This window comes from Megascapheus bottae, chromosome 21, assembly GCF_031878675.1.
Source record: "Megascapheus bottae isolate mThoBot1 chromosome 21, mThoBot2.hap1, whole genome shotgun sequence".
NCBI classification, from domain to species: Eukaryota; Metazoa; Chordata; class Mammalia; order Rodentia; family Geomyidae; genus Megascapheus; species Megascapheus bottae.
Window position 1 is genome coordinate 30,586,714 of NC_143529.1, and position 144,179 is coordinate 30,730,892.

The window sequence follows — 144,179 nt, forward strand, 5'->3', positions numbered from 1 at the left end:
CTATGTCCTTTACCATACAGAAGCTCTGCAGTTTAATGCAGTCCCATTTATCCAGATTTGCTCTGATCTGTTGTATTTTTTGGTCCTTATTAAGAAAGTTTCGACCTGTGCCAAGGAGGCCTAGTTTATCTCCTATTCCTTCTTGTAGAGTTTTCAGTTTATCTGCTTTTATGTAGAGGTCTTTGATCCATTTGGAGTTAATTCTGGTGCAAGGTGACAAAGAAGGATCCAACTTTAGTTTTGTACAGGTGCTTAACCAGTTCTGCCAGCATCAATTGTTGAAGAGGCTGTTTTCCTTCCATTCTATTTTTTTTGCTAGCTTATCAAGGATTAGGTGGCTATAGGTTCTGGGTTAATATCTGGGTCCTCAGTTATATTCCATTGCTCTTCAGGCCTGTTCTTGTGCCAGTACCAAGCTGTTTTAGTCACTATTGCTCTGTAATAGAGTCTAAAGTTTGATATTGAAAATCCTCCTACGCTGTTCTTTCTGCTAAGTGTTTTTGCTATATGGGGTCTTTTATTATTCCATATGAAATTTTGGATTGCCTCTTCTATTTCTTATAAGAATGACATTGGGATATTGATGGGTATTACGTTGAATTTGTAGATAGCCCTTGGCAAGATTGCCATTTTCACAATGTTAATTCTTCCAATCCAGGAACATGAGCAGTTTTTCCATTTCCTTAGTTCTGCTTTAATTTCCTTTTTCAGGGTTTTAAAGTTTTCCTCAAAAAGGTCCTTTACATACTTAGTTAAGTTGATTCCTAGGTACTTTATTTTCTTTGAGGCTATTGCAAAAGGAGTTGCTTTTCTGATTGTTGCCTTGTGCCTCTCTTTGTTGGCATAAAGGAAGGCAGTTGATTTTTTATGGTAAATTTTATACCCTGCTACCTTGCCAAAGTTTTGAATCAGCTCAAGGAGAGTGGAATCCATAGGGTTCTTTAAATACAGAATCATGTCATCTGCAAAGAGGGAAAGTTTGCTTCCTCTTTCCCTATTTGGATCCCCTTTATGCTTGCTTCTTGCCTTATTGCACTGGCTAGGAATTCTAATACTATGTTAAAGAGGAGTGGAAAGAGTTGACATCCTTGTGTCGTTCCTGATTTTAGAGAGACTAGCTTTAGCTTTCACCATCAAGTATAATGCTGGTTGTGGGTTTGTCATACACAGCCTTTATTATACTGAGGAATGTTCCATGGATTCCTAGTTTCTCCAGAGCTTTTAACATAAAGAGATGTTGGATCTTGTCAAATGCATTTTCTGCATCTATTGAGAGAATCATGTGATTTTTGTCCTTGCTCCTGTTGATGTGTTAAATTATATTAATTGATTTGCATATGTTGAACCAGCTTTGCATCCCTTTGATGAATCCTGTTGGATCATACTATATAATGTTTTTTATGAGTTGCTGAAGACGGTTGGCCCGAATTTTGTTGAGAAGTTTCACATCAATATTCATCAAAGAAATGGGTCTCTAGTTCTCTTTCTTTGATTAATCTCTGTCTGGTTTGAGGGATGAGTGTTATAGTGGCTTCATAGAATGAGTTTGGCAAAGAGCCTTCATGTTCAATTTTGTTAAAGAGCTTGAGGAGTATTGGTGTGAGCTCTGTTTTGAAGACTTATAGAATTCAGCTGTGAATCCATCTGGCCCTGGGCTTTTCTTAGGTGGAAGGTCTCTTATTGTGATTTCTATTTCAGTGCTTGAAATAGGTCTGTTTAGTTGGATTAGGTCTTCTTTCGTCAGTGTGGGTACACTAATATTGGCTAGAAACTCATCCATTTCTTCTAGATTCTCAAATTTGTTGGCACAAATGTTTGAAAAGTATTCCCTCATGAGCTCTGGATGTTGATGATTTCTGTCATGATAGCACCATTGTCATCTGTGATTTTGTTTATTTGGGTGTGCTCCCTTCTTTTTTTGGTAAGATTTGCTAAGGGTCTGTCAATTTTGTTAATTTTTTTCAAAGAATCAACTCCTTGTTTTGTTGATTCTTCCTATATTTTTTTAACTCCAATTCGTTTAGTTCTGCTTTGATTTTAATATTTTGCTTCCATCTAATGGGGTTAGGTGTCGCTGCCCGCCCCAACAACACATCACTTCAGAGGCAGACTCAAATCACTGCAAGCAGAGGTCGTTTATTTCTCTCTCCTTTCTTCTCTGCCTCTCTCCTTCCTCCTTCTCTCTCTCTCTCCCCATTCTCCATGTTTTCTCCTTTCTCCTCCTTTCCTTTCTCCTCCTCTCTCCTTTCTCCTCCCTTCCCTGGAAATCCCATACTATTTATATCCTTAAGCAGCCAATCACATTAAAGGTCATCTGCAAAGCAGCAAACAAACCTGGAAGAAATCTAGCAATCCACTCTATTCACAAGCATGGAAGAAACAAATCAGCAAATGCAAAGAAACTTCCTGGTTAGCAAGTACTGACTCATTAGCGAGCTGCCAGGTGCCATCTTATAATCTTACTTCCTCAGGAGGCTGAAAGCAATGGTCTCCAACAGTTAGGGTTGATTTGATGGTCTTTTTCTAAGAGCTTACAGTGCGATATTAAATTGTTGCTTTGCGATTTTTCCAATTTGTTATTGCAGGCACTCAGCGCTATAAATTTTCCTCTGAGTACTGCCTTTGCTGTGTCCCAAAGGACTGGTATTTTGTGTGCTCCTTTTTGTTAAATTTCATAAACTGTTGAATTTCTGTTCTGATCTCCTCGATGACCCATTGGTGACTCAGCAATGTGTTGTTCAATCTTCATGAGTTACAAGGTTTTCATTGGGGAAATTGGTGTTCAGTTCCAATTTGCTGCTGAAATAAACATATATTGTGTAGGTGCTGGGTGAAATAATCTGCAGGTGTCTGTTAGATCTATACAGTTGTTCAATTCTAAGGTTTCCTCTGTTGAGTTTTTGCCTGGTTGATCTGTCCATAGGTGAGAGTTTTGTGTTAAAGTCACCAACAATCATTGTGTTTTGATCTATGTATGGCTTTAGTGAAAGTAAAGTTTTCTTGATGAAGTTTGGTGTTCTGGGTTTTGATGTGTAGATATTTAGGATGGTTATGTCCTCCTGGAGGAGAGATCCCTTTATTAGTATGTAAAAACCTTCTTTGTCTTTTCTCACTAATTTTAGTTTGAAGTCTATTTTATCTGGTATGAGGATGGCAACTCCAGCCTGTTTATGGGGGCCATTAGCTTGATAAAGTTTATTCCAACCTCTCACTTTGAAAAAATGTTTGTTTTGGGGGGCAAGATGTGTCTCTTGAAGACAGCAAAATGATGGATCTTAATTTTTGATCCAGCTAGAGAGTAAATGCCATTTATTTGGAGAGTTAAATCCATTGATATTGAGAGTTAGGATTGAAAAATATGCACTAGTTCCTGCCATGTTTAAAAGCCTTCATTAAGTGCCTATGGCTTAACAGTTCTTCTGGTACTTAGCTGCTATGATTTTTAGGTGCCATCTCTTTGTCAGTATCAGGTTCCTGTTGGTTTTCAACGTGTAGAACATCTTTGAGAATTTTTTGTAATGCTGGTTTTGTTGCTACGTAATGTTTCAATTTTTCCTTGGATGGAAAGTTTTTATTGTTCCCACAGTTATGAAAGAGAGTTTAACTGGGTACAGTATTCTTGGTTGGTAGATATTTGTCCTAACAGCGTGACATATATCCTTCCAATCTCTTCTTGCTTGCATGGTCTCTGCTGAGAAATCTGGGGTGATTCTGATTGGTTTGCCTTAGTAGGTGATTGTTCTCTTCTCCCTGGCTGCTTTTAGTATCCCTTCTTTGGTCTCTTTTGATCCTGTACGGATTATAATGTGTTGGTGGGATAGCCTTTTCTGGTCAGGTCTGTTTGGGGTTCTAAAAACTTCTTGTATCTGGATGGGCCTGCCCTTCTGGATATTTTGGGAAGTTCTCTGAGATGATTCCCTGAAGTATATTTCCAATACCATTGACCTCTTTCTCCAGACCCTCCTCAGTACCAATTAGCCTTAAATTAGGCTTCCTAATTGAATCTTGGACCTCCTGAAGTGTTTTCTCATATTGCCTAGATTTGGTTTGACTCATTTTCTGTTCTTTCTCTATCTCAACTAGATGATTTTCAACCCCAGAAATTCTCTCTTCTGCATTGTCTAAGCTGCTATCAAAACTTTCTGCTTTATTCTTCATCTCTCCTCCTTCTAATTGCTCATTTTTGATGCCTTGCATCTCTTGTTTTAGATCATGTATGGACTTCTTTAACTCCTTGATTTCCATTTGAGTTGTTAGCTCAGCAACTTTTCTCTCATTGGACATTTGTTGGAGTTCCATCAGCTTTTTGTTTGTAAATCGCAGCCATCTTCCACTGATCTCTTCGTTTTTTTATTTTTTGTTTTTGTTTTGCTAGTCCTGGTCTTGAATTCAAGGCCTGGGAATTGTCCTTGAGCTTTCTCAAAGCTAATACTCTACGCTTGAGTCATAGAACCACTTCTGGCTTTTTCTGTGAATGTAGGACCAAGGAATTGAACTCAGGGCTTTGTGCATACAAGGCAAGCACTCTGACAGTAGGCCACACTCCTGGTCTGGGTAAAAGGTTGTAAGCCACTAAATTGACTACATGCAATTTTTGTAGTGGTGTTCTTCTAGACTTCAGAGAATAAATTGTCTTCTCTATACACAAGATTTTATTTCTTTTATTTTGTGGTCCATGGGCTTGAACTTGGCCTGGGCACTGTTCTTAAGCTCTTCAGCTCAAGGCTACCACCCTAGCCCTGTGCCTGGGAGTTGTTCCTGAGCTCCTCAGTCTGAGATTACCACCCTACCATTGAACCAAACCCTACTTCCTGTTTTGTAGAGGTTAATCGGATATAAGTATCACAAGTCCATTTGTGCCAGGGCTGACTTTGAACCTTGATCCTCACATCTCAGTCTCCTGAGTAGCTAGGATGCTAAGTCACTAAGATTTTATTTCTTAAAGTAAGATAATGGTAATTACATGCCCAAATAAAACAATTTTAGCTATTTTTATGTATGATAAATATGTAAATCATGTAACCAAAGTACAATATCACATAATTGAGTTTCATCATTTCATTCATTCAATTATGTGATATTGAATAAAAGTTATGATACTTCATGACAACCAATTGCAAGTTATGATTTAGAAATGCAATTTACAATTTTTAATTTTAGATTTAAAAGATTATACCTATTGAGCAAATGCAACAATAATGTTAAAAGATTTCATAAGCATCAAATACATGACATAGACTAGTGTATGTACATATGATACTCAGAGATGGCCCCAGACTGCAGAACAAAGCAAAGTTCCAACAGAATCAGATGGTAGCTAAGGAAAAGAATAGCAATGTTCACAACCAGAAAAGAACATAAATTACATTCAGGACTGAGCCAGTTAGTCTCAAAATGATATCCCATAGACCAGACCCACCCACAGACACCTTTTTCTTATCTTAATTTTTGCAGGTAACAATATTTAACAATGTCTGAATTTTCACATACAGATCCACATGCGGAATCTTCTGTTAAAAATGTAACTGTATCCAGCTGGTAAGTGTTTTCCCATGAGCACAACTGTCTAGAACTTTGTAGAAGTATTCAGACATCTTCCTGCTTACCATTATCCTCATCCCTCTTTGTCTCATAGTGGCCAGAGTAAAGTACTCCATTCACATGCTATGAAAACCTAGTATTACAAGAGTCTGTCCTAGTGGTAGAATGCTTGCCTAGCATGCAAGAAGATCTAGGTTCAATTCTGGGGTACTACACACATAGAAAAAGCAGAAGTGGTGCTGTGGCTCAAGTGGTAGAGCTCTCGCCTTGAGAAAGCTCCAAGGATAGTGCTCAGGCCCTGAGCTTGAGCCCAGGTCTGGGTTGGAGGGGAAAAAACTCTGGTCTCCATTCATGCTTGCTCTTTGATTACATGTCTGGAATTCTCACTAACCTGTTCTGCCCCTCACCTGTCCCAAAATGAGGTTTAATGAACTCTTCCCTAGTAACCCTGGCAGGCTGAATATTCTTCCAGGAGTTAGTTGATTCATGTTAATAGTCAATCTCTCAATATGCTTAAGTTTTAAACCCTTATATGAGAAAAAGATTCAGTACTTGGACTTCTTGAACTTTTCTGTTCCTTGTCATGCCATATGTATATGGAACTTCCACTAGCTCCTCATAGCCTGTTTGTTAAGATGACCTTGAGTCCACAGCCACTACTGTTTCCATTGTTCAGCTCACTTCCTCTATACAGACCTCAGATTCTGTTTCCTTAAGGAGCCAATCTTTATTTAATTTTTACAAAGATGTGAAACTGTTTCTCTAATTTTTATCCACATGGCAGGAAAAGGGACTGAACTAGCTATTGCAAATAGATGATCTATTTCCAGACTCACTGGGCTGTTTCTTTTCTCTCTTTTACATTGCAGAGCCCAGTGAGCACATGTGTACATATAAAAAAATCATTAGTTGAAAGGAAATGCAATTAAAAATGAACACTCTCATTTAGTATGCTTTCTATCTCTCTTGGTGAAATTCTAATAGACAAGGTCCAAGTGAGGAGGCTAGGATCCATTTCCAAATTCAGACATCTCAGAAGCGTGGTACCTAAAGAGCTTGCCACCAGACACACAGTCTGATTTCTGAAGACAGATAAAATCAACAATTTCGGAAGCAGGTGGTGAGGTTAAGTCACAACCAGAGTCAGCAACAGAAATTGTTTATGGGGAGACATGATGACATGGGGAGACACTGGAACATATTTTATAGGCTGTTTTGAAAGTTGACATCAGAATTTTCCTCAAAGACAATTAAAGCTAGTCATTTTCTACTTAGCCAACCCCCTGGACAATATTGCCTAAAGCCCAAGGTGCCAGACAGCCAGACCTTTCTTTTAAGCCCTTAGGCATGAGCCTAGTGCCTGGGGAAAACACCTAGCCTGTCTCTCTTTTCTTTCCTTTAACAGTCTCTATGAGCTTTAATAACTGTCTCTATGAACAAAATGTCAACAATAACTGTTTAAAGAACATTCCATGTGGATTGCATCCTTATATGGAAATATTCTGGCTTCCTTTGACTCAGAGATTATACTTTACACAAACCTACCAAGGTTTTATAATTACATAAAGAATTTTATAATTAAATGTGAGTATTTATAACTTACATCAGAAGTCTTTAATCAGATTCTCACAGTTTCCTCTGATTTGGTTTGCCACCCATGAAGTTCATCCACCTATTTTGTGTCAGGAATTATCCTCAGTCATGAAAGTGTAAGGTTTAATGCACAATAGCATCTATCCTTAACTCATGATGAAAAATATATGCCAACACAAAAATTGTAGCAAGAACAGATCATATAACAGAAAAGTGCAGCTGCTCAACCATTCTGATTTATACAAAGAGCAATTTTTATGTCTTAACCTAAGAAAACTGTTGATTTTTAAGTCCAAATAATAATGCCTTACCAGGAATGGTAATGCACACCTGTAATCTCAACATTCAGAAGGCAGAGGAAGGAAGATCATGAGTTAAGGACTAATAGGGTTATATAGAAGACCCTGTTACAAACAAACAAAATATATAAAATGACCTGGGTCCTGAAGGCAATCAGACAATCACTTTTCTTTGGAGACAACCAGAGAATATTCTGAAAAATCTTTTACTAAGACATGGGAAGGAGAACTCCAGGACTATAAGTGCAAATGCTGCTTGGAATGATAAAACTACAGCACTTAGTTCATACAGATGGACAATAATGTGAACAGAAAGGTAGTGAAAGATGCAACACCAAGGCAAACCAGGATAGTGTTGAGAGCTTTGTATTCAATGAAAAGAGAGTAAGACCTATTCCAACAGAAAACAGAAACTCATTGAAATCAGACAAATGGTATTTAACAAGTCTGTATTTAAGAGATCTTTCTGAAATAAATTACTTGGCTGATTACAGGAAATTAAGACTAGAAATAGGATAGTAAGCTGGACAGTAGATAATGGGACCATTAGAAAGAATCTATAGATAGGTGTGGAATGTATACAAGGAATGCTTAGACACGTTGGTTTAGAAGTTCTCACAACAAATTTTTGGGAAATTAGATTGTGATCAAACCAAGGACACTGGAATGAGTCTAGATGTGTGTATAGATCACATGTGTTCCACTTATAAGCCGTAATCTTGAGTAACATCAATTTTAATGTGTTCTTGACTTCTTTCTCAAATAAAATCATGTTGTCATGCTCTAGTTCTAGTCTCTGATCCATATTTAAGTCTCTCATAAATTGGTATTATGTTGTTGTTCAGGAAATAATTGGTTGAGAAAGCATAAGGCAATAAAAGAAAGTTACAGAAAAATCAGTGCACAGGTGATATCAGACCAGTAATAAAAGCCATGTAGAGTAAAGAGAGCAGACACACTCATGATAGAAGTTCCAGAGCTAAAAGACTAAGATTTAATGGGAAATGGATAAAAAAAATTTAAAAAATGGTAAAAAGTGTAATGAGTTTTGGACTTTATGTTAGCATAGTTTTAAACAAAAATAAATGAATTTCTAATGGTGGAATTCCCATAATAGAAAAAGGCCTAAGTTAAGGCAAATGGAAAAATATTGTGGGCATGATCTCCCAGTCAGGCAATTTACACCACCAAAATTCCCAGGGACATTACTCTCTCACTGTGCACTATCGAGGTCCCAGATGTTTCTTTTGCCCTCCAGTCATTTTTATGCAACTTCCCACATGTACACAAAATTATATATTTAAAACATTTGACTCGTCTTCTAAAGGCATATGGTATCTGATTAGTTAGTATTCCACAGTCCCAGTGCTTTAGAGAAAATGGCCCACTTTTTATTACATCAAGGGTATCAAGTGATGAGTCTTTCCTGTTTTATTAAACAAATGTCACTATTTAAAGGTCAGCTCCCTTTTATAGCATTCTGAGTTCTAATGGAATCTTTAAATTGCAAGATAGACTTCTGATTTGTTTTTCTGGATCACCTTAGTGGTTGATAAATGCATTTGTTCCTTCCAAAGAAAGGAAAAATGGAAGAAAAAAATGGTCAAGTGTTCTGCTAATCCCCTTTAAGTTTATTTAAGAACATAATTTGGAACTCCATTCTGTAACTGAAATACTCTTTCTGCCTGACTTCTTCAAATATGGGAGTTCATAGCCTTCTGGGGACTTTAGTGATTTTTGCATCTGGTTTTCAAGTTATGTGATTCTTTTTTCCATGAATAATAAAATAAATTATGTATCAGTTCACAAAATTTATAAACTAAATGGGAAAACTTTGATAGAATGTAAGCAATATTTTCCATTCAATGACTGCAACAGACAGTGGCTGGGTAAAGTGTGACCAAAAATAATATGCAAATTAAAAGCACATTGCTAGATCATTAGCTGGGAGGTGAAAACAGATGTTTTAATTGGTTTCATTGACAACAGTTCAAACCCACAACTCATCTCCTTTGCCATAAGATTCATCTCAGCAAAGAACTTTGCCAAGGAAACAAATGTCAAGAATGAACTCACTCAAATCCTTGTCCCCATTTCCACAGTCATTCCTTTCTAAGACTTTTTCTCAGTTCAGCTTCTCCTTCTAGTGAGGATGCCTCCTAATACCTTAGGAAATAAACAACCCTACATTATCATCTTCTTCTACTAATACATTCATTCTCTACTTTGACTTCTTTTTTCTCTCCAACATTTTTCTTTCTATAATGTATATTTTAGTTGACAAATGCAATGCCTGTCTCCACTAGCAGAATTATTTTTTAACTTTGCTCCTCACTCAATTCTTAGCAACTAGAACAGTGCTGGGCAAAAAGTAGATGCACAGTAAACTCATTCCATTGAATGAATGAATGAATGAATGAATGTCTGGTTTTCTATCTTGCTTTCATTCCACTACAGTAGGTATGCAAGTAGAGAAATTTGCACTCCACCTTACTGTAAAGCTATGAAGTGGAAAGGAACAGTGCAAGATAACACTGCTTAGCATGTACAGTGTTGCAAGTCCTATATCCTAGTGCAAAAATACCACATTTAGACCCTATGTACTTGCCTTCAATGCTATCTATTCATTTTGGTGTCTTCTCCACATTCACTAATAACTTATAGTCTTAGATGAGAAGGGAAACATTTCTGCCATTATCTTAGATGGCGCTGGGCAGAAAATATGGTCTAGTGGTAGAGTGCTTGCCTAGCATGCACAGAGCTCTGGATTTGATTTCTTGGTACCCCATAAACAGAAAAAGCCAAAAGTGATGCTGTGGCTCAAAGGGAAGAGCACTAGCCTTGAGAAAAAAGATCTCAAGTGCCCAGGCTCAGAGTTTAAGTCCCAGGACTGGGGGAAAATAAAAGATGGCATTGAAGTTCATTTTTGAAACTCATCTACTCCTTTACCTACTTTCTTCCTGACCTTCTACATTTCAGTAATTTTCATCTTTTCATCAATTCTATAACATTTAGTGATATTCTCTAAAGTTTTCTAATTGTTACTTCCATTATTCCTACATTACACAATGTTGTCTATCCAACTTGTTCCATATTTTGCCCTCAGAGAGATTTCCCGGCTATTGTTCCCATTCCTTCTTCCTCAATGCCGGTGACTTTTAGACCTTACTTATCTTTTTTTCCTCTGTGGCCCATTTCCCCAACTCTATCACTTAAATACGTCTTTGATATTTCCCTAAACTCATTTGCTTCCTTGTTTTTCCATCTCAGATATAGCTAAATCCAGTTACTAACTTGGTTTTCTCACTTAAAGTGTTTACCGTTACCAAACAATACCAGTATGAAGTAGTAATATCCAAACTACTTTATTGGTGACATTTCTATTTAGCCCCAGTACACTATTTTCCCCATGCCCCCTGAGAGCAATTATAAATTTCAGCTCTTTCCTTCAAACTTTCAAGTCACTGTCATCTAGTTAGTTCATGAAAGCTTTGGATTTAGCTAGGATAAAAATGAAGGTTTATTGCCCTCATAGGGAGCATGGAAATTATAAGGTAATTATTCTTTTAAATGACTGCATTGGCCATTTTCTTCTGTCGCTGAAAGAAAAACAAACAAATGATAGCACTTTGACTTTGCCTTTCTATGAGCTATTGACCTCCTTTCAGGAAGAACTAATTTTGCACACAAAATTTCACAAGCAAGCTGAGTGCCAGTGGCTCACACCTGTAATCCTACCTACTCAGGAGGCTGATATCTGAGGATCAAAGTTCAGAACCAGCTCGGGCACTAAAGTCTGTGAGACTCTTATCTCCAATTAACCATCAAAAAACCAGAAGTGGCACTGTTGGTTCAAGTGGTAGAGCACTAGCCTTGAGCTGAAGAGCTCAGAGATAGTTCCAAGGCCCACAGTTCAAGCCCCACAGGGGACAAAAAATTCAAAAGCAAGTTCTTATATATATTTTTTAATGTTCCAAGCACTCTCCTGACCACTTCATCCATATAAACTCACACTATCACTCAAAGAGAGAAAATTTACCTTCTCTCTATTTGACAGATGATAAAACTGAGGTACAGAATGGCAAAAAATATAGGTCTAAATTAGTCAAAATTGGAATAAAAAATTTCATGTTTAAAATAAAAATTATTGCCACATTCCCATTTCCTTCTACAGCCTGTCCCTTTATTTCCTTGACAAAATAACAAATTTTCTTTTTTTTTGCCAGTCCTGGTGCTTGAACTCAGGGCCTGACAACTGTCCTTGGGCTTTCTCTAAGCTAGTACTCGCTTTTTCTATGTATGTGGTACGGAGTCTTTGTGCATGCTAGGCAAGCACTCTACCACTAAGCCAAACTCCTGGCCCCAACAAATGTGCTTAAAATAAAGACCCACACTCAAGCTCTCCTCTATTATAATTGGTATTTAGGAATTACTTCCCTTTATATGACTACCTCTGTCCTGTGTGGCCATTGGTAACTTCCATATTGTTTTTTTTTGTTTGTTTGTTTTGTTTTGTTTTGTTTTTGCCAGTCCTGGGCTTGAGCTCAGGGCCCTGAGCACTGCCCTTGGACTTTCTCAAGGTTAGAGCTCTACCACTTGAGCCTCAGCACCACTTCCAGCTTTTTTCTATGTATGTGGTACCGAGGAATCGAACCCAGGTCTTCGTGCATGCTAGGCAAGCACTTTAACCACTAGGCCAAACACCGGCCCTGGTAACTTCCATATTGGAAGAATCTGTCCCCCTTATCTTTGACTTCTGATCTGCTAGTTGGTAGCGCTGCCTAATCTTTCCTTCTTAAAACTCTTTCATCCAGTAGCTCCTGTGTCTCATCTCCCATCTGTTCCTACCATTAATATTTTCTTTCTTCTTAGCTGTCCTCAAGAGTTAGTCATTTTCCATTTTTTTTCCATGCTGATGCTCCTCAATGATTTAGCATCAGCTTGTACCTCTCACATGCCCTAGTTTATCAACTTGAAGAATTTGTGTGACTCTTTGCTTGAACATTTTGTTTACTCATATCCATGGCTCTCTGTATCTTCCTGTGAATTTCACAAATGTTCTTTTCAGCCAATCTGTGGAAAAAGCCTCTTGCCAGGAAAAAGCAGTGTAAAACACTTTTGGTTTGCAGGTAAGGTTCACAGTGACCATCTGCGTGAATAATGCAGGCTTCTCATGTGGAAACTTTGCCAGTATAGTATAGAAATCGATATGTCAGTTCTGGCTCTCCAAGAAATAGGGATGGAACCAGAAACTATATGTTCAAACTGTATGTTTAAATGTCTAATGGGAAGGAATACTATATGTAGAAGAATGATAAAGGAAAGGAGAATAAATAAAACTTTTTGACCACATGGAAGAACTGAAATCCGTACAAGAAATATGGAAAAATAGTTCCATAGGAAGAGCCTCCAATCACAGCTACTAGGAAGCCCCTGTGCAAAGTATGGCCATGACAGGAGTGGCCTGTGTTCTGGATCCACTGCTGTCTCTATGCTTAGTCATTAGATGGGAACTCTCAGAGGGAATGGTGGTCTCTGGCCATGCTTTTGTGGATTCCAAATTATCCCAGAGTTATACTAAAAGGAAGCTTTGTTCTCTACAACAATTATCTTGACAGGAAGAAGAGAGGCACACATTTACAGTTACCACAGGGATCTTCTCCAATGCAAAGACTGCTTCTGTTTGCCTAATGTGATAGTGAATACAATCCTCTGCCTCTTGTTTTAAGTGTTCCTCAAATTATTAATGTTGTACTTGAGCTGCTTTTGATGCTGTTTATGATACCAGTTAAGACAACTGACCAAAATTCTCTTACTTATCCCCCTGTCCGACTGGCCAGTGAAGTGTGTCTCCACAAAGACCACAGGAATATAGTTGTCATAATTTCTTGGGACTTGTATTGTATCTTCTGAACCAAATATAGCTGGAGCCCAAATGCACTAGAGAAATAGAAATATGACCTGAGAGGTATGGCCCCTTGAAATATAACGTGCTGTGGTAGAGATCATCTAATGTTTCAGACAATTCTTTCTTTTTCATCTAGCTGGAGGGTAGTCTTAGACAACAGAAAATATGCTGAAATACATGTGTGCACTTTCCCAAACAGGTCTACTTTTCTCCTCCTGTTCTATTCTTGCTAAAAATGATCCCTCTTCTATTCCCAATTACCTATCTAAAAGCATCAGAATTGCTCGAATAATACATCTTGGTCATTCTCCTGTTCCTCCAACAAATGGTTCACCAAACTAAGAGAATTCAGTGTTTCACGTCTCTTTGTCCATCCTACTCCATGAAGCACTCATTAAAATTCACCTGGATTAGTCACAGCCTTCCCTCCCTCCCTGCATCCAGGACGATCAATGTTTTGTTTTCTTTTTACGGTACAGCATATTTCCAAATTGCAAATCTGGTCATGTACGAGCTATAAGTCCTTCAATGGTGCCTCACAGATTTCAAGGTCAAATTCTAACATTCTAGGTAAGTTCTCAAGGCACAAAATAATTCACACTTGCCCTATAAGCCTGTTGATCATCCTTTTCCTTCTTATGAGTCAAAGTACCTTAGACCTTGAAATGCCCTTTACTGTAGGTCTTATGTAAGAAATGCTTCCTCTCTACTATTCCTCTTTACTCTTCTTTAGATCATGAATCAAGTCTTACCTCTCTGGAAATCTAGATTGAAGACTCTTCTTACCACATTACATGGTACAGAATTAAGGTCTATCTGCAAACACACTTAGCATTTGAGGATATTAGATTATTTTATTCATCTCTATGTGACAATACCTATCAAAAAGACTAAAGCAGATAGTGGTTCAAATAAGTGCTTGAATGAGAGTCTTTGAGTTTTACCTACAATTCTTTCTGCTGAAATTGTCAGTGACAAACTTTCTAAAAATTTCTCAAGTAGCAAAAGTGCATGATATTACGCTGCTTGGAGAAATACTGATGGATCATATTGATTATTTGAGCCAAAGGGGGAAAAAGCCAAAATATTTATCATAGACTAACTTCTTTTGATAAAATAAAATATCATTATTCAGCAATTCACATGTAGCACTACATTTTCATTATCCCATCTCCCCTTGAACATGAGGTTTTCATTGACTTTGAAACATAACAGAAACACCAAGGGTATACATAATGTACCTACAGCACTCAGGATGCCAATGTCACCATTCCTAACAACGTTTTCTTCATGTAAGATTCTTTCCTTAATTACAAATATTTAACTTTTATCTTCTTGAATCTGTTAAGAATAAAAAACAAACACTGATTGGAGTCAAGAGGTCAGAGTAATGAAGACAGCAAATAGCTAGCTGTTTCAAAAAGAATATGTGAGTTGTCTTCCCTGTACAAATATTTCTACCAAGCAACCGTGGAGTTCCCATGAAGTCATGGCCAAAAGACCCAGGAGGGAGAACAAAGGAAAGTGAAAGACATTAATCAAGACATTCTTGCCTCAGTAATGAAAAATCAGTAGCATTGCATCCATGAGCGGATCAGCCATTGTGAATAGCCACCCTAGAAATACTTCCCAACATTTACACTATTTAATCGGCCAGTCACTGAACGCGTTTCTTTACCATAGTGATTCAAACAAATAATGCCCATTGAAAATATTTCTCCCTGACATTGGTATTAGTCATCCAGCTTTGGTTACTGGAGACTCTGTGGAACGAAACATGCAAAAGCAGTCATACCATTATTGAAAGTAAGTTTAAGATTGGCATTTGGGATAACGACATAATAATCTTTCACATGACGCAAGCAAAAACTGATGCTTTGCACTTGCTCTTTGTATATCAATTTCTTTGAAAAGAAAGTATTCTTATTTGCTGAGTTCTGTGCACATCTTCCTGCTAAAAATAAATCTTCCAGGTTCTCTAAAACTGCACACAAATGTCACTCTTTGGCCAAAACCTTTTTAAAATACTGCCAGGCAACTTTCACAAAATCCTTCCCTGTGCCTCATGTCTGAATGGCTATTTGTCATATTATTGTAATTATTTCCAGGTTAGTCTGTCTGGAAACTGATGGACCCCCAGAATGAATGAATGGGTGAATGAATGCTGCCAAATGAATGAGTGGGAGGTATTTCTGAAGGGAAAAGGATGGCTTGAGGCTCCTTCCAATTCCTCCAAATAACTTTCCATATCTGGTGTATCTAAAGCTTTACGTTTATTTATTTTTAATTAAATGATTGGGGCCAACAGGTGGTTTCAGTTTAACTAACCTAAAGTTCACTCTTCCGAATCCCTGTGTTCGTTTTTCTTTCTTGTTGGTGTCAATAGCCTGTTTTGGATCAGTGACCCTTTCCTGTAAAAAGGAAAGGTCATTTGGATTGTTATTAAGTCCTGGCAATTTGCTCTCTAGCTCTCTTTGTTGCCCTCCTTACTGGAGTCTTGTGAATAGCGAATGCCTTGTTCTTCTGAGAAAAAAGGCTTCACAGAACTTTCCTGTCCTGCTTGAAAAGTTGAACAACTCTTAATTTGATTTACTGCAAGTAAAGAAATGCTGCTTAACATGCACTTCCTCTTCAGCTAAAGTTAGTTAAATAGAGGAAGGAAAAGAGTGACCAGTAGTCAAAAAGCTCATGTTATCCTGAAAAATCAAATTTATGGAAATTCTAGCTCATGGCAAAACCAAACCAATCTTTTTGTTTTCTTCTGTCTTACTTCTTAGGCAAGATATAAAGAAGTATGAATGCAAATAAAGAGGATTTCTCCCTTCTGCCGAAATGAGAAATTTTAAAATTATTACTGTCTTTATGTAAGATCAGTAAATTATATATCCAGAGAACACAAGGTTATTTTATCCATACATACTACTTTATTCAGTAAGATCATAATAGTAATTGTGTTGCATTCACATCAATTTAAATATGTCTTTGTGGATGTTTTTCTTAAGCCCTATTTTAAATATTGTGATGCACAGATAGTATGTGTTAAACAGTAGCAAAGTTCCTGATTTTTAAAGGATTTATACTGGATGAATTGCAATTTACCCAGATTATCAACCTAATTGTGTATAGAATGAGAAGCCATAAGCTGGCACCAGTCCTGCTTTTCTGGCAATAGGTTAAATAAATAGAATTATTTATAAATTATGTCTTGAATATTCATTTATTCATTCCATAAAGCCTTATTATATTTTTTACTGTGCTAGAGACATCTAGGAGGCACTCAAGCATGTGTACTAGGAATTTAGCAACAAAGAAAACAGATGAAATAGAAAACAATTTCTTTCACTCGAAACTTTGAAAATAATGGCAAGAAACAGAAAATAAACCTGGGTATCATAGTGTGTTTCTGTAATCCCAGATCCTTGAGAAGTGACATTGGGAAGACTGATGTTCAAGGCCAGCCCAGTCTAAAGAGAAAAAAAGAAAACAACCTGTGGTGGTGTGTGCTGGTGATACATGCACAGAGGAAAATAATTAGTGTTCAAGGCAATCTGTAGCAAAAACTTCGAGAATCTATCTGAAAAATGACTAAAGCAAAAGAAGAGCTGTGGGTATGGATTTAATGCTAAAGCACCCATTTAATAACATTGGTACCACCAATAATAATAGTAATAATAATACTAATAACCTTTCTCTTTCATAGCATGAAGTAAAATCAAATTGAAGTTACAACAGGAAAGAAGTATCTACTAGAGCAAACTAATACACATGGACATTTATCTCTCAGCAGAAAAACAAAACAATGGATTGGCTAGAACATAATTGCAAATATCTACTAACATAAAAATACAATCTAATGGGCCTTCTTACTTAAACACTAATTGTTGAATTTAGTTGAAGAATTAAATGTTCAAAATTAAAGGTAGTGTACTTATCCACTTTAAAGCAATTTTTAAAATTATGATGCTCATCTCCATTTTACGAAGGAATAAATGAACTTACTGGAATTAAATAACATGTTCAAAATTAGTCAAACAGTATACTTCTACCAAGAACACAGTTATTTTTTATTTCAATGTTGTATATGTGGTGAGTGCTTTCAAGAATTCCCTGTCTATTGCACACTGAGTTCTGAACTATGCTGTGGGAACACAATAGCAGAGTAAGAAAGGCAATGCCTCAGCTCTCACAGAAATGTCCTTCTGCTAAAGGAGAAAAATAAAGTAAAAAGCGAACATAAATATGATTACCAACAGTCACATGAGACCAAGGAAAATATGAAAGTTAGAAACTGTGATGTAAACAATCTTAGAAAGTGTTGGGAAGACTTTTTTTGAGGAAATTACATTGCAAGTGATCTGCAAGTTACAGGATTTGGGAACAGAATACCAGGCCAGCAGTAGAAGTGGATGGGGAGATTACGGGGAAGGGGAGAAAACAAGATAAGGGAAGGGTAGGGGGAGGGAAATGGGAACCAAAACATTAGAAAGGGTATCAATGTTTTTGAAGTAATGAACCTTCTATCTGGTGAATATAATGTAACTCTTCTATTAATTACAATAAAAATTATGTGAAAAAAGAAAGAAAAAAGAGATTAAATGGTGAAATTTTTCATAGTATTATTTAAAATATGAAAGTTTTTAATTAGGCAAAAATAAAATAAATAAAACTTCATTGCCAAATGACAAAAGGAGATAAATCTTTTTACTAAGTGATTCAGATTGAAAAAAAATAGCAAGACAAATGTAAAACAAAGAAAAAAAGCCATCAAATGCCATAAAGTTGAATAGACATAAAGTATCTTCCTGTAAATTCTCAGTATAATATTTCTGGAACATAGGTGTTTTAAGAAAGATAATATGAACTTAATCATTGCATCAAAATTTCCTGAAAAGGAAATACAAGAAAAATAATAGGGAAACTTAAAGACTAGCAGTTCTAGAGTCTCTTGTGTCCAGACATGATTTATGTTGCAAACAAAAGCAGTATGCTTGAGCTACAATACAGAATTGGAAGCTGGGTAAACTCAGAGCATTGTACCTTTTCCCAATAAATCACCATTACACAAAACACCAATGATAAATAGCGAGAATCTCAGACTTTTTAATAGCTCTTACCCTTTGTTGGTGTGAAATTTTTTGGTTCTGTCCCTTAGAAATTGATGTTTGGTAGTTCAAGCCCAATCCATTAATATTTAATTGTGATACTCTAGAGATAGTTGTTATGAGATTTCAAAAGAGCTTATTATTATAAACAAGATTGGAGCACTAGAGAAAACTATCTTCCATAAATTCATATTACATTTGAGAACAAAATGCCTCTCAGGTAAACTTAACCCATAAAAGGAAAAGATGTGTCAAACCTTAAAGAAGACAGTAGAAATAAGAAAAAGAATATTGCTGGTGTTCAGTTTTCAATCAGATGTCTCAAAAGAGCAGTTACATGAATTATTGATGTGTCAAAAGAATGTAATTCAGAAGATTAAACAAAAACATTAGAATTATCAATAAATCCAAGCGAAAAAATTTTATATAATCATAAATAATTTTCCCAGAATTTTAGTATTTACTCCACAAGCACGATCCCACAATTATTTTGGCATTCTCTTCTAAAAGTCTGCCTCAAGTCTTTGGCATTTAGTGACATCTTTTGTAATGCCAAGAATAATGCCAAGAAGATATCAAAAAAAAAAAATCACTCCTTTGTCCTGGGCTCCAAGTCTATCTCCCAAAGAATTCTGACTTTCTCTCATTTCAGTCTTACTCCCTTTCTTGTTTATTGACAGAGTTCTCATCGAAGTGGCCTCAGTGAATATGGTCTGGTCACATCACCGAGCATCTCATTTAGTGGAAGCTCCATCCTCCTGGTGAAAGGACATGGAAACATGAGCATCTCCAAAGCCACTAACGCACTCACCTGAACATTAAGTCATACATCTTACCCTCCACCCAATCTCATCAACACTGACACTTGCCTCCCTCTTCCACGTAGACCAGTGCTTGCTATTCTTCCTTCAAACACCAAGGCCGTTCATTTAATGACCCAGATTCCAAGCATGTGCCTGGATGTTAACATAAAAAGGTCACTAGAGATTGAATCATTAGAAGTAGTATGACTTTCTTGTTTTTTTTCCTTCTATGGGTCAAGAATAACAAAAATATCCCAGACCTTTCCTTACATTGGGGAGATGGAGTCACCAGCGGCATGGCTCTTCTCTTTCATACATATTCCAGGCCACTTCTTTCAAAAGTTAGCATCATCATTCCCCCAGACAAGTTGGTGCCCAGTGCCCAGATTAAGGCCACATTCAAGGATATCTGAGAGATGTCCTAAGTTGTTATCAACATGCCAGATTCCAAATCCATTCCCCCAGAGTGGTTTTTTGGAATTGATGAATTAAGAACAGAAAGCTAAATCAATTAGAAAAGATGACCTTGGGCAAAACCAACAAGTATGAAGGGATCAAACTTACTGAGCTAGAGGACAAAGATCCATTATCAAAAATGGACCCAAAGGTCCATGTTATACCCTAAGATCCTGACTTTTCCAAATGGAACATAGGAACACAATTCTTGTTTTGTATGCTTGGTAATAAGACCAAATTAAAAAATCAACCAGAAAGCAAATCATAGGAATAAACTGACGTTTCTCACGGTCTTGGAGCAGGAATGACTGGCTGGTAGGGTTACAGGCACAAGTGCCTGGTGAGCAACCTTTAAGACAGAGGATTACATGAAATCTGAAGTCGCTTCTGTACCCAGAAGGTGATGTGAGTTAGGTTAAGATAGTGGAGGAGACTTCTCCTCCTCATTTTCAATATTGATTGAGAATGTGTTCAGATGAGTAGGATGATTCCCATGTGAGCTTAAAATTGACTTAATATTTTCTTCTTTTTGGCCTTGTAAGACTGGAGAATTACAAGCCAGAATCCACAGTCAAGAAGGATATTTATAAAGAAGGCAGAAATCTCTCTAGCTCCTTACTTGAAGCTGGATCTTTTGGCTTCAGCTCACAATCCTCTGCTTTTCTTTAGGAGAGAACAGCTGGTCTGAGATCCCCATATAAGATCCATTCATGGGTGTATTAAATCGTCATGCATATTATCTGTGTTGCGTATTCTGAAGGTCTCAGAATATGCATTACCAGCAGTCATTTTTCAATCCTCTGCAAAATATACCCCTGGGAACTCTTAGCAGATGTTCGGTAAAAATTATTGAAAGAAACAAGAAAAAAAATGGTTTCCTCCTGTTGTGAGTCCACAGTGAGAATATCATTCAGAACTGCTGCCAGGCATCTTAAAGTCTCTAAAAATTAGGAAAGACACTCCCTTTTTGTGAATATTCTTGACAAAGCAAAACAATGTACAAATTAAAGCCCAAGCACCAAAGAATATGCTAAGATCATAGTAGCTATAGCTTATAAAAGTTAAAGTATTGAATTTTTCAAATTCAAATGTTTTATTCTTCTTACCTCTGAAAGGATAATCAGAATCAAACCTTATGCAACACCCTGAACCAGAGAGCACAGAAAGAAGAAAGAGGGTGGAGGGAAGGGAAGAAGGACAAGAGGACAGGATAGTCAGAGAGACCAAGATAAATATTTGTTTAATTTAATGAAGCAGCCTCTAAGAACAATATGGCCAATGTGGTAGGATTAACAAGAAGAGCCTTTAAGAGGTCAGACAGGTCCTCAGGGAGCCTACCTGGCAACTAGGATTAAAGTGGATTCATACAGCATCTAGCTGGCTTGCCCATCTGCTTTCTACCGTGGAATGACACAGTGTTCCTTACAGACATCAACTCAATAAGCTGTCAACTTGGAAGCAGAGAGGAAATGAACCTCTCATGGATTTTCCAGCCCTGTAGGTTGTGAGAAAACATTGCTGTTCCCGATAAAAAAATATTAGTATATTGTATTCTGTTATAATGGTGCAGAGAGATTTGTATTGGTAAAAATACTATATCCCACTTTCCTGAAGGGGATGAGTCAAAATGAATGAGTATTCTATAGAAACAGACAAAGAGAATCATTTCTTTGAAAAAATACTAATATCTGTACATTTGAATTGCATATGTCATTGTATGGGTTCTGCTTATAATAACTCATAACCCCCTTGCTAATTCAGCAGACTCTGAAATCATACACTTGTTTTGTGAAAGTGGGCCATTTCTCCCTGTACTTGTAATGTTCAAATTCCTTTTTCATAAATACCTTCCTGAATGGATGTCAGCCTTCTTGTCACAACAATTAAGCAAGGCTGTATGCCCCACAATTCTGTGCCTCATTTCAGGCTTCACATGCATGTATTTTAGAAGAGAAGGGATTCCAAATCATTCATGGTTAGAAGCATTTTTAGTTACTAATAATCAAAGAATAATAAGATGTCAGTTTCTACTGCTATTCTACAAAGAGATTGAATTTTAAGGCTGTTCCCATAATACATGTGTGACCAAATCCTATAACTAAGACTACTGAGAGTTAAACAGGGAAAAACTAGGATCTTTACAGAAGGAATCTTTGATTTTCTCAGAGTACTATGTGCAAAACAGTGCTTCCGCTTACCACACAAGATACCAATCTGTCACCAAAGTCAAGTATTCTTTACATGAGAACATTTTTATTACCACTTGTTAATACAAGCCACTGTGGGACTTAAGATGGTACAATAATTCTAAATTAAAAAGTGCAACTTTTCTTAATACTTCTAATTCAGAATTCACACATCCTTACATTTTCTTCATGAACCTTGGGAGGGTTGGTTGTTGTAGATATTGCTTTGGTTTTTGTTGGATCAACAGAAACTTGTCTTATAGTTCTGGAGACTAAAAATCTGAGATCAAGAGATTGTCAGGGATATTTTTACACCAACGAAAGTTCATACATGTTTGGGTTATTGTGTAAACACAAAACTTTTTATTTAATGTACACTGTCTTTGTCATTAAATGTTCTAAAATTAATGCTTATTATTCCATAATTAGGGCATAATACCTCTTCATCAAGCATTACTTAATTTTCAGACATCAGATTGGTTTTAATTTTCCAGTAATATAGGTAAATATTCAATAGACAACCTTGTATATCAACATTTGCCTCACGGCTGATGATATATTCAGGATATATCCCTAAATATAGAATTAACATGTTAAAGTGAAAACTCATTTCATATATCAAATTTTGTCACAAATATCAAATTTTGAAAGAAAAAAACATTTAGTCTTACAAGCTAAGTGAAGAGTATCTACTTCCTGTATCTGGAGAAGCCATTGCCATATTGATCTTTCACAATTTTAAAAGTTAGAGTATAGCTAGGTTCTGTTATCTCATGTTTATAATCTTAGTTACTTGGGAGATTCACAATGGGAGGGTCATATTGAAAGCCAGCCAGGGCAGAAAAATTCATAATAACCCTGGCACCCAGCATATGTGGGAGGCTGGGATTGAAAGGATTGCTGTGTTTTACCAGCCCAGGTATAAAAACCCACAAGACTCTATCTCCATGGGGGTAAACTGGACACAGTAGCACAAGTATGTGAACCCAGCAATAGCAGGAAGCCTGAAAAGTAGTTGAATTGATACTTAAGCATATACCCAAGGGACAAGTGAGACCCTATCCTAAGAGTAATCAGTAAAAAGAACACCACTCATCAATATTGAGAAAGTCTAGCATGTGTAAGGCCTTGAGCTCAAATCTCTATACTGCCGAAGTAAAGAGAGAGAGAGAGAGAGAGAGAGAGAGAGAGAGAGAGAGAGAGAGAGAGAGAGAGAGAGAGAGAGAGAGAGTTATAGTATGGTACATCATTGCAAGTTTTCTGTACACTTCCTAATAAAGACCATGACTGACTGAACATGTACAATGTTAAAGGCAAAACATTGTTACCCCAATTGACCTACCGCTTTCCTCATTTATGTGAGGGACAGGTGATAGAAAGAAAGAAGGTATTCTTGATTCCTTAAATTTTCTTACTTCTTAGGTGAATCCTTTCCTCTCATAACAGTGTAATTCATGAAATAATTAGCTTTCATAAATGAAGACGTGTACTCAGACTTTTACACTCTAAGAATGATCAAACATGTGAAGCTCTATCGGTTCTTATTGGTACTAAATTGCAAAGTATGTTCAAAGACAATTGAAATTGATTAGATATAGAGAGAATATTATATAGAGAGATATAGATATAGATATCCAGCACTAGGTTTTTTAATGTCAATATTTATATCATAAATGATGTATTTTTACATTTTGTGTCCTAGTTATAGCTGACAGCGTCATTGATAAATACAATAATAACAATTAGTACCAGCCTTACACACACATACACACACTCAAAAAAGCCATGTCTATTCCTATTTTGAGCTATTTCTCTTTCTTTCCATTGGGATAGCTCCCCCCCACCACCACTGGAATGAGCTGTGAATGGGATGATAGCATCATACAGTCTATTTTCAGCTTATGCTCACAGACCAAGTTGAACTATCTAAAACCCAGCATTGACTACATACAGCTGTTATTGACTGTCAAAATGAACTTTCAAGGCAACCAATACTATGAGGTAAGAGAAAGGCAGTAGGGTAGCCTTGCGGGAAGAGAGGAATGATGATAACCTTTTATTCAGCCTTCTTTTGCCCATCAGTCCTTCTCTTATGCTGTCTCACACTATATGAGGCACTCTTATTTACAATCCACCCAACCTCATGTCTTGGGAGTTCTGGAAAGACCAACAGTATGTTGTGTCCTGGTCATAGTCATGTGTTGTCTCTACCTGTGCCCAGTAGCCGTACAGAACTTACTTTGCTAAGCAGAACCTATCTGCTACTCATGTTATGGTCTGGCTCCAGGCCCTTACAGATCTTCTTTGTTGTAATTCCTTTACTGGACTTTACAGGAAACTCCATTGTGTCGTTTTAGTACTAGTGCCACAGAGTCTGCTAAATTGTAACCCTCCAAGTGGCAAGACTTCTTATATAGAAACCTGAACTTGCTAAAGGACCCTTTCCTGCACTGGGCCTAATGAAATCTTCTAGTTTTCCATTTCACAAGTAAATAGAACAGAGCCATATTACTAATTGTGCTAGTAGAAAATACTGTGCTCTTTTCTTAGTGGTAAGAGATAGAAAAAGCAATATTGAATTTCTGGTCTTTGGAAGGCATTTTATAGCATTCTCAGGACCATTAGGGGTCTTAAACTTAAAGAACATTCTTGAAACTTGGTAAGAGTTTTTCTCCCATCCTCTGGGACACATTCATCTCACTAAGGACTCAAAGTACTATAACCATTCACTGCTTAGCCAGCCTAATTAACATGCTTTTGACAACACAATGGACACAGGGTTCTACGGAATGTCCCAGTCCAGTTTTCTCTGGACTGTTACAACAAGATCTGGGAGAGACAACTATTCTTGAGAAAAGACAATACATGTGTACTGTTCTTTGTTTCATAAGAGCACAAATAGCTTTTAATCCCACCTTCTGATGGGGACAAAAAATAAATAAATACACTTATCATATCAGTAATTTCCTACCTTGTTCTAAGGATATTTTAATCAACTCTTTCAAAAACAAAACCTGACTTCAGAAATTCTAAGTATGATTATTAATTGATATCAAACTTCTTCAGTCAAAATCCAAACTTCATCAGTAAATCTTTATAGTAACTTTTTTTTAACCTTATGAACCAATATTTTACATTTATCAAGTGGACATGTGAGGATTCAATTAGAAAATTCATACCAAGTACTTACAATAATGCAAGCTACATAGCAATCACTAAATGAATATCAAACTTTGCTAATCTGTTCCCCCATTACAGAAGTCAAACAAAGCTTAATTTATTAAATTTCTACAAATACAGCTTTTATTATGTGAAAGCATGTAAAGTTAGAATATCATGCATTCAGATTAGAATACCATCATGCAACTATGAGACAGCTTTAGTTAATTTAGATGCTACTAACATGGCTATTTGTAACTACAAATTATTTCTAGCTAATAAGTCAAACCCATAAGGAACAATTCAGACAGTTGCTCCGTTGTTCATTGTTCAACATGCTTCACCCTTTGTCACACTTCAGTCTGAAATCCGATGATTGTGGATAGAGAATGGCTGCCCAATGATTAGATTTGAACTCTAGAGCAAAGTCTAACTGCTGATCCAATCCATGATGCATGCACCCTCACAGGCTTAGCACGTTCCTTTATCCAGAATAAAAGCCATCACTGTATTTCACCCAATAGATTCAAAAGGCAACAGTTACATGGCAAAAAGAAAAAGGTATATGAAAAAAAAAAGATGAGATATCCTCTTGCATCAGAGAAAACAGAAAACACCTCTGCAGTAACAGCTCTGATGTCTGGGCATCAGGGAATGGTGCACAGCCCTGGCTGAGCTGCCTTCTCTAATCTGCACTAGGAAGACTAGACAGTCTTCCTAGGAAGACAAAGCTGAAGCTGAGAGAGAGGCATTTCACATTCATCTTGCTAATCTGCAAGACAGAGAGGGCAGGGTTGTGAGCCAGAGCTGCCACTAGCCATAAGCTCCCTGGATGGCTGCTTGGAGATGGTGATCAGCTTGCAAAAAAGTCCCAGCTCACAGCCACAGAGGCTGTGCCCTAGCTGTGCTTTCAGCTGCTAGGAGAAAGCCACTGTTTCCCATGCTACGAAAGCACAGGAAGGTGGTTTGGGAGCAGCAGAAGGAACAAGCTTGTCGCAGAAGAAAAAAATCATTGGAGGAATTTCACCTGGCTGCATAATCTGTTCCCCACCCCTGCTTTCATCATCCTGAGCACTACAAGGTAAGAGATGTGATGGAGAGGGAGGGTGGGAGGGATGGGGGGGAGATTATAGGATGTGAGGAAATATACTCAATTTGCCAACAGCATTTATTGGGGTGGGGGCTAATGGATGCACTTCCTCTGAAATCATTGAATATATAGGGTTTAGATGGAAAATTATTCAATGGGTACCATTTACCCCCCACTATGCCTCAGTCCTTGAGTGCTTTGCAGGTATAACACATGCCAGTAAGGCAAAAGGAAAGGGTGCTCTGGGTTTTCTAAGAAGCTGTAAATCAAACATTCATTGATATAGGCGGATGAGACAGAACCCTATCACACCACACAGCCAGCCGCAATCCTCAAATATGTCGCTGAATCCTTACAATTTACCAAGAGGAGCCAGACTCGCTCCACTAATGAAACTCCTCAGTATCCACAAATTCCAGTGAAGCCACCAGGCAATCAGCAAATCTGCAAACTATTCCAGAATAAGTCACGTATTTTAATCTCTTTTCCACCTGTTTTACTGTTTGCTTTACTGAACACAGGGTGAACCTTGGATAAGACATAGATGGTTTTAAATTTAACTGCAAACCAACACACATACATATGTACACATGTCCATACGTGTGCACACATAAACACACAGTGGCAAGTACATGCATAATTTGAATTAAATATCAAAAGATTTTACTTATAGAAAGCTGAGAGCATGAAAAGCTGGGACAGAGGAGACAGAACATAGACTCATTCTCTATACTCTTCAGATTTTCTCCTGTTTTATTCATTGTCACAAGAATATTTGGGATGCTTCCACAGAGCTCCAAAGATCACCAGCACCACTTTTTAGTACTGCGTGCAGAATATTAATCTCTACCTCAGTTTGAATGTGAGGCTGAGCCCTAGGAAATGCCTGCTGTTTACTGTAGGCTTTTGGGGTTCCCTTAATGAACACCTAAGTCAGAAAAAGTTGTGGATTTGAAGAAACCAAATGCAATGCTGGGTTCCTTTTCCAGCTCTCCATTCCTCTCTGTGAGTCATTTCTAAAGAGCAGTCACACCTACCTCAGCTAAGTATACTGTAGGTTAATCCTGGTCTTCAATATTGGACATTCCCATATTCCAAAGACCCTAATCACTTAAATTTCTCCCTCCATTCCCCTTCCCACAGTCTTTGGTTTCATCCACTGTTTGTAATTCAGTATTGGTTTGGTTATTTATCTTGGGTTTTTCTGGGATATACAGAACAAGTTCATAGTCTCTATGTTCCTTGAGGCTAGACATGACCGACACATATACTCAAATCTTGAATTGCTATGAAGTGTCCTAAATGCTGAGTTGAAGGTACAAAGTTAGAAGTAAAAATATAAGATATCCAATTAAATTTGAATGTTTAATACATACAATCTATGGGATGTATTTATACCAAAATGTACTTGTTGTATATGGATACCTTTGTTATCTCACAGTCTTGGTTGTATATTCATGGGGAAGAGGAGGCCAATATATAGGGAGAAATATTACAGAGGGCCACTGTAGTGTAGGTTTTACTCAGAGTGGTATTTGCCCATACAGTCTTACAAGGAAAAGTCTTTAGCAAATGGCAAATGATTGCCTTTCAATTGAGTATTGCCTTCCAGTAGCCAGGGCCAATGTCCTTAGTCAAGCAAGACAGCCATCTAGGCTTCCATTACAAACCAATCAATTTGGCTTTGAAACCTATTCATAACCTAGATAGACTGAGATTGTGGAAGTGAGTAGAATTGCTAGGCAAGTGTCAGCAGGTTTACCGGCATTCACCAGAAATAAGAAAAGAAAAGTTGTTTAAGACTATTGCCTTACAAGCCAAGTGCAGTGGCTCACACCTGTAATCCTAGATACTCAGGAGGCTGAGATCTGAGGATCAAGGTTCAAAGCCAGCCAGGGCACAAACGGATCTGAGACACATCTACAATTAACCTTAAGAAAATGGGAAGTGGCACTGTGGCTCAGGGTGTTGGGGTGGTAGCCTTGAGCTGAAGATCTCAGGGACAACTCCCAGGCCAATTTCAAGACCCATGACCCCAAAAAAAGAAAAGAAAAAAAGAGAAGAGAAAGAAAAAGACTATTGCCTTACAATGTTACAGAATTTCTATACTGTCACAAAATAGGTTGGACTTTGATCATTAATGTTTCTCTAGCAGTAGTTCTTAATGAATGACTTTTATGGTACTTTAGACTTGCTGAAAATGTCCTATCTTTGATATTCTCAGCTATTTAATATACCTTTTATACACTGCCATTTCTACATACATTCAAAGGTTATATAGTGGATACCAATGAGATGAACTATTAAGGGCTAGTAAAATATATTCACAAAACTCAGCTCTTGCTTTGGTAGAGCCTGTGCATGATGCTAATTGAGGATCCTCCATGACCATGTTACACTGGCTAGGTTGCCGAATTCTGCTGGAACATGATGTGTGGAATTCCTGCCAGTTTCATGAAGCACACTTGATGATCAGGTGGTCTTCATGTGGTCATGGTTGTGAAATGCCATGAATTACTTCTGGCCTAGTTTCTTCATTTACATGGGACTTTGTTGTGGATTGTTTGGTTAACCCCAAAGTGTGTACCAATATACATTTCCATCAATGGCATCTGAGGACAATAATTTTGCAATCAGTAGACTTCAAGGCCTGTGTACATTGTGATTCAAATAAGAATCATCTCTTACCACTTTCCTAGGGCAAACCACAAAAATTTGCTTATACAATGAACATGTTCTATCTGATTACTATATTTTCTGCTGTCTGTAAATTGAGAATGGATAAAATCAACTGCTGTGGCATCTTCATCCTACCAGTCTATACTATGGTTACACTAGAGAACTACTTCTTCAGAGCAATTATTCTTAATCTAATCAGGTGGTTAAATGATGTATTGAATATATTTAATGATGGCATATGACCAATTTTTTCTCCTTTCAAGAAATTCTCACTGTCACAAAATATTAGTTTATGTTACATTAAATTTTAACTAAAAATTTATCACTAGTTGTTTTTTTTCATTGTTAAGCCAAGTATTATTGGTTCTTTCCAGTTCTTTTTCTGTGAATATTAGTTTCCTCTTTCTTTATTCTTCTTTCTTCATCCTGGCACTTAGTTACTAGCTATCAAGTAGTGGCAAAAGCCAGGTCTTTTTTTTAAATGTGTAGGGAAAAAAAGTACTTGTAGAGTAAATGTTTTCCATTTAACTTACTTTTCCTGCCAACTGGAGGGATGTTTGTAGTGTTCCATTCCTAAGGCCACATCACTGATTCTTTGGGAAAAACAATCTTACATTCTGAACCACTAGAGATTTATAACATCAATGCCGTGATCATTGGCAGGTTTTATTTAGGATATAAAATGAACTAAGGATGGGTTATACTCTGAAAAGTTTGCTTCAGTTCTTTATTTCAGGGGTGTGTGTGTGTGTGTGTGTGAGAGAGAGAGAGAGAGAGAGAGAGAGAGAGAGAGAGAGAGAGAGAGAGAGAGAGAGAGAGAGAGAGAGAGAGAGAACTGGGGGTAAAGGGAGGCTAGAAAAAATTGCTCAGAACTCGTGTTTCTTCCATATGAATATAAATTACCTGGGAATACTGTTAAAATCCAATTTTGGACCCATTAGATATGGAGTGAGATCTTATACCTTGCAGATCAATAAAACTCCTGAGTGATCCCAGATGCTGCTTTTGCAGGGGACCACACTTTGAATGGCTATAGTCTAGAAGAAAGCCCAGACAGAGGCAGAGGACCATTATTAGCCTACTAGAGGAAAAACAAGTGACGCTCTAGAATCCACATAGCCTGTTCATGATACTTAGCCACAAGAGGAGCCTACAGAAACAGCACCTACCTATGGTAATTCTCTTACCACAGAACTGGGCCTGCTTCACTTCCCTTCTCTCTTGCCTATTGCCTTTCTTCTCCTAGTATGAGTCATACAGGAGTGGGGAAAGATTATAAGTAACAGACCACAGACATCAAAGAGCTTACAACAGGTGTAGTTAATCCAGACAGCCACAGCAGACAAAAACACTAGACTAAGATTACCCCAATATCTAATTTCCATCCAGCTATTGGAGGGATCTAGTCAGAACATGGATGTGTATCTCAGGCCTGTTGAGAGCTCTTCATTGTTTTCAATGTGTGAGAATGCAGGCCTATCTATAGTTTGCAGACGCAGCACCTGCTTTGCTTTCCTTCTGCTTCCTTCAGCCATATTTTGTCATTCCAGAACACAGAATATCTTTTTTAGATAACACAATTTGCCTGGATTCTCCATTTAAAGACCCTCAAAAATGACCCTCCAGGAACTTTCCTAACCATTTACCTTCCTCTCTTAATCAGTTTGGGCTGCCAAAACAAGGTTGTGTAGACAAGGTGGCTTATAAACAACACAAATTTTTATTTACAGTTCCAGAGTTTGAGAGGGCCAAGATCAGGGTGCCAGCCCTGGCCAGCCCTGGGGAGAGGGTTCTTTTGAGCAACACAAAGTGACAGAAAGAGGGCTAGGGGCTTTTGTATGGGCATTATTATGAATTCATTACCCTTACTATTCCCACCTTTTAATGTCATTGCATTGGGAATATAGATTTCAATGTATACCTTGGGTGAGGGATATATTCATTCACTTCCATAAAGTACGCGCGCGCGCGCGCACACACACACACACACACACACACACACACACACACACTATGCGTTTAGCTGTATAGAGTAGTAATTCCCAAACCTAATCACATATCATTACCATAATGTACAGCTTGTAAAAAGATTGACTTAAAAAGTGATGTCTAAGGGACCAGGAGTTTGGCTTAGTGGTAGAGTGCTTGCCTAGCATGCAAGAAGACCTGGGTTCAATTCCTCATTACCACATACATAGAAAAAAAGCTGAAAGTGGGGCTGTGGCTCAAGTGGTAGAGTTCTAGCCTTGAGAAAAGTCCAAGGACAGTGCTCAGACCCTGATCTCAAGGCCCATGACTGGAAAAAAAAAGTGATGTCTAAGTCAGGTGCCTATGGTTCAATCCTATAATTCTAGCTATTCATGAGACAGAGAGCTGAAGATTGAAGTTCAAAACCAGCTTGGCAGAAGTCTTTAATACTGTACCTTCAATTAACCAAGAAAAAGTAGAAGTAGAGCTGTACTCAAAAGCTAGACCATGAGCCTTGAATGAAAAAGCTAAGGTACTTAGTTCAAGGTCCCGTATTGGAGTAAGACAACAATTTTTACGTTTGACTTTCAAGGAATTTTTCAGCTAAATGTCCATGCACATTTCAATGAGTGATTGGTTTGTCTTTATGTGGAACAGTTCTATTTTCCCATAAGCACTTGGGTAAGTCTGTTTCAAGCACAAACTTTACCTTTAAGTGGTATGGTAATTACAGGTAGTATTTAGAAATAGCTGAAGAATATTAATAAATGCAATGTAGTAGGTCAAGCACCAAAAGGGTATTTTCTTCAACTATACTATAGGGCCCCTCAAGCCTTTCTAAAACTCCTGGCCTGTTATTCTTTTTTTTTGCCATTCCTGTAGCTTGAACTCAGGGCTTAAGCACTGTCCTTTGACATTCTCAAGGCTAGTGCTCTATCACTCGAGCCATAGCACCACTTACAGCTTTTTAGGTGTATGTGGTACCAAGGAATTGAACCCAGGTTCAATTGCATGCTAGCAAGCACTCTACCACTAGGCCAAACTCCTGGCCCTCATCTGTTTTTCTTAAGGATAGACACACTCCATACAAATGAAAGCTATTTTACATCTATGTCATTAGATAATTTACATAATAATAACAAAGGCTACTGATATTAAATCCAAGCCACACTATATATTTCATTGTTCCACTGAACAGCGTTCTTAATGTAGTTTAACCCTTTTTTAGATTGTATCAACATTACAACTATTATTTTCATGGTAAAACCCAAAGGTATTTGTTGCTTTGCTTTTTTGTTCTAAGCTGCCCTTTGAGTACTGGCTTAATTTACTCTTGATTTTTTTCCCTTCTCTTTATCAGTTTCTTTTCACCACACTTCAGTCTGGACGCCCAAGTCATCAGACTTGGTGAAAAAGGAGCTAAACTGATCCACAGAGTCTAAGTCAAAAGCTTGGGTTTTGTTACAGATCAACTAAACAACTCTATGAGCTTGGGTATGTCCTTCTTCTGTTTCTTTAAGACTTAAACCACTGAGGGGTATACAAGTTTAAAGGTTCTTCTAGATCTAGAAAGCCCCTACTTCATACCCCAGCCTAGAAAATATGTCCTTTAATAGACTAGTATCTTGATCCACCTTCATTGTTTATCTGGTTCTCACTTGTCTTGGGTGCCTTTCATTCTTATAACAGGCCTCTATTTTTTGATGTGCTATGTTACTGTCTCTACCTCCTCCAGATTGGGTAGAACTGGAAAGAAAGAATTTTCCTCCATTGCTCCATAATTTATCACAGGAACTCACAACACCATAGAATGGAGCAAGGATTTAATGAAAGCACCTCCATTTACTCTGGGAATGAGTACACTCAAATGGTCATCATAGGACGGGGTGAGGAACCTGGAGAAATAACATTCTTTATGTTGTGTTCTGCTAGAATTGAAACTGACTAAATTCTTCTCTGGAAAGTCATCTCTCCTGAATAAGTTTCTCTAGGTAAGTTGTTTTGCCACATACGCAGAAAACTCTTCATTATGCTTTAAGCCCCTCACCCCCCCCCAAAAAAAATACAAAGTGATATCTTACATGTGTTTTGTCTTCTTTCCTTCCTATCCCTGGGCTCTTTTAAAATTATTTTTGTTGGCACATTGTAAGTCATACACCGGAAAGGATTTCATCATGTAGACATTTTAAGGTGAGGTGTTACAATTCATGGAAAAGCATGAATAGAAGTCATCTCAACACAAGCATCCTTTGAAGCCAAAATCATCTCCAAATTCTGCCTTCATCCATCCCACTCTCCCTTCCCCAAGGCACAGAGCAGTCCTCGACTCCTTTATCCTTTAGAGGGAGAAAGCAAGAAAAACACCTAATAGATCCCTTTGGTTGGAATTCTTCCAATAACTATAGAACAATGGAGTTCATTCTGGTGGCATTTGATGGGGATTTCTCTTATTTCACATTGATACTTTCTCCAGTTGTAGGAAGACTACTGTGGGTTCACTTGCAAAGAGACAAGATGTGTCCAGGTGAGTTTCTCAGAGTAGCAGACACTAAATCACTGCCAGCGACTATCAAGTTCTTGATTTCAGAACAGAAAAAAGAGGAAGAAAACTTGAAACAAAAGAAACATAAGACTTTTAGAAAGCACCTCCACTGTCTATGTAAGACATGTCAGAAATAACAAATGTGGGGAAACCATACCTCAGCCATTGGTTTTACAAGATAAAAACTCTGCAAGATCGGGGCCTGGGAGTTTGGTCTTAGTGGTAGAATGGTTGCCTAGCATTCACAAAGACCCAGGTTCAATTCCTTGGTACTACATACATAGAAAAAAGCTGGAAGTGGTGCTGAGGCTTCAAGTGGTAGAGCTCTGGCCTTGAGAGAGTCCAAAGACAGTGCTCAGGCTCTGAGCTCAAGCCCGGGAATGGGAAAAATACTCTACAAGCTCATTTCATTATTGTTAACTTTTATTACTTTTGTTACTTTTGTTACTTTCTATATATTGTATATGAAGGCAAGCAGTTTCCTACATTAAAATCAGATAATTCACTTCAGAAGTTCTACTAGCTAGCTATGAATGATAATCAATGTGGCCCAGAATTGTGACATTAGTAATTGATTTACATATCTCCCCTGAGAAACTGTTTATCCACATGCTTTGTGATATTCAATTTCATATTTGTTTCCGTGTCATATGGGAAAAATTTAACGGGAATTTGGGACTTCTGCCAAATCTGCTGCATTCTTAAAGTCAAACATTTCAAGCAAGATGAAATAGGAAATTCAGTTACAGGTATCTTCTGTGGAGAAAAACTTTTTCCATACTAAAGAGAAAACAATGACCCCACCCTACTCCTTTTTAGTGAGCCCTACTATTTCACTTTGTTGTACTTTGATGTTTGCTTTCTAAGGAGTTATACTATTTGAGATCTCCCTTGAATTGACTATATCCAGTTATTGCATTATTTTATCTCACAAAAGTATCACTCTTTGACAGGCTGGAACTAAAAAATGAACCTGGTCCTTTAATATATATGATTTGCAAAGCTTGATACAGATGTTTCTGAATGCTTCTCTACCTTGCAGCCATTCCAGAAATACTGAAAATAAATGTCTGCCCAAGGAGCCTTGGTTGTTTGAAGTGCTTTCTCAGAAAAGGTTATCCATTGTGAAGAAAGAACGTTGCACTGCTACCCATAGATACCAGGAAGTCAGTTGGGAATTTTTGAGAAAATAGTGATTTTTAAATTAGAAAATGAAACTGAACACCACCCTAAGCTCAAAACAACATTGTCTAGAGTGGAATAGAAAAAGACGCGTTTTAAAAATTTTTGTCTAAGTAATGCAAATCAAAACAACTCTGATTCCACCTCACTCCAGTTAGAATGGCCAGGATCAAGAAAACCAGTAACAACAGATGCTGGAGGGGATGTGGCCAGGAGGGATCACTACTACACTGTTGGTGGGAGTGCAAACTCGTTCAACCACTATGGAAAGCAGTATGGCAGTTCCTCAAAAGACCAAACATACAGCTCCCCTATGACCCAGCAATTCCACTACTAGGCATTTACCCAATTGTCCAGAAACAAAGACATACTAAATCCACTAGCACAACGATGTTGTGTTATTTACCATAGCAAAGATACAGAACCAGCCCAGATGCCCCTCAGTTGATGAGTGGATCAAAAAGACATGGTATTTATACACAATAGAATTCTATGCTGCTGTCATAAAGAATATTGTCCCATTTGTAAGGAAATGGAAAGACTTAGAGAAAAATCATATTAAGTGAAATAAGCCAGACTCAAAGGAACATAGGCTCAATGGTTTCCCTCATTTGTCATAATCAGTAAAAACCTTGGGCTCTCCTAGCAGAGATTTACAATAGAACAAAACCCCGATACATAAGGCCATATAGTATGATGCTAAATGAAAGGACCTCTAGGATATAGAAACAAAAGCCATATAAGGAGTGAGTGTTGTCCTTAATGTACTATGTTATCTCTCATCTCTTTTGCTGTCCCTTGGTTATCTCATATTGTTACAGTATTTCACCTTGTTATCAGATAAATTGTATACATGTGTTTTTGGTTATTTGAAATCAGATAGGGAAAGGGGAAAACAAGATGAGGGGCAGGAGTGGGGAGAAGGAAATGGGGAGCAAGAAATGGAAAAGGGTATCAATGTATGTGAAGTAATCCATTTTCTATCTGGTGAATATAATGTAACCCTTCTATTAATTGCAATAAAAGTATATGGAAAAAATGTTGTCTAGGTTCATTACCCAGAAGAATAACAGATAAGATGCAGTAAATAATAATGGGTTAAAGTATCTATTATATCACTAGAAAGTGAGGTAAACTGGACCACTTCCAGAATTTTCAGATAATGATCCTCAATAAAGGACTAAGGAGGTAGCATAGAAGAATTGCTAAACAGGGAAATTTCTTCAAAAGTCAATTTCCTTCTTGGGATTCTAAGATAAAAATTGCAAGATAGTATACATATGCACCAGAAGAGCCCAAACTTACCAACAACTTACCATGCCCGGTCAGCATGGCCTCTTTTTTCCATCCATTGTTTTCATACTAAAAAAAAAAAAAACCACCCAGTGTTGCGGTGTTACCCAGGAATGGACTTGTGAATGCAAAGTGCCTCCCATGGGATTCTCAGCCTTTACTAGAGGATGTACAAGGCTAAGACTCTCAGTGCTTGGAGATGTCAGAACGAATCATGGACATCAGAATCTAGGATTCTAAATGCTGACATCCCATTTCTTAAAATAGAACCTCCATATGGGCAGTATTCTAATCATTTTATTTGGATATATTCCTGAGGCTTGCATGTTATGTTGTTTAGCTCTTTCAGAGAAATATTTCATAGGCTGCAAATTCTCACCAAGGTGCAATTTTAAGAGATATTTGTGTAAGTATTAGAGAAATATGTGTGTGAAAAACCACTAAAAATTTTTTAAAGGAAAGGCATAAAAAAGAAAAATATAGTGCTTGCCCAGGTTTGATTTCTCGGTACCACATACATAGAAAAAGCTGGAAATGGTGATGTAGCTAAAGTGGTAGAGCCCTAGCCTTAAGAGACAGCCCAAGGACAGTGCTCAGGCCCCTAAGCTCAAGCCCAGGACAGAAAAAAAACTAACAATAAAAAGAAAAAGGAAAATATAGAGTGGATCATATGAATGCATGTAAATATTTATACAATTAATTTGGGCTAATTAAAAAAGAAGTGAGAGGGAGATAGAGTGCTGAAGGACTCAGATATATCATTCCTTATGGAGTCCTCAATGGGAAACTGCACAGCAGTATGGTAAAATTTTCAGAAAAATTCCATAACACTGCCCAAACTAACATTTCAGTAGCTACTCCCAAATTTTAATGTTTGACCACAAGGCTGTCTGTTCTAGTATGAGCTGGGCAGAGTGGGATGGTAGACTTACTATGCAGTGCGATAGAATTCTACTGCTTTCCTTCGTCTCTAGATTGTGTCAAGGGTAAACAGAAAGAGCCACCTGCTGCTTTGATGATGCATTTGACCAGAATGTTAAAAAGGTATTTTTTAGCTTCATAAACTGCATACATTTAAAAAGCCTACCATAACCAGCACAGATGAAGCTATGCCTTACCAAGAGACAGAAAAAATCACCACTGCTGTTATTATCCGATTTACAGTCATTTTAAATAATCAGAAAATTGGTGAGACAATCAAAAGTGATCTGGCTTCACATATCCTCTTATGCCAAATTCAAAACCATGTCGATAGTGAGGTTTAACCTACCTTCTATTATCGTGCTATCCTGTCACTAAACGCAGTTAACATCATACTTGATACTAATTTTTAAATACTGTATTGAAACAAGAAAAGCAATGTGATATATAACCCCTTGAATATTGCTGGCTACAAATATGACAACCAAAACTATGCTAATGAGCAAGGAAAAGGTGTCAGTGTATCTATCTAAAGCAATAAATTGATTCAATACCATCAATATCCAATGCCATTTTAGAAACAAAAAAATATACTTGAAATGTCTGAACTGCTTTCTTATCCTAAAATAATATAATAACTAAATAAATATTTTAATAGTTCAGTTTTCCCCATATATTGTCTTTCTCAGTTGTTATGCAGAAAGCATACTTTTCTTCTCTGTCTTTTCTCTTATTTCCCCTTCTTCTGGTCCTTTTCCACGTGAACATCTTATAAATAATTTCCATTTTGGAAAATTGTTAGATCCAGCCCTACAACTATCCCAAGGGCAGGAGTTTTGAAAAAGTCTGCTACAAATTTCATTTAACAAATAAAAGCAGGGAACTGAGGGAATGAAAAGGAAGGAAGGGAAGAAAAAACAGAAATGTCCTCATTACCTAACTTATGAAATGGTAACCCCTCTGTATAGCACCTTAGTAACAACAATAATTTTTTTTAGAAAAGAACAACAAGGACTCAATGAAGTGCTAAATTGCTCCTTGTCCATTGCCAGCTTCTAGAATCCCCGTGCTGCACCCCTCCTGCCTCAGGCTGCTTCTCCAGGAAGTCTTCTCAGCTCCCTCTGCAATGACCTTATAAGGTATCATGGTAACTCATAACTGGCTGTTGTGTCTACAGCAAGATTCCTCTTTCTTCCCTTCCCACTGTTTTTCTGTTTAAGAATAAAATCGCTATCCACCCAAAAAGGTAAGAAATTAAACAAATATTATACTTGAATGCCACTTCCTTCCAGATATAGAAGAGAATGGATTTAACTCCAGAGAAAGTCCAGAGGAAAGGAGAAACAAAACAAACCAAAGGGATTTGGGGGGGGGGCAGGGAAAAGGACAAGAAGGCTGAAGTTTTAAATATGAATCTTAGTTTAGAAAGGCTCTCTGTTTTTGAACTTGAACAAGTTCATTGAACTTCTCTGGTTGCAGGTTTACCACCCAGATTAGGGGGACTAATTCAAAACAGAACAAATCTAAGAATCCCACTGAGATTAGTGTTTCCAAAATGCTTCACACTGTATAAAAAGGGAGACTGAGGTGCCAAATGCTATTACTGTCCTGTGCCACCATGTTTTAAATTGACTTCTAACCTTTGATACAATAGAATGTGCATCCCCCCTTAAGGTCTATGAAATGCCAAACTAGCAATAAGGTGGGGCAGATTTAAGTAGGTCTGGCCAAGTTAAGTGCTAGCACAGTTGAATCAAAAGTAGTACAGATGGGGGGGGGGAGGGAAACGGGTACCAAGACATGTGAAAGGGTACCAATGTATGTGAATTAATGCACCTTCTATCTGGCAAATATCATGTAATCCTTTTACTAATTACAATAAAAAAATAAAATTTAAAAAAATAAAAAAAAGAACAACAACAACAACAAAACAAAAAAAGTAGTACAGATTCTTGGGGCCTGCTGAGAGTTTGGCCTAGTGGTAGAGTGCTTGCCCAGCATGCATGAAGACCTGGGTTCAATTCTTCGGTACCACATATATAGAAAAAAAGCCAGAAGTGGTGCTGAGGCCCAAGTGGTAGAGTTCTAGCCTTGAGAAAGTCCAAGGACAGTGCTCAGACCCTGAGCTCAAACCCAGGACTGGCAAAAAAAAAAAAAGTAGTACAGATTTAAATTGTAGCATGTAGAGAGGCTAAACATTGAAATCAGTCCTCTGGAAAGTAGAAAGAGGATTGCAAGTTAACCCTTAGGGAAAGTAAAATCAAGCCATAGAATTGTAGCATCTCTACATTTACTGAGCCCTATGTTCATTCTAAAGCTAGCACTTAATGATCCCCACTCTGTACCTTCAAGTGTGCTAAATAGTTGATCTATACTGTTGTCCTCAAAACCACACAGTAAGTGAATAGGCTATTAACACGGTAAACAAAATTTTTACAGATGTTACATGAATGTTTCAGAGAGGTGAAACATATTTATTGGGGCCACCTAAAGGAAAATCGGGAAAGGCAGAACTGAAACTCATGCCCTCTTACACTGTGCAGCACAAGCCACTGTCATATGTTATTCTGAGCCATACGTATTGGTTGGCACGTTGGCAACTAGGAGGGGGTCAATAGGATGATATAGCTGTGGGTCTTCTCCTATATTGATGGTTCTGATGCCAGCGCCCTATGTCATTCCAAAGCTGGAAGTGGACAAAGTTTCTAGGCACGTGCTGTCAGTAGATGATTCTCTGGCTTTCATTGTGTCTTCCTCCAAAACCCACTTTGAATTCATCACACCTTAGATCAAGTCCCTTTCATGGTTTTGAGGATTCCCGACACCTTCGCCATCATTGTTCTTGTCCTAGAGGCAACACATATTCTCTTCCCCTCATCTCCCTCCTCAGTCCCAGAAACATAATTCCTCTTTTCAGGGAAGTTCTGACCATTGTACCTCTTCTACTACTGGCTGAATGGACACAGCATTCCTAAGTCTGTTCTGCAAGACCCAGCCATCACCAAACAGCCCCAAAAGCAGTAGAAAGTATAGAAAGACCCCAATGAAATTCAACACTTTAGCCTTTGTCTTAGTGACTTTGGACTACTTTTCTATTAGCATAGTCTGTAGTTCCAAAAATACATTTGAAAGAAACCTACTTCTAGGTAAACAGAAAAACTTCCATCCAAAAGTTACTTTTTCAAAAATACCCTGTGAGTTTAAAAGTAGACTTTCTTAATAGACAGAGAGAGAAAAAATTCCTGTTCCTAAAATCCCTTTTTCCCTCAGTGAAAGGTATTTGGAATTCTCTTCTTTGTTTCCCTACAACTCTTCTCTGGCTGCTACAGATATCAACATGTGAAAAAAAAAAAAAACAATTCCTTGCTCTCTTGCTCTCCTAGTTCCTTATAAAATGTTGCTGAGAAATTGCTACTTGTGTATTATCCAGAGTATGATCAGATAAAGCAAAATTATAACATAAATGATAAATGATCTGAGTTTAGGACTCAAACCAGACATAGACTGGAAGAGTGAAAGAAATCAAATCTGAAAACCCAAGGACACAGCTAGAATTCTGAGATTTGAGTGAGACTAGAGGGAATTGTACATTATTAGAGGCTTGAAAGCACATCTCAGCACCAGAATGGGAAGATTGTTCCAAGATAGCCATCTCATCAGAATCACAAGGAGAGGGGTCAGTGTCAGAGAAGGAGCTGCGATGTTAGAAGAAGAGGCTAGAGCCATAGAATGGATACCCATTCCTGGCTTTGAAACTGCAAGAAGATCATGAGTCAGGCAAAGGACAGAGTTGAAATCCCAGGCGGATGTTCTCAGGACAGCCTCCAGACAAGGCCAAAGACTGGCCACCACTTTATTGTAGCCCAGTGAGAACCTCATGGAACTTCTGTGCTGCCTGCCACAAGGTAGCAAGATACATTGGTGTCACATAAAACCCTTACATTCGTGGCAATTTATGAGGCTAGATGACAAATACAAAGGTTGCCAGAAGGTTCCGAAGATTCTGAGCACTCTAAGTATTCACGTAAAAGATGTGACAAGTCAGTTATGCCAAGGAAGTTTCCACACAGAAGAATGTGTTACACTGCTGTCATCCCACCAGGCCTTAGATAAGGACACAGGTAACTTGGCTATAAGAAGCATGTTGTTGCCAGGTGCTGATGACTCACTCCTGTAATCTAGCTACTCAGGAAGCTGAGATCTGAGGATTGCAGTGCAAAGCCAGCCCTGGCAGGAAAGTTTGTGAGACTTTATCTCAGAAAAATACAAACGACTCAGAAAAAGTCAGAAGTGGCTTTATGGCTCAGTGGTAGAGTGTTAGCCTTGAGTACCAGGAGGATAACACCCAGGCCCTGAGTATATGTGTTGTGAAAAATTGGTGAAAAAAAATCTGGTTTAAGAGATTATCAACAAACAAATGTCAAGAATTCAGAAATTATTATGTATATTCTTTTTCCTGGGATATATATTGTTAAAGGAATGAAAATTTTTTTCCTTTCTATTTCATTTATTTTTACCACCTCTCCTCATTCTTGTTCTCTGTCTCACAGAAGTTAAAAGATAAACAGGAATTTCTTTTTTTTTTTTTTGCCATTTCAGATCCATAGCTCTAAGCCCATCAAGAAGAGTTTTAGATTGGAAAAGATAAGATTTATTTCATAGATTACTTAATTCTTTGGTTAAAAGAATCATGTAACCTCAAGAGGAGAAAAAAAATGTCTAGAAGCATATAAAGAGTCAATGACACCTTTTTTTTCCAGTCCTGAGCTTGACCTCAGGGCCTGAGCACTGTCCTTGGACTTTTGCAAGGCTAGAACTCTACCACTTGAGCCTCAGCAGCACCACTTCCATCTTTTTTCTATGTATGTGATACCAAGGAATCGAACCCAGGTCTTTGTGCATGCTAGGCAAGCACTCTACCACTAGGCCAAATTCTCAGCCAACCATTTTTTTTTTTGCCAGTCAAGGGGCTTGAACTCAGGGCCTGAGCACTGTCCTCAGGCTTTCTGAAGGCTAGAGTTCTACCACTTGAGCTACAACACCACTTCCAGCCTTTTCAATGTATGTGGTATGGAGGAATTGAACCCGGGTCTTTGTAAATGCTTGGCAAGCACTCTACCAGCCCAAACTCTTAGCTCCATCAATGTCACTTTTAATAGTACAAATTCCTACTTTTCAAAGAGCACCTATTTCCCACCATGTCATCATGTCATTTGCCAGTTTCATGTATGAAAAAGAACATGGAGGTGAAGGTAATCATTCTAAATCAGCTATGATGGGGCCAACCTGCCTCTGTGTGTTTCCAAACTACAATGTAAGATGACTTGAAAGATATTTTTAAGTGAGCATGAATAAATTCTGCCAAACAACAGTTCCCTTGAATCATATTAAACTTTTCTTTGCCTGAGCAAAAGAGGTAGAAATACATTCAGTAGAAACTGAGAAAATAGAAGGATATTCATAGAGAAGGAATAGCACGGTGCCATGCAGGCTACAGAGGGCTCTTTTGTATCCCAGAGGCATCTGGGTAAGCCACATCTGCATGCTGCAAAATAATTGCAACATCATTTCTCTGAATCGGAGGAGAGGGTATTACTCTCCATAAATTGTGGTCAGGGAATCGAAGTTCACTTCTGATGCATTTGTGGCCAAAAGAAGAATTGCACATAATTATGTATCTTTGTGGGCCATGCATGGAAACAAATCCTGGAAATAAAACCAACTAGTCTATCAACTTTTCCAAGCACAAATCCATTAAATTTATGAGACTTCAGGAGTGTGAATTTGGAAACTAAAAATCCCTGAGGTGTGCAGATCAACAGAGAACGGGGCAGACAGTATCTGGGTAAAATTTCATAAATGAAAGACCTCTTCAATCACCTCATACAGCTGGAACAACTGTTTTGGCACCCAGCTTTTCAGTCCACAAAGGCTTAATTTAACAGTGTGAATACACAACGTGCTGTGTGTATCTCTATGTGTGTTTAATGACCTACATACAGGCTACTATTTTATACTGGCTTCCAGCAGAGAGGGAAAAACAAGATTCAACTATAGAAGCTGTCTATATTTAATATTTCTGTTAGTTTTCTGTCTGCCAGTCTGGCAGATTAGACCAATTGGAAAAACAACATCTATGATTACTGCAACAGTTCCTGGCTACATTTGGCATCCTTAATCACTGAGCGACACAGAAATCCCTGTCTGTAAATCCAAGGCAAAAGAGGCCAGCCTTTGTATATCACCAAGACTTATCTGTTTGTCTTTATTTCAAAGTCCAAATTCTAATGGTGTTGGTCAAGTCAATCGCATAGCAGTCCACAGCATTTCACAAAAACAATGAAAACTCTATGCAAATCCTTAGGTCAACTGGATGTCATCTGTCCCATGTCACTCTCCAAGATGAATCTGTCTCCTGTTCTCTGTTTTGTTCTGTTTTTCTAGGTCAAAAAAAAAACACTTCCATTCATGTCATTCAAACTGTCTTTATAATCATAATAAAATTAAAGTAAATTTCTATGCATTTGTAGACAAACAAACACAAGAGGCAATTATTGATGCCAAGTGCTTTTGATTACTACTTGGGCTTACACAATTCCTAAATGCAACAAAGGAAATCTAAAGTAAGGAACTTGGAGTTGCTCAGGCTGTGTTTAAATCTTAGACTTGCTTCTTGGTAGCTGAATGTGCCCTTTGCATCACCAAGTCTCATATTATTGAAAGATAGCATTTACTGATAAAAGACAAAGTATTATTCAAATGGAAGATACTGCACTAAGAAATGAAGAGAGGGCACCAGGACCTCTAGGTAGAACTTAAATCAAAGTTGAACAGTGAATAAATGGATCCATGAGAAAAGAAAAAAAAATAAAACTGAAGGTCCCATTCTCAACTATCTCCTTGGAGTGACAGATAATATTGGTAGAATAGTTTGAGAAAAAAAAACTATAACATTTGGGGCCAGGAGTTTGTCCTAGTGGTAGAGTGCTTGCCTAGCATGCATGAAGACCTGGGTTCAATTCCTCGGTACCACATACATAGAAAAAAGCCAGAAGTGGTGCTGAGGCCCAGGTGGTAGAGCTCTAGCCTTGAGAAAGCCCAAGGACAGTGCTCAGGCCCTGAGTTCAAGTCCCAGGACTGGTAAAAAAGAAACTATAACGTTTGTCCTCCATTTAATTAGGTCCTGAAACTCAGCAGAAAGTAAATGATGCAAGTTTTGGTTCTATGCAATCCTGGCAATGTGAAGTTTTTTTTTTCTTCTTCAACATATGTTGATGACATTCCACAGGACAAATTACTTGCATAAGCTATCTTCCTGTTTAGGTACTTGACCCTTAACCTCGGAGGGCCAGTACTGGGAAGTATAGGTTATCAGCAGAGAAGGAATTACTACAGAGCACAGGTGCAAAGAAATCTTAGCGTTTGGAGTGAGGCTTGTAATTGGTTCTCAGAATAAAGCACAATCTTTGTGGTCACACAGTTGTGATGCCTCTTTGTCACCATTTTTCTTTTCCCATCTGTAGAGTCTCTTAATAATGACTTGCAGTACTATAGAGTTAAAAGAAGGATTAGTAAAATTATCTAAGGGAATTGCCCCTGGTGGAGGGGAGAGAGGGGAGGAACCAACACATTGATGGGTTTATTCTTATCATTGTCAACTATGAGTTAATGCTCTGGAATGTTGTTCTAATGCCCTTCCGAATTTTCAATGTCTGTAAGACCATTAATACAAAAGAGAGATCATAAAATCATCTCCAAATTAAAAACAGAATATTTATAATGCTTGGTTTATTTTGTATTTTTGCAAAATTAAAGATCTTCACTTCTCTCTTTCACAGGGACACTAGCTCAAATGGTAACAATTCACTCTACCCTCATTTTCATCTCACATATTATCAAATCCCTATCACTCTAGTCTCCACAGATCTCTCTGGAAGACCCAATAGTCTTTCTCTTCACCTTGATACAACCCTAATATGGATCTAATTTATCTACAATGGCTTCTAATCTCTTCATTTGTGTCTATGCCTCCAGACTCTTCTGTCTTCAACCTACGATCTACATTGCCAAATACTGCTCAGTTAAAGGATGGACCTAATTCATCAGGTGTCCTACAGAATAATGTTAATCCCATTAACCAAAGAATTCCAGTTCCTTACTGCAGGACATAGCTGCCTACCCATAGCTGCCAGCCCACCTTTCAGGTTTTACATCTATGCTGTGGGGACATTCCCATGAGAATGGCTCTCTGCTCCACAGATACCACATCAGACATCAGAGCAAGAGTGTGTGGCTGATGGGATTAGTGAGATAGTCAAGGCTTTTTCTGTGTATGTTGTATGGAGGAATTGAACCCAGGGCTTCATGCATGTGAGGCAAGCACTCTACTACTAGGCTATCCTCCCAGCCCCCTGGAGTCATTTTTTTAAATGAGCTTGAGCATCCAAAAATGGGATAGGGAAAAGAGTTATAGTTTAGAGGCTTGTTTCAATTCAGTGGCTTAGTTCACATGGTGATCCCCCAATTTTCACTGGTCCCACCAATGAAAAGACTTGTTATCCCTAGTTGCTAGCAGAGCTGGCAGGAGTCTACCTTCAGCTTCCAGCCCTGCTGAGGATCCTTTGAGTGCAGAGACAAGTTGGCCTCTAAATAAGTCTTGTCAAAGCTGCCTACGTCCAATGAAGAAGCTAGTGGTAGAAAGGTCCACCATGTTGGAGTATCGGGTAAACTCCAGTGGGCCATTTTAGTGCCTAGATCCATGTCCTGAGCTGAGGCTGTGCACAGGCCTGTCTCACAGCTCCATCCGTATCCCTGTCAAATCCTGCATCACATATTTCCACTCTCACTCCACCTTGAACAAATGGAGTCGCGTCACTGGTCCCTGAGTATTCACAGAACTCAAGGCTGTTCCTCCACTGCCACTCCCATAGTTGGAGAGTTCTTTTTGTAGTAAAGACATTACCTCTTCTCCAGTTTTGACTTGTCCCCAATGGAAGAGAAACTGACTTCATTAGCAGAACAATTTGGTCCAAACTGCTGACTCATCATAGTTTGATTCTTCTCTTTCCTTGGATTAATTGATGTCTACTCACTTAACAATAGCTTATTCTCTTCTTTGCTCCTATAGACTACAAGGCTGTTAGGGTGAGATATATCATTGATTAGCATCATTAAAGACTAAGTGGGTACACACACACACACACACGCACACATATATGTCTACACAGATTAGTAACAAATCTATTTGCCACATACACACCTGTATTAGTCATCACTTACTTAAGAACAAATGACCTATAACTTCATCACTTAAAACTACACACACTATTTTAAAAAAAATCTAAACACACTATTATCTCACAGGTTTGTGAAATGAGGGATCTTTACATGGCTTGGCTGGTTCTATGGTTCAAGAGATCTTGTAAGATTACAGTTGAGGTGTCAGCCATGGCTGAGGTTTCATCCAAAGGCTCAACTGAAAATATATTCACTTCTAAGTTTAGGTGGCTTAAGGTCAAGTGAAGGACATTGGAATTTTGTGTCATCTGAGCTATTAAGAAAACAATCAGGAGAGAGATTCTGGTAGAGAAATGCAACTTATGCTCCCATGGAACATAATTCTAGAAGTCCCAAACAGAAACAAATTACTAAGTATCACCAAAACTTGATAACACATGGGATTGAATGTCAGGAGGTGTTCATCACTTAAGGCCAAGTCAGAGCTGCCTTCCACAATCTTTAGGGCCTTTTGTCTGTCACCTTGAAAATGGATCCTAAGAGGATTGTTTTTATCCCCATCAGACTAACTGCAAGAGGCCACTGGTTCTAATCTTAAAAAGGAAAGAAGAGTATTATCTCATGGACGCATCAAATAGCCATTTCCCTCCACTGAGCTCACAGCTAAGAAACTTTTCAGGGAAACCGCAGCCCTGGTTAATGTCTGAGTCACTTTTTTGACTGTGCATTTACCTAGGGTGAGGCCAAATCTCACCGAGGTATTCACGTTAACTTGCAGCCAATATGCAATTCACTTTTCCTAGTAGAAACCTGAGAGAATCAACCCCAGGTCCCTATCTAGGGCAGTGATCTCACATAACCACATGCTAAGGCCAAATGTATGTTTGTCAGGCCAATTCTCAGGAGACAGAAATACTGAATGCTCATGTGACTCTGAAGGAATGGCACCAGAGATCATGTGACATCAAAATCTCAACCATGCCTCAGTCACAGAAAAGTGCTGAGAAGTGTGCCATGTACTTAGCACCACAAAGGTCTTGTTCGCATTGAAGCCAGTCCAGAGGATAAGATAGACTGGATTACACAATGCCTCCTGTGCTCAGGAAGCATTCCCAGGCACTATGCGTAAGAGACTGACATTTACACACTGGGAAAAGCTCCCCAGAGCTAAATTGGAAGCAGGTAGGCGTCACTTGGGACATTTCTATACTCTGCCCTCTAAGACATTGAAATTAATAGGCTCTAATAAAATACGAGCTAATTGTGGATAACGTTAAAGCCATATAAAGCCATCATGAAGACAGACTGATGTCTCCAAAGGATCTACACATTGCTTTCTATCTATCTATCTACCATCTATTGTCTTATAAATACGTGCTGAATTGTCTGGTTGATTACTGTTATTGTTGTTTGTTGTCACTGGTTATTATTTCTCTATTACCAGCCTGTTTTAACTTCCTGAGTTTGACCAATTTTATAGTACATGTAGTTGCCACATAAAAATTCCACCTAGGAAAGGAACTACTTCACAATATCAACTTCCTTAGTCAAAAGAATATGTATCAGAAGAAAAAAGTGAAAGCCATAGTCAACATGTAAAATGAAGGGCTAAGTTGTATGCACATGTCTTGTTGAAGTGTGGGAACAGGTTGTAGGCTCCATGTTTCCAGGTAGGAAAAGAAAGTGTCAAGAGCAATCTCATAGAGCTTAGGTGACATCATGGCTTAGTAAATAGTTATGCGCCGTCTAAACCATTTCTCTGGAAGCTGATGCCACTTGGATCTTTCCAGAGGTCTTATTTACACAATTGAATCAGTCTAGAATTGAACTCTCCATTTTTTAGAGGAGAGTTGTCCAATAAATATTTCTGACATGATGAAAATAGTCTATTTTGGGCTGCTTAACTTTGAAGCCACTTGATCACTGTGGTCATTGATAACTGGAAATGTGGTTAATGCAAATGATAAGCTGAAATGAATTTCAGCTCAATGAACCACATGCTCATATATCAGATCTCACAATACTAGAGCTGTGTTACTTGAATTAGACCAGCAGCTTCTACCTCACCTACTCAGGTATTATGTGCCACTTGTCTGTGCAAAAGAAAAGTTTATACAGTCATAGATCTACAAACAGAATCTTAACAAGATACAAATCATTTTTATTGCTATAAATGTAATATACAGAGGGGCTACAGTTACATAAGTCAGGTAAAGAACGCATTTCTTTTTGGATAGTGTCACCCCTTCCCTTGCTCTCTTCCTGTTTTCCTTTCTGTCCCCATCCACAAGTTGTTCAGTTCATTTTAAATATAATGTCTAATGAGTACCACTGCTACATTTGTTCACAAACAGAATTTTAACAAAATGTATAGGTGAGTTGCACACATTAGAATTTGTGGATGCTACTCTAAAATATTTCTAGATAGTGCCAATTAGTTCATTGTTCTCTGAGAGGACAAAAGTTTTATATAACTACAATGCTTCCATATATCACCCTTATAATAGCAATTTAAAATTTTTAAAAATACACATATAGGAAAAAAGTTTATTTTGTTATTTACTTCTAGTAGAGAAATTAAATTACTGCAGTAATCATCTAAGAGATAGGAGATATGGATAAGAGATGAGCGATATGGAGGAATTAAATGGAGCCTTTTAACTGCGATCCATATTCTATGTCCTTCAAGTGAAACTTTCTTTCTGTGCTAGTAGAGCTAGTTTTCCACTTAAGTTCTGTCCGTACTTTGGATGGAAGATTCTTACTGACCTGAGAAAGAGAACGATGTACTTTACATCAAATACTTCCACTGATGGAAGCTGTTGCTGATGCTGAAACTGGTTTGCCAAGTCTTTCCATAATTAAAGATAACATTTCATAAGTCTATTTCCTGGAAAAGGGAATATGTGATCTGCCTGAGGCTAGCAGAAGTAAGATTAGTTTCTAAACAGCAATGCAATAAGGAGGGGGTGAGAAAGAGAATCCCTCTAGGAACTTCAAGTGGAAGAAAAGGCTTAACAGCAGAGATAACAGAAAGGAAAAGAAAGGAACAATAATGTTCTACATAGCATGTTTTGCAGTCAGGCTATTTGCTCCAAAATCATATCCTACAGAGGATAGGCAGTGATCATTTAGGTAGATTCTGAGACCATTGGTTACATGCGTTGGAAGCATGATTGCTTCTAATTGGGCCCCTTCATTTTATTGTCCTTCAGTCTAAACATATACCCAAACCTAAACTGCTGCTGGCATGAATACCAAAGCATCCCTTTGTTAGCTGACATGCCCTCATTGGACATTTAACTCAAGCTTCACCTGAAGCCAGTACTGTACATTTACATTGCATAAGACAACAAACAGCTCCTTTGCCATTGAGAAAATTTGAGTCCAACTAGCTGTCTTACCTTGTTATTAAAATCTGAGTTTTATAAGGAAGCTGTGGGAACAGAAGAAATAAAGGAAAATTTAAATGGGGTTGTTTAAAATGTTGGAAACATACTTCGATGGTATGTAGAATTATTGTAGTGCACATACTAATGTGTCTGAGTCTTACTAGTAAAATAATGTTGAAAACCGCTAGTCTATTTCACAGAAGACATTAGCTAGCATGAAACACATAAGCCACAAGAATAACTCAGTGGGAGGGTTTCTGACGATGCATAATGTAATACCAAGCAGGCAGTGCCATTCTACCCTAAGCCATGTAAGCCATACACACCCCCAAAGGAAATGCCAGTCAATGTTCCCACATTACAAGTTTGCATAACACCCGAGATTTCCAATATGTCATTGCTTTTTTGGAGACTATGTGTAAAATTGCATCTGTACATGTAATCATTTTTACATGGATACATTTGGGAAGGAAAGTAAGTGTTCAGTATCAAATCAGGAATGAGGTTTGCAGCCAATAAAGATGGGGGAAGAGAGAGAGACAGAGAGAGCTTATCCATTACTGCTGGCAAAACCAATTAGGCGTATCTTTGTTTCATGACAGCTATATAAAGAATTGAGAAGTTGAGAGTGTGGGCATTTGATACGGATGTGCAAACTAATTCTTTCTGTTGGCTCTCATAAACAACATTTAGTAGGATATCCGGTGACTGTTTCTTGGCCTCACTTCCCCAAACCATGTAAGGCAATGCAATTTAATACATTGCAGTGGGTTTCTGTCTTGGGTCCAAAAACAATACAAGTGATTCCTCAAATAGAAAATTTAAGACGAGTTGATGCGTCAATCCTGGTTCATTGGATTATTCAATTCAATATTGAAATCAAGCTCACATTAGCATTGTGTGCTTGACAAGTTGGACTTCACAAACTTCTGTCATATACAAGGTAGGTAGTAATTCTTCTTTCAAAAATTGTCTTTTAAGCAGTTGTCCAGAGGGTTTTCAATTCAACATGTCAGTTTATGAGTTCAGTGCATCTTGATGAAAGCTTGACAGTTTTGACTTTGCAAACTTTTCTGGCATATAAGCAGTATGATAATTCTCCATTGCACTAATTAAGAATGAACAAACTTTATTTGCAATTATGATTGTATATTAAAATTTTTATTTATGGCCGGGAGTTTGGCCTAGTGGTAGAGTGCTTGCCTAGCATGCACGAAGACCCGAGTTCGATTCCTCAGTACCATATACACAGAAAAAAAGCTGGAAGTGGTGCTATGGCTCAAGTGGTAGAACTCTAGCCTTGAGAAAAGTCCAGGGCCAGTGTTCAGGCCCTGAGTTCAAGCCTCACAACTGGCAAAAAATTATTCATAAGTATTTATTTCATTATCTTCATCCTTTTGCAATTTGTTTATTGATCTATCTTTTCTACAGGTGAGTCCACAGAGAGGAAGGGCTTTGTCAGTGTTTACTTGGCCAACAACAAATACTCATGGGAAAAAAAACTCATGAAATTAATTTAGTATTGGTTTCTATAAAGAAGTATATGTGTATTAATATGTATATCAACCAATATACTTTAATCGGTTGGTATAAATACTGAGCATACTAAGTAGAGTAACCAATTAATATTTCATTAAGAAAGATTGAGGAGGAGTAAGTAAGACTGAGTAGGAGTCTTCTAAATACCCCATGAGGTATTGAGAGTACTACTGTAAGTAAGGTAACTAAAAGTCAGAGACTTTCACTAATGCAGGATCACAGAATTGGATCTTTAGCCTTCTTGTTCTTAACCACTCTGCTCTGTGGTAATGGGGTCCATGTATTAATATTCATTAGATGAATTAGGAAAATGTCTAGCTTATGGCAGTGGTAAATAGATAATTCACTTTACTAAACATTTTGATCTTTCTTGTTTGTATTGCATTGTTTCAGAAATGAGAGCTACCAAATAAATTTGTGCAACCTGAAGGGTAGGTGTAGAATGAGTCATAGAAGACATTATGTTAAGTCAGGAAATCAATTATCTAAAAGGGCTTGAAACAAACTTTGTTTAACCAATCAGTTTCTTAACTCATGTCCCAACAGAAAAAAAAATGACAAGGAAAAATATGAGAATTTTTCTGATTCAATTGGCAATATTTGGCTGGAAATCTTTTACCCTAAAAGGGAAATATCTAATACTCTTTGGACACAAGGTATTACTCACTTAATGTCTTCCTATAAACATTGTAATAATATTTTTTAACTTTAAGAGACCTCTGTGTAGTGTAAAATAGAAGAATGGTTATTTTTATTTTATAACCAAGTGGTTATACTTGGATAAAATCATAATTTTATATAATGTTATTTATTTTTTATTTTATTATCAGGGTGATGTATACGGGGGTAGTGAGCATGTTACTGCTTCAACATTCCTACCCCTTCCCATGTTTTTCTCCCATTTTCCCTCCTCTTTCCCCCTCCCAAGTAGTAATCTATATTGAACTAAAAAGTTGGCATTAGTAAGATGTGAGATCAATAGGAGAATATTAGGAGAATTTCATTATTGTAAGATTCTAGCAAGTTCAAAGGCTCTTGAAAAGATTCAGAAGGTGTTCAGAAGACCCCCAAAGACTCCTCATTCATCCTGAAAATGCCAAAAAACATTTTCTGTCAATTTTCATATAAAGATATATATATATATATATATATATATATATATATATAAAGATGTGTGTGTGTGTGTGTGTGTGTGTGTGTGTGTGTGTGTGTGTGTGTGTGTTCAAGAGCTTGAATTCCGGCCTGGGCACAGTCCCTGAGCTTTTTTACTCAAGGCTAGTGCTCTGCCATGTGAGCCTCAGTTCCACTTCCAGCTTTTTGCTAGTCAATTGGCAGTTAAATCACATAGACCTCAATGCCTAGGTTGGATTTGAGCTACAATACTCAGATCTCAGCCTCCTGAGTAGCTAGGATCACAGGCATGAGCCACCAGCATTTAGTTTAAGTCTATTTTTAAATATCAGTTCTGGTTTCTAGGTATTTTAATTGTCTAAATAAAAGTTCAGTTATTGCATCTCCAAATGGAAATTCAGAAACAAATTCACAGAGCAGCAATTACTCAAATTTTAAATTTGGGCTCTACTCAGATGTCCTTCACATACAGTCACTTCTACTCACATTCATCTACATTTAGCAAATCAGTGAAAAGCCCAACCCAGCGGATGGAATGCAGACCTTTCCCATAGAAAATTATTATGGTTTTCCAAGCCCTGCAGAGGAAGGAATAACACAGTCTTCTTACTAAAGCTAGAGAAACAACTTGAAAAAAGCACTAACACCTAGCCAAATCACAGATAACCAAATAAAACAACCTTTAAATAAGAATCAGCCAAGTAACTTAGATGCTTCAATTTGGTTCATGGAGCTTTATCCTTTTATTGAGAAGACACATATTTTGTTTTCATTCTATTAATATTTTTCAAAAATTAACATATAGCTCACCTGAGGCATACAATGCCTTTACACCAATCTTTTTTTAATATTTTTATTGTATTTAATAAAAGGGTTACATGATATTTGCCAGATAGAAGGTGCAATCTTTTTTTTTCTTGTTTTTTTCCAGTCCTGGGCTTGAGTTCAGGGCCTGAGCGCTGTCTTTGGACTTTCTCAAGGCTAGAGCTCTACCACGTGAGTCTCAGCACCACTTCCAGCATTTTTCTTTGTATGTGGTACCAAGGAATTGAACCCAGGTCTTTGTGCATGCTAGGCAAAGCACTCTATCATTAGGCCAAACTCCCAACCCCTATACCAATCTTTTAATACTGGATTTAATTCAACATGATGACCACAATAGAACTAGAAAATGAAAATGAAAGTCTTTTATCCCCTTATCGTCTGTTATTTAGGGTTAAGATGGTCAGGATTATTTTGTCTTCCTGAAGGACAAAAGAGAAAGTGTTTTAGGTATAATGCATATGAAGGATGAAATTTTCCTAGGTGGGAGAAAGTAGCTACTGGTCTCTGAGGAGATTCTTACATTCATTGGTTCAATACATTTGAATATAAAGTGAGTAGAAAACAACCATCAGAAAGTTGGACTGATTCCATTACTATTTCAATGGGGCACATGTTGGTTGGTTTAGCATAAGAGAAACATACTTGCTATGGAAACCTTTAGTAAAGTTTAACTGATCTAATAACTTTTGGAGGGACTCTGCCTACTCCATATTAAATTATACCAATATACTCTTTTGTAGTTATCCATGGTAAATGTACCCATATATCTGCCATGAAATCTGAGCTGAGAAGAATTCCCATCTGCCTTTTTCCTGTCTCAATCTCCTTACTTCTAGGTAGAACTAAGTCTAACTCAAAACTGCTAAAGACTCTTTCTGCCTTGGCCCCCTTGTACCTTTTCCCTTACCCCGCACACCTTTTCCCCTCTTCCCTTCCTTTTGCTTTCCCCGGCATCCCTTGCACCCCCTTCATCACCCTCCTTACATGTCTTCATTTTGTACAGACAGGTAGTATGCTCTTCTGTCTTCCCCTCCCCCATAAAGTCTTTTAAAGAAACAGGGTAGAAAAAATGCTATAGATAAAGAAATATGGCTCTGTCTTTCAGAACCTTGCCTCTCGAAGACAATGTCCAGGTTCTCGCTCTTGGTCCAGAAATCCATCTTAACTTCTAGTCTTGATTTTTAATACTTGCTTTCCCTTTTTATTTTAGTTTATTATCAGGATAATGTATAGAAGGGTGACAGTTACATTCATCAGGTAGTAGGTGCACTACTTCTCACACATTAATACCTCTTCTCATGTTTTTTCCCCCATTCCCCACCCATCCCTCCCAATCATCTTGTTTCCCTCCTTCCCTTCCCTATTTCAAATAAACAAATAAACATATATACAATATACCAGGTAACAAAGTCAGATACAGTAACAATATGAGATTAACCATAACAACAAAAAAAGAGAAGAGAAATAACATGAACAACAATCACTCTTGTTTCCATATCCTAGAATTCATTTCATTTAGTCTCATCCTATATGACTTCATGTACATAGGTCTTGAGCTATTGTAATTCTCTGCTAAGAGAGTCCTAGATGTGTACTAATTATTACAAATGAGGGGAACCATGGAGCCTATGTTCCTTTGGGTCTGACATATTTCACTTAATATGATTTTTTCCAATTGTTTCCATTTCTTATGAATGGGGCAATGTGATTGTGTCTGATGGCAGCATAGAATTCCATTGTGTATAAATACCACATCTTTATGATCCAATCATCTACTGAGGGGCATCTGAGTTGATTCCGTATCTTCACTATAGTAAATAGTGCTGCAATGAACATCGTTGCGCTAGTGGCTTTAGTATGTCCTTGTTTCTGGATGATTGGGTAAATGCCAAGTAGTGGACTTGCTGGGTCATAAGGGAGCTCTGTGTTTAGTTTTTTGAGGAACCACCATGCTGCTTTCCATAGTGGTTGAATGAGTTTACACTCCCACCAACAGTGTAGTAGTGATCCCTGCTGGCCACATTTCCTCTAGTATCTGTTGTTATTAGTTTTCTTGATCCTGGCCATTCTAACTGGAGTGAGGTGGAATCTTAAGAGTTTTTTTGATTTGCATTTCTTTTACGGCAGAGATGTCGAGCATTTCTTCATGTGTCTATAGGCCATTCTTATTTCCTCTTCAGAGAAGTCTCTCTTTAAGAGACTTATTAATGGATGGTTGTTTCTTTGAGAATTTGTTTTGGAGACATTCAATTTTTTTAGCTTTATCTGTTGAATTAATATGCTCCCCTGCCTAGAATAAAAGGAACTTTATGCTATTCATGATATATGTTAAAGAGCTCTGGGCAATGATATCTAGTTTTAGCATCTACTCTTATGTGGTCAGATAGTCAAGCATTCACTTCTTTACTTCTTGTTAGACTCCCTCCCTCCCTTACTCAAAACCTTCATAGAACAAATAAAAGCTTACTCAACCTGAGAAGGGCATCTATCATCTTAGACAAGATTTATCTTTGGTTAAAGTAATGGCAACCATAATTAATTCACAAATCCCATGTATTGAAACTCAAAATGGAAGTTTTCTTTCTTTTTTTCCTTCCTTTTTGTAATAGTACCCGATCTGGGCTTGAACTAGGTCCTGCATGCTGTCTCTGGGGTTTTGTGTTGAAGACTAGCACTCTGCCAGTGAAGCCACAGCTCCATTTCTGGCTTTTTGGTAGTAAACTGGACATAAGAATCTCATAGACTTTCCTGCCCTGGCTAGCTTCAAATCATGATCCTGAGAGCTCAGTCTCCTGAGTAGCTAGGATTACACTAATATCTGTTCAACATTTTTATTCTTTCATTAAAAGGGGCTTAATTAAGAAGACTTAAAAATATCTCCACTGCACGCTAAATGAAATTTTTTGCTAGTGTATAATAATAATGTTATCAGCTTTCACTAAATAATATAGATCTCTCTCCAATTTTTCTTATCTCTAGAGAGGAAGAAAATTCTACTTATTTCCAGTAAAGACGTGTTCATGTCTATAAAAGCCATTTGCAAGGCTCTTCTTTTAGAGCATTAACCACGTTAGGAAAATACCATTCAACAACCCAGAGGCCCATAGATGAGCACATCTGAAAAATGTTTGTACCTATACACAATGGAATTTTACAAGCCATTAGAAAGAATAATATTATGTCATTTGCAGGGAAATGGATGGTACTAGAACAAATCGTGTTAAGTGAGGTAAGCCAGGCTCAGAGAGACAAACAGCCATTTTCTCTCATATGCGGAAGCTAGATCAAACACACACCAGGACATGATAAATTATACAGGACTCTAGACATTTATACATAGTAAGACCTAAAAAGGATAGTCTTGGAAAAAAAGCACAAGAATGCAATGCCTATGTACATCTGTTTAGATAGAATAATATATATGGAAAGGAATATATATATGAATATATGTAAATGGAATAAGAAAAAATATATCATTAAGCTTAGCAGATTACTATTTTTATAAAACTGTACATGATTATGTATGCATAAAATTAAGCTCAAGCATCTTCCAATTTATTAAGCAAAAGTTTTGCTTGAAATATAGAATAAAATGAAACTTTATGTTGGTAAATCTGAAACTTAACATTTTAAAAATTAGTTATAGTTTTAAGCAGCAGGCCAAAGAAGCTTTCCTTTTAAGACATAGAGAGGTATAAGAGCTTATTTCTCTTGCTCAAATAACAAAAGCAAGTAATATTAGTTATAATTAATATTTACTATATAACAATAATCAATATAAACACTAAACCACCAATGAAATGGAAATGCAAAGGTAACTCAATATCGGAAGGTGATCTTTGTTTTATAAGAAAAAGAATTACAGTTTTCTTCAAGATCTGAACAATCACTGTCCACATACACATGTGAAAAAATGCTTAAGCTCATTATGTAGGGAAATGAAATTTTCAAACCACCATGGGCTACAAAGCATATACTGCAATGGCTAACTGCTAACACAGATGTGGGATAATCAGAATTCTCATGTACTACTGGTAGAAATGTAAAATTTAAAAAATAGCAAAACACTATGAAAACTATTTTGTACATTTTAAAAAAGAATTAAATATACAGCTAACACAATATAACCATTGGATTCTAAACTATTGCCTCTTTTCATGCAAATATTTGTGCATGAATATTAATAACTAAACAGCTAACACAAGCATGCTAGTGAGTTTTCCAAGTCTATAACAATATATAAGATAATCACCTTATAAACAGGAAACATTTGTTTTGGCTCATTTTGGAGAATTCATTCCATGGCCTACACAGTCCAAGGAATATATGAAGGTTAATTTGAAAAAGAACTTTAAAGAGGCAAAAGAAACAAACAAAATTAGATAAACTTAAAGTGATTTTTCTCCACGCTTGGCTCAAAGCCAATATTTGCCTCAGATTCAGATAGTTTCTTTAATTCAAGCGTATCTGAGGAGATTATTATTACTGATTTTTCTTGGTCATTTGAAAACACATTCTCTCTGAGCCAGCGTTCTAACGGTACTGCCCAAGCAACTTAAAAAACAAAACAAAACAAAAAAACCTGGATACAGTGGTATCTGTGTTGTTACTGTGAAATTAGCCTGAAGGTAAAAGCCATATTTAAATGATAAAAATTAAAATCTCATTTGACTTGTCCATGTTACATTACTACACAAAACTTAAAGTCTTCAGAGAGCTGTGCCTACCAGAAGGGAATACCAAGTGCTCTGTTAGGTGCTGGAGCCAAAACTAATCATTTGAGTGCACTGTGAAGCTGGATGATGAGCTTTCCAAGTCCAGGGTCTCCCCTCACTCATCAGGGCTGCATTTAGCAACTCCTTAGCACATAGTGTTAACTAAAGGTGAAACAGATGACAGAAGAAGGGAAGGCAGAACGGGAAAAACAGGGCAAGAGAGAAAGAAGGTATTGGGCTAGCTGTAAGCTGCTGTTCCTTGCAACTCTAAAATGACGTGAAACTGTCTTCCCTATCAAATAGCAAATATCAGAAAGTACAATCCCTTCTTTCTGTATCTGCATCTAGAAAAATCTGTCATAGTCTTTGAACTTTGAGGGCCCTCCTTTACTTGAGTGCAAAGCAGAACTAATTCTCTCTCTCTCTCTCTCTCTCTCTCTCTCTCTCTCTCTCTCTCTCTCTCTCTCTCTCTCTCTCTGTCTCCCTCCCTCTCTCCTCCCCCCCTCTCTATCTGTGTAAGCATTCATGTTTGCCTATGTTTTCTCTGTGTATTGATTTTATTCCCCAAAGAAGACTCAAAGCCCTCCAATTATGAACAGAACAGAGTACTCATCCTTCCGGACAGAAACAATCGGTGTGTATGAAGAGCCCACATAGCTATGAGTTAGGACTAAAGACTTCATTTCTTATTCCTCAGTGAAGCCTGCAGGTTGTTCTTCTTCCCTAACCATGCCATGACGCCATCCATGTCATGCAGGATACAACCTGGATTGCTTTCCCTTGAATTCTGTACTTCCTACTCCATTCCTTATAGCATCTGAGCTTGAATTCCACGTTGTCAGATTGAAGCTACTTAAGCTCCCTCTCTTGTTGCAACTTTCTCTTCATTTCTCAATGACTTTTTTGCTCTTCCTTCTTTAGTATTTCTTAAGCCAGTGATTTTCTTGACATTTTAACTTCTGATCTCCTTAGGCACACTTATTCGAATTACCATATTATTGAGCCTAACTTGCCAAGCCCCAGATGTCAAACCACCTGGCTTGCAAAGCTTCATGTCACTATCACCTGAGAATTTTCTGAACATGAAAATTCCCAGACAGCACTTCAGACCTATTAAATCAGGAAGTCTAGGATTAAGCCCAGCAATTTCATACTCGTTCTATTTGATTCTGGGCCTTGCTCAAGTTTGACCTTCCTATTAAAAGAAATATACCACCTTTTAAATCTTACTCCCAAGAAACACATTCCATATTCATTTTTGCTATAGTTTTCTGGTTCTAGTGAATGATCCTATTAGGACCTCGTATCTTTCTTAAGCATACTTGAAACTCTCTTTCTGTTTCATTTTACTCATAATTATATCACTTTCCTTTTACTCATTTGAAAGAAACAACTATTCTTCCACCAATTTTTGGCCTGTAGAGCTAAATAGGGCTACAGATAAACTGGTGTCACCATGAATGTGTCATACACACGTGATATTCTATATTTCACTAGTCAACCATCCTATCATTCTGATAACAACATCAGAGTGTTTTTTAACATTTTTTATTAAAGAATTTATTAACATTGATTGTTACATCATATTTCAAATGACGTATTTAACAAACAAATATTCAAGAAGGGAATCTCTATATACAATCACTGGCACTTAGATTTTAGAACATAATTAAAATTAGCCTGAGGGTTTGTATGTCATTGATACATATTAATCTATATAATAAAACATCAGATTATCATACTCTTCAGTTAAGAACAGCAGGTGTCTTCCCATCATATCTAGTCAAAACTCCAGAGTCTTTTTAAATATAATGATCTACATGATCTAACTTGCTCTCCACTATGACATGGCACTTGCCACTCTTGTCCCATTTATCAGCCTCTCATAACCAGCTTTGTTTCCTTGGGGTTCATAGAGCAAACCAGTCATTTTCTTACCTTAGGAATTTTGAAATTTCTGGTAGGTTATGTCTCACTCTCTCATCTCTTTAAACCTCTCCCAAAATGTATCTTTCTCTACGAGGCTCACTTCACTCTCCTTTTCTCGTTTACCACCCCTTTTTGCCTTATTTCTTTGCATAATTTCTATGTTCTTCGAAAATGCTATGTAATTTACAAGATTATGGGCTTTCTAAAAGAAAAATGGTCTGCTTTGTTTTATGTTGAATCCCACTTATGTACAATAGTGTTCTGGACCAAGGTGGTAATTCAGTTAATAGTTGTACATGGATGAAGAAATTGTCTAATAGTGAGTAAACACAGAAAATGCTTGTTCAGTCTAGAATACAACCAACAGTCTCATGTTGTGAATCAAGACTCATGCATACTTTGGAGCTTTATATGGTTGTTGGGCTTAAACTTAGTGCTTGGGTGCTGTCCCTGAGCTGTTGTGCTAAAGACTAGTACCCTACCACTTTGAGCCACAATTCTACTTTCACTTTCCTGGTGTTAACTGGAGGTAAGAGACTCACGGATTTTCCTCCTTGGACTTGGCTTCAAACCACAATGCTCAGATCTCAGCCTCCAGAGTAGCTAGGTTATAGACATGGGTCACCTGTGCTCAACATTTCAGAGCATTTTTAACCAATGTTTAAAGCAGAAAGATGTCACTAGGAATGGTAAATACTGGTAGAATGTGAGGAGAATTTTATTATCTTGTCCATGTTTACTGAAATTTACACAACCAATGTTCTATCTTTTCCTATTAATTTGAGGTATATACTGAAAAAGTATAATAAAAAGTGATTTTAGAGGAGAAGACTATTTTACTCCTCTAAAAAAGAAAATGATAATTATTCCTTTTTCCAGGGAAAAATTTGGAAATTGTTCTTTCACTCCAGTTACTCCTATAATCAAATAAAGACACAAAATGAATTACTTTTAACATAGAAGATATAAAATGATTCTCTCTAACAGTATGATTTCCACAGAAGAAGCTAATGTTGCTGTTCTCAAGATCTCAGGTCTAGTATTTCATAGTCTTGCATCTTTCTTCAACATCAACCATTAGCTTTCCTGACTTTTCAAGAAAAGTTCAGGCTGCTACATTGTAATTGCTACAATCAAACAATCTCTATTTTGTTACTACATGAAATAAAGCAGTTAAAATGTTCTCTAAAAATAGAAGCAGATATTTAGATTATGACTCCAGGACACATATATATGAGAACAGTTTAGTAGAATTAGAATAAAAAAAGCAAGATGTCATTGATGTTTTTGGCAAACAAACAGACAGGTAAATATTTTAGGTATTGCTGACCATAGGGTCTCCTCTACAACTATTCATTTCAAACACTATGAAGCAAAATTAGTCAGAACAATGTGCAAGTAACAAGTACGGCTGCATTCCAGTCAACTTTATTTACAAAAACAAGTAAATGGGCTAGATCAAGCTGCTAAATTATAGTTTGACAAGTCCTTTCCCTATATCTTCTCCATCCCAGTGTCACTATTTGAAATATGGGTATACTTTTTGGATGAGTTAAGCAATCTACATATTTTGTGTTTATAGCAATTTGTTGACCACTATAATGATATGATTTAAGAGTTCTGAATTAAATTACTTAACCTCCCAAAGCAAATACTGGAGGATATTAGAAATTAACAAATCAAGGAAGAGAAAGTGAGTTCTACTGAGAAGGTCTTAAAAATAAAGTGTAATCAGTATATTTGTACAATTGTTCACTATGTATATAAAGTGACTCTTTTTAAAATTTGTTTTGGCATTTGAAAATGAATATAAACATTTTTTTGAATATAAACATTTTGACTTATCCAGGTACAGGTACTTTACTAGCAACCTAGGAGACTGAGATCTGAGAATCAAAATTTGAAGCCAGCCCAGGCAAGAAATCCCATGATACTTTTATATTTAATTAAGCACCTAAAACCCACATGTGGTGCTGTGGCTAAAATTAGAACACTAGCCTTGAGCATAAAAAGCTTCAGGGATAGCACTTGAACAGCACTTAGGCCCTGAGTTCAAGCCCCACAATTGACAACAACAAAATTGGTTTTAATTACCCATATAGCTTTGTTGTAACTGACAACCTCACGCTTACCAACATAGAAAAAAAAGAATATATAAGAATCTTACCCAAACTCATTCTTTACTAATTACTACTACTATAGAGAAAGACCAAGGAAAATGCTCAGGCCCTGAGTTCAAGTCTCAGCACTGGCAAATATATATATATATATATATATAAAATATATTTGTATTTATATATATATATGATAGAGATATGAAATCGCTTTTCATCGTCTCTGTCTGTCCCTCAGTTCATGATGGCCCTGCAACCTGCAAGCACCAACAAGGGTCACCCTCTGTCACCATCTATCATGGACTACTGAGCCTTGTCTTTGAACCTTCAAGTTATGAGAGCTAATAAACCTTTCCTCATTAAAGATCTATTATTTAGCATTTTCATTGTAATAATGCAGAACTAATATAGCCCTTAAACCAAAGACATTGTAAATAAAAAGTAGACATTTCAAGGCTCTTTATGCCAGGTGCTGTTGGCTCGTGCCTATCAACTTATCTGTGCAGGATGCAGAAATCTGAGGAGATCATCTCAAAGCCAGCCCAGTCAAGGAAACCCACAAGATCCTTTTTTTTTTTCATATATTTTTTTTGTAATTAATAGAAGGGTTACATTGTATTCACCATATAGAAGGTGCATTACTTCACATACATTGATACCCTTTCTCATGTCATGGTCCCCATTTCCCTCTCCCCCTCACCCCCGCTCATCTTGATTTCCTCCCTTCCCTATCCAATTTCAAATAACCAATTAAGCATATATAAAATATATTAGATAACAAGGTGAAATATTATAACAATATGAGATAACCAAGGGACAGTAAAAGAAATGAAAGATAACATAGTACATTAAGGACAACAATCACTCATTGTATGGCTTTTGTTTCTATATCCTGGAGGTCCTTTCATTTAGCATTATACTATGTGGCCTTATGTATCTAGATTTTTTTCTATTGTAAATCTCTGCTAGGAGAGCCCAAAGTTTCTACTGATTATGACAAATGAGGGAAACCACTGAGCCTATGTTTCTTTGAGTCTGGCTTATTTCATTTAATATGATTTTTTCTAAGTCTTTCCATTTCCTTACAAATGGGGCGGTAATGTCATTCTTTCTGACAGCAGCATAGAATTCCATTATCCGCAAGACTCTTATCTCCAATTAACCATCAGAAAACAGGAACCACAGCTGTGGGTCAGGTGGTAGAATGTTAATTTTTGGCATAGAAGTTCAGGGATAGCACCCAGGCCCAAAAGAAAACAAAATGCAAATAAATGACTGCTTATTTGGAGGATAAAAATGAAATATCTTATTTGGAGGGTAAGAATTTTTTAAAATGATTTGTGATGAGAGTAGGAAAATTTGGTAAATTTATGATGAAAACAACCCATGGATTTTATACTTGAAAAGATGTACTAAGTGGGTGTTCATCATTAATGTTCAAGAAATGCCTGTAATACCTCTTAGAAGGGTAACTTCCCAAGCTTCCAGAACACCATATTGTCCTGGTTTTCAGCCTACCACTCCAATCGCTCTTCAATGTTCTTGTTTTGTCCCTCCATTTCTCGAAATTGACATTCCTTGGGCTGAAATTCCTTCCTACTTTACTACATTCCCTTCCTAGGAGTCTTCTTGTCCACACGACTATACCCTAATGGCAACAATGTAAAAGTATGTTCCCAATATAAAACCAGGACCTCTTTTCTACACTCTCAAATTCTCTATCCGACTTTCTGCTTGATCCATGTACTTGGTCCAATCTCCAACACATATCACACACAACACATAACTCTGTATCCCATTCCTGACCACGGTTCTCCTTATCTGTAAATGGTGTCTATGCCCTCCCACTTACTCAGGCCCAAACTCATCTTTATTATCTCTCTTGAAGGTTTCCCTCATCTAATCTGCTCTCTTCTCACCAGATGTATTTAAGGAAAAAAAATTAATTCTATTCACTTCTTTATAACCCATCCCACAGACCATCAGCTGCAAAGTGAACACCCCCCAGCATCATCCCATCCATCACCTACACTACTCTTTTTCATCTCTCACTCATTTTCTCCATATTTGGATTTTTTTAATGCAGATAAGGTTATTGTGGTAGATACCAAAATGTACTGCTCAAAATCCACTTCACAGAAGACCTGTGATCTGACCAGTAAATTAGCTGAAGTGACGTTACCTGTTTCAGGGTTTCTTTAGCTTCAGAGATGTGCTTGCCCTCTCCTCCTATTATAGTACATGCCAGAAAGGCTCATAGCCAATGACTGTCCAGTGTTTATGTACAGTGGTTCCAAATGTCTCAGCCCAATTGGGACCAGCTCTGGAGGATCCTGTAAGGTCACCCTAGGCTGTCATTGTGCTCCAACCCCAGATCACATACCCAATCTGCCCAATCATTTTTCCTTCTCTTCTTTCCACAGGTGTGAACCTAAGTGTGTGCCTTAACAAGCCTCCTTCCCACAAAACGTTGTCTCAGATTGTATCCTCTGGAATGCCATCGGTAATGGTCTTGCTTCACTGCTTGAAACTCTGCAGTGACATGGCTTGACCTGGCTGATCCACACAGATACCTTTTGCTACTCTTCTGCTTTCCTTCACCGTATCATTGTCTTCAAAAACTCCAGACTTAAGCGAAACTCAGAATTATTGCACTTGGCATATCTAAAATAAGATTTCATCTTGCTGAGGCTATCCCAACTCCTGTAGACTATGTCCTACAGAACACTCACACATTTCTCTATTTTATATGCATCTTACAGGAAGCTATCCAGTGCCTAGAGCACCTAGGGCACAGTTTGTTATCAGAGGATACCCAATAAATACAATGTGTACGGGTTCCATTACTTGGCAACAAAAACTCTACTGCATGACCACATCACTATTATCAAGGATATCCTCTAAACAGCTATTTAATTACAGCTAGAGACAAATATTTGTGAGAGAGGGGGTGGAGAGACAGGCGACCATTGATAGATACAACTTAACAACTGCCTTATAAAGTTGAGATCAGAAATTCTTTCAAGGCAAACTAGGGCAAAGCTTCAGTAGTGACTCATGCCCAAAGCATTGCAGGAAGTCACAAGAAGCATGAACTGTCTTTCTCAACTCTTGTTTATCACTTCTCAGATAGCCTGTGAATAAAAGGATTTTCTTTGGATAACTGCATGCCATCTCCCCTCTTCTCTTACTGAATTTATAAGCAAGAAGATTCAAAGAGAAAGATTACTTTTTTCCCACCTGTTTGTACCATTCTTTACTTAATCCCATAATTTTATCCATTCGAGATCCCTACTAACGAACTCCTAGGATTGCATTCTATTTGTAATTAAGATGGAATGTACATCCTCAAAGCTAGTATCTGTGACCCTTGTACAGAGATCCTCCATCTGAAAGACTTAGAAAATCAATGTAAATAACTAGAACTTCTAGAAAATAAACAACAATGACAACAAAATAACCAAATGGCACGCAAATGATTAGCTAGCATCCAGACAAATTAATTTCACCTGAATTATGGACAGTATGTTTCTCATTGGATTTCAGTATTGGCAGATAAACAACCCATATTTGAAAAATCATTTTGAAACAATTTTGAAGGATGTGAAAAACATGGACAAAACAAAAAAGTTGTGGAAATGGGTAGGAGAAGGATAACAGATTGCCTACTCTTAAACAAGTCAGAAACTTAATTATCACCTTTTCCTAGGTCCCAATACCCAGCAGCTTCTTGTTTTCAAGAGACCCACTCAGAATATTTTCATGACTCACCTTATGTTTGTGACTGAAGATTAAAAACTAAATATTATTTGACAGGTTTTTATATGACTACATAAAGAGTGGCTAGAGCCCACTGTTGATTCAGACTTTTCTGCCAAGCTCCTTGGCCCGGCCAAGATATAGCTTCAATAAGCACACATAAATTTTATTTTTAATAAATAACCCTCAAATGGTTTCATAAACAGACTGCACTGTGGATAATTGTAGCTTACAATGAGTATGTGTTACAGTTTCAGTAAACACAAGTTACACAGTGCAAGCTGTGCCTGGCCTCCTCCTCACATGCATTGATGCAAACCAGCTCATTTAGGGACACCCCAGGATGTTCTTGCTGAGAGGCCTGTGTGTGTCAGCTTCTGAGCTCCTGCCTTCCCTCTGCACCCTCCTGTTGTCTGTGCAGACATTAGGTCTCATGTCCTGAGGATTTCAAAGGATGTCTGAGGTCTCTACTCGGTGTCCCCAAAGGGTCTTTGTGGTAAGAAACATGTTTTCTGCCTTAACCAATATGTAGACACCTATGATGGCTCAGAGTGAATAAATAAGCCACCTTTGGGGGCAAATAAATAGCAAGGTATGAGAATAAACAGTTCTTTCTAGCTAACTTTTCTTGGAATTTACATGTTCTCTCCACTCAAAGGATCCTTTTGGAAGAGTTCATTGCTTTCCCTCTGTTGGTATTGGCAACTCTTTCTTTTCTTTTCTTTTTTTTTTTTTTTAGTGAGAAGTAGCTGATTCCTTAAGGGGGAATAAAAAGCACATTATTGAAAGCTTTAGAAATCAGCTTTATTGATAAGCATCCTTTATCATAATTGTGCTCAGATGAACCTTCTCCCACCCCTGCAAAACACATACTGTACACACACTCTGATGGAAAATCCCCACAGTGCCCAGATTCTACTCTCCACACTATCCTTTCCCTCACACCAACCACAGTAGGAGAGAAGTCAAAGGGAGATTCTTTTTCACAAAAATAGTTCTGAGCTTCCTTTTGAAGATGGGGAGAGTTTTTATCTGTAGGAAAACACAGACCTTGCTGTGGGAAAGAAGATGGAATGATTGATGAAGGAACAATTTGGAATTCCAGGCATGCCAAGATAGTACTGGGCTGGATGGTGATCCTGTGCTGTGTGATGATAAAGCTGGCAATCTGCTGTACATTCCTGTTCTTCCTCGATGATGTACATGCTGTACATTCGACCTGTGGTAAACATTTCACCTCATTTTCTTGGGTCCTGCTGTAATATATCCTGCCACAATTTCCTGAGAACTCCTTTCTGGGTGAACTGAGTCCCCGGATAGACTAGTCAGTGCAACACAATGTGCTGATCCAAGGCAGGAGTGGTGGGACACTAGCTGGCTTACCAGTTTAAGAGAGTGGTGTTGACACAAATCAATGCCAGCCTGAGGACCCGGGGCACAGCATTGCTATGGATGCAGGGCCTTGTGAGCATGCGGAAAGAATGACTCATGCCATCAAAGGTTGACCCTACCAGGAGGAATGCTTAGTGCTATTTGGTGACCTATTATGAAATACTGGCAGCCTGCAGGACAGCCTCATGATTCTGCTATATTCTTCAGCTCTGCTGAAGGTGAGCCTTTTCCTCTCAACCTCAGCCCTCCCTCCCATCGTTCATCATCTTTACCACCTTGCACAGCTCCCAACAAGACTGCCATAAGCAAACTCTCCCTACTTTCAGCTATCCAGTCACTCTGTCCCCCACTCCAAGTTAAATTTAACTCTGTATTTCTTTTTAAGAACCCACATGTAGAAAGCTATAGATTATATAGATATATAGGATCTTATCCATCCAAAAGCATCCAACCCAGCACTAACCAGGTCAGACATGCAAAAAGAACAACTGGAAAAAATTATATAGTAAAAATGTTGTAATGATAGACTTGCATAGTAAGTCAAAAGCAATGAACACCTGGATAAAATAATGATAGGATTATAGAAGTTCTCACAAAGGATCTGGAACATATATAGAAACTAAGTACATAAACAACCTTTATGGGATTTTAAGGTACAGCTGGAACGATGATGGCCTGAAGAGGAATGGAGAGGTGGCAAATGCTGTATTTGAGTAGATCTGGAGAAGAGAACACTTGGAAAACTCTAAGAGAATGGCTGAGCTTGGTGACACACCTCTGCAATCCAGCTAGACACGAAGCAGAAGTAGAAAGAATGGGGTTCAAGGCCGGTCCAGGGAAAACATAAGAACCTATCTGAAAAATGATTAAATGAGAAAGTACTGGGATACATGGTTCAAGTGGTAGATCGATTATTTTGAAGCAGATGTTCTACAACTACTTAGAGATAATTTTTTAAAGGAACACGGGTATCATAGTTCAATATTATCATCAAAAAAGAAGAAAAGGAGGGAAAGGAAGGGAAGGAAGGAAGGAAGACAGGAAGAAAGGAGACAGGTTAAGAGCTGAAAAAGCTGATATGGGCTAGATCAAATAAAATTCCAAAGAGCAAAACACGATAGCTAAAAGGGAATGTTAAATTTTTAAAAATAATTTTCAAAGCCATTGAAAAATTGGTTAAAGAAGATGAAATTAGAAGGTGGATACAATAGAGTTTGTTCAGCTACAGTGATCTCAGAAGACTGTAAGCTCATGGAACTTACAGAGTCTGAATTTCTGATATGGACAAGATTTTGTAATCACATCTCAATCTGTCTTCCACCTTTTTTTAACAATCAGACAGATATCCAGAGAAATCACATGATAATAGAATGAAATGACCATAGAGAACTCCTGTAAGACCTTCTGCACCAACGGAGCACTGGACCTGTGGTCACTGAACCTGAAGAACTCAGTCTTTAAATTTGTTCACTTTTATTAAATTTTCCTTTACATCATCCTATGTGGTAGCAGATCTTGCAACACTAAAGAGTATAATTTACTGACAGAAACAAGAGTTTCAAAGCAAAATCAAGTTTATCTTCTAGTCTATCCATCATTATACTTCAGTACTTCATGGGGTTTTAAAGATGGTGCCTGCTTATCTAGTGTGAGCTCTATTTTGTCACACAGCAAGATACAGTACCTGTATTTAGCTCAGGAATGACAAAACTTCAATAATATTTTCCCTTTGTATTATCTGAAAGGAAGTCTACTCAAGATGATTTTTTCATGGCTGATAGCAAACAAGTTCTCTCTGACTTCAAAGACTAAGGCATCTACCTGCTGGCTGATTTCCTCATCTCCTAATAGAAATTTCTAGTGTTCCCTTGTTAGAGAAGCAGAAGAAAGGCCATAAGATATGTTTAAGTGTTTTCATACATTGCATAATAGGAGCTTTGCTAAATTATATAAATTGATTGCATCTCTGATTCCTCGGTGGATATAGAGGTGAGAATTTTTATCAGTTCTTTAAAGTGGTGTTTTCAATCGTTATTTCAGGGATACACCTTTTCAGTGTCCTTGAAATGGATGGCATATTACATGAACTTTACACATTGCATGTCATGACTAGCAGTCAGCTGTCCAGGCATGAAACCTTTCAGGTACTTGTTTCTAATAAAATACTGCACAGGGCCAAGTAAAACCAGAATCATATAACACCTTTTCTAATCTCTCTTAAAATATACACAAGAAACATAGCTATAGAAGACTATTACAGTAACATTTAATTCACGCTTTATCACTAGTAGAACATGGTTGTAATAATATGAATCTCTGAAGACCTTTACAAACAGAACCGATTGCCTTGAAAACAGTGAAGAAATAGGCATGCTTTAGACCTCAAAGATGAAATTGTGCTTATCAAGCTGCAGGTCAAAACCAACTAAATTATGTAAACAATGTGGTGGGCCACAATCAAAACTTTTTTTAACAAAAAGCAGAATACAACAAAACAGAATAAAATAGAAAAGTAGCATACATAGGATCAATGTTTACCACACCGAGTAAGAGAGCAAAGATGCATGTGGTGAAAGTCTCCACTGGTGCATTCTGCTTCATGACGTAAAAGATACTTTTTACAGAATACTATTGTGCAGAGAACTTGAAAGCCACTATCCAGCTTCTGTTGGATAGATTGCTTCATATGACGGACTATGGTCAAGATTCTACTCCATGCCTGACATAAGATTCACTTACAAGTACGTGACTGAGTACAAATAATTGACAAACAACTCACACAATCACAACCAAAGCAATGGTACACAATGGATACTATAAAGGATTATATTGAGAACACTTCTCAGGAATCTCTGCTTCTGTGTGTTACAGAAAAGGAACAGAGGCCATGGGAAAACTTCCCAGAGAGAGTTGTCATCCTAAAAAGGAAATGATTTAAGAATAGAGAGATGGTTATCTCGAGAAGGCAGTGTCTTCTGTAAAGGCTGAGATGTGACTTAGATTATGACTAGAGTCTGTAATAGTAACTCTAATTTCAAGGAACATCTTGGTTCTTTGTTACAGTCTTCAAAACCAGAACTATTTTGGTAAAAGTGGAAGTAATTTGTTATCCTCTACTTTGGAATAGTTAATGACATACTGCTGTTTAATTTAAAGCTAATACCCATCCCTTTTGAGAGTCAGGCCTTTCAGATAGCAGAATTCATCTCAAGAGGGCCAAAGTTACCCTTGTTAGGGAAGAAAGTAAAAATTGCTTATATAATAACAAAGCTTAGCTTGGCTCTTTTCTTCTGGAATTTGAACAAAGCAGATATAAGAAAATAAAACAGTACATTGGAAGCCAGTCAACCAATTTAGTCCTCTTCTGTATACTTATAACTGACAGAGGATATACATCATTTAACTTAATTTCACACTTACAAAATTTACATTAATTAGGGGATGGGAATTAGAAATTGAGGTTCTGCATATCAGTCACGAATAAACACAAGGAATCTTAGAACCAGCATGTGTATGCTTTACAAGCATAAAATAATGCAGTTGGAGAACTTGCTGAAAAGAACTAATCAATAAATGATTGTACACTGGGTAAGTGATCTTAATGATTCACCTAAAAGCAGTGAATGTACAATTCATGCTTTCTTTGTGGTGGGGGAAAACGCATATCTATAAATTACTCTGTGAACAATCTCAAAGAATTTAAATTAACCTTGTATTTTTACATTTGTAAATTCTATCATTGCCATGGTAAAGTTTTAAAAATGACCTTACTCCCCACAAATGACTGTTATTCTCATAATGATGACTTTGATTCAAAAATAAGAAAATAAATAACATTTTCAAGCCTTAAACATAGCGGTGTCTGAAAACAAAAATTAAACCCTTCAGTTCACATACCTATTACATTTTTCAGGTCTTAGAAGGAAAAAAAAAAACAGAGTAATGACAAATGCAGGTTTTACTTGTGACTTAAAAATCAAACAAACCCAAAAGGAAGGTCTTAAGCCTTTTCCAGAGTAGGAAAAGTGATTATGAAAGAGTCTGTGTTTGGGTTTGGTTTTCATCCTGGGGGAGTGAACATTGGATTGAAAATAAATATATCTTGGGCTGAGTACTATAGTTTCTTTCCCCAGCTGCTCAAATGCATAAAAGTCAGATTTTTCAAATTCTTCTCTACCTTGGAGGAATCAGATCTTTCCAAAGCACCAGGATGGATGCTCCTCTCTCTCTTTCTCTCTCTCTCTCTCTCTCTCTCTCTCTCTCTCTCTCTCTCTCTCTCTCTCTCTCTCACACACACACACACACACACACACACACACACACACACACACGACTCATTATGATTAAATGAGGTGCTAATCTAATAAGGAGCCCCTAATAGGCACTTACACTCATCAGATCGTGCACAAACAACATTCTTTCATTGTGCAACATGTGAGACAGCTCAACCCTTGTCCTATTGCAGACTCTGACATCAGACACAAAGTACGACTTCTGGATTGATTTCTCACTGGAAAGCAGTAGAGACTTTGTTCCAGGGACTGTGCCCTTGATTCATGTAGCTTACATGGAAACAGAAGAAAGAGACATACTTTCCAGAGTGTGTACTTGCTGTGGGTTTTTGGTAAACCACACAGCTGAGGACATGTCTCTCAGAGCACATGGTGAAAAGTATGTGCCTGAAAGAACATTAATTTTTTCCAAGCACCATTGGTTCACCAGTTCATAAGTTTCATATCTCTTATACTCTTTTTCAAACACACTCAATTGTGAGTAATACAAGAAAACAATAGTATTCTTATGAAACAAGCAAAAGCAAATAAGAGGAAGAATAAAACTTTAAAAAGAAAGCTTGGCACTAGTGGTTCACACCTGTAATTGTAACTATTTAGGAGGATAAAACATAGAAGATCATGGTTTGAACTTAATCAGCGCAGAAAAGTCCATAGATTCCATCTCCAGTTAACCAGTGAAATGACAGATTGGCAGCAGGGCTCAAATGATACTAGCTGTGGGCAAATAAGGAGAGAGTCATCAGAGAGAGAAAGGGGGGAACAAAAAGTTAAGAAAAGAGAGAAGGAAGGGAGGGAGGGAGGGAGGGAGGGAGGCAGGCAGCCAGGCAGGCAGGCAGGCAGGCAGGAAGGAAGGAAGGAAAGAAGGAAGCAAGGAAGGAAGCAAGGAAGGAAGCAAGGAAGGAAGCAAGGAAGGAAGGAAGACACTAAAAGAGAACATAATGCCAAATAAGAACAATCCCAGGAAAGGAGAAATTAAAGATTTTTGAGAACCATAAAAGGGAAAATATGTCAAAGGAGCAAGAGAAAATAACTCTACCCAATAGAGTTGGAGTTCCTGAGTGCATTTATAAGCAATTATTCCTTTCAAGAACAAAAATGAAATATATGAACTGGTTCTCTGTTCTCTATCCAATGTCTTGACTGTTTCTGTGTTTTTCTTCCCATATCTCACATCTCCCTTCTTTCACTTTCTGTAATCCACCTATTGCTCAGAGGGTGAACAGAAGGTGGTCCCTCCACAAAGGGATAACATCCCTTCTGGAGTGAGGAATGTGGAGGAACAATGTCAGGAATTCTAAGCAGGCAGCTGCATTAGGCTTAGGCAAAGCAGTTGTTTGTTGGAGGGTAAGTCCAAGTGATGGAAAATGGAGCTAATGACCTCCAAAAACAGTGCAGGTTACAGGTCCTACTTAGAAGTAATGTTAGGTTCAAAGAGAAATGGATAGAATAGCAAAGATGCATGGAAGGCTTCTAGCTTATCATTCATATTCACAATTTGTTTTAATGTGTCCCCTCCATTTCTTTGGAGTTGAGGCAGGAGAAACCATCAGCAGTCCTGCCTTCTGTGGCTGCTTCAGAATCCCTGTGTGGCTCACACGGTGCATTTGTCTCTGGGAGTTACTCTGTTGCAATTTCTGTAGTGAAAAGGAGCTGTACTTCACTACTCTCCCAAGTGACACATCTAGAATACCTGTTCTCAAACACCTTCTTTACATACTGGCATACCACCTGAGATTGGAAAAAAGATGAAAATCCAACACACAAAATCATGATCACCCTAGATAACAGGGAACTGGGAAAGAGGCAGAATCAAGAAAATGGTGCCTCTAACTCTAATTCCTTCATTACTGCACACACACACATCTATAATGAGCCAAAAAGATGGTGTGCAGAAATTGAACCCAGTAGGGAAAATTAGCAAGGAATACTTCAGATGGACAAAGAAAACCAAAGAAGGGAAAACTTGCTAATTCATTCTCTCCTTTAATTATTAATTAAACCAATTCTAAGGGTCAAATAGTATGAATAGAAATTAAGGAGTCACCACTTTAGTGAAAGACAGAAAAATGGCAATGCAGCAAAAAGTCTCCATCCCTTTTTCTGGTAATGACTGTTAAGTATATATTGAAATAAGGATACTGGATCTAAGGAGGGCCATCTTGGCCACGTGGTAGATAATAAGGAATTGGGTTAATTGGTGCTACCTTGTCTTTCATGATGGAAGAAGGGAAAGTCCTACCCTCCAGGTGATGGGAGAGCCTAAATTCCTAGAGGTAGGAGCAGGGACTTGGACAATTCTGGACCTGCCAGTCTTGGGTCATGAATTCTTAAGCTCCTTATGACCCTGTTCTCTGGCCAGGATTCTATTCAGATCTGGACCAACCCAAGTGCCATTATGCCATGCCTCCTGTCCCTGGCTCTCCTCCAGTCACCAAGTTATCCCACTTCAGCTCCCCACTGGAGCTGATCTGGTTTGTTGGTAATGTTTTTTCTGCTCTTTCTTTACTTTTCTGCTCTCATGGCTCAGTTTCCTAAGTGTTGAGTGTCTTCCAGACTGCTGCAGGTCTTTGAGACAAGAGATCACTTGCAGTCACCTGCTTTCCAATAAAGACCCCCAATTCAACCTCACCAAGTGTGGCTTCTCTGTTTCTTGTGGCTGGATTCCCGTACAAGAATATCTATGAGGTTTCTAATAGATTTGAAATACATAACCTGTCTTATGCTGGCATTAGCTATTCTTATTTTAGTTCCTGAATGCATATTGGACCTTTCAATAAGGAGTAGTCAAGTTGTAACTATAGCTAATATTAAGTCAATAAATATAAAGCATGACTCCACATTTAATTTCTTTATTAGCTTTCAGCTCTATTCCAGAATGTCAGGCACCTATAAACTGACTTTAAACATGTTTTGAAGTAATATCAGTTAGTATGGCCTAGTGTGCTAGGTATATATTGTGTGAAAATGTTATCTTTTCTCCAAAGAACCTTAAAATTGTTTATGGTAATGAGAAAAGTATGCAATTAATGTGAGTGCAAAAGTGACAAGTGCAAGTAAAAATGGTAAGTACAAAAGGTCATGTTTAGAAAAGGAATTCAAAGACTTGACATTTCTTATTGTTTAATTTCAAATCATCAGATGAGAGAGTTTTAATTTTTTAATTTAAAAGGAAAGTCAAATTCATTACAGTTTACAAATATTCAAAAAAAGATTCAATATCCATACATATGAGGGACTCAGCATTTGCAGTGTCTAAGAATATTCAGTAAAAGATAGACTCAGAGTGGGATATTGTGTTTGTCACTGGCAATGTTCGAGGTCACACTTCTTGCACTAATGGGAAAGATTTCTAGATTCAGGAATGGTTTGATTCAGGGGCTCAAATAAAGGCAAGGTAGTGAAAAAATCTCCACCTCGCCATGCTGCTAATTACTATCTTGATGCCATATTTCATTCTCCATGTGGTTAACTCCAGACAATTATATTCCCTATCTGTTACTCCAAATTTTTCCATGCTCAGTCTAACCCTTAGAAGAGAATACTTCTTTCCACGAGGTCCTACATGCTCTCTGGAGGTACTCATTCCATCTTTGAAACAATTTTGTGGTTAAGGGTTCTGACTGATATGTCAAGTATGAGCTATGTGGATGAACCTCTAGGAACCACATAGATTGAGTGAAATGCCACCTGATTCTTGATATTTCAAACAAATATCCTCTGCATCTTGCTTTATTTTCCTGATATCAAATACCTGAATCTTACATTCCAAATAGAAGTAAAGACTGCTGCAGAATAATGTAAAAGTCATAATGCAACTATGCTTTGAAAAATCACATCATTATGCCGAGTGCCGGTGGCTCACTCCTGTAATCCTAACTACTCAGGAGGCTGAGATCTGAGGATCGCAATTCAAAGCTAGCCAGGGCACAAAATCTGTGAGTCTCTTATCTCCAGTTAACCACCAGCAAACTGGAAGTGGTGCCGTGGCTCAATTGGTAGAGTGATAGCCTTGAGCTGAAAAGCTCAGGGACAGCACACAGGCCCAGACTTTAAGCCCCACAACTGATGGGGAAAAAAAATTGCAAGATTGTTTATTAAACCTACATCTCATGGTCACTCTGCTCCCCATTCTCTGTGACCAGGGACCATGGATTCCTTCCTGCTGTCCTCAACTGTGCATCCTGTTCTCCTTCTCATGGCTCACTTTCCATTGAAGAGAAAAGAACTGACTCTATTTATTCAAACTTGCATTGAAAGAGGGGATAGATGACATCCCATATCTTCTTAACAGTGTGAAGTTTAAAAAGGATCAGTACATACAATTGTAGGAAACCACAGACTACCCACTGAGTAGTTGTCCACCAGCCACCAGCTGGGCTTTTAAGGTAAATTTTCACTTCAAAGACTTTCTTCCAACTAGAAAAAAAATCTAATGTTTCTGAAAGCCTGCTTTAGGAACAGGATGTGGAGGAGGTGAGCACCATATTAACAAACTCATTTCATAGTAGGTCAAGCTTATAGCTAATATATTAGTAAACCACACCCACCATTCTATAATCACAACTACCAAACATACTCAACCACCTGCTGAAACATATACACTTCTTCCTGTCTTCTCCTTTCTCAGATTATCACCATTACGTTTGGGGAACATGATTTTTATAAACCTATCTTTTTTAATGTTTCTTAAAATTCTCTTTAGATATAAGTGGACTCACAAATGAACTCTATCATATGGTTAGAAAAAGAATAGGCCCTTAGCGAATGTTTCATTAATTGAATTAGAAGTAGGGGCGAATGGGGTATAAGTTTTTTCACATGAGTAGAAAGCCAAGCATTTCAAAGTAGTTGATTTCACTGTGTCTCTTTCCAGTAATAATAACCAGGGATCCTCTGCATAAAATCTTATATTAAAGGGCCATGATATTATCATATCCACCAACTTACACCATTCAATTTATACTAATTTTTCTAAAAATAGTTCATTTGTGGTATGACTGTTTCACTCATGAAAGTAAAGGGATGTCTATACAATTAACCAGTTTTTTTTGACTCTTGAAAACATGCCTGACAGCTAAGTAGGTTGATGCACACCTGTATTCCAAGCAATTCTCAGGGAGGAGACAGAGGATCCTACATGCAAAAGTTTTTTTGTTGTTGTTTTTTTGTGGGGGGAGGGGAGGTTGGATTGTACCATAGTTTTAAGGCCAGGCTGGATACCCTAGTGAGATCCTGTCTCAAATAAAAAGCCATAACTGATTAAATACATTTGCACGATGACAGCTCTAAGGCATGCAAGTGTAAATTCATTGCACTGTACAGTACACATCTCCAAGAGAAAGGGGCCTCTTCACGCCACACTTCCTATTTAATGTTAATGGTGGCTCCTGGAGATGAGCAAAACAGTGTACCAAATGTGTCATTCCCTGAAATGCAATGTGCCATGTCTCTGTGTGTCTGTGTGCATTCACATCTCTGCCTGCATTCGCACATCTCACAGTAGACTTGTCTTTCAGAAATTTTCATCTAGTTAACTCAAAGGTTGGCTTGAAATTTCTGAATGTACGTGTAATGTGGGCAAACTAGGATAATGATATCCTAGTATAACTGAATTATCTAGCTATGAAAGTCTTGTCCATAAATGTACTTGGGTAATTTGTATGGTATTATATAATCTAAGACTTAATTGTGAAAGAGAGGAAGATATAGTGATGGGGAGACGAGCAGATGCAGAACAACCTTAAATATCCATTTATCTCAAAAATATTGCAGCCATTAACAAAGTTCATAAATCAGGAGAACAAGTTATCTAGTATATATGTAGAACGGATTCCTTCTCTGAATCCTACTTAATTTTAAAATCAACATTGAATTTTAAAAAGTGGTACTTAGGTAGCAATGATATAGAGGAATAGAAGGCTTAGGAATAGAATCTATCTTCACTACTTTCAAGAGCAAAAACAAGCCTTATCTCATTATCAAGACACATAAAAAGCCATAATCTTAGAAGGAAAGTGAGAAGGTTAACAGAAGGACAGAAGGTTTAATATTCTCTCAGTAGAAATTAATGTGAATTAATTTTTATAAAACTTCCTGATTCCCAAAATGAAAACCAAACTGAACTGTAACTGGAATAACACTTAGCTAATCTATTCAAATTGGATCTCTACCAAGTTTCCAGGGTAGAAAGACTTATGACTAGTCACCAGTTTCCAGTACAAGTTTCATTTTACAAAATATTTCCTTTAAATGAAAAAAAAGAAAGAAGGAAAGAACGAAAAGAGCAGAATGCCAATTTTGAACTCTTAAGAAAATTATCTCTGTCACATATATTCCTGGAATCCTACTCAATGCCATCTCACTTCTTCCCTGTACCTTTACAATTCTGGAAAAAGACACATTGTCCAATTAACATGACCCTTCCTTTGTTCTGACCAGCATTGCTTACTACCCTGGAGGAAGGAAGTTCAAGTATCTATAACAATACAGCCATTCATTCACATGCTTAATCCTTACCACTAAAGTGATCCATTAATTCTCCCTTTATTTCTGTCCATATAGATTTTCCTATAAAACGTATATTCACACACTCTTCTGACTTTTTTTCTATGAGAAATCAATGCTTTCTTAAGGGCCCAGAGACATAAAGAAATAACCCATTCCCAGATGCAACAAGATTATATCTATAGAGAAAATTTACCTGTGGAATTTTCTGTAGCAATTTTTAAAATTTACTTATCACTTTGGTTCATGGGATATCTTGTCCTTTTGGATTAGAAAATGTTTTCAAGCAAAATATTTGCACTAGTAAGTTAGGTAGAAGAAAACTGTCTGGCCATATGCGGATACAGTGATAAGAAGATAGATCCAATGCATTTGAACGCAAATCATCCTCTTCCTACCTCTATGAAAACTATTATTTTTAGAGATAAGTTACTGTTGGACCTCCGTCAACTAGAGGTCACCATACAGAGGCCCTGAGACTGCCAGGACAAATTTGAGATAAGCTTCTTGTTACATGGACCAAATGATTAAGACACATCAAACATCCCACAGTGAGTCAGCACCATATCAAAATTATGGTGTGCCTCCTGAATCTCAGACCTATGGTCATCTGGTAACACATTCATAATTAGACAAATTCAAAATGTATACGATCCTCCTGTGACTATGCATAGAGGGTAAAATTCCATTCCAGGGGATCTTCTGGCAAAACCTTCATTACCTTACCAGGAAAAGGAGAGGGATTCCTTCCCCCTCTCTATCCCATGAATAGATTCATGGGATAAGTAGTGTTTCAGATACCTGGAGAGAAGCCGGAAGGGACCAACATTGGAACTGGTAAGAAAAGGCTGACCTAGAGAAATCCAACGTAGTGGACAGAACCCAGGACTGAAGATCAACATCTGGCATGGAACCCAAGTTTTTCCTGTCCCTGTGACCTGACACATTCTCTTCCAGCTGTTTTGAGGAGATGAAGATCATCTTTTCTGCAGAATACTGTTGTTCTAACAATGCACGAGGGACCCTTATAACACCACAAACAAACATAGAAAGGATAATCATTTCCAGAGAAACCAACTGGGAAGTTATGTAGAGATGGGTAAGTGAAGACCAGTGTTTCCAGACTGACAGGGGGAAAGGGGAGAAGAAAAAAATTTATCCTAAGAAAGGATAGCAAAACAAAGAGAGTGAAGAGACAAATTCAGATCAGGGCCAATCCTAACTCTCTCTCTGCAAACTAGGAAAGGGCCCCCCTGCCTCCTGGCACACCAGCCTGATGCCAAACTGCAGGTAGACAACTCAGGGTAAGGTTGCAGTTCCACTGCCATTTCTCCTTTGAGCCAGCAAGCCTAAGACTGCCCAACCTGCCCAACTGGCCCAACTACACAGGGCAGCCCTGAGGCCAGCAGCTCCTGGCTTCTGTGAGCTTGATTCTCTGCATTTCTCTGGCTTCTTCTCCTTCTTCCTTTTGGAAAATGGCAATGATCATCACAGTTGCCATTGTCATCTAGGTTCGTGATCTACAAGAAATGCCTTGGAAAACAGAAACAGTGACACATTATTACAAAGCATCTGAACCTATCCGAACTTATGTCACCTTGGTCAGATAGGAGGGAGGGGGAAGAGAGAGAGAGAGAGAGAGAGAGAGAGAGACAGAGACAGAGACAGAGACAGAGACAGAGACAGACAGAGAGAGAGAAACAGAGAGAGAGAGACAGAGAGAGAGAGAGAGTCAGAGACAGAGAGATAGAGACAGAAAGACGGAGATAGAGACAGAGATCATCCATTTGTCATGACTGAGCTTCACGTCACCCTGTATTTGGTACAGTGCTAAAGAGCAGTACCCTGGAATCACGTGCACAGTACTTCCATGAGGATGTAACAACTTTCCTCTTGTTATTTTTCTAGCTGCGGGAGTTCACATTTGTATTCCTGTTTGGTGCAATTATCTGCAGGCTACGGTGACATTTTTGCATATTTAATCACTCTAATAACCAAAACCTGAGACTGAGTGCAAGTCACCTTTATTGAATCTCCTCTCCTCCATCCACTCAGCCTCCCCCTCGCATGCTTCCCAGGTCTTCATTTCTTTCCTCACACATTCTTGTAATTTATTCATCTCAAGATGCACTTCTGTCTCATTTAATCATTTAAACAGACCTTTGGTGCCTATTTAATTGATTCTTCCTGGGTTTTAATTTGCATCTTTGACTTTGCCAACTTGATTTCTTTGACTATCCCTCTCTCTGCATGACATATGTTTATGCTGTAACAGGTTTCCAATATTCTGCAAGACTTCAGAGACCAAGGGTGGAAAAAAATGTGATTTAAAATAGAATCCTATCTGATTGGTCAGGTGGTTGAGTGAAACCCCAAGTAAACATAATGTGAGTGCTGAAGAGACAAGCAGCCATGTCATCCTTGCGCATCCAGCTGCCTGGCCCTGGTGAGTTCCCAGGTCTATTGTCCACTTCCTTCTGATTATTCCTGTCACAATGATTGAGGGGATCCAGCAGAAGATGTAGGGCTTCTTGAGGAAGGTTTTATTTTAATTTGTCCTCTATATAACTTAGGAGCCTATGCTTTGCTTCTTTTTTTTTTCTTTTTTCTTTTTTCTGCCAGTCCTGGGCTTGAGCTCCGGGCCTGAGCACTGTCCTTGGACTTTCTCAAGGCTAGAGCTCTACCTCTTGAGCCTCAGCACCACTTCTAGCTTTTTTCTATATATGTGGTTCCAAGGAATCAAACCTGGGTCTTCATGCATGCTAGGCAAGCACTCTACCACTAGGCCAAACTCCCAGCCCATGCTTTGTTTCTTCTATATTTACAATTGCTTTTTTATCTGGGGGCAGAGGATTTGTAATTGTAGCAAAGAAAATGATGACTTAATAAACTTGAATGTTTATGAAAGCAAAGGCAGATCCGTTGTTAAGTAAATGCACATTCTACAATACCCATGGAGAGCAAGATTTGTGCTTTCAATTCTCTGTAGATGAAATGTAAATTAAATCCCATGAAGATTCCTATAAATTAATGATATCCACACAGGCTTTGTATCATAAAAAGAGAGAGAGAGAGGATTCTGACTTCATGATCCCATGGCACAGATGATCCAATGAGTTCTTTCCAACACCACGGAAGGGATTTAACCCTGAGCACTGATTACAGAAGTGGCTGAATTTTTACTGACGCAATCTTTCTATTTTCATTGATATAATAGAAACCATAAAATGGAATTAATTCCCCAGATGCATTATGTAAAAGAGTTAATATTTTTAGGCACTCAGAAATTCTACCATATGACCAAGAAGTACAGAATATTATGAGTGTCACATGCACTTATTATGTTCGTCAAAGGAGAAAAATTACTCAAGTTTTAATCACAAGCATAGAATCATTAAACTAGCAATGTGTATGTGTAATTTCTGCCAAAAAAAGAAACCTCACTCACTAAGAAAACATTCCAAGTCTTTTATTCATTTTAATGAGCTTCAGAACCAGCGATTGGCACTCCATTTTCTAATCAGTCCAAAGGTTTTAATATAAAACCATATTTCATGGTTATATTTAAACACTTTCACGAAATCTGGGAGATCTCCATTAAATGAAAAGTTGTTTTTAAATAACTGAATAATAAGAGATAAGCTATCTTAAATTTTTCTCTTGTACATGCTGTGACACTGAGATTCGGCGAACACATATGAAAGGTTATGACTAATCTCAATACCTCATTTATGGTTTATGAAATCACTGTGAGTATCAAAAACAGCTAAAGTGAACTAGACCCAGTCTGTCAATATAGCCATATATTTACATAACCATAAAATTTCCAACTATGGTTCTGGGAACTAGGACTGATACAGTGAACATGACTAGATGGAAATTTCATTTGCTGTCTGATTAGTCTTAAATCTACTACTGTGGTCAAACTGATGGTAGAGTGAGCCGTTTCCAGAGGATCATACCTCTGGAAACTCATGAGATAAATGTTTGTGAATAAGATCTGAGGATGGTAGTTTAAAGCCAACCTGGGCAGTAAAGTACAAGACACCCTGTCTCCAAATAACCAGCAAAATCTTGTACTGGAAACATGATTCAAACGGCAAAACACTATACCAGACAGAAAGCAAGTATGAAGTCTTTCAAGCCTCAGTACTAGCACAATAAAAAATAAGTATTTATCAAATATCCTCATATCTTGATGTTTAAATTTTGTATACATATAGATTTACAAATCATGATAAAATATGACAGTATTATAATATATAATATCTTGCATGATAACATGATTTCTCATGATATTAATTCTCAGACTGACTTCTTAATGTTCCAACTTGAAATGTCATACCCTTCTGGTATGCTCTGGTTGTTATGGATCCTATAGTCCTGAGAGATGACATTATTTTTCACTACAAAATAAAGCAGATGGCTTCAGTTTAAAATATTGTCATTATATCTGCCATGAATAAGGGCAAAGTAAGAACATTATGAACAAAATACCTGAATAAGGATGTCACAAAAGAGAAACTTCAAATGTTCCCAAAACATATGAAATAGGAAGCTAAAGAAAACTATTTTTTTTTGGTCAGTCCTGGGCTTAAGCTCAGGGCCTGAGCACTTCCTTGGACTTTCTCAAAGCTTGAGCTCTATCATTTGTGCCTCAGCACCACTTCTGGCTTTTTTCTATGTATGTGGTACCGGGTCTTCATGCATGCTAGGCAAACACTCTACCACTAGGCCAAACCCCCGGCCCCCAAGACAAATATTCAGAAAGGAAATGAAGGATCATGTACACTGAGGTCTTTCCACATGCTCACTGCAAAGGGCAAACTTAAAAAAGTTGACCATGCCAAGACAGTCAGACTGTGAAGAACTTCAACACTAAAAGGAAACATAAATGAAAATGGTGACTTAGCAAAAAAAAATCTACTAAACTTGAAAATACACACATTCTAAATCCCACATTTAAGAAATGTGTGCACTTCTACATGCATTTCAGCAAAAAGCCTGTTTACAAAATGATTAAAATATCTCTATTCATAGTGGCCCAAGTAGTTAACAGCACCAATGTTTATCAACAAGTAGAATAGATCAGCATCAAAATCAGAATGTTTTACAGCAATGTGAAAGAAGAAATTGCTGCTATTACTGACAGCATGATATGAATTTCACAATTATACTCTTCGGCCAAAGAAACTAGGTACAGAGAAATACATCCTGATAATCCCACTTTGTCAATGATAGCATATAGGCAAAATTAATTTACAGTGCATTAGAAACCCAAGCATTATAGGTGGATGGTACAGCTCAATGGTAGAATATTTACCTAGTATTGATTATATCATGGGTTCAGTCTCTTATGCCACACAAAGCAAGGGTGGGGGAGAATAAAATTAAATTCAGAGAATTTTTACCTCTTGGGAAAGGTGACTTTTGAATGTGCAGAGACTCATACACACTGCTTGGTGGTTAGGTATTATCCCATCTCTTGATTTGGTGGTAGTTACCTGTGTATCAAGAAAACTTCTTTTAGGAAATTTATATAATCACTCTAACCTTCAATAGCAGCTGGAAAAAAATTTTGAAAAATATTTAAAGTGCTTATTTCTTTATTTTTACTTAATATTTTATCATTTCCTTTTAGAGCAACTACCATATTATACATTGATATTTTTGTACCCTGTATATTTGAAGTAATCATACATATGTATTGATGACACATTTACCATAGATAGAGATGACAAAACCATGTGCTTGCTCTGTAAGAACATTCTTTTTTTTTTTCTTTCTTTCTCTTTCTTTTTTTTTTTTTTTGATTGTGGGGGCTTGGGCTCTAGGCCTGGGCATTGTCTCTGAGCTCTTCAACTCAAGGCTACTACCCTACCCCTTGAGCCACAGTGCCACTTCCAGTTTTCTGATGGTTAATTGAAGATAAGGGCCTCACGGATTTTAGTGCCCAGGCAGGCTTGGAATTGAGATCCTCAGATCTCAGCCTCCTGAGTAGCTAGGATCATAGGCATGAACCACAGTGCCCAGCTTTTTTTAAATAAGAACATTCTTGTAGGTATTGTTATATTTATCAAATCATACATTGGTCCTCTCACCCCAAGATCCAAATAAAGAAAAGAATATCTACTGAGTGGTTACTCTATGTCAGTCACCAATCTCGGATTTCATATATACCAGTGTAGACACTCAGCAATCTTTTGAATTAAGGACTATTGTTAGAGTTAAAGAAACATTTTAATGAACTCGCCCAAGACAGCTTAACTATTAACATTCAGAACTAAATGGTTTGATAAATGAAACAGAAAATGATCAAATTTGATCTGCCTTCCCTCTTGTCTATCATCATCGCTTGATAGGATTAATATTGAAAACTTTATTGTCCTGTCGCAGCTTTCATCATGTAACCCCAGCTAGGTAAATCGGCCTTTTGTAAACAGATCATGGACAGAAGTCACAACATTACATTCATTCTCAATAACTTTCTACCTTTCTTACATCCTGTAGCTTTCATTAACCTGTTAGTTAACTCTCATTCACTGCTATACCTTTCCAGGAGATTGGTTTTCTGCTTAAATTAGGCATTCAATCTCACTTCCACAGATGTAAGTCAAGAATCCTAGGTAAGCTAGCATACAGTTAAAAGAGATAAGTTCAAAGCGGACCTAGGATTCTCTCAAGCTTCTCTGTGGCAGTGAAGGCCCCTAATGTCTTCTGCTCCATCTCATGTCTGTCTTGAGGAGGAGCAGCTTTTGTTACTGAGTTACTGGAATCTATCCAGAGCTGTGTTTAATGTCTCCTTTGCAGTGCTTCTTTTGATAGGCTTTTCATCAGTTGCTAATTTGCCAAGTAAGATGATAAATTAGCTTGCATGCTCCAAATGCAATTTGCATGGCATTTGGCAATTGGTCTTTTATTGTTCTCTGGTTCAGGGGCCATCTCTACCATTGTCTGTTTTTTCTTTCTTTATGCATCCCTTGCTGCTCAACGAAAATTCAGATCTCTATTAAATTAATTTGAAGGCACAAGACCCACATATAGAGTGAAAATGTCCACTTCTGCTTCATAAATAACATCGTTCTATAGTATCTTCTCTCCATACCACATTCCTAAAATGACCCTGTTCAAAACTATATTGGCCATCTTCATCTCTTCATCTCTCTTATTGTCGCTGTTCTTCATCTCCACCATTAGCTCTTAGGACTCACATTCTGGATAGTCAAAGGCAAGTAAAGATGAATTCCTACTCTAGAAGAAAACCATTTATATTTTCATTTTTGCAATTTAGTAGCAGCATTCTTTCATTCTGCTTCATGAGCTTGAAATCTCAGACACTATCTTACACTCGAAAGCTAGCATGCAGCCACCCAAGGGTTTGAATAAACGTTAGAAAAGGACAGCCAAAAACAATAAATGGCCTCCTTTGGTGTGGCCAGACTTAGTCATGTACAACTACTGAGCTGGAATTAATAAGACCTCTGTTGAAAATAGTCACAAGAACATTTGAAAAAGGCAAAGAATAAGTGAAAGAAAATTCTACAGACATTGATCCTAAGATATTTGTGATTCAAGATTTTCAGATTACCAAATTATTAATGGCATCATGATCCATGTGAAATAAGATAAAAAGCTTATGGAAACAAGGAAAATTCGCTGGGAATCAGCCTGAGAATTCATGCCTCCTGGCATGTGAAGACAGGCAAATATTTTACAAATTCCTCCAGAAATACTGTAAATGCAAAGGGACAAGGGAGTATGAGCTCACTGCCTTACCAGTGGACTTTGCAGAAAATAGAGAATTTCAAATATCACATATCCTTTCTGGCTTAGTATTTGTCCTTAAATTCCATGTGCATTATGATTTATACATTTAGAAATATGTATAAATATATATAAGTATTATGTATTTATATATATTTATAGTATAAATATATGTATTAATATAAATGTATAGTATATTATACATACACTATATAGTACATATCTTATATATGCATGTATAAATATATGTATTAAAGTAGAAAACTTAGTTTTTCTTGAACTATGGTTAGAGTGACTACCTGAAGAAAATACATCTTATGGATCTCTTTTCTTTCTTTCTATCTTTAAGTAATTGTACAAGAGTGTTAATTAAATATGTCAAATTTATGAGTATAACACACCTTGATCAATGTCACTGCTCCCATCATTCTTCCTCCCAACCCCATCCATCTCCTAAGTTATGTGGCTCCATTTTCACATATGTAATTTAATTTTTTTTACTGTATTCACCCACTCTTCCTCTCCAGTCCCATAGATTCTTGAGAATACAAATAGTCCAAGTAAATGAACATAACTTTACAAGAATTCCTACATTCTGGGCCAGGAATGTGGCCTAGTGGTAGAGTGATTGCCTAGTAGGTATGAAACCATGGGTTCAATTCCTTGGTATCACATACACAGAAAAATCCAGAAGTGGCACTGTGGCTCAAATGACAGTGTGCTAGCCTTGAGCAAAATATTCTCAAGGACAGTGCCCAAGCTCTGAGTTCAAGCCCCAGGACTGGCAACAAAGCCCCCCAAAAAGGAATTTATACATTCCAAACCCCATTACTGAGCAACTACTGACTTATTGCACAAATATAACATTAGGAGTCCTCTTTCAGATCTGCATACTCCTTGAGGAATAATTAAAGAATGGATTTGGCTGCTATCAGAGTTGTTCAAACTAATAATATCTTGTAGAAGATACATGTTCCTTTCCTTTTCATATAAAACCCTGGCTTCCATATTGGCCTGTGTTGGAGACCAGGTCTCATCTGTTTTCTTATTTGTCATCCTCAACATGACCTAAGACCACTTTTCTGGCTAATGTTCTTGTGAGCATATTTATCAGTGGTCAGTGTATGTTCCACTGCTGAGATTCTCTAAACGCCAAGAATGGAAAACTAATTCTGTGAGGTAACACCATGCCCTTTAAACAAAATTACTGAGGATCATCTTTCAAAACCAGCCTGGGCAATAAAGTCCACAAGAATCCTATTTCTACTACTCAGAAAAAGCCGGAAGTAGTACAGTGGCTCAAGTGGTAGAGCACTAGCCTTGAGCACAATGAGATTAGGGACAGTGCTCAGGCTCTGAGATCAAGACCCAGGACAGCAAGAGAAAAAGAAAGAAAGAAAGAAAGAGAGAGAGAGAGAGAAAGAAAGAAAGGAAGGAAGGAGGGAGGGAGGGAGGGAAGGAAGGAAGGAAGGAAGGAAGGAAGGAAGGAAGGAAGGAAGGAAGAAAGAAAGAAAGAAAGAAAGAAAGAAAGAAAGAAAGAAAGAAAGAAAGAGGAGAAATATATATTGGAAATAATTTGCAATCTGCATACTTAGCTAAAATTTTCAATAATATAGAAACATGTTTGGTATCCATAAAAGATAACAGAAAATGTTTTCTAGATATTCTATCTAACTAGGTACATGGATTGACTTATAGTCTACAAAGACATCAGGCAACTAAAAGTTTACTAAAAAACAAAACAAAACAAAACGTAATAAAAGAGTCCTGAAAACAGGAAGTAAAACACATGCATTCTAAATCAGTGGGCATTATCAACCAACCTTTAAAAACTTTAAACCATGAGCACTGGAGGAAAACAAAATATCTTCATGTAAACAAAGCAATTGCTTACATTTGGAACAGTCAAATAAAATGATCATCCTTTGTTAAGATAAAAAATGATTAAAATAAAACCTCGTTTAACAAAATGTTACAAGTTTCAGGAAAAGCAGATGGGCAAGTAGAGCTTAGCAAAGCAGAATGAATTTGGAAGAATGCCCAGAAAGTCACACCTGTGGAAAAGGCAGGAAGAGAACTGGGTACCAGGAAAAACTGGGTGGCGATGCAGTCCCAACTGAGGCCTGAGCTAGCAACCAGGAGGATCCAGGTGGTACACATATGCCATTGTAGATGGGCCATCTTTGGAGGAAGATCTGATGTGGTAGGGAAAATTTTCTTTAAAAGGGAAAAATTCTAAGGAAACTGACATTTGATGAGGGTTGGCTCGCAGTACTTAAAACACCTGGGAGAATGCCTTTCCAGGGTTGCCGATTGATTTCCCTGATAAACAGCTTTGGACACATAGATTAGCATAATGGCTCAGGAAATATCCCCAGGAACACTTGGAGAAAAGAAGAAACAAAAGCAGGCCACATTATTAATGAGGAATTCAGAAAACCAGGAGGAAAGCCCTGGAGCTTGGATGTTCATTCAGATTTCTTTGCTGAGGTAAGTTGTTCAAGTCTTTACAGTCTAAACTGATCAGCTACTGAGCATCAGAAAAGGCCAAGATCCTGAGAGAGGAAATGTCTTCAGTCAATAAGGATCTCCAAAGTAAAATGGCTTTTAGAGAATATCCCTGGCTTCATTCCCAGCAGCTGGTCCTTTAAACAGGTCCTTCAAACCAGTCTGGCCCACAGCAATATCACAGCATCCACCATAGAAGATAGACTGGCAAAAATATTTTTCACATAGAAAACAGATTTTAAAAATTAAAATTAATATAGATCGATCAATAATTAATTAAAAATTTGTCTTTATGGGGCCAGGAGTTTGGCCTAGTGATGGAGTGCCTGCCTAGCATGCATGAGGACCCAGGTTCAATTCCTCAGTACCATATACATAGAAAAAAGCCCGAAGTGGTACTGAGGCTCAAGTGGTAGAGCTCTAGCCTTGAGAAAGCCCAAGGACAGTGCTCAGGCCTTGAGCTCAAGCCAAGACTGGAAAAAAATTAATCTTTATGAAAGTGACAGTACTTGGTTTCTCACCTTTTCTCCCCAAAGCTGATTTGTTAATATTCATATTAATTAAATGTGGGTCTGATACATGAGACTACTGTAGAAACATTTCAATTCCTCCCCACCACCTCTTGTCTATTCTTGCCAAAATATTCCTGACCTTATCTTCCTACAGAAAAAAGCAACCAGCCTCTACACTCCTTTAGTCTCCTTTTCCCAGAGCCGACAAAATAAATATCAACCCTCCCTAAGAAAAAGACTCCCCACCTACTGTACCTACAATTCCTGTCTTTGGACTACCTTGCTCCCCATTGTCTTCAGAACTCCTTCCTTTGACTGAATTTGTTCTTGCAAATACGTCTGTTTAAGTGCCCCCCCCCAAAAAAAATCCCCCTTTCCTTGACTAAACTATGACATCTTGAATATGGTTATTTATTTCCCAAAAGTGTTTTTCCTGGATGCTTCAGTTTCCCCCATCACTCTGTCTTTTCCTTGCAATTTTTTAAAGCTTGTTGCAGGCCACCATGGACTCATTTCTACAATCTTACTGTCTTCTCTGCTCTCTTCTGCTTATATTTAAACACCAAAGTTTAGTCCCAATCACTTGCTTTGTGGTAAATTCAAGGTAATTTTTTTCCAGTCCACAAATCCAAATGGTGAGTTCACTGCCTCACAGTGAACACCCGTTTTTCCTGACACAGTTAACTGATGCATTGCATTTTAACCCCCCATTGCTTAACCTTCAGCTATTTTTCCTACTCCCTCCATTCACAAACTGAATAAATTCCCCAAAACTATCTTTGGCCCTTTGCCTAAAATATTAGAACTTTATCGTTAAACTTTGTTTTAAACTTTGTTTCTATGCTGATCATTCTCAACTGTTATTTCTACCCCATCCTTTTAAGCAATTCCATCCAACTCCACCTGCCCAAGGAATATTTCCTTTTAAACCCCACACCTTCTCCCAAATCCATATGCTCACAAATAAATTCATCATCCATAATAAAAGAAGTGCTTACTTCTCAGCTTCTTTATATCCATCCTTCTCTGAAAAAAAATACTGAAAATATCTAAGAACACAGGCATGAGGGAAAAGGAAATTAGCAAGGCTACCCTCCTAGTATTTTCTAGGACTCTACATACCGCTGCCTTCTTGACTCTATTTCTATTTACCTATAAACTGTTTCCAAAATGAAATAAATTTCAACTATATAGTATACTTCATCTCTTCTAGCTGAGATGTTCTAAGTTTCTGCATTTCTATAGCAAATCTCAACTGTGTCCTTATAACTTGACATGCATAATGCAAGGACATATTGTAAAATCCTTAGAACATCTAGTGACATATTCTGTACATTCTATGAAAACTGGGGTTATAACAATAAAGTCATGAGGATACAGAATTTCCTGCCAAAAATTTCAAAATGAAAAGTAAAAAACTAATTTACCCATGTGTTATTAGTAAGAGCAAAAGTGATAAGATATGCATAAAATAATAGATAAAACTTCAAATTAGTTCTTTACAATTGTATAATTTTTATTTTCTCCAAAGAAATAAAATAGAGTTGCAGTTAAGTAACTTTACTAGTAGATGACAGAAAGAAATCTTCTATTCTCATTTTTCATAAATCTCCTAAACTTAATGGATTATTCTTAATGCTAAATAAACTTACCTATATATATATATGTACATTTAAACAAATTGTAGCTCTCTACATAATACGAGTATTGCATATACATATAAATAATTTTGTTAAACAAGAACACACAAATGAGTAAGAAAGAAAACATGTTGTCATTCCAATGCTGAGACATTTACACTAAAATATTTTTGCCAAGAAGAAGTAGACTAAACACCCATCAAGCCAAATGGAGACACTGATTCTACTGACTAGAGGCACTGCAAATGATTTAACATATTCGACAATAACTAGAGACCGTTTGCAGAGAGTGTATGTTACCCGTAATCATTGCACAGTGATCTGTGCCAACATATTACAATTGGTTCATGCTATTGTTTTAAGTTTCATTTTAATTTTTTAAATAATCTGACAAATATTTTTGAGGTTAGCCTCAACATTGCTGTTTTCCTTTTTCATATTTTTAGGGAAAATATTTAAATACATTGTGATTGTTATTTTTGGTCATCTGTTAGCATTTCTTATCTCAGACTTTAAGCATAAGTATTCATTTCTTTGATACTTTCTCTTGGTTATCTCTCATTAACATGATCAGAATATTCCAACAGAATTATTAGAAATACTAGAGAGATGGGAATGCCTTTTGGAGTGGGATAGGGAAAGGATTGGGGGCAGGGGTGACCTTTTTATGTTCATAGTTTCTGAGCACTTGCCATGTACAAGTTCCTATGACTAATGCTAAAGATTAACAGCAATGAAAGAGACAAAGTCTTCGTCCTCACTGAATTTGCTTCAGAAGGAATAACTGAACAGTACACAACTAGTTATACAATAATCAAATCACAACTGTAACAAGTAATAAAAGAAAATCAATGACATTCAAAGTTCCCTTGATAGTCTCTTCTGTAACTATTGTTATCCTCCCTTTTGCATCTACATTTTTATACCTATGAGAGATATTGTATAAACTACTTAGAATTAGCAAACTCCACAATATTCCTAGGAAAAGATTTAGCATGACTCTGCAAACTTTCCAGAGATCAGAGTACAATATTTTGAAATCCAACCAACCTGTTTTGACCAAACCTAACCTATGAAACTCAACCAGGGTAAGTTAAATTTAAACAGATACCTGTAGGAGTAAACATACATTAGACAAGTCAAAATGATGCATCATGAACTGATCTGACAATGGTCTTCTCCTCCAACTTCTCATTAAATCCATGAATACTCAACAGAAATAAGGATACATTGACAAAGTATAAAAGAACTATGACTGATAGTCCATCTAAAACCAGAATCCAGCAGGAACTGACATTCAGTGTACAAGAATAAGATCTGGATTGTGAAACATGTATCAAGGCTTAAACACATGGCATGGTGCAATGAATAAAAAAGTCTCTGGACAAAGTGACTTTCACCTTCTGTAAAATTGCTGCCCAGATTCAAATAAGCACAACCCACTGAGCCAATGAGCGGAAAACAGGCAGGTGGCAATGAGACTCGTTGGAACTGCTCTGAAAGAGGGAAAACTACTTCCAGGGACTATTGATGCTGGGAAGAAGAAAAAAACCAGATGGTGGCAAGGGATGACTTTTCTGATTGTGTGGCTATATTTTGGTGTATTGTGGCATATGCAGAACGTTGGCCCTCTGAGAAATTATCTCCATTCCTCAGGTACTTCAGGTAGATCTTCCAATAGACCAAAATAAGAACACACAAAATTTGGATTCCCAATCTGGTTTATATTATCTTATAGTCTGCTTTTACTCTTTTTTTTTTTTGCCAGTTGTGGGGCTTGAACTCAGGGCCTGAGCATTATCCTTGGATTTTTCTTTTCTCAGGGCTAGAGCTCTACCACTTGAGCCACAGCACTGCTTCCAGCTTTTATCTAGGTAGGTGGTACCAAGGAATTGAACCCAGGTCTTTGTGTACGCTAGGCAAGCATGCTACTACTAGGCCAAACTCCTGGCCCCTGCTTTTACTCTTATAGTCTTCCTGAAGAAGGAAGAATAAAGAAAATGGCCCTTCATAATGCTCTATCATCTGAAAGCCTAAGTCATAACTCATATGGGAACTTGGTTGCATCTTTAAGTATATCAAATGTATAACATACAAGCATATATATTATATGAGCATAAAATATATAAAAAGAATATAGATATATAATATAATGTAAATCATAAAATATTTTATAGGCCAACATTTAAATCATCTTGCAAACTAAGATTTTTTCTAAAGACAAATAATTTTCTAATTGTTTGTTAAATAAATAATTTTTCTTCAAATATATCTCATGTAGGGACCTCAGAATATATGCTAGTATAACCACCATAGAAAATGTATCTACTAGACAATTTGGGAAGATGACGGCGGTTCAGTGTGAGACATACTGAGTTCCCGCCAAGATTCAAGTTCTGGCAGTGGAGGGGACAGTCCTTACCAAAAATTGATCCTAAGTAAGCTTTAGTGCCACAGAGATCTCAGTCAGAGAGGAAAAAGGCAGAATACCGGCACAAGAAGACAGTGTGCGAAGCACACAATGCTTCTCGGCGGCGCAGATCCGCCAGCTGCAGACAGAGCCACACAGAGCCTGCTCGAGCCCAGAGCCGACACCTGGCCATGCACGGACCTGCCAGCTCCACAGAACCAGAGAATCCAGCAATTTGTGAGTACCTCTGAGGAGAAGTTTCCACTTCTGCTCGCAGAATGGCAGTGGGAGGAAGCTCCTCCCCCGCAAGCTGAGAGCAGCACCATCCTGACTGCTGGCAAAGACCCAGCCAAAGCAATTGGAACCTGAGAGGTGATGCTGGAAATGCCATCTTTCTAACTGGCAAAGGATTTCCCAGAGATCCCTTATCCGGAAATCCGGCCCCAGCGGCTGCTAAAGTCCAGACCCTGTGCCGGCCACAGGCCTGGTAAACAAAGCCGCCTGCAAATCTTTCAGCTTTGTTTTACCAATAAAGCAATGTGATCCAAAAAACCGCAAAGCCAAATCACAAGAGAAAAAGATTTTGTGAAGCGTTTGGATCCCGAATTTAGAGGAGACACAAGTTTCCTATCCTGCCCCCCCCAAAAAAAACTTAAGAATACCCTTTACTTTTTCTTTTTTTGTTGTTCTTCTACCCCTTTTCATTTGTATTTTTAGGTGTTCTTATTTTCTCTTTGCCATTTTACCTACACCTTTTTTATGATTCATTCCTTTTTTTTCTCCTCTCTTTTACAGTATTCCTTCTATCACTGTGGTTGATCCTAGAAACACAGTGAGGACTCTGGGTACAGTCTGAATAAAAATGATGTCTATATTGATACAGTCACCTACTTTTTAAACTCTAGTATCTCTTGGGTAAGAACTCACAATAGTGAGGAATCTCCCCCCAACTTTCCTTTTGTGTGTGTCTGTGTGTTCTGTTTTCTTTTATTTTCTTGTTGTTTTGTTTCTTTTTTCTTTTTAAAATTTGTATCATTGAAATCTCCTATATCTACCTCCCTCTTTTCTCTATATATTCTTCTTATTACTCTTCTTATTTTCATAAGCTTTATCTAAGTTCATCTACACGTTCTACTCAAATATTCTACCTGCCTATCACCTTAGGTCACTTATCCTTACACAATAACTTTTCTTCATTACTATAATATTCTTACACTCCTGCATTATTCCTTTCCTACCTCCCTTGTTGTTTTTCATATTATTTTTCTATCTCTGTTCCTCTGTTCATCCTTCAACTCTTATAATGCATGGATCTACATTTGATGGTTGTTGAGCAATGCTGTGTATCTAGGTGTTCAATTATGCTCTGGGTCCAGAGAGACAAATATAATAGAGATTGGTTTGAGGGGCTTATTGTTTTGGTCATAAATCAGTAATCTGTGGTTGTATTAGATTTCTATGTAAGTGCACAAAAAGAAAGAGAAAGTGATATTGCCAATCTAACAGTGCAAACATCTATTGTCACCCAACTAAAAAGGTCTTGGTTGGTTATATCTGAAGAATTACAATCTTGTTCAGTGTTAATCTTGCTCCCATTTTCAAATGGGCAGAACAAGAAACTCAAGAAAAATGTCAAATCAAGGAATAGCATCTCCAACCCAACATAAACAGGCAATGGAGCAGTCAGTGGCAAATCTAGAGAAGAGTCTTCCAAGTGCTATACAAATGCAATTGATAAACATCATTAATGAAAAGTGTGAAAACATAAAGAAAGAGATAAGGGAGGAAGCCATAGATAAACAAGAGGAAACAATAAACAAGGTGATATGTGAAAAAGGGGAAGCCATAAAGGAGGCCATAATAAAGGTTTTTCAAAGAAAAATGAATGAATTTAGACTCCACAAACAAAAAGGTCACCGAACTCGAACAAATGTCCAAAGCGAATAAAGCTGCCGAGCTAACCACTCAAATGGAAATCAAGGAGTTAAAGAAGTCCATACATGATCTAAAACAAGAGATGCAAGGCATCAAAAATGAGCAATTAGAAGCAAGGGAGATGAAGAATAAAGTAGAAAGCTTTGATAGCAGGTTAGGCAATGCAGAAGAGAGAATTTCCGGGGTTGAAGATAATTTAGTTGTTATAGAGAAAGAACAGAAAATGAGTCAATTCAAATCTAGGAAATATGAGAAAACGCTACAGGAAGTCCAAGATACAATTAGGAAGACTAATTTAAGGATAATTGGTATTGAGGAGGGTCTGGAGAAAGAGGTCAATGGTATTGGAAATATACTTCAGGGAATCATCTCAGAGAACTTCCCAAAATATCCAGAAGGGCAGGCCCATCCAGATACAAGAAGCTTTTAGAACCCCAAACAGACCTGACCAGAAAAGGCTATCCCACCAACACATTATAATCCGTACAGGATCAAAAGAGACCAAAGAAGGGATACTAAAAGCAGCCAGGGAGAAGAGAACAATCACCTACTAAGGAAAACCAATCAGAATAACCACAGATTTCTCAGCAGAGACCATGCAAGCAAGAAGAGATTGGAAGGATATATGTCATGCCCTGAAGTCAAATAACTACAAACCAAGAAAACTGTACCCAGCTAAGCTCTCATTCATAACTAGGGAACAATAAAAACATTCTATTCCAGGGAAAATCTTCAACATTATGTACCAACATTACAGAAAATTCTCAAAGATGTTCTACACATAGAAAACCAAAACAAATGCAATACAGAGAAAGAAATGGCACCTAAAACTCATACGATCTAAGTACCACAAGAACAGTCAAGACACAAACCCTAATGAAAGCTTTTAAAAATGGCAGGAACTAATAAATATTTCTCAATCCTGACTCTCAATATCAATGGACTTAATTCTCCAATTAAATGACATAGACTATCTAGCTGGATCAAAAAGCAAGATCCATCATTCTGCTGTCTTCAAGAGACACATCTTTCCCCAAAAAACAATCATTTTTTGAAAGTGAGAGGTTGGAATAAACTCTATCAAGCTAATGGCCTCCATAAACAGGCTGGAGTTGCCATCCTCATATCAGATAAATAGACTTCAAACTAAAATTAGTGAGAAAAGACAAAGAAGGTTACTACATACTACTAAAGGGATCTTTCATCCAAAAGGACATTACCATTCTAAATATCCCAAATCTCAGAGCTCCGAACTTCATTAAGCAAACTTTACTTTCACTGAAACCATACATAGATGGAAACACATTGATTGTTGGTTACTTTAACACACCACTCTCACCTATGGACAGATCAAACAGGCAAAAACTCAAGAGAGAAACCTTAGAATTGAACAATGTATAGACCAACTAGATCTAACAGATATCTGCAGATTATTCCACCAAGCAACAACACAATATACGTTTTGTTCAGCAGCACATGGAACAGTTTCCAAAATAGACCACATTTTAGGGCACAAAATAAACCCGGACAGATTCAGAAACACTGAAATTATTCCCTGCACTCTTGCAGACCACAAGGGCATCAAATTGGAACTGAACACCCGTCTCCACCAATGAAAATCCTGTAACTCATAGAGATTGAACAACACATTGTTGAATCACCAATGGGTCATCGAAGAGATCCGAACAGAAATCCAACAATTTATGAAATTTAACAAAAAGAAGCACACAAAATACAAGCTCCTTTGGGACATGGCAAAGGCAGTATTCAGAGGAAAATTTATAGCTCTGAATGCCTACAATTACAAATCGGAAAAATCGCAAACCAACAATTTAATGTGTCACCTTAAGCTCCTGGAAAAAGACCAACAAACCAACCCTAATCCCAGTAGAAGCAAGTAAATTATTAAAATCAAAGCAGAATTAAATGAATTGGAGTTCAAAAAAACTATAGAAAGAATCAACAAAGAAGTTGGTTCTTTGGCAAAATTAACAAAATCGACAAGCCCTTAGCAAATCTTACCAAAAAAAGAAGGGAGCATACTGAAATAAACAAAATCACAGATAAAAATGGTAATATCATGACAGAAATTATCAAGATACAGAGCATCATGAGGGAATACTTCTCAAACCTTTACGCCAACAAATTTGAGAATCTAGAAGAAATGGATGAATTCCTAGCTAATATTAAGATACACACACTGAACCAAGAAGAACTAACCCAACTAAACAGGCCTTTTTCAAGCACTGAAATAGAAATCGCAATAAGAGACCTTCCACCTAAGAAACGCTCAGGGTCAGATGGATTCACAGCTGAATTCTATAAGGTCTTCAAAGCAGAGCTCACACCAATACTCCTCAAGCTCTTTAACAAAATTGAAAATGAAGGCTCGTTACCAAACACATTCTATGAAGCCAGTATAACCCTCATCCCCAAACCAGACAGAGATTCATCAAACAAAGAGAACTATGGACCCATTTCTTTGATGAATATTGATGCAAAACTTCTCAACAAAATACTAGTCAACCGTCTACAACAATTCATCAGAAAAATTATACACTTTGATCAAACAGGATTCATCACAGGGAGGCAAAGCTGGTTCAACATACGCAAATCAATTAACATAATTCAACACATCAACAGGAGCAAGGACAAAAATCACATGATTGTCTCAATAGATGCAGAAAAGGCATTTGACAAGATCCAACACCCCTTTATGTTAAAAGCTCTGGAGAAACTAGAAATCCATGGAACATTCCTCAGTATAATAAAGGCTGTGTATGACAAACCCACAGCACTATTATACTTAATGGTGAAAAGCTAAAGCCATTCCCTCTAAAATCAGGAACGAGACAAGGATGCCCACTCTCTCCACTCTTTAACATAGTATTAGAATTCCTAGCCAGTGAAATAATGCAAGAAGCAAGCATAAAGGGGATCCAAATAGGGAAAGAGGAAGTAAGACTTTCCCTCTTTGCAGATGACATGATTCTGTATTTAAAGAATCCTATTGACTCAACTCCCAAGCTCCTTGAGCTGATTCAAAACTTTGGAAAGGTAGCAGGGTATAAAATTAACCCTCAAAAATCAACTCCTTTCCTCTATGCCAACAGTGAGAGGAATGAGGCTACAATCAGGAAAGCAACTCCTTTTGCAATAGCCTCAAAGAAAATAAAGTACATAGGAATTACCTTAACTAAGAATGTAAAAGACCCTTTTGATGAAAACTTTAAAACCCTGAAAAAAGAAAATTAAAGCAGAACTGAGGAAATGGAAAAACCTCCCATGCTCCTGGATTGGAAGACTCAATATCGTGAAAATGACAATCTTGCCAAGGGCTATCTACAAATTCAACGCAATACCCATCAATATCCCAATGTCATTCTTTAAAGAAATAGAAGAGGCAATCCAAAATTTCATATGGAATAATAAAAGACCCCGTATAGCAAAAACACTTCTTAGCAGAAAGAACAGTGCAGGAGGAATTTCAAAACCAAACTTTAGACTCTATTACAGAGGTATAATTATCAAAACAGCTTGGTATTGGCACAAGAACAGGCCTGAAGATGAATGGAACAGAACTGAGGACCCAGATATTAAACCACAGACCTATGGCCACCTAATATTTGACAAGGGAGCCAAAAAAATAGAATAGAAGAAAGACAGCCTCTTCAACAATTGGTGCTGGCAGAACTAGTTAAGCACCTGCAGAAAGCTAAAGTTGGATCCTTCTTTGTCACCCTGTACTAGAATTAACTCCAAATGGATCAAAGACCTGGAGGTAAAAGCTGACACACTGAAAACTTTACAAGAAAGAATAGGAGATATACTAGGCCTCCTTGGCACAGGTCGAATCTTTCTTAATAAAGACCAAGAATCACAACAAATCAGAAAAAGGCTGGATAAGTGGGACTGCATTAAACTGCAGAGCTTTTGTATAGCAAAGTACATAGCTAGTAAATTAATTAGGAAGCCTACAGAATGGGAGAAGATCTTCACCAACCATACAACAGACAAAGGCCTCATATCTAAAATATATCAACAGCTGAAAAAATTGAATCACTCCAAAACTAATCTCCAAAGAAACAACCATCTGATTAAAAGATGGGCCAAAGACTTAAAGAGAGTCTTCTCTGAAAAAGAAACAAAAATGGCCTATAGACACATGAAGAAATGCTCAACATCTCTGGTCATAAAAGAAATGCAAATCAAAACAACTCTAAGATTCCACCTCACTCCAGTTAGAATGGCCAGGATCAAGAAAACTAATAACAACAGATGCTGGAGGGGATATGGACAGGAGGGATCACTACTACACTGTTGGTGGGAGTGCAAACTTGTTCAACCACTATGGAAGGCAGTATGGAAGTTCCTCAAAAGACTAAACATAGAGCTCCCCCATGACCCAGCAATTCCACTACTAGGCATTTACCCAACCATCCAGAAACAAGGACAAACTAAATTCACTAGCACAACAATGTTCATTGCAGCACTATTTACCATAGCAAAGATATGGAACCAACCCAGATGTCCCTCAGTTGATGAGTGGATCAACAAGATGTGGTATTTGTACACAATGGAATTCTATGCTGCTGTCAGAAAGAATGACATCACCCCATTTGTTAGGAAATGGAAAGACTTAGAAAAAATCATATTAAGTGAAATAAGCCAGACTCAAAGGAACATAGGCTCAATGGTTTCCCTCATTCGTCATAATCAGTAGAAACCTTGGGCTCTCCTAGCAGAGATTTGCAATAGAGCAAAACCTAGATACATAAGGCTATATAGTATGAAGATAAATGAAAGGGCCTCTAGGATATAGAAACAAAAGCCATATAATGAGTAATTGTTGTCCTTAATGTTCTATGTTATCTCTCATCTCTTTTTCTGTCTGTTGGTTATCTCATATTGTTACATAATCTCACTTTGTTATCTGATATATTAGACATATTTTTATTTGGTTATTTGAAATTGGATAGGGAAGGGGGGAAAACAAGTGAGGGGGGAGGGAAATGGGGACCAAGACATGAGAAAGGGTATCAATGTATGTGAAGTAATGTACCTTCTATCTAGTGAATATAATGTAACCCTTCTATTAATTACAATAAAAACTATCTGAAAAAAAAAGAAAATGTATCTACTGAGGAAATGAGGAAAAAATAAGAGAGGGTGATAGCAGTTTCAACCAACATATGTATTCATGATCTTATGTATGTAACTATAATCCCTCATTACATCACCTTCACAATAACATTAACATAAGAAAAAAGAAAAGTTGTGAGCTGTAAGAAAAAAATAGACTGCGATTGAACAAATATACAACCTGTAACCCTATTCTACACCAAATTCATCAAATGGATGTCCATAACAACACTGTTGGAAATAATGTTTATCCATCATTATGAACAATTACATTGTGGACTGTTTGCAAGATGCAATAGAAATAAAAAAATCTACTTTGTAGAATAACATGAATGAGCTTCTTGTGAGTTTAAAAAGGGACAAAAAGTGTATCTGGTGTCTGTCATATTTTTGCTATTCTTTCAGGTACAACTAACATTCAGGAATGCTCAACAAAATGTTCCCCAACCTGTCAACCACTGCTGCTTTAGACACCTCCTACGCTGCTGGGCAATGTCGTTTCCTGGTCTAGGTAGTAGTCACCTGGGAATGGTCAGTTTGTGAAGATTTATTCATCTCTGGACTTTTGGTTTGCATACTTTTCTGTATGCAATGTGTCCACAAAAGTTGTATTGTTTCATCTCAACTCCCCCTTTTTTCTAGAGAGAAATGGTTAAATATCCCAAGGAAAAAAAGACAGTGAGCCAGGCACGGTAGCTCAAGCCTGTAATCCTAGCGACTTAGGAGGTGGAGAGGTTAGAATCGCAGTACAAAGCAAGCTGGATCACTAAAGCATATGAGACTCTTATCTCCAATGAACTAGTAGAAAATGGGAAGTGGCACTGTGGCTCAAGGGGTAGAGTGGTAGCCTTGAGCTGAAGATCTGAGTGATAGCACCCAGGCCAGACTTCAAGCCCCATGACCTACAAAAAAAGAAGAAAGAAGAAAGAAGGAAAGAAGGAAAGAAAGAAAGGAAGAAAGGAAGAAAGGAAGAAAGGAAGAAAGGAAGAAAGAAAGAAAGAAAGAAAGAAAGAAAGAAAGAAAGAAAGAAAGGAAGGAAGAAAGGAAGGAAAGGGAAGGAAGGAAGGAAAGGGAAGGAAGGAAGGAAAGGGAAGGAGAGAGGGAGGGAGGGAGGGAGGGAGGAAGGAAGGAAGGAAGGAAGGAAGGAAGAAAGAGACAGTGAGGAATGTTTCTTTTTTTATTATTTTTTTTTTAACTTTTTTTTTTTTTGCCAGTCCTGGGCTTGAGCTCAGGGCCTGAGCACTGTCCTTGGACTTTCTCAAGGCTAGAGCTCTACTACTTGAGCCTCAGCACCACTTCTGGCTTTTTTATATGTATGTGGTACCGAGGAATTGAACCCGGGTCTTCAGGCATGCTAGGCAAGCACTTTAACCACTAGGCCAAACTCCCGGCCCTAGGCCAAACTCCCGGCCCGAATGTTTCTTACACTAAAATACCTTCTCTCTCTCTAAGATCTTTGGCCCATCAAGTCTACAGAAATGATGACTCTGAGGCAAACCACTCTACAGTGGTAGAAAATTAGGCATGTTAGCTGGTTTGTTTGCTTTGAATTAAATGGAATAATGTATTTTGAGTGCTTAACACAAAGCCAGATACATAGAATGTGCTAGGTTAATCAGCCAGTCAAATTGTTACTAATAAACACAGTAGAGGACAAATTTGGGCAGGTAAACTGAAAAGTACAAAGTAGAGCTACCTGGATAAATATCACTTTTGATACTAGTGTCTGTGCTATTGATATGATCAAAAAGTACACTAATAGGCAGTATGTTTTTTTACAAAAATTATAAAGTGAGAGACATACTGGAATCTAGTGATAATGAGTCAGCTGTGAAGTATTTGTCTCTGTAGAGAGTATTCCACAATACTTTCCCTCAAGCAAATGTTCTGATGAAAAGAACAGGCTCAACTTACAACCAGACTGCAGGTCAGATTGGGAGAGATGTCTGGAGACCCTTTAAGTAAGTATAAAGCCAAGCTCCCTCCTTCCTTCTGACAAACACTGTGTTACCTAATGTCTGTGTACCTCCTAAATTTACATGCTATGACTTAAGCCTCATTGAGATAGCATGTGTGGGCAGGGCTTTGGGGGAGGTGATTTGGTCCTAAAAATAGAATTAGCACCCTGTTTAAAACAGAAGTCCACCAGGATAGGACACACACACACACACACACACACACACACATACACACACACACAAAACAGTTATCTAGCTGTGCACTAGTGCCTCACATTTGTCACCCTAGCTACACAGGAGGCTGAGATTTGAATGTTGTGGTTTAGAACCAGCCTGGGAAGGAAAGTCAGTGAGACTCTTTTTTTTTCTTTTTCCTTTTTTTTTTTTTTTTTTTTGGTGTGTGTGTATCATGGGGCTTGAACTTAGCCTAGGCACTGTCCGTGAGCTCTTCAATGGGCCTGGCCATTGTCCCAGAGCTCTTCAACTCAAGGCTTACCGTCCTACCCTTGAGCCAAGCCCCACTTCCCATTTTCTAGAGATTAATTGGAGATAAGAGTCTCAGGTCTTTTTGCGCCCAGGCTGGCTTTGAACCATGATCCCCAGATCTTAGCCTCCTGAATAGCTAGATTACAGGCATGAGCCACCACACCCAGCTTCAGTGAGACTCTTATCTCCTATTAATGACTACAAAATAAGCTGGAAATGGAGCTGTAGTCCAAGTAGCAGAGCCCTAATTTTAAACACAGAAGCTCAGACACAGCACCCAGGTCCTGAGTTCAAGCCCCAGGACCAAAACAGAAGGACAGGAGAGAGAGGTGGTAGGGGTAGGGCTTCATCTAAGAACTAGGAATGGAGCCCTCACCAGATACTAAATCTACCAGTTTAACCCAATCTGCAGCTTCTCAGCAATTCAAGACTTTGGAAATAAATACCTATTGCCCACAAGCTATGCAGCTCATGGCATTGTGTTCCATTACAGCAGCAGCCTCAATAGACCATGACAGTTACCGAATTTCATCCTATCAAAGATCTTTGTATCGATTTATTTTTTCACTTATGAACTGAAAGCACAGTATTTCCAGTAGCATAATCTTACACAAGCACATCGGTTTTAATACCATTGCATATTCCAATCAAAAGCCTGCCATCTCATTAGCTGCTGTTTAGCACATACAACAAACAAAAAAAAATTCATGTTTACACCTAGCTGCAACTGCATGTTTTCTTGCTGACACTAGTATTCCCTGGGTGGGCCTCCTGAGTTGATGAGACTGGGTGGCCAAAGATGAGAAAACAGCACAGACTGAGTAAGAAGACAAAGGCAACTTTGGGTCCCACATGTTGTGTTCATTTCCTGGATAAACATTAAATATACAAGGCCAACACTTCCCTGATGTGTATAAACATATTTTCTTTTTGGCACTCAAAGACAACAATACAAATCAATTACAGGAGAAAAGTATTTTAAAAAACTAATTAAAAGTAGCTTTTTATATAAGAAAGTTTTGTATTGAGCCAAGCAGAGGGGAAGTTGGAAGGGATCATTCTCTGATCCTTCAGGGTGTCTGGTTGCTAATGACATTTAGAAAGTCTCAGTCTCCCAGGAATGCGATGGAGTTCCATCCAAATATATCATTTCACTTTTCATATTGTGCCAAGTGCACTCTTCCCTCACATTCAACTTCTAAAACAGGCATGGTGTGAAAAACACCTGTTTAACTGGAAATCCTTCTTGTGTCCCTGGTGCTGCTTGCCTACTTCTCAGGCTGTTTAACTTCCATGAGGGAAAAAGGCATCTGTTTTTTTCCCCCTGCTGAAACACCAATGTCCAGGCACTACCAGCCTAATGAAAGAAGGTATACATGAGCCAGGACTCAGCAACACAACCAGATGCCAAGACAGCTTTGGAAACACAGAAACCTCCATTTCCATGAATTTCCATGTACTCATAGCAGCTAAACTTTCAAAATGAGGACTGAGGGAAAAGGCAGTAGCCTAGCAATAAGACCCTGTCCTCCTGGATTATCTCAATAAGCAAGAAATATTCTAGAAGAGTCAATAATGAAATACAGTCTATAGGAATTATAATATCAGTATCAGTCTGAAAACCAGCAGGCACAGAGTGCCTCCTTAAAGCTACTAAATAGCATACTGCATGTGCAATCATTTTGTATAATAAAAGCTCTGGGTACAAAACAACCCTATTTATAAAATACACAAATACAGGGAGGGGAATTTTATTTCTCTCAATGGGGAGAATCATTTCTCAGTAAAGGATGACTACCATTTGATATAATCTGACTCCTGCAGACACAGCATATGGCAAGTAATAGGATAAAAAACTGTACCTGATGTTCAATGGGTTGTGCCTATAATCCTAGCTATTCAGGAGGCTGAGATTTAAGGATCATGGTTTGAAGGCAGCCTGAGCAGGAAAGTCTGTCAGACTCTTATCCCCAGTTAATCCCCAAAATGCCTAAAGTGGAGCTGTGGATCAATTGATAGAGTTAACCTTGAGCCAAAAAGCTATAGGATAGCATGCAAGCCCTGAGTTCAAGCTTTAAGATCAATCCAACAACAAAATAAAATAAATAACCATACCCAAGTCCAATCAACTAATTTTGTTTATAACAACCATCTGTACACTTCTTGAAGCTATACATTTAAGTTCCCATATTCTTTTCTACCCCTGGTCTTCTCTAAAATAGCTTTTACTTCATGAAGTAGGAATATGATCTAAGGAAGAGATGTTCTCCACACCACATATTGGTCTATGTATCCCTTCGGGATTTTAGCAGCCTTTGTCTGATCCAGACAGCTCCCAAACCAGTGCCTGCTGCCCAGAACTACTCCTTGTATTTCTTGCTGTGGCCTCTGACTGAAGTCTGCAGGTCCTTCTACTCTAGGACTGATCTCTGTCTCCCTCCACCAGTGGTCATGACCTGGTTTGTACTCTGGTGGACGTGGCTTTCTTCCCTTCCCATACATGCTGAGTAAGACCTTTCCCATACTTCTGTGCACTCTGGCCCTTTGACCTCATCACTGAGAGACCCTGGGTCTCCCCAGTTTATGCTTATCACCATTATACTCGTCTACCAAGATAGTAACATTTCTAATAAGAACAAAATCTCTCAGAGGTCTCTCCTCCCCCTAGGTAGTCATTCTAACTTACTTTGTTTCCTCTCCTACTGCTCATGTTTTGACATTAAGACACCAATCACATCCCTCCTGGATTTTCTGAGTAAGCTTTTCTAAATTCAGTGCTGCAGGCACAAGCCTTTTTAATATCCTTCCAACTCTTTGAGTTTCTAATAATATCACAGAGCCTTTTTCTCAATTCAAAAAAGATTTCTGATCTGGTGTCTAATAAGAATTTCTACTCTTAATATAGACATGAATCTGTAAAATTAACCCTTACATGGCTTCTTCTTTATCCCCTAATCTAGTTCAAAATGGAGCCAGAGGGAATAGATAGGGGTCATTTTCACCTGTGCTATCTCCCTAAATGCTCTTATTCTCAGAAGTCTATGTAGGCTACTTGTTAGGATACAAATTGGTGAATCCGTTCTAGAAAACATGTGGCATTCCTTCAAAAACCTAAAAAATAAGTGGGGGGCGGAAACATAGCCTAGTGGTACAGTGCTTGCCTAGCATGCACAAAGTCCTGGATTTAATTCCAGGTTCCACATATACAGATAAAGCTGGAAGTGGTGTTGTAGCTCAAATGGTAGAGCACTAGCCTTGAGAAAGCAAAGAACAGTGCCCAGGCCATGAGTTCACACACACACACACAAAATAAACTAAAAGGAGAATGATCCAGCAATCTCACTATTGGATATATAACCAAAAGAAGTGAAGTGAAGAAGTATTTCATAAACATTAATGTTCTGGTCCAGAATTCCAGCCCCATCACACAGACACACACAGACACACACACAGACACACACACACGTGTATAAAGTTATATGATCAGAAACATGTAGATTATTGTGCCTGTGTGTTCCTCTCCTAAGGCTATCCTCCTTTGGTCTTATTCCGTGTGTTCTCTAATGTCGAGCACATGTAATATGTTGACAATGAACTGTGTACTCTGTGGGTGTGGATGGGAGTGGGAAACTGAGAGAGAGGAAGGAAGGGGGTGACACTGTTTACAATGAAATCTAATTTCTATCTGACTTATATCACTATAAACTCTCTGTATATTATTGCCATTACAATAACAATAAAAATGCATGCTTGATGCAGGTAGTTCATACGTGTAATTGTAGCTATTCAGGCGGCTGAGATTTGAGGGTCATGGTTCAAAGCCACCCCCGACAGGAAAGTCCATGAGACTCTTATTCCTAGAAACTACTCAAAATAAACTGGAAATGGCTCTGTGGCTGAAATGGTAGAGAGCTATCCTTGAGCACAGAGAGGCTCAAGGACAGAGCCCAGGGCCCTGAGTTCAAGTCCCAGGACTAGCAAAAAACCAAAAACATATGAAAGGAAAAAATAGACTTGCTTTATTTAAATATATATATATATGAAATATATCAAAAAGATATGTTCATTCCCCTATTCATTGTGGTATTCTTTACCATAGCCAATATATGGAAACAAAGAAAGTCTTACCAGTGTATAAATACATGAAGAAGGTATAGTTTTTCTACATAAATACATACACATCTACACAAAATAAAATAGTATTCAGCCCTAAAAAAAGAAAATTCTACCATTTTCAACAGATATGAGCCTAGAAAGCATTATGGTAGATGAAACAAGCCAGACACTGAAAGATTATAACCACGTGATCTCTCTTGGAATTAAAAAAACCAAACTCACTGAAGCAAAAAATAGCATAGTGTTGCCTGAATCTAAAGGTGTGGCTGGCAGAGTGAATGGGAGATGTTGATCAAAGGGAAAAAACTTTCAGGTCTGAGATGAATATAATGCTGAGAATCAAATGTACAGCAAAGTACATCTGGTTAAGGCATTTCGTAATACTGCATTGTGGGCATGAAATTTTCTGAGAGTAGGTCTAAAGGCTTCTCAAAAAATTTCAGGTAACTGTGCAAATAATGAGTTAGCTTGATTTGGGTAACTGACTCACTGTTACACACATGGCAAGTCGTGAAATTGTACACATTTTTGTCAATTATACCTTGACAAACCTGAGGTAGGAAAACCGCATTAGATGTAGCCCATGTACATCTTCATTGCCCAGTAAAGCTATCAGGGGCTCCGTACCCATGCTTTCTAAAAGCGTAGCTGCTTCACTCGATGCCACTTCAGGAAAAGCACAGGGCTCCTCTTGTCTCCTGTGGTTCTAGGCCACCCTCCATGCCCACTACCAAAGGACAGCACATAGGAGGTCAAAGTAGTCTTAATGGTGGCCTTGCTAGATGGAAGGGAAACATGTAGACTACACAAGCTTTGCCCTCCTCCCCTCCTGAAAGAAACAATTCTGTGGCCATAGCCCTCAGGGGCTAAAAGTTTATTCTCCCTGGAGGCAGGATAGTGAGCAGAACCAATGAACCATGCGTTCCAAAATATCCAACAGTGGTCAATGTCAGCCTTAGCTCATAACTGCAAAAATCCACACTCACTAAGCAAGGGCATCTTCTCTCTAAAACCTCCCAGAGAAGATCTTTTTTTGTCTCAGCTTCTATTAGCACCAATTCTTCCACAAACTGTGCATTATTCTGTACCGTGCATCTCTGCCTCTTCCTTCTCCTGATGGGGTTCCCAAGTTGTGGATGACAGTCAGACTGGAGGAGAGAGCCCACAGGGACAACCTCAGCTTCACTTGACTATATCTGCAAAAGACCTTATCTACAAATAAGTCACACACACAGGTAAGAGATATCTAGATGTGAATATATCCCTTTAGGGGATGCAATTCACACTATAAAGTGCCTGAAAGTTTTAGAAGATCTTATGATTTCACTCTAAGAATCCCAAATTAGAAGGTGTCAGGTCTCAAACCCCTAGTATCAGATACAATGTTCTTCTTTATAGGAGAGGACAGAGCAAGGCAGACAAGCAAGGCAGAGCAAGCACAACATTCTTATTATGAGAAAGACACCTAGGAAAAAAAGAAAATGAGAACCTAGTTTATTTTATCATTAGAGTAAATGAACAGGAATTTGTAGGACAATTTTAATAACACTTCTGTACTAATCTAACATTTGTTCTATTCATCTAAGAATGGGTTTGCAGGGGCCGGGAGTTTGGCCTAGTGGTAGAGTGCTTGCCTAGTATGCATGAAGACCCAGGTTTGATTCCTTGATACCACATACTTAGGAAAAGCCTGAACTGGTGCTGAGGCTCAAGTGGTAGAGTTGTAGCCTTGAGAAAAACTCAGGGACAGTGCCCAGACCCTGAGCTTAAGCCCAGGACTAGCAAGAAAAAAAAAAAAGAAAGAAGAAAAAAAATGGATTTGCGTTACTAGATCCTCTAAAAGTAAATGTGCATATTTCTAACACATATGAAATTAGTGACCTAGAAGAAAATTATTTGCAGTTAAATATTTGACCATGTAGCATTTTTTAAATTCTCAATAAGCATACAAAGGAAAATTTTTAAAAAGTATTTTGGTATTGTTTTGCCTACAGGATTGGGAAATATGTTTAAAATTTTATGTTCTGTGTGTCATTCACATGAATGTAAATTACAGTTTTATGGACAGAACCCAACAATACATCAAGTACTTTGTAAAATTATTTTCTATTTTAATCATAAATTTTACTTCTGAGCAACTATTCTGAAAGAAAAGAAATATTACAGTGTATCAACTAATACCCATGAGAATCTCCTTTATACTCATTTGATAAACAGATCCAAACTAAATAAAGACAGTAGATAATAACAATGCCATGAGATAAAATATCGGTGTCATTTTCTTAAATGATGACATATAGTGAGGAGAAGCAATCTATAGATCATATACTGAATCTGATCTACTGAATATGTTGTAAATAAAGTTTTATCAGAATGCAATCTCATTCATTTAATCTTTCTCAGAGTTACATACTACAGGCAAAGTCACATTGCCCACAAAATATTAGTAGATTAGTAGATTTAGTAGATCACTACTATTAAAAAAAAGTTAGCAATTAAGTTTATTTCCAAAAAAAGCTGCAAAACAATGTGTTCCATATGACACTGAGGTTTTAAATGTGGGTATATTTATTCAAATATTTATGTATCTATGTGTATATTGTTTTATATACTGAAAATTAAGCCATTAATTTAGATAAATGTTACTCAGTATTTGTCTCTTTGAAAATTATTCAATTTCCCCCAAACATCCACAAAAAATTGTATTTATATACATATGTGTATGTATACATTTCAAATACTCTTAATCCAAAACATTAAATGATTTATCTTTGAACAATTTGCCATGATCGTGTTAGCTTCTGAACAATGAAGTCAATAGTAGTTTCTAAAGCATAAGCTTTTCTGAGTATTAAGTAGGAAATAATAGATGTAAACTGGGCTTGACTGTGCTGAGCACTTTCTATGCATTGAGAGAGATTTCACAAATCTGCTCACCGCAGAAAATATACCTGCAAAATCAGATCCAGAAAAAGTATGAAGAATTTTCCATCTAGAAGAATAGAGTCAAAGTGGGCTCTAATTTTCATTTTAGCAACCAGCCTGACTGTATTCGCAGGCTTTGTATAAGAATGGCACCTAATTTAATGAAATCTCTTAGATCTCATGCTTGGACATGTGTCAAAATCATAACTAAAATATTTAGCCTATTTGGCTTAAGTAGTTACAGTGTAAAAATCACAATTTATCAAAATCATCAACTGTTGTACAAAAGCTAGTGTTTTCTTTTCTAATCTTTTATTTCTTTAAGAAAAAAGAACAGACTCACCCTAAGTGAGAAAGCAGGCCTCATTTTGGACTTGTTTGCTAGACAGGCTCCATGGAAACTTCCTGTAAGAGTGAGGTATGATATGTCAGTCCCAAATTCTTCAGTTGTTTTCTGTCGTATATTTAGAGTGATAAACATTGTTTTGTCTATTCTGAGGTTTGATGTCTCTCCTGGAAAATATAATATTTCACGAAACCAGTGTGTGTCCATGGCTTCATCTCTGTTTAACTCTCTCACAGTTATTATTTTGCCCTGCTGTCATTCCAAATAAGATTGCAAATGATATTTTGAAAATAACATAAAGTCAGGCCAAATTCCTACAGACTGAAAAACTTAGGAATGCATAAATTAGATAAATTGTATGCTCTTGTTACACACAGTTAAAATTACTGTCAGTGCCAGCTGCCTTTACATCAAAGAGTATATTTTGATCTCTGTTGAACACTAGCTGCATAATCATTTAACATTCTTCCTAACCCTTTCAGTTTCTAGTCACCAGGAGGTAATGTCACCAAGCCTTGGAAATAACTGGAAGTCAAGTTGATTTTACTTCTCTGATTTATTTATTAGTGCAGCCATATTAAATATTATTGAATAGGCAAACCAATTCTTAAATATAGGGTTACATGAATAGAACTGGAAACTAAAATAGAAGGCATCCAAACTGAATAAGAGTACAAATAAAATGATGATGTGTATGCTTTAGACTGAAGCTGATTTTGCCGGAAACCAAAACATCCAGTTGATTTAATTAAAGAAAAGAGAAACTCAGTTGATCCAGATGTCTGGCATATTAAAGCCAAACATAAGGATGATTGATTGAATCTTTGACGTGGTTCACCAGATGTTTTAGCTTCTTGGAGATGGACGAAAAGAAAAGGGTTCTGAGGGGTTTGAATTCTTTTGTTTCTCCCTGTGTACTTGGTGAATGCCTTTGCTCACTATTTAGTTACTTTCTCCATCTCATCCTATCCCTCTTTGTAACAATGTCTCTCATTTCTTCTTGTCAGATGGAACCATTGGGGATATCTCAGCCAGACTGAGAACCAAATAATAAATCATTCCATTTCTTTTCTCCCCAAATGCATGTCTTTATGCTATCACTTGCCCCCCTTTTCCTGGAATGACCACCGTGTACATATATCTCAAGAGAAGGACAGGAGGACATATCCTGCCATATACATAAAATCTATCGGGATCAACTGAAATGATAGAGTCAGGAGAAATGTTCTCCCAAGGTATTATTAGCTTGATTGCCCTGCAGTATGAACACCCAATGTTCAGATTGCCTATAATCAGCTTACCCCATATTAAGAAACTAATGAGTTGATAGTGAGATAAGCTCTTTCCCGAAGGAAATAAATTAGACTGACAATTACAGAAACAGACAAAAGAGAGAAGAGAGAGACAGAGAGAATATAGCCATTTTTTGGAAATACTCCTGAGGATCTGCCTATGTATGCCTGAGTTCTGAATTATAAAAGCTTGAGTCTGAATTGCAGTGCACAGTGAAAAGTAGAGGCCAGCTTAGGTTTATACAGAAGAGATCCCATCCTCTATGGAATAATTTGAAAGAGATAAAACTGAAAATTTGGCTATATCTTCACTTTTGACGTGAAATTGATTTCTCATTGCTAGGAATCAGATACAACCTCTCCTTCGTGTCTGGGTACGCTTCACAAGTGTAGTCTGTTGATTGGCTTAAGTGTGTGTTGAGAAATATATTTTACCCACCTTTATTAAGAGGTGAGTGTCGTCAGCAATCTGGAACTCAGAGTCAAAATCCTAATCCCACTCAGTACCTTAACAGCCTCGAAAAATGGGATTATAAATACAAAGAACTAGTGAAAGTTTTGAGGGAAGGAAATTTCTCAGTAAAAGGTGTGCTTGAGACTTTTCTTTCTCAGATCAGTCCATTGACCCCTTGAGCTGTCAAATGGAGGCAATGAACAAAATAACTTCTATAGGGCCCCCAAACTGTGATGCAATCTTGTGTGCTTGAAAAAAGATTTCACAGATCTACACTCAAATATTCTAGGGAAAAAATATCCTATACACTTCCAACCCAAATGATGATGTAGCTGAGAGAAAGTCAGTACCCCTTATCTAAAAGTCTTGCTATGAAGTATGGTTTCCTGATCTAAAATAGCATTCCCCTGGTAACTGCAAGTGTGTGATTCCAAGGAGACTACCACAAAGGAAACATTGCAAATGCTCAGGATGTGTCGTGTTCAGTACGCTGAAACTACTCTAATTAACCTACATCATCTAATTAACCCACATCACCTGCACAGTAGGTCTACAAATCCATAAATTGAAACCACCCAGAGAAGGCTAGATTCCTGCCAGAACATTTACTCTTACACATGTTCACATGGCTCACTGCTAACTAAATCTTATTGTATGCCCATTGGATGCTTGGTTTATTTTCCCCTAATTGTGCCTATGTTCTGCTGAAGACCTCTCTCCCTTCAACAAATGTCACATTTTCACCTCTCTCACTTAAACTACACATACTAACTTCACTTTGCTTTGCAGGGGGAACTATTTGCTTTAGAAGAGATAGCACTGCACATAATGAAGGCCAAATACACACTCAGCAGATCACATGATTTAAACACTCCCAATTTTGATTCCACAGCTACATAGCCATAGCATCCATTTGTTTTCTGGAAGTTTTCTGCATCCTTATGACTGAGTTTTCTGTCCAACCCACTCTCTTGAATCCAATGAATCAACGCTCCCTGAATGGGTTGATCAAACTTATTCAATATGACATGGCTAAGTTCATAACAGGAAGAATTTGAGATATAACAGGACATGTTTTGCTGTGGAAGCCATGAAAATGTGTCTTTCCTTACGAGGAAAATACTTGGCTGGTGTTGCCAGCTGTTTAAGTCAAGGCAGTGCTTGTACAAGCTGCTCTCCTGTGAATGGTTGAATAGATGGAAGTACAAGCATCTTTCTTTGGGCCATTCTAAGCGATACAGCACAAAGCTTGAAAATTAATACCAGGTAAATCATAAAGCACTCAGTCTTCTCATTTCATACTTTAAAGCAATGTAAGAATCAATCAAATTCATCTCTCAACCTTAACCTATGCAAGGTTCTTCCACTCAATCTTGCACCCTTCTTTCTCTCTCATATCATGCTCTGACAGGTGTCCAGAAACTTCAAAGAAGTTTCATTGAGAATTGTGGACATTTAGACAAGTTGAAAATCTGCAAGTTGAAAATCTGCCTACTTCCTGCAGTGATGTCCTCTTGGAGTTTGGCAGGAAACATGAGGCTGTTGGCTCAAAGACAAAGGATACAGTTTTGTTTGGGCAAAAGTGCTCTACCTATCAGTATTTTCCCACAAAACCCTCAGAGTGGCATTAAGAATGCATCAGGTGGCACTCCCACACACAATGGAAGAAGAAGGATTGTTATTGTTTACATGAGGGAGCTTACAGAATCCGAATCTTTCATAATGTGCATGAAGCTTGCCTGGTTTTTCCTCAGAGAGATATCATCTGACTGAATATGTGATCCTCTGCTCTTGAAAAAGATGAAATCCCTATTTCCCAAGGATGCTCATTAAATATATATGCATGCATAACAAGAGAGTCTAGAGCAATGGCAGGAAATGCTCCAGCTCATGAGATGTGGGGGAACTTGAGACTCACAATACATTTCTATGCATACATTTATTTTCATTTTAGAGATGACTACTTCTACAATGTCCATATTAATATAAATGGTGATTTCAATAGTGAGATAGTATAAATAGAGAAGTTAAAGTGGTTAGATTAGTAAAAAAAATTGTATTTTGCCTCTACTTCCAACTTCCACTGTACATTGAAAGCACGTGTTTAAAACTGAGCCATGAATGGAGACTGTCTCAGCAATGAACCAATGACTGGGACTTTGAAAAGGGTGAGGTATTATTAGAATAGATCTTATATGAATTCTCTCCTTCTTTAATCAATGAGCTTGGCAAGGGCTACTGGAGCAGTTTAATAAATGGCTATGTAGCAGTTCTAGCTTCACATGGTAGTGACTCTCTCTGAATTTCTTGGTTCAGTCAATTTCCAAGCTAAGACACTCCTATAAAAATCATCCAGGTAGAAGAAAATAAAGCCCAAAAGTATTCATGTACTCTTCCCTTTCATTACATGAAAATAATCTTCCCTTTCATTACAACCATGTCACAAAATGTACCCAAATTTTGAATTTAAGGAATAGATTGATTAGCCCACATAGGGGCTAATGCCACTGAAAATTTTTATTATATACATTTTTCTAAGACAAGGGGACAGACCACAATAAGCAGGGATACATGTGCAAGAGAGGCAGATATTTGGATCGAGAGAGAAAATAGACAAGGGAAAGCCTTGATAAAAGTCTTTATTGTACTTTTCACAGGAAAGACAAGACAAGGCAGGGAAAATAGCCTACAACTGGTAAGTTTGAGATTTGTGGAATAGAGACTTACTGCCATGACCAAGGCTAAGGGCTAAATAATATTGGTTTCATGAGTGATACTTTAATAAATAAGATAGAGTAATTAAATGTACATCTATATATTTATAACATATAAATAAATATATACCTATTTACTTATAATATTTATATATGCATATCTTTATATACATATAAAGATATGGCTAGCTAGCTAGATTGTTGGAGGTACTATATCAGGATGGGTCAGTGTGCACATAAAAGGCAAGTTTCCACATGAACCCTTTGTTAGCTCTCAGATTCACCTATCTGGATGGGGAAGTCTCAGTTAGGAAAGCCAAACATGCTGGAGTATCAAGAATACAGAAAGTAAGACAAGACACAATGGCTCAAACCAGTAATCATAGCTCCTTGAGAGGCAAAGGTAGAGAGTTCACATTTTCAGGCTATGGAGGGCAAAAATAAACCTCAGTTTTCTCAGTGAGAAAATTGGATTATCCTGGTAGGAACAAAGTAGAACTGCTCAATTACAAAAATCTAGACCCTACCTTCAGAAAAGAAGCAAAGTAAAAAAAATTTGCGAGTGTGACTCAAGTAGTGGAGCGCCTGACAAGCAAAAGTCCGTCTCCCCTTGACTCTCTCTCTTTTGCACATTCTCACATTTTCCCTACTTTTCCACTAAGGAATGAAAGAATCTCTCAGATACAGTTCCTTTTGTTTATAACTTCAGCTTCCAGAACTGTGAGTTACATATGCTTCTTTCTTCTACAAATTACCCACTGTCTGGTACTCTCTCACAAATAACAAGAAACAGAATCAAGGCTAGGTAGAACATTATACACAAAATGCTTTTCATAATTTGCTTGAAGAAACAAAGAAAGAAAGAGAGAAAGAAAACAGGGAAGAAAGGCAGGCAGGCAGGCAGGCAGGCAGGCAGGCAGGCAGGAAGGAAGGAAGGAAGGAAGGAAGGAAGGAAGGAAGGAAGGAAGAAAGGAAGGAAAGTCAGGCCAATGTCTTCTAAATCCTTCTGAAGTATCAGTCAAGTATTAAAAATTTTTAAAACTCATCAAAAGGCAGAGCTTCAAGCCAGGCACTGGTGGGTCATGCCTATAACCTAGCTACTCAGGAGGCTGAGTTCTGAGTTCAAAGTCAGATTAGACATGAAAGTCCGTGAGGCTTTTATCTCCAATTAACCATCAGAAAACCAGAAAGGGCACTGTGGCTCAAGTGGTAGAGCACTAGCATTGAGCTGAAGAGCTCAGGGACAGCACTAAAAACCCAGAGCTCAAGTCCCACAAGGCACAAAAAAAAGGCAGAGCTTCAAAATAACACTTGACATGTTTTAAAAAGCATCCCAAAAAATTAAAATCCAGGTATGAGTTGTGATCATATTTCTTTATGCTGCTAAAAGCATTGATCTTTAAACATATCCCCCACATGCACCTATATGGTGAGAGTATTAGCAATGCAATAAAAATTGCCATGTACCATAATAGATATTTATTAGAAAGGCAAACCACATTTATCAAAAACTCTTTATTCAGAGTACAAGAGTGAGGACTGAATAACTGCATACCCAAAGCTATGGACATGGTAATGGAAATATAAACATAACTATACAGACATAAAAACCTATGACTCTATAGACATAATGTTTTATTTCTTAAATATGTTTCTATGACATACAAACCCTTAGCCTAATTTTGATTAAGTTCTAAATACTAAGTCCCAATGATTGTAAATAGAGTTTCCCTCCTTGAACACTTGTTTGTTAAACTTGTCGTTTAAAATATGATGTAAAAATCAACATTAATAAATTCTAAAAAAAAACCTATTCGTAAATTATGAGTTCCATTGCCCTGGGAACTGAAGTTAGTCTATGATGACTTGGGTTGGTCTACAGATTTTATTACAAAGCAATGCCATAAGCTCTTACTTTCATTTATGGGAGTCAATGATTCATCGGGTGCCTTGAGAAATCTTTATCAATTAGGTATGAAGGAATGTATTCCCTTCGTGATTTGTATCAAGGCTGAATGAAAACTACTTCTGCCAAGCATTATCCCTCATCAAGACATGCTTCCTATTTCTTCTCTCTTTTTTCTTCTGTCTTTTATGTTTTGTAGCCATAGTGAATTCTAGCTCCATTTTCTAAGACAAAGTATTTCCATAAGTGGTATTCAGGAAAATAACATGCTTCTAATTTGTTTCAGATTCTACCAGGGGACATAAATTCTGTGATCTGCTGCTGTGTTAAGGTTACAGAACATCACAACACAAGGAAAATACACATTATGTCTGGGTGGAATCCATCACTGCCACACATGATAAAATATAACTAAGAATCTGCTTCATTTGGCTTGAATGTATGGAATCTTGGCCTTAGTACACAGAACATTTTTAAATCCCAAGCAATCATCATTCAGAAGACAGTTATCACTAAGGTAAAACTAGCACCCTGTACGCTTTACAGAAACAGAAATACTTCCAAATATGTCAATGGATGATGTGGATGTAACATTTTAAGACTTTACATAACCCTGTTTACCAAACTTGATTTTCAGAATGGCAAACTACTTCCAGAACCAGCAATTGTTCCCTCTCACACAAATTGGTGCCTACAATAACAAACTGTTTTTCATTTATGGAGCTACAAGTTTGCCTTATCCCAGGCCTGTGTAGGTAGATCATAAACAAGTCTTTCACCAGCAAGCATTTATTTGGAATTATCTCTGATGATTGTTCCCTGAACTTCAACCTTGTGACCATAAACACACATCTGTAAGAATGTTGACTCAAAAATGGGGATTTTATAGATCACTGTAGCTCTGGAACCACTGGTCTATCTGCAACTTTGGCCTTGTAGAAGTCAATTGAAGCATACAAAGGTTAGTAGACAATACAGAGATGAAACAAACACCGATTTTCTAGAACACCCTCCTCTCTCATCAATAATCAAAACATAACATTACAATACATTTCCCTAGTTCATTTTAAAGGAAGACTACTAGCTGGGCTCAGGCCATAATCCTAACTTCTTGGGAGTCTTAGATACCTGAATTGTGATTCATTCAAGGCCTGTCCAGGAAGAAAAGTCCATGAGACTCTTATGTCCAATAAAATATATTTAAAAGGCTGACAATGGAGCTGTGGCTCAAGTGGTATAGAGTGTTATCCTTTGAGCAAAAGAACTTCAGGGACAACACCCAGGCCCTGAGTTCAAGTCCTAGCATGCACACACACACACACACACACACACACACACACACACACACTGTACAGAAAATCAAAGTTATGTTGACACCTTCACAGGGTTAGAAGAAAGTCATCATTCAGACACTGACTACTGAGCATCATAGGATATCAAGACATCAGTAACAAGACAGAAGGGAAAGGGAAACACTAAGTCACTCTACAATAGTTGAATTCATAGGTGATTTTCATCCAGATATGTGTTAATATATGTATTCACTTCTAAACATATCACATTCCATGAAATACATATATATGTCTATATGAAACAACTACTTTGATCCCTTGGCTAGAACATAAGAAGACTAATGTGTAAAGTTTTGAAAAATAACATTATTCCACAGGGTGATAGAACTATGCCTAATAGAATTTGCCACGATAATTAGTACCCTTTCAGTGAGAAGCCCCCAAAACATTCTTGCATATTCAAGATTACATAGGCTCTTAGTTTTTACAAATGGTTCTAATTGTAAAAGACACATGACAAGAAGGATAAAACTATTAGTGACATGTTTGTTCCTAGTTATACTTCTATGTGTTTCCTTCGAATCATATTGCCTATTTTTCATTTTGTGATTCACCTTTGATCTGGGGACATCTTGTTCTTTTTTGGGATAGAGCTAGAGAGGGTGGTCTGAAAAGAACACAAAATCTAATTTTAAAAAGGAGATATTGACCTTTGAGAAATATGTGAGCACTGTAAACCATAAAGACTTTATGCCTATAAAAATATTCTTGCAGAGATCAGCGGAAGATGGCGGCGGTTCAGTGTGAGTCATTCTGAGCTCTCACCAAGACACCAGTTCTAGCATCATAGGGGAAAGTTCATACCCAAAGATCCATCCTAAGTAAGCTTTGGCACCACAGAGATCTCAGAGAGGAGAAAGGCAGAAAACCGGTGCAAGAAGACAGTGTGAAGCAGCGCCAGCCCCTTGGAGTGGCTGTGGAGACAAAGCCTCTCTCCTGAACCTGAGCAGACAGCACTTCTTGGCAGCACAGACCTGTCGGCTCCAGACAGAGCCACACAGAGCATGCGCGAGGCCAGAGAAGTTACCAGGCCTTGAACCGACCTGCCAGCTTCAAGGAACCGGAGAATCCAGCAATCTGTGAGTACCTCCATGGACTTTTCCACTCTTGCTCCCGGAAAGGTATTGGGAAGGAATCCCCTCCCCGACCAGCTGAGAGCAGTACCATCTTGACCCTGCCAAACCAACTGGAGCCTGAGAAGTGGTGCTGGCAGCGTCATCATGCAAAAGGGCAAAGGATTTCCCATGGGCAGCTTAGCGGATATCCGCCCCCGGCACTAGCGGAAGTTCCTCCCACTGGGTGGGGCTGCAGTCCTGGTAAACAAGCTCAATGGTTTCCCTCATTTGTCATAATCAGTAGGAACCTTGGGCTCTCCCAGCAAAGATTCACAATAGAGCAAAACCTAGATACAAAAGGCCATATACTATGACGCTAAATGAAAGGACCTCCAGGATGTAGAAACAAAAGCCATATAATGAGTGAGTGTTGTCCTTAATGTACTATGTTATCTCTCATCTCTTTTGCTGTCCCTTGGTTATCTCATATTGTTACAGTATTTCACCTTGTTATCTGATATATTGGATATACGTTTTTGGTTATTTGAAATCAGATAGGGAAGGGGGGAATCAAGATGAGCGAGGGTGGAGGGAGGGAAATGGGGACCATGACATGAGAAAGGGTATCAATGTTTGTGAAGTAATGCACTTCCTGTCTGGTGAATATAATGTAACCCTTCTATTAATCACAATAAAAAATCTAAATTCAAAAAGCCATTTAATGAGTGATTGTTTTCCTTAATGTACTATGTTATCTCTCATCTCTTTTGTTGTCCCTTCGTTATCTCATATTGTTATAGTATTTCACCTTGTTATCTGATATATTGTATATATGCTTGATTGGTTATTTGAAATTAGATAGGGAAGGGGGGAAACAACATAAGCGGCGGGGTGGGGGTAGGGAAATGGGGACCATGACATGAGAAAGGGTATCAATGTATGTGAAGTAATGCACCTTCTATCTTGTGAATATAATGTAACCCTTCAATTAATTACAATAAAAATATAGGGCCCGGGAGTTTGGCCTAGCGGTTAAAGTGCTTGCCTAGCATGCACAAAGACCCGGGTTCGATTCCTCGGTATCCCACATACACAACCAAGCCGGAAGTGGCAGAGACGAGACACAACCAAACCGGAAGTGGCAGAAACGAGACTGCAACAAGCGACAGAGAGCGAAAGCAAGCAAGCGGAGCCCAACCGAGTGGTGGCCGGAGCGAGCAGGGCCGGAGCGTGCGGGAGCGAGCCGAGCCAGAGCGAGCGGGGCTGGAGCGAGAAGGGGCCGGAGCAGGGCCGGAGCGAGCGGGGCTGGAGCGAGCGAGGCCGGAGCGAGCGGGGCCGGAGCGAGCGGGGCCGGAGCGAGCGGTGCTGGAGCGAGAAGGGGCCGGAGCAGGGCCGGAGCGAGCGGGGCCAGAAAGAGAAGGGGGCCAAAAAAAAAAAAATATATATATATATATGAAAAAATATTCTTGCAAGGAAAATACTTTGAAACTTTTGACAGGATAAGTGAAGATTTTCTACAAAACATTAAATATCAGAGCATTTTTAACTGTTCGAAAGCCCTTTTATCATTGAAAATGGAAAATTTTACCTCAGAAGAGACCTAAATTTCTTGGGATTTTTTTAATGAAAAATTAAATATAGAAAACAAATTATTTACAATGAGAAAGTAAGTCACAAGAAATCCAAGATTTTTTTTTTGAGATCCAAGTTTTAACAGCTGAAAAAGTATCACAAATCTGAAACAAACTGAATTATACTTTTATGCAAATATCTAACACCTTCATGGGACTCTATTTTTTTTCATTTTTGTTTGTTTGTATGAGAGAAGGATATTCTAGCTTAAACTCTGGGCCTGACCTAAACTGAGCAAACATTCTACCACTTGAGGCATGTCCCAGCCCTTTTGTTTTGTTTCTACTAACTTTGCTTAAACTGGTCTCAAACTCATGATCCTCCTTCCTCTGTCTCTCAGATAACTGAGATTACAGTCATATGTCACCCACTTGATCTATTCATAAAGACATATATTCCTATGTATATATTCTTATATATTTTATTTGCGCACTCTAGTATGATCTCATCATACATAAACATGTCATATTATCATGCTCCTATACAGAACACAAAATAATTGTAGCCTTTCAAGGGTCATAATCAATGAAATGTATTTATCATGGGCTGTAAAAGTTCTTTTTAGTTCTATGGCTAGTATTTCTTAATGCCACAAACATTTCTACACTATTGTCACATTGAGTAAACCTCTCAATCTTCTCTCCTGTGTGAGTATGTTCATTGTTTGTCTCCGTGATGATCACAGTACATCTCTCCTTGTCAACTTCATGGCTGACAGTACAGAAGGAACCACAAATTATAAAATGATTCTTCTGTTTACTGTGCTCTGTGCCAAAATATTTCATATTAAACACCCATGAAATTACCAAGAGCAAAATTACATTGCTCTTCACCTAAGACTCTCCTAGCAGAGGATTATAATAGCACAAAACGTAAGGTCATATAGGTTGAGGCTAAATGAATGGATTTCCAGGATTGTTATTCTTAATGTACTATGTTATATTTCTTCTCTTTTGTTGCCCCTTGGTTAATCTGATATTGTTACAGTATCTGACTTTGTTGCCTAGCATATTGTATATACGTTTATTTGTTTATTTGAAATAGGAAAGGGGAGGGGAGAAAACAAGATGATTGGGAGGGGGTGAGGGGAGGAAAGTAGGGACCGAAACATGAGAAGTGGTATCCATGTGTGAAATGCACCTATTATCTGGAGAATAACCCCTCTATGCATTACAATAAAAATATAAAATTACAAAATCACATTGTGCTCTTCGTACCATCCTGTGACACTTTGCAAGTGATCAGACCCATACCTAATGAACGTGAAGTTTCGAATGAGATGGATCATAGAGTCCACATTTCTTTTCCTCCATCTCTCTCCTCCAATATGTCCTATGTCTAGTTTTAGGTCAATAAAATAATTTACTTCTAGAATATAATCACCACAAAGCTAACTATTGAATGAAGATGGAAAATATTTAACCTTGCAAAATAAGAACCATAATAGATTTTTACGGGAATAGAGCTTTAAATAAAATGCAATATGATGTGACAAGTACAAAGCAGAAACAAACGAAAGCTAAGAAGGCATTAAAATGCACCTAGCCCATATCATGTATTATTTTTTACAGACCTGGGGCTTGAACTCCAGTCCTGGAGCACTAGCCTTGGATTTTCTCAAAGCGAGTGCCCTACCACTTGAGCCATAGCACCACTTCCAGCTTTTTCTCTGTTTGTGGTATGGAGGAATCAAATCCATGGCTTTATGTATGCTAGGCAAGCACTCTACCACTAGGCCAAACTCCTGGCTTCTATCACATATATTTTAAAAGAATATCTCATTTGACTTCCTTCTGAAGCAAAGCCCATATGACAGCAAAATCTAACTCATAAAACACAATTACAGTGATAAAAAGCCACTGCAGTATTTACAATAAGTGTCTTGAAAATGACTGAAATAACTTTTATTATCTTGTGAAAGATGTCATTCATTAGTTGTGCTAAAGAATGTTATAGCTGAAAACTTCCTTTTACCAGTTAATTCAGATCTAATCAACTGTTAAGGCATTTCTTGTTCAAGATCTTTAACCTCCTGTGGGTAAAAGTCATGGGTGTAAATATTTATAGAACTCCACAGCAGAACTTCTGTGTTACAGTTTTTCCAGGTATGAACTGTCCTCAGAGTTTCCTAGAATTGTGTTCCTGCTATGATCCATAGCATTCAGAGGCCCTCAATTAATTTAAATTAAAACACTCTGGGAGGAGCATTCCAAATCAAATTCATTTGTTATTTTTGATATTTGTTTTACTTTGCAGACACAATTTTTTGTTATTTTTTTTCTCTTCTTTTTATAACTGATAGGTTATGAGAGAACATATAATAGGACTCGAGGGTGAGATGATATAGAATGCAAATATTAAACTGATACAAAATATTTCAATGACATAAAAAATGTTGCACATATTTCTGAGTGCCAGTTCATTATACCTGTAATCTGAGCTGCTTGGGAAGTTAAGATTGGGAATCTCAGAGTTTAAAGCCAGTCTAAGCAGAAAAACTCACGGGATCCCCTATCAAATCATAGCTGGGAACAGTAATATGCACTCATCATTCCAAACTACTCAGCGGGAGCAGTAGGGAGGAGAAAGGCCTGGAACGGAGAATATCACGCTGAACATAAAAATCCGGCAGACTCCATCTCTCTGGAAAAGAAGATAACTACAATGGTGCAGGCCTATCATCCAATTAATGACAGGACGCCTAAAAACAGGTAGATGTCTGTCCAGGCCTACACCTGAGTAGAAAGCTAGACACTATTTCCAAACAACCAGCAAAACTTTAAACTGGAGCCAGGCACTGTGACTCACCACAGTAATCCTGGTTACTCAGGATTCAGTTCAAAGCCAGCACCACCCCCCACACACACACACAAAAAAAAAACTCTGTGAGATCATATGTTTAGTTAACCAATAAGAAATATGGACAGGATGTATGGCTCAAATGGTTTGCATGCTAGCCATGAGCATAAAAGCCAAGCAAAAGAATAAAGCCCCACATTCAAGCCTCAGTATCAATACAAAAAGAAAAGAAACGGAAATGGAGCTAGACAGCAAGATCCTCAGTGGTAGAGTGCCTGCCTAAAAAGCATGAGGGCCTGAGTTCAAATCCCAGTATTGCCAATCAAAAATGGTGTTCACATTTGCATTTTTGGCTTATCACTCTTGTCTCCCCTCAGTTTCTTCCAGCCTGTCAACTCCCACATCTATCCAATATATACTTGCTTTTTCCCATTCATTTTGGGAAACTTCCTTCTGATTGTTGAACTCTAAATTCTCCAGGAATATGACCTACAGCTTGCTTTCTTTTTTCTTTCTTTCTTTTGGACTCTGGGCCTGGACATTGTCCCTGAGCTCTTCAGCTCAAAGCTACCGCCCTATCCCTGAAGTTTTCTAGTGGTTAATTGGAGATAAGTCTCACGGACATAATTTATTGCCCGGGCTGGCTTTGAACTGCAATCCTCAGATCTCAGCCTCCCGAGCAGCTAGGATTACAGATGAGAGCACCGAGCCTGGCTTGCAGTTTAACTTTCTGTACCCAGTTATCAACTTCCTCTCTACTACTTTCTTGTCTTTGGACAGTAAGCATGCTAAGTCTTCTTCATTACCAGACACCTGTATTTTACCCCGTGTCTCCACCTTCTTCCCTCTCTCCCTGTCCTCTTCTCTGGTCATTTCTTATTTCTTCATGTTCAACTCATACTGATGAGACTCCAGTGGGCTCCAACCCCCACCATACCCAGAAGAGGAGTAGTTCTCAAGCATCCTGGAAGCTCCCCACATGTAAAGGCTCAAAAACATCTCTGAGCTTTACCTATTCTTCCCTTTTCTGCAGCATCTCCTGACCACTTCCTGCTTTGAATGGAAGACTCACTCTTCTTGGCAGTCTGAGATTTTCTTGCTCTCCCTTCAGTCTCCCTTGATGTCTCTCTACAAGGGTACAGCCCCACATGTCTCTTCGCAGCCCTCTCCTCACCTAGAGCTTCTCTCCTTAATCAATAGGCTGGTGGCTTTCAAAGTTAGCTCTGTCCAAGACCGCTCCTTCTATCTAATTACATGTCCACATTCACAGCAGACATCTTTTCTTTACTTCCTGTCTGACGCCTTGCTTTCCCACCATTGGTGGGTGCTCCATGAGCACAAGCATTTGCTAAATTTGCCTCCCCAGTTGTCAAACAGATGAGTCACACTCGGTATGTTGAACAATGCATTTGTTTTTTGCAGTACTGAGAAACTGAACTCAGAGTCTCGTGCTTGCTGCAGATGCTCTATGCTTGAACCATATCTCCAGCCTCCCTTTGCACTGGTTATTTTATATTTTTTTTTTGCCAGTCCTAGGGCTTGAACTCAGAGCCTGAGCACTGTCCTTGGGCTTTCCTTAAGGTCTACCACTTGAGCCACAGCACCACTTCCTGCTTTTTCTATGTATGTGATACTGAGGAATCAAACCCGGGGTTTTGTGCATGCTAGGCAAACACTCTACCACTAGGCCAAACTCCCGGCGCCTTTGCAGTGGTTATTTTTGAGGTAGGGAATAGCTTTACCTTGTGCCTGGATAGTGCATGAATTTCTGTGCTCCAACTGCCTTCAAGCCATGATTTACTGATCTCTGCTCTCAAGTAGCAATGGTTACTGCCTAGAGCCACCACAGAAAAATCCTTACTCTTACTGCAATAACGAACCCCTAAAATTGGTCTTTCTTACATTTTCTGTCTTCCACATTATCCATCTTGAATTTTACTGACATCCTTATATCTTCCTTTTTCTTTGTTTCTTAAACATCCCTCCATTTTCTTAAGTCTGAACCTTTCAAGTTTTTTTCTTACCTTTCTTTCCCTACCCTCCCATGATAATGCACTCATCAAGTTCAGATGATCAAATTCCTTAAATACCCCTTGACTCTGAATTTCCTGTTTCCTCTATTATCATAATCTTACAATTGTTTTGTTAACTTCCTGTTTCAATTCAGTCTTTCTTCCCTTCCACTACCATAGCTAGCTCAGGGCTTCTTATAAGGTGAAAATTGTCACTATACGTTTTGGCTAAAAGCTTCTCAGTAGTCCTTTAAACGTGTGTGTTTTAAGTTCATGACCATGTGAATGTGTATATGCATATTTGTGTTTGTGCACAGTGTATACATATATATATGTATGTATATTGTGTATGCGTATACATGTGTTTATATATGCATTTATAGATGTATGTATGTGTGTGTGTGTCCCTGGTCTTAAATATTTGTGTTTGAGAATGTGTGTGTTCATAGCATATGTATGTGTGTGCAGGTGTACATATAATTGTATGTTTGTATACATGTTGATGGGCACGCCTGTATATAAATACTGTGTATAAATCTACAGCATGCTTGTAGATTTGCAGTAGTGCATGTATATTCATAGTTGGGAACATTCCTGTGTGTTTACTTCCACAGGCATGTACATGTGTATCTGCTTGCATGTGTTTCCTGGGCCTGTCTATGTAGTTGTATGAATGTGTGTCTATATGTGCTTGTCGGTCATGTTTATGTCTGTGTGTATTTAAAGATACCAGTACTAATTTTCACAACCAAAGATATCCTTGTGGTACAGATGTCTTTAAGTTTTATCCTCATGGAAGCAAGGAGGAGCTGTGTATATATGCTTGTAGCGACCTTCTTTGACCTGGTCTCTACCTATTTGTCCAGCCTTATTTCATATTGAATCCCGCCCCTTCCGAGTGCTCTCCACCCTACTTCTGGTTTTGCACTAGAATTATCAGTTTACTCCAAAGCAGAATTGCTGGAACATCTGACTGAGAGTTGTGTCTCCATCTCCACAAAACTCAGTTCAGATGTAAGTGCCTTGTAGATCTTCCTGTCACCATAGTCAATGTAAGCCAGCTCCTTTCTTTCTTCGTGTTTAATTCCGCCATGACCTTGATGGTGTTAGACTCTCCTGGGTATACCTTTTATCGTATCCTAACCATTGCATGCTTCATAAGGCCCCCCCACAGGCAACCCCTCATAATTGACTATTTCAAGTTGAGGTTTGTAGTAAAGTCAAGCAGAAAGTACAGCAAATTCCCACATAATCTTGTTCCTGCCAATATACCATCAACCTTTTACATAAGAGTAGGAATTAGTCAAAACTCATAATCTTACACTGACGCACCATCAACCAAAGTCTCCACAGGGTCACCTCTCAGTGACTTGTGTCAAATATCAGAGTGTTGTTTAGAGTTGCTTCACTTACCTGTCCTCTCCCCACAAACCTTGCATACCACTAATATTTTTGCCTAGGTTGGCCTCAAACTGATATCTCCCTGCCTCCACCTTCCTTGCTCCCCTCCTTTATTCTGGTACTTGGGCTTGAGCTGAGGGCCTCACACTTGCTTAGTCTTTTTTCTCAAGACTAGCACTCTACTGCCTGAGGCAGAGATCCACTTTTAGCTTTTTGCTGATTAATGAGAGCAAGGATTCTCTCAGGTTGTCTGACCAAGCTGGCAGCCTCCTGAGTAGCTAAGATTACAGATGGAAGCCACACAGGCACCCGGCCTCTTACTTTAAAAGAATAAGAAGTAGAAACAAGTTATCAGCAACTTCAACCTCAAAATCTACTTAGTCATTTTTAGACTTGTATAAATAATTTTATAACATGAAGAATATTTTCTACAACTGTATATTTGTGCTTTGCTTTGACTTAGAAGTAATCTTTACCCCTAATGACTGAATTTTTCTTTCCTTAAACATAGACCTCTGATGGCAATTACTTGTTGCCATTCTCAACATGTTGTGTTTGCATATTCATTGATTCCCTGACATCTTCATTCAGCAAGGACTTACTACTGATGCTATACCCTGTGCCACATACAACAACTATCTTATCATTCATGACTGAATTATCCTAATTCAATAATTACAAATCAAATGCATATACTTTTATTTGCACTAATAAAGATTATTTTGACCTGGTATAAACAGGGATACTCAATTGGTCCCATAGTGGTCCCCATCAATTGATGGTTAATATTACCACATTTCTTTGTCATGTGAAGCCAACTATCAGACAAGCATGTGCACTAACCCAGTATTTCCACTTCAGAGACACAAAGGACCCATCCTAAAATTAACATTCCCTAGCCACATCTCAGTATACCTCTAGCGGGAACCAAGAATATATACCTTTAACATCTTTTTCTGGTGATTTGGATGTATATAAGGAGTTGCTTGCTGAAATGACATAGTTCATGTAAGATTAGTAGCAAGCAGGTAGCTACCAGATGCAAGAAATGCCTCAGTAAAAGCAATGAGACACTTACATTTAATGCTCTACTCGAAATCAAAACTTTCAGAGCATACCTAGTTAAGTATGAGTTCACTAGCAGTGGGAACGTAATCAAAGTATCTCAAGAAGTTCAAACTGCTAGATGAATTGTACTGAAACTGAAAAATTATTGTCTTACTAATACAGTTACATTGTTTGGGTTGAAAGTGTTAGAATTTTTTCAATCTGAAAAACTCTGGTGTCATTTTTTAACCACATAAAATTGGACATACAGTGACTAAGTTAGAAAACTCAGCAGTTGTGGGCTAGGATGTAGCTCAGTGGCAAAGTGTTTGCCTAGCAAGTGCAAAATCCTGGGTTCAATCCCCAGTACCACAAAAGAAAAAAAAAATAATAGTGTAAAAAAGAAAAGAAGATCAGCAATTACATTTAAATCTGCACAAGTGTCCAAGAATTTTATAGAGAGAAATGATAGATCGATGACAGACAGATAGATAGAAAGATAGATAGACAGATGAAAAATATATTAGAAGAATTTACTGAAAGATGAACAACAGCTAGTTTTACCCCAGCTGTACAAAGAAGTAGGCAATATACAGTTTCAATACTCAAATATCTAAGTCCAAGATGTTCCAAAACGCTGAAAGTTTTTGAAAACCATCAACATTACACTGTAAATGGAAAGTTCCACATGTGAGTTCAATTCCCACAACAGATAAGAAGAAAAACAAACAGGTGCATTTAGCATGTTGTATAAGATCACCTCAGAGCAGAGATCTGCAATAGAGCAAAATCTTGATACATAAGGCCATATAATGTGAAGCTAATTGAAAGGACCTCTAGGATATTGAAACAAAAGCCATATAATGAATGATTGTTGTCCTTAATGTACTATGTTGTCTCTCATCTCCTTTGCTATCCCTTGGTTATCTCACTTTGTTATCTGATATATTGAATTTATTTGTATTTGGATATTTGAAATTTGATAGGGAAGGGGGGAAAACCAAGACGGGAGGGGGGTTTGTGGGGGGAGGGAAATGGGTACCAAGACATGTGAAAGGGTATCAATGTATGTGAATTAATGCACCTTCTATCTGGCAAATATCATGTAACCCTTTTACTAATTACAATAAAAAACAAAAAAGGAGAAAGAAAAAAAAAGATCACCTCAGATCATTTGCATCTGGTATATATACAACATAAGTGAGTTTAGTTATTATATTTTATTCCCAGCCTCAATATACCTTATCATGTATTTACAAATATCCCAAATTGTTTTTTTAAAAAGTGAAATCCAGAAACACTTCTGGTCCCAAGCTTTTCAGATAAAGTGGGTAAATTCATCTCAATCCATGTAAGTGAATTCAATTCCTACTGTCTAATGTGGTTTTATGCCTTCGTTGATGATCTTGATATGATTGTACTCCATTATTACTTAAATTGATGGCCAATAATAAAATTATCCTCTGGATTGAGGGACAGTAAGTGAGTATTTAATAGTTCACGATGAGATCAGTTAAAGCTCATTAGGACTTTGGGAGAAAAGCATATTTTTCCATTCTTGTGTTTCCTCCCTACATGCTTATGTTAATAGTTATGTGTTCTGAAAAACAGTAATTATCATACTCTCACTTTTCTAGACATATTCCCCTTTTCCTTTAGGTGGCTCACACTTAAGGAAATGCTTACAGAAAGGGACTGGATGTTACCTCATGTATAATTGTTTGACATCTGGTTAAAGATAGCAGTGTTATCAACTACACACAAGTGTCTGGTGTACATCTGCTAAAATTATTCTTTACTATCCTTCTGCTTGAGATCTTTTAACTGTTACTGAAATGAAAATTCTCTGCCTGAAAGATCAATGCTCAAAACTCATATTTCTTACATATTTGTTTAGCGGTGCATCATTATCAAGCCTGTTAATAATAGTACCAAGGACAAGTTCTGGAGATTTTTCTGAAGGGTAATTATGATTGTCTTTCTTCTTCCCTATACTAGAATCTTTGAAAAGGTTCGATCAATAAGAAGCCAAGAAACAGGAAAATATCCAATTATGTAGAAATAAAACAGATATTTAGACCAATCACATACCGATATAAGTAAACTGACTAATAGGACAGCCAAAAATATTTATCAGATAAACTTCATGCATTTGTGTAATGGTGAGAAATTCTGCTCTCTCTAATCACATGTCAACCAATATTTCAGAGTCCAAATCAATCCTTTCTCTCAAGGAAGCCTTTTCTGTTATAATGAGACCTATTCTCTAAATATCTCCTAAATGTAAGCTTCCTAATGGAAAAATAAAAGAAAACATGCAGAGAGATAAAAATATGATTATTTCTTTGGTAAATGTATAGTTATTAAAGCAAGATTTTTACATAGAAATATGCAGAAGATAAAAGAGGAAGCTTAGTAGAAGTATTTCTGAGAATATTTCATATACTAGTGAGCCTGGATTTGTCAATAACTTTTCTTCTATGACTTGGATTGAATAGGTAGTTTGTCTAGTTCAGGTTTAGCTCTTCAGTCTCTGTAAGTATAGCTTGTCACTTATGGTCTTTATGTAATTAGAGTATAAATGATGATTGAACATCTCACATTTGTAAGAAGCTGTGTTAGCCCAATGCTGATTTCAAAACTATTCCAGAACAGTCCATACTGAGGGAATTTAGATAACCCAGTAAGGAGAGGGGGAAAAAAACTACACAAGAAAGACTCCCCCTAGTAAAAAGGAAGTCTTAGGTTATGAACAAAGACATAAGCTTCATATTTGTTCAAGAGAAGATAAGAGAAGTTTGCAAAAGATTGAGGCTTTAATGTACAGAGTCGTAAGAGCAGAGAAGATTTCAATAAGCAAAGAGGAAGAAGAAGGAGATGGAGGACAATCTGGATGCAGATGCCTGACAGAGGAGAAGTACAACAGCAGCAAAATGTGATGAAGAATAGAGAGCACTTATTATAGAGGGATGAGTGTGGAGACAGAGGAAAGAGAAACACAGGCACTTAGAACGAATACAACCATTCTTTGTCCTAGTTTCTTGCAAGCTTTCAATGGGGTTGTATGTAGGCAACTCACATTAAGAAAGGTAATTTACATGTTCTGCTTCAAATGCTCATCTTTTCCAGAGAGAAAGAGACAGACAGAAAGAAAGAGAGAGAGAGAGAGAGAGAGAGAGAGAGAGAGAGAGAGAGAGAGAGAGAGAGAGAGAGAGAGAGAGAGAGAGAGATGAGAACAAAAAGCATCTAACCAGATATCTGGGTATCCTAACACTTGGCCAACTGGTCATATTAAATTAGCATCACAATTTTCTGTCATGGCTAGCAATTTTACAAAATCCATTATTACCCTGGTAGTATTTTTTTTTTGCCAGTCCCAGGCTTTAGCTCAGGGCCTAAGCACTGTCCTTGGGTTTTCTCAAGGCTAGAACTCTACCACTTGAGCCATAGCACCACTTCCGGCTTTTTCTATGTATGCGGTACCAAGGAATCAAAGCTGGGTCTTCCTGCCTGCTAAGCAAGCACTCTACCACTAGGCAAACTCCCAGCCACACCCTGGTAGTATTTTAAGAATTCAAAAGTAATGTTAATATTTGCTTTGATCAAATACCAAAATTCACCATTTATCCTTTTAGCTATAATGAATTGGATCTCACATTAATTATACAACTGGTTTTGGTTTTTGTTTATTTGCTTGTTTTGTACCTGTACTAGGGAAGAAACAGAGGGCCGGGCACTTTGGGCATTTTCCGTCAGTGTCACTCTACCATTTGAATTATAGTTTTGCTTCCAACTCATTAATGATATAGCTAGTAATACTCATTGTGATTCTTGTGAATACACTAGGGGTCTATATTGTTTCTCATGGAATTTATTAGACATTTGTAAGAAAAAGATATGATACTGTTAAATTATTGAAGATCCTTTAGAGGATCAGAATTGTTAATTTTTTTGCCAGTCCTGTCCTTGGGCTTTCTCAAGGCTATACTATAGCCCCACTTCTGGCTTTTTTCTCTATATGTGGTTCTGAGGAATCGAACCTGAGTCTTCGTGCATGCTAGGCAAGCATTCTACCACTGGGCCAAACTCCCAGCCCCATAGAATTGTTATTTTTAAAAGGCCTATATGGCCTCCTCTCTCCTCAAATCTAATACCCTTGGCTACAGTGTTCTCAATCCCTTGAAGTTAGACCAACACAATGAGATCTGAATGGTCGATTTAAATTGGAAGAATCAAAATATTCTGTTCCAATGTGAGAGCAAATAGAGTAACAGTATTTGAAGACTTGTGATGATAAATAGTACTGGGAAGCAAAAACAAATGGAAAGTGAGGTCATAGTTTTAATAGTAGGTGACTGCTAGATTACTGATAGCATTGAAGACATATCAAGATTTTCTTATGATAAAATGTAAAATGTCAAAGGGAGCTAGCTCAATAAAGCATGCATGGGAAGGCTAGGGGATGAGGTATGCAAAATATGAAGAGGGAAATCATTTCAAAAAGAAAGGAATGGCCAACAATATCAAGCATGGAATTTACCCTTTGCTCTTTGAGAGAATTTCTATCCTCAGGTAGAATTTAAATATAGGGAGATGAGAATTATTACACAGAAATCTTTAATAAAGTTAGAAATTGCATATGTATTCATTACAAATCTGCACATTATGTTATGCATATAAGATGCTTAATTCTTATTGCTTTTCAATGGCGACATTTCAGTTAAATCATATCTTTTCCCATTCCCATTTAGTATGTAGTTGCCTACAGAAAAACCTTTAATTTTTATAAATCTACATTAAATCTTAAACTAAAAGCTACTACACGATATGTCAAGAGAGTAAACGTACACCAGATAATCATCAGAAATTAATGTTCTTTGTCTTGAAGATGAGGAATCACCAAGTCATAAGAGTAAACGCTTGCTTCCAAATGATTGATTTTGACATTGTTTCCACGTTTGGAACTTCTGTCCCTGCCCTAGTGACATTGTTCCAGGCTTTTACTATTTATCCTCAAAGAAAGAATACAGAAAACTAATGATAATTAATTGGGGGGAGAAAAGAAACAGTGAGAGTTCTATTGAGCCACTTAAAGAAAAATATTTAATGAATACATTAATGGAAACAGACTTTGAGGCATTTTGCAGAAAGATTTCTTTTTTACATGCGGTAAAATGCAGTTAACATTTCTATGTTGGCATGTTTTAGATTATTTTTCGAGTGTTCAGTTTTTAAGCTTTGGATGATAAAAGATATGCACGACTTCCCTTGGGGTAGCTGCTGGAAGCCAATGACAGGGGACAGAGGAAGAGGCAGAGACTAAGCAGATCAATACGTAGTAAGTAGAGTGTTAGCAAAATCCACAGTTTCAGAAGTAAATAGCAGATCAGCAGTATTCCAGATCATGAGAGTGAAGTAACGGCTCTGATGAAGTGGAGCAACTCAAGCATAGTTTGACCAAAGGACCTAGGAGGCCCCATACAAAAGAAATTGTTTTGTTGTTGTTGTTTTCTTTTGCTTTATTTTGTTTGCCCTCCACTGATTGGATAATTTCATCTTGAGCCATGGGCACCTCGATGATTTCTTATCTAGAATTATTATTCTAAATGGGAATTTCTGAACCAAAGGTAAAATGCTGACCAATGAAGTCTCTCAGTTCCCAGAGAAGGTCTTTCCACCTCTTGTATCCAGAACTGTATTCAGTGCTTTTCAAAAGATGCCAAGCCTTGACCGTCAGCCTGGAAGCACTTAAATATCCACCTACAGGATTTATTCTAACAGTACACACAGGCTTGCTAAGATAGATTTCAAGCCCTCCATGAGCTGAAATTTTATTTGCAGTGGAATAAGCATCACTGAAACCCAGTCTCAACTCTCTTGTCAAGCCTTGCTTTTTTGTTCATCATTCATGGCTGCTCACCTCAAGATTTGTGATCTGTACATCATATCATGTCCTTTGCCTTCTGGCTTCTTTGCTACCTTTCATTTTACTTTGTAACCTTAGTCTTGTCAATAGAATCCAGGATCACACCTTAAACAAGCCCTGCCCTTTCTGTTTGGATGGGTGCAGGCTTTCACATGGTGAATGTTCCGATCACTGTCGACTTCACTTTAAATCAATAGCATACCCAAGTCAAGTCCCTGTTTCCTGAGATTATGAGATGATTGGATCTCAGCAAATCTTAGGGGTTTTTAACTCACAAGAAATATTCATAACACAAATATACAGCTTCTAATTACACTGAAGACAACATGGGATTTATTGGTAGCCAAGAATCACAAACTGATTTGATTTAATAGCAAGTAGACTTTTTTTTCTTTTTGTAGCAATCGGAACAAAGAAATAAACTACCTTTTAAGCAGCAAGCTTCTTGTTCATTCATCCTTTTATTGAACAAACTACCGTGCTTTCAAGTAAGTGACTGGGACAATGAATTAGAAGTATTCACTCTTCTATTTTATTCTTTTTTTTTTTGCCAATCCTTGGGCTTGAACTGAGAGCCTGGGCACTATCCCTGAGCACATTTGCTCAAGGTCAGTGCTTTACCACTTAAGCCACAGCACCACTTCTGGCTTTTTTTGTATATGTGTTACTGGGGAATCAAATCTAGAGCTTTGTGCATGCTAGGCAAGCACTGTACCACTAGACCACACTCCTGGCCACTCTATGTTATTCTTGAAGAGGACAATTCAAGCACAAAATCTTAGGGAGATGGGGAAAATATATTCCCATCATTACTATAAAAATCCTTACAAATTTTGTAACTTAGAATAACACAAATTACCATTCTGGAGATGGGAAATCTGACCTGAGTCTCCCTGAACTAAGGCAGAACCCATCTTCCTGGACTCATTTCATCTGAAAGAACTGCAGTGCCTCCATGCCTTGTCTTTAGACTTCCATCTTCAAAACCAGCAAAGGCCAATTGAGTTTTTCTATCAAATCATTCTGACCACTGACCAACCATCATTATGTCTTCTCTGACTTGGAATCATAGTTTAACTCTACTATGTTTTGGGAGATTTTGTTATTATTTTTATTGTAATGTATAGAGGGGTTACAATTATGTTTGCCAGATAGTAAGTGCAGTACTTCTCACACATTGACACCCTTTCTCCCCCAACCTCCTCCCAATCATTTTGTTTTCCCCTCTTCCCTTTCCTATTTCAAATAAACATATAAACATATATACAATGTGCCAGGTAACAAAGTCTGATACAATAACAATATGAGATTAACCAAAGGGGAACCAATGAGAAGAGAAATAATATAGTACATTAAGAACAACAATCACACAAAATAAAGCTCTTGTTTCCATATCCTAGAGATCCTTTCGTTTAGTCTTATCCTATATGGCCTTATGAATCTAGGTTTTGCGCTATTGTAATCCTCTACTAGGAGAGTCCTAGGTGTGTACTAATTATTACGAATGAGGGAAAACAATGAGCCTATGTTCCTTTAGGTCTGGCTTACTTCACTTAATGTGATTTCTCCAAGTGTTTTCATTTCCTTATGAATGGGGCAATGTCATTCTTTCTGATGGCAGCATAGAATTCCATTGTGTGTAAATACCACATCTTTATGATCCAATCATCTACTGAGGGGCATCTGAGTTGGTTCCGAATCTTCGCTATGGTAAATAGTGCTGCAGTGAACATTGTTGCACTGGTGGCTTTAGTATGTCCTTGTTTCTGGATGATTGGGTAAATGCCAAGTAGTGGAGTTGCTGGGTCATAAAGGAGCTCTGTGTTTAGTCTTTTGAGGAACCGCCATGCTGCTTTCCATAGTGGTTGGATGAGTTTACACTCCCACCAACAGTGTAGTAATGATCCCTCCTGGGCACATCGCTGCCAGCATCTGTTGTTAGATTTCTTGATCATAGCCATTCTAACTGGAGTGAAGTGGAATCTCCAAGTTGTTTTGATTGGATTTCTTTTATGCCCAGAGATGTCTAGCATTTCTTCATGTGTCTTTAGGTCATTCTTATTTCTGGATCCTTCTATGTCACCCTGTACCAGGATTAATTCCAAATGGATCAAAGACCTCGAGGTAAAAGCAGATACCCTGAAAACTTTACATGAAGGAATAGGATACACACTGGTCTCCTTGACACACATCAAAACTTTCTTAATGAGACCCAGAAACACAACAAATTAAGGAAAGTTTGGACAAAAGGTACTGCATTAAACTGCAAAGCTTCTGTATGGCAAAGGACACAGCTAGCAAGTTAAATAGAAAACCAGCAGAGTGGGAGAAGATCTTCACTAAAATTTACAGCTAAAAAAAAGAATCTCTCCAAAAGTAATCTCCAAAGAAACAGCCATCCCATTAAAAGATGGGCCAAAGACTTAAAGAGAGACTTCTCTACTATGTTTTAAAGTCATTGAGTCCATCCAGAAAACCTAAAACAAGCTCTCCACTTCAAAGACAACTGATTCAAAAACTTAGTTCTCTCTACATTCTTAATCGCCTCTTGCTCTGTCACCTAACATTCAAAACTTCCTGAGATTAGAACCTGGAAGTCTTTTAGAAGAATTTATATTGCCTACTAAAATGTAGGGGAGAGAAAAAAAAGCAACCTTTTGTGTTAATTGCATGCCAATTGTACCCAGTTTCACACTAGGTCTTTTCTAATTCATTTCACAGCCAGAAACACTTGGTAAAGTGTCCATTGTTGCAAGTGGATATAGACTGGGAGAAGCAATGCAACCGTGATACCCACAAGACAACTTTACAATGTGGGTGGGAGGGGGAGGGGTGTTCATGGGAGGGAAAGTGGGAGAAAAAATGAGGAAGTGGATAACAATAGTCAACAAGAAATATACTTACTACCTTACAGATATAACTGTAACCCTTGTGTATATCATCTTGACAATTAAATTTTAAAAAGAAAAATAAACAAAATGCTGGGATATATGGAGATTAACTGTCATGGGGTGCATAGCTATCAAGTCATAGAACTTGGATTGAAGCCCACGCTCCTTTGATGCACAGGTCCTCCCTTTTGGTCTCTCATGTGTTTCATACCAGCATTAAATCAGCAGTAACTGGCTATCTATTTTGAGTATTGCCAAAGATCTATAATCTATATTGAGTAGGAGGTTCTAGTCAATGATTTACAACAGAATTATGAGTCACAGATTTATTTATGGTGAGATAGAAATATGGCTTTTATTTTCAAGTAAATTATACTCTGGATTAATTAACTATGTAACATTAAAAGAAAATCAATACTATGAAAGAATAAATAAGTGTTTAACATAAATGCGAAGGGCAGGAAGGTTTCGAAGAAGAAAAAGAGAATCCCTGTGAAGTGGAAGTTTTACATATGGATGTTCTAAGCTTGGTCTGGAATTATGGGAAGAATCTGAGGAGCTGGGGCTAGGTACACACAGAGGACTGAGGCAAAGCAAGCAAACACATGACCTGCACGAAGATCTGATTTACAGATCACTTATCAGTGCATAGAAACTTGAACATTTCCAATCGCTGACTCGAGGATCTTGCCAAGGACAATCCTTTGGGGGTGCAAATCTTGTCTTTTCAGAACCTTTAGCTTTTGAACTAAAGCCAAAAGCTGAGACATTCATACGAAATATTAAGATCTGATTCTGAACCTTGGCCATTTATGAAATTTTTCAAACATCGTCTCAGTCAATCCAAACCTGGCCATGAGTCAGACTCCACTGAGCAGCTCATGTAAAAATCAAGTCAGAAGGGCCAATAGCAAGCAAAGGTAAGAGGCCATGGACAAAACCACATCAGATAACCTTGTGGGATAACCTTGGAGTAGAGAAGTGAAAGAAACACATATCTGTTGTTTAAAACCCCTAGTCTGGAATAGTTTATTCTAGCAGCTGTATCAGACTAGTACACTGTATCATTTTCATTGAAAAGGATTGCCCCCACGAGGGGATAAGGAGAGAGAGAGGGGCGGGGTGTAAATAACATGTGCCTCTAATCATATAAAATGATATTTATTGAAATGCATTCCAGGAAATGGAAACCAGAGAGCTCATTTCTTTGTTGCTGTTTTTATTTTCTTTTCCTTTTATCATGTTTGTTCATGTCCTGTCATTGGGTGAGGAAGGTGGGGGCATGGAGATGGAAGGATCAACAGTGAAGAATTGCAGCCGTGGAAGTCTCTATGTCAAAAATGAACTGCACAACTTGTGGGTGGGAAGGGGAGCGAAAACCTGGGAGAAAATGACCAAAGGGGGCGACAAAAAAGAAATGTACTTTTTACTAGACTTACGTAACTGTAACCCCTCTTACAGCATCTTTACAACAAGAACTTTTTAATTAAAAATAAATATTTAAAATAAAAATATAAGCCAACCATTATTATCATCACTAACCCACCCATATATAAAACATATAGATGTATCTCATTTTTGCAGCCCACAAAACAAATCCGTAAAGGTATTTGTCTAAGCCACACTCAGAAAAAGGACATCATACCCATTTCTGTTAGCTCTACCCAGTGGACTCATTTATCAACCAGGGTCTGTCCTTCTCTAACTATGGTGCCCTTGGATATAATGCTCATTCTGACTCTTCCCCTGGCATTTGGGCCCAGCTCTTCTGAGACTCTCTGTGTCTGCCGCCAATGCCCCCTTACCCTCAACTTGAGTGAAGACTTCAGGCCAAGTTTCTTATCTAGTCCAAGGGCCAATTCTTGACCAATTCCTATCCAGTCTAGATTACTGGAAGCAGAGCATACGAGGACAGAGTCAGAAGAATTCCATCCACAGCCAAGAAGAGAGGCCTCAGAAAAACCGTGCCCACATATAGAGTTTCCCAGGAGACTTGTCTGCTAAACACAGGCTGAACTTGATTGAAAACTCCAAAACCCATGGTCTACATGAGATCAAGAGTACAGTTCAGAGTACTAGAATTCATGAGCCTCTCTGTTGAAAGACAATAAAGGGGAAAAGAAAAGGAACACCTCACAGGAGCGCTACCTCACAAGATCTTCCTTACAGGGTTTCAGAGTTCACAGAATCCAAAAAGGCCTGAGTGACAGTGGCTAAGTGGGGGCTTACAGGAAGGCTACAATCAGTGCCACAGGAGTGCATCCAAGTCTAAACTGGGCAAGAAATTCAGCACAGTTGGAAGATCCAGAGGAAGAGATTTCTTAAACAGAGTCAAAGGTCAGGTTGTCCAAAAAGCTATGACAACTGGTGATTAACAGCTGTGCATTTAGCTTCTGTGATAACAAGCCAACCATGTCTCTGTTCCTGCCATAGTTCCCTTTTCATCACGTCACGTTTTCTCTTAATCTCAGGTTATAAGGCTTTTATCACGTTCCCGAAGAATCACACATGTACTTATGAAGCTCCTACAATTAGGCAGGCTACAAAGAGATACCGAAAAAGAAGAACTTTAGTAGAAGGATCCGGATGCTATTATTTTAAACTGAGGAGTTCTGTTATCTTATGATTATTTGAAACATATGCTCCTTACTGCGTGCAATCCAAATTTCAAACTGAAAGCCTTTGATCCACTTAACAGAAATAGCAGTGTTAGTGGGGGGGGGACAGGACAAGACTATGACAGAGCAGAACGTCTAAGAAACTCCTCAGCAAACCTCAAGGAGAAATGCTAATGTTTCCCTCCTTCCTAGCCACATTACTTGCATCTTGTTATTAGCCAGAATTTCTCTTCTATGACATACCAAGTTACAATGACATAGATGAACCAGTTCTTATATCATCATTTGTTAAATGTCATCTTCTCTATTATGTCGTACTTTGGAACTATATAGTACAAATGCACTAAATATTAGCAAACAAAACACAATCCTGTTGAGTGTTCAATAAATCAATTAGAACATGCCACTGAACTTACAAAGAACACTTTGAGCAAAAGACTTTAAAAGTGGTGCATTTATGAAGGTATTGAGAGTGCAAGAAAATCTTAATGGCACACTCCTTTTCAATCATTGCATCCACGACAGAAAATAAGGTAATGAGTTTAAGAGATTAAAGTCAAAAGATCACTAGAACAGCTTACACTAGTCCCTGATCTCTACTTTTCTCCCCTAAATCCGATCATCTGCCTTTGTAAAAAGAACCAGAAAATAGCATCCAGGTCTGAGTACCAGTGAGAAGATTTATCCCCTCCTTGGGCATAATCCTCTCTGCTCCATCTGGTGAGCTGGCTGCAGGGATTTGGTATGAGGATGGATCCCCAGGCAAGGCTTTTTGATTCTCAAATGCTATTTCCAAACAAGTCTTGGTGGCAGCTCCATTCTGAACGGGGACACAATTGGATGCCAGTGCATGGTCTCATCTGAGAAAATGAATGCTGAATTATTTTTTATTTTTTTTCTTCCACTTAGCCCCACCAAATACACAACAGGTCTCTGTCTCCTAGAGACTCTTCTTCCTACTAAGAATTAAAACAGCCTTTTATTGATATGGAGGTTTTTCTAGGCTCTTTAAAAAATTGAAAATTTCAGAGGAGAATGCCTCTTTGTTTTGGTTGTGTTTTGGTGAGTCTGGCTAGCTGTTTTGATCTTAATTTGGTTAATCCATTCAGTATGTTTCAACTTTGGTGAGGCCAAGTTGTCCTCTAAACAGTTATTTTGAAAAACTGCTTCCTGGCATGTGGGAACCAAAGCAAGAACAGGTTTGTCAGTACACCGGGTCTACGGTGTCTGAGATCAACCCTCAGTCAACTTTTCTCCCACCAAACACCCCCAGACATTATTGTGAGAGGATTCAGGTTCGTTGAGTCTGTTGCTGTGGTTACCATCACCTGTCTAGAACCTCAAAAGCCAACTCATCGGGTGGGATGTAAACATTATTTTCAAACAAGGAAAGCTGCCCTTTGCAGTTTTTTTTTTGAACAGTAGGCATGCTGCATGAAATACTTTCTGACGTGGGCTATCAAGAACAAAATGTATTCTGTTTAAAGCCAGATGATATGCAAGAGAGGTCAGGTTTCTGACAGGAACAATGACAGTCACAAATAATTTTCTTTGTTATTTTTCTGCCATAAAACAAATGTATGTGTTCATAAGGCCATATAGGATGAGGCTAAATGAAAGGACCTCCAGGATATAGAAACAAGAGCCATATAATGTGTGACTGTTGTTCTTAATGTACTGTTATTTCTCATCTCTTTTGTTGTCCCTTGGTTATCTCATATTGTTACAGTATCTTACCTTGTTATCCAATGTATTGCATATATGTTTATTTGTGTATTTGAATTAGGATAGGAAAAGGGGGAAAACAAGATGAGGGGAGTGAGAGGGGGAGGGAAATGGGGACAAAAACATGAAAAAGGATAGCAATGTTTGTGATGTAATTTGCCTTCTATCTGGAGGATATAATGTAACCCTTCTATTAAGTACAATAAAAATGCATTTAAAAAAAACTAACATATGTATTCAAAAAGTGAGGCTCCTGCCAAACTTCATGAAAATTCAGTTAACCCAGGAAACTGGGACTACTAAGAATTGATATTTTCATAAAATTTTAATAGAAGGGGTGTTGGTTACTCAAGTCTGGAATCCCAGCTACTCAGGAGGTTGAGATTTGAGGGTTGTGGTTCAATACAAGACCAAGAAGGAAGGTCCAGGAGACTCTCATCTCCAGTGAATCACCAGAAAACCAGAATTAGAACTAAAACACAAAGTAGTAGAGCCCAAGCTTTGAGCAGAAAAGCTCAGGCACAGGGCTCAGGTCCTAAGTTCAAACCTCAGGACTGACAAAAGTCATTAATTATTTTTAAATTGACTTCTTAACAGATTGTTCCTACTGCTCAAAAACTGACTTCCTAGAAGTTCCTGGTGTTTGTGGATTCTAGAATTACTTTTTTACTGAGTTTTCCTCTCTGTGAAAGGATGTAAAGAGATGCTTGTAGTGATCAAGTCATCTTCCCCTTGGTCTGTTGGGAACAGTAGGAGAGCACTGAATCTAAGCAGAAGTACCTAACAGATGCCAACATAAAAGGAACTCAGTGATCATGTGAAGAGAACCAACACCGGAAGTCGGCAAACTTAAGACCTTCGACATATCCATATAAACTTGCATGATCAGAGGGCTCCTATTTGTAAAAATGCTAATTACTATGATAGAATCACTACAAATTGTGTATTTGTATTGAAGTGTCATACCATATCCATAAATGTGTTTGATTATTATGTGTCTTATTAAAAGCTTTTGAATTTGCTGAAGATATTGCTCAGTGCTTGACTCCTATCACCACAAAATAAACTTAAATATTATTTTTAATAAGTTTTCTTAATGATAATTTAAAATAATTCATGTTTGTTATTGTTGTTGATATGGTTTGGTAGGATAACCCAATAAATAAATCTGAGTGCCTAGCTCACACTAAAATTTCTTAATAATGCTCATCATTCTTTGGAACTAGAGATCCAGACAATAACCAGTTATAACTGTCTCATATCTGAGAGGTTTATTTCATTACAATTAAAATAAGGACAGTAATAACAATGACACATTCCTTCACATACTAAAATTCTAAGTTTTTTGAGTTAGACTTAATGCACATTAAAAATAAAAACTGAAAACAGATGGAGAGATGGATTTCAAAGCCAGCATTATTCTAATGGTGTTACTTTATTAAAAAATAATATTCAGAGAACTAAGATAATGTGCAAAAGGCTTGGATCTTAAAAACTCTTAAAACTATGCTTTATGAGATACTTACAAACCATGGTTATATGCCTGGCTTTCTCCAAAATTGAAATGTTCAATTATTGACATAGAACACATGGTCTGGGACTTGGTCACTAAAACCATAGGGGTTTTTGTTAGTATGAGATGTAGCATTATGGTAGAAATGTAAAAATATTTAGGAAAGGCCAGACCACATTCCATCATATGGGACAGCATACAAAAGACCTTTGAAAGTCAAAATCCAAACCAATACAATAGTATTAGTCAATCACTTCAAAATATCCTCTACTATGCTGATTCTCTGATTAGGATTAAGTAGACATTGGCTATTAGATTCCACATTCTTATTCAGTGTGATCCTGTAAGACACTGAAGAAATGCTTTCCTACCATGAACAACAGAGGAATGGTATTTGGCACGTGTATTTCAACACTTCATGATTAGGAAATGATGAATTAGGAAAGAGAAAAATGGGACCAACCTGAGTAACTCTTCTATATAAGCAGACTTCCTTGGCCTTTGTCTTTTTCATTCTCACCTTTTTTAGGACAAAACATCTCCTATATCTTACAAAATGAAGAGGAGTGAAGGATGGGGTGGGTGGGGTGGGGAGGAATGGGTAAGAATGTTGAAAGGGGTGACATCAAGATGTATTGTAGTTAGAAACCACTTTGTTTACTGGCTTCTTCTATGCAACTACTTAAAGATAATTATTTTAAACATCTTCTGAGATGACAGTTCTCGAGACTTGAGAAATAAATGGAAACACATCCCCTATCTTATACCCCTGGGTTTTGTAACAGTCATGTCATATCTTTGCTTTTTTGTTGAACTTCATATGTTAAAATGACCCTTCTCAGTGATATTTTCATCATTTTCAGAAATATCATGCGATTGGCCTGATTTTAGAATAGTTGTGAATATTTTGCTTTTTTAAATTAAAGATATGCAACAACGTCTTTCACATTTCTCCACATCTACTTCCATTTTGTCCAGGGAAAATGTCAGTTTTAGGCCAGCTTAGCTTTATTCTTTTGCTTTTTTTTTTCTTTTGCCTATTTTTTTTCCACCTGAATGCTTAGAGTCCCTTTTTCTCCATCCCTGTAATTCAAGTTACATGGTTCTCCTTTCATTTGGTTTACTTTGAACATAGTGAGCTCTTTTGATCTGCTTGTTCATTCTTTCTCAATTCAGGCAAGTTATTTAATTACATAGTTGAATAATTGTTCCTGTCCTACTTGTTCCTTATTTTTCTCCTGGACACCTATAATTCCCAGGTTGACTCCCTATTCTCTGTATATCATTCTCTGCATATCATTTTCTCCCATTGCTTTCCAACCTTCTTTCCTTCTATTTCCTAGGAAAACTTGTATTTCTTCTTGTTTAGAATGCCTGTTTCCCTCTTTTACTGTGATCCACCCCTTTCAAGTATCCACTTCCTGTTGTTTATTTTGTTGAACTTTGTTTAAACTCCATTCTATTCTTTGGCAATTTGCTTGTTAGTGTTTCTTTGTTTCATCATTGTATTTCTAATTTTATTAAAATTCGGTTTCATCTGATATAGATTTCTGCTGCTGTTTTGTGAAAATTCTCTCTGTCTTCTCCCTTCTATATTTGTGCTTTTCAGTTTCATTTATGATGCCAGTTTTTCCTTGTTTTTGGTAAATTTTTCTCACAAGTCTATTGCATCTCTGCTTCTAAATAAGGCTCAACCTCCATTGAATCTATGTAGCACAGAAAGACAATAGAGATAGATGATAGATAGATAGATAGATAATTAAATAGATAATTAGAAATATAAAAAAACATGCTTTCCTCTTTAAATTAAAAATCTGCATAGATTTCTGTTTGTTGTTGTTGTTCAGTTGAGTCCGGGAAAATTTAATTTTCAAATTTATCTATGGTGGCAGACAGAGGTATGCAGAAATCCTAGACTGATCATAATTCTCTAACTGGCCTAACTCTTTCCAATAAGATGACGTCTTCTCAACCACATTGTTCATTTCTATGACTCTGAGCAAGTAGGGTATAAGAAAATATATGATGGTCACCAATGGCTCAAGCCTGTAATCTAGCTACTCAGGAGTCTGAGATTTGAGGATTGTGATTCAAAGCCATCGCAAGCAGAAAAGTCTCTGAGACTTTTATCTCCAATAAACTATTTTGTTTTAAATCTGGAAGTGGAGCTGGTACTCAAGTGCTTGGTCAAGTGATAATCTGCTAGCTGTGAGTAAAAATAGTTCAAGAACAATACCCAGGCCCTGAGTTCAAACCCCAGGACTGGTACCCACAGAAAGAATGAAAAAGAAAAGGAGAGAGAAAAATAAAAGGAAGAAAGGATGAAGAAAAGAAAAACAGAAAAAGTAAAACCAGGATCCCTTCTAATTCTTTCATTTATCATATGTTCTTTCCTCCTTTAAGTCAGGTATCTTTCTAGACATTTTAATTTGAAGCAGAACAAGATGGGAAAGGACTGGGGGCTAGGTACAGTACAGTGTCTCATACTTATAGTCCTAGCTACTCTGGAGGTTGAGATCTAGAAAACAGAGGAAGATCAAAAAGAC

At 37.8% G+C, this 144,179-nt stretch overlaps 1 protein-coding gene and 1 long non-coding RNA gene across 2 annotated transcripts; one reads left to right on the forward strand and one right to left on the reverse strand.

The window, feature by feature from the left end:
- Positions 1 to 14,612: 14,612 nt before the first annotated feature.
- On the reverse strand, positions 14,613 to 118,217 carry LOC150048863 (uncharacterized). Its single transcript, XM_090354403.1, has 5 exons — positions 118,058 to 118,217; positions 109,294 to 109,355; positions 82,966 to 83,058; positions 15,670 to 15,752; positions 14,613 to 14,682 (listed from the first exon to the last, which is right to left on the reverse strand). The coding sequence occupies exons 1-5, from the start codon at positions 118,179 to 118,181 to the stop codon at positions 14,652 to 14,654; spliced, it is 393 nt and encodes a 130-aa protein (XP_090210529.1). The 5' UTR covers positions 118,182 to 118,217; the 3' UTR covers positions 14,613 to 14,651.
- LOC150048864 (uncharacterized) lies at positions 32,128 to 33,308 on the forward strand. Its single transcript, XR_016539110.1, has 3 exons — positions 32,128 to 32,278; positions 32,717 to 32,775; positions 33,258 to 33,308. It is a non-coding gene; the product is annotated as an uncharacterized LOC150048864 (long non-coding RNA).
- Positions 118,218 to 144,179: the final 25,962 nt, after the last annotated feature.

Excerpts from the sequence above, each read along its gene's own strand:
- LOC150048863 (XM_090354403.1), bottom strand. The coding sequence starts at position 118,181 with ATGGTACTGCTCTCAGCTGGTCGGGGAGGGGATTCCTTCCCAATACCT. Across the intron at positions 109,356-118,057 it reads CGGTTCCTTGAAGCTGGCAG|GAAGTTTCCATGGAGCCTGT; the intron begins GTCGGTTCAAGG and ends TCACTCTTACAG. Across the intron at positions 15,753-82,965 it reads AAAGTCACCTTTCCCAAGAG|GAAAGGGTCACTGATCCAAA; the intron begins GTAAAAATTCTC and ends TCCTTTTTACAG.